This window comes from Halichoerus grypus, chromosome 8, assembly GCF_964656455.1.
Source record: "Halichoerus grypus chromosome 8, mHalGry1.hap1.1, whole genome shotgun sequence".
Classification (NCBI taxonomy): Eukaryota; Metazoa; Chordata; class Mammalia; order Carnivora; family Phocidae; genus Halichoerus; species Halichoerus grypus.
In genome coordinates, this window is record NC_135719.1 from 133,209,801 (window position 1) to 133,353,979 (window position 144,179).

Consider the following 144,179-nt stretch of genomic DNA (forward strand, 5'->3'; position numbering starts at 1 on the left):
ATGCTTAAAGCTATTTCTATCTCCCGCTCTCTCTCTATACCTTCAAATTGCTAATTTCTTCTTTTGGGTAAAATAAATTAAGAGCCATATGATTTTTCTACATTTAGTTTTAAACTCTTTCCAACAACTAAATATTTCCTTCATAATAAGAAAAAAATTAAATGCTTGAAATAGTAACCTCGCTATGTTACAGGAAACAGACAAAATGTTATATATAATGAAAATAAACCAACAATTCGGTGGGCAGCCCAGGAATTCATCACTCCAACAGTACAAATGAGGCATTTTGCTCTGGGTACTCTCAAATCTCCACTTGTTAGCAACCCTTTAAACAGAAAATATTCCGTTCTTTACTTCTATCCAAGAATTGCTGAGCTATGTTAGAGAGTCATGTAACTAGGCTAAGTGGATCCTCTGAAAATGCCTTCTTTCTCCACTCAGCGCTTCTCGGTAACCCTTTTATTCACTCATGGCTGAATCCCTATACAATTTCCCAGAGGAGCTATTCCAAAGCATACTCAATTTACTCAAGCCCCTGAATTCACCCTGCCTCCCCCATTCTCATCAGGTGACGCTGTCATCTGTTTCGCTCAGATTAAGCCTGGCAGGTTTGAACTTCCTAACCCTCTGGAGCCAGTGCTTGAGGGGAACAAAGAGATGCCCTGGGAGCAAATAAAAATAAGAGTAATAAGTTCAAATACAATGGTTCCTATATTAAACCCATATCTCCTATATCCGCCTCTTATTTCTATTTTCTCACTGATAACCTTTCATCTTTTCCTACTTCTCTCTCTTTTTGCTTTATATTAAAAATTCTAAAAGAGAACCCTCAAATATAAAGTTACTATAGGAAATTCTTTGAAAATTAGCATGACGCCAAATCAAATGAATTGTTGGAAAAAAAAATACAAAAGTGGCTTATGAGATAGATGTTTGCTTCAGAGAGGAAAAACATTTGTACAAATACTGCTTTCATCAGTGATGAGGAGGAGGAGGATGATAAGTAGGATTTACTGAGAACTCTGCCTTTTAATTATTTTAATCCTTTCTCTCTCTCTCTTTTTTTTTAAGATTTTATTTATTTATTTGGGAGAGAGACAGTGCATGAGCCAGGGGTTGGAGGGAGACAGAGTGAAAGGGAGAAGCAGACTCCCCCTACGCAGGGAACCCAACGTGGGGCTGGATCCAATGACACTGAGATCATGACCTGAGCCAAAGGCAGCCACCCAACCAGCTGAGCCACCCAGGCACTCCTATTTTAATCCTTTCAACACCACAATGAAATGGTAGTGTTATTACCCTCGTAGAACCAAAAACGAAACTGAGATTTTATCTTCTTATTTATTTGCTCAAGGTATTAAGGTTATCAAGTGATGAAGTGAAGATTCAAACACAATTCTGACACAAAAGTTCATATTATTATCACTATTCTCTACTGCCTCGTTAATCACACGTTCGCAACTAAAATCCCCTAGGACCTTACCTAAATGTATTAAATTCAAGTAATGAAATCTTACCTGCACTAGGTGAGGAAGGTGTTTCTATGCATGACATAACAGTGAAAAAGACAGTCAATGAAGTGACAGTGAGAGAAATTCCCAGGCAACAAAGGACATGTCTGCATGGATTCATGAGAAGAAGGAAAAAAAAAAAAAAAAGAGGAGAGGAAAGAGAGAAAGAGACGAGTTTATAAACAGTTTAACATATGCACTGAGAATGCATGTTAGTGGGGGATATTTTCTCTGTGCTTGCTACTTTCTTTCTGCCTTGATCGTTTTCCTTGTGCGCAGCATTACTCTTGTGCTTACAGATCTGGAATTTCTATTATCCATTACCCAGAGTTTTGGGTAATATCATCCTTGTGTAGGTTATAAATCATGAATCTTAATATATGCTATAAAGTATATTTGTCTATATCTTCTTAAAAAATCAAAGCCAGGAATCTGGGTCTAAATGGGTTATGCATTTGTTATTAAGTGCAGATTTAAAGTCTGTTAAATGATGTTGGACATATGTCATTGCTTTCACTGTTGAACATGTTGTCAATTAGTTGAAAAATCCCATGGACTCCTGCTTATGGCTTCCTATTATGAAATGCCCATTTATTTCCCCAACAGATTACTCTATAACCTGTACATACTGTGTTTTGATTTAAAAGTTTTTATATACATATCTTTAGTCATGTTTCCTGAATTAAAATGATAAATACCAGATTTTTTACTTGCTTTCCTTGAACCTCCTATAAATTTCCATTTATTCACTTTGATGTTTGTTGAGTTCTCTGAATTCCTTTCATCTGTTGTGTAATATGATCAACAGAGTATTGTAGTAAGATTCAGAAGACCTGGGTTTCAGTAAAATTTTGCCACCAACTAGTTGTATTTTCTTTTGCCAATTACTTCACTTCTCTGGGATTCAATTTCCTTGTGTCGGAAGAGGCTATTGTACTGGATGAGATAATGATCAGATCCCCCCCCCCTTTTTTTTTCCCCGTAAAGGACATATACTAAAATATGATTTTATTTTATTTTATTTTTTAATTTTCAAGAAAGGAAGCCTAGAATCAAAATCAAGATCCAGCTCAGGCATTTTCTCTCCAAGAAAGTCCAGTTTGGGGTTTGTCTTCTTATCCTGTGTTTCCAACCTCCCTAGCTTTTAATGTAATTTTCAAACTATCAATTGATATTATCTCTTACACTAAAGTGCAAGTTTTTCAAAAGCACAAGGCTGCCTTACCCCTGTCTCCCCCACCTATCCCCAATGTTAAGCACCATATCTGGCTGTAGCAGATTTTTTTTTTTTTTATTTCTGTCTCCCTTGCATGTCTTCCCTGCTGAAACTGCTTGGTTCTCAGTCCGTGCAATTCTGGGAAGCTGTCAGTTGATGGACTCCACACGCATGATCCTTTCTAGGGCAGACTCTTCCTCCTCATCCTTTGAATTTCAACTAGAGGTAGTTAGGAAGACAGCAGGATCTTCCAACCAATGGAGACACTCTTAGAACCCAGAGTCTGTCTCCAGTGCTGGCTCCCACCTCTTCAATCTTAGTCACTGAGATCTTCCTTTGATTCTGTGAGGAACTGAATGTTCTTATAATAAACCTGTCCTTTTTCTGAAATTAAACACACACCAGGTTTCTGTTGCTTGTACTCAAAGAAATGTATTTGACTTCGTAGGTAGGGACAGATCCAGGTTTTCAGGAGACTGATGCTTGTATAATTTTAGAATCTCATTTTAAGAAAAAGAATGTAGGTTGTGAATATAAAATTAGGTAGAAAACTGTATATATAAAGTGTATACACATACATTACATATACGTGTCTATATATAATGTGTATTTATAGTGCCTATATATACACATGTAGTATATATATATATGCAAATTTTAAACACGCAAATTTTAAAAAGCTGACAAATACCACAAAAATAAAAAATCCAAATAACTCAATTTTTTATTACTAATTTTTCCTGATATGTCTCTGTAATATTTTTATATACATTTTTGTCTGTTTTATTTATTAGATGGTTTCTTCTTATGATAAGAATTTTAATATCATATCTCTCATATCTACAGTAAGAATAGAAAGATAATTTGGTTTTTCATTAGTCATGGTTGATTGAATTTTTATTATTATAATTGAACATGTAGACAAGTTTCTTTCAGCTTCACACCTATTTGGTAATCATGTAAGTTTTTGTATGGTCAATTTGGGGATTTAACTGATTTCAGAGTGTTTAAAGTGTGTGTGTGTGTGTGTGTGTGTGTGTGTGTGTGTGTATTGACAAACCTAAGTTCTCTTTCATTTTCTGATACATATCACCAGTTTTGGACCAAAATCTGCATTGTACTCATATATTACGAATTCTGTCTTATTTTTTGGTGGTATTAGTACGTTTTTGTAAAGTCAGCAAAATAATTAAATCTTTTACCACATATTCATGTAATAGTTTCTTTTTTATTAAGTAGATTAGTAACAATAAAAAAACATCTATTACTTCTATTTGAAACTCATCTATTTCTCAAAATAAGTTACTGCTTTTGGTATAATGTAAAAACTTCTAGTTACAATTTCCTTCTCAATATCAAAATCGTGTCTATCAAGTTCATCACTCATATTTATAACTTGTATTTCATGTTCCATTCACTTTACCTTAAAATTTTCTCAATTATGTAAAAAATTTAAAGTGATAAAAGAAGGTACACAACATATATGTCCAAATAAAGGGTCTGTAATTTCTCGTTTTACTAAAATATTCCAAGACATCTTTCCACTTAAGAAGGTATATTAAACTTTTGCAAATATGCCATTCCCATTAAACAAGAAAAGTCAAATTCATTGTACACACTTTATATGTGCCAAAAATTTTAATACATTCTTTTGATATATCCCTGACCAACATTTTAGGTGTTAGATCTTTGAAAAATTTGTCACAAGCTAGCTTCTAGTTGCATATATTTTGAACATTTATCTACCCCATTAAGCACATACTTGCAGTGCCAAGCACTGTGGGACACATTCTTTTGTATTGTGATAAGCACGAGTCAGCACAAGTATGGCCAGCAATAACAATACCTGAAACTTAAGTGAACCAAATAAATATCATCCCCAAACCCTCAACTAAATGTACACTCAAACTCACCTTCTACTCTGCCAAATCCTAAAATTGCCTCTGATCACTCCAAGGGCACCCGGCATGAGGGGAGATGTGAGCTAGGGGAACCTAAAGTGGTAAAAGCTGAGGTCTTGATCAATTGCGATGAAACTATCTTTCCTTGGGACGTTATACAAGGACTTGTATATACAAGGACTTGTATATACAAGCTTCTCCCAGGACTTGGAAGAGGACCTTACAAGTTGCAGTCCCTGAATCGTTAAGTTTCCTGAATTTCACAGGGAATCCTTGGTGTAAAGTTGGTATTAAAAAGACATCATTGCTGTTTGTTGTTATAGGGAAGAAAGAGTCCATAGTATACTAAGCACGTCCAAAGCAGAAGAGACAACCGGAGAGAAACTAATACACCGTACTTTTCATTTACAAACAGACTCCCTTTGGGAGGTTTTGGTCCAGGGGAGTCTTCACTAACTACATCAGTGGGGATGTCTGCTGGAAGACCAGGCAATTCTCTAGCATGGTGACCGGGATACTGCTCTGCCCTTAAAGCAGCAGAGGCTGGTCTCCTTCTTCAGGAGAAGTTGTGAAAAAATAACAAAGCCCAGTGAACAAGATGTGCTCTTTAAGAGTCTATCAGCCAAACCTTCAGGCATCTTCTCCTGCTTAATCCATTTTCCTTTCCCTTTGACGCTGACAAGTTGAAGGATTAAGTGCCTAATTCCAATTGTTCTACAAGGCTTTGAAAAGATACCAGGGCACCAAATCTGAAAGCACTTAAAAAAAAAAACAAAGCTCCTGATGCAAATGACAGTTGTATTAAAAAGCAAATGGTAAAGTCACTGTTCTATTTTAGTCTTACCAGAAATTTGCGTCCTTTTAAAACTCTGATTTTTCATATTTTCACAGTATTTCCTATCTATCCCAATCCCCTACCTGCTTGCCCCACTTCATAAATGTAGCTAATATTAGGCAGGAAATTAGACCACCTCAACGATCATATTCTCCATATTTGTAAATTAGAAATGTTTAAGTAACTGATTTTTGGAAATTGAAGTATTCCATCTTACCTTTAAAAAGAAAAACAAATTATAACCCTAATAGTATAAATCTAATTATAGATTTGTGTTTGCACGTGTGTGTGTAAGAGACAGAGATAGAAAAATGGTTAAAACAACATTAAAAAGCTACTTTGCCCAATGTACACCAATCTAGAGATCATGTAATATACTTGTGAATGAATGGGGATACCTAGAAAACAATTCATACATTAAACTTCTGCAGTAATCATCAGACACAGAACATCTAAATCTGCTCTCAAAGGCAATACTGTTTGAACTGTGTGCCCCTACAGTGTGGGAATTTTTTCCCTGTTGTAATACACAGGAAAAAAAAAATGTACATTAATTTCTTCCCCACCCCAGAACATGGAAATAGAAGTGGAAAAACAATTTAAACTCTAAAATTGCATCAGTAAACCAAAATATAATGCTACCCTTGAATTTATCTGCAAGTCTCCAAAACTCTGATCGGAGTCCAAGTCAATGGTATGGTAAACTGCTGACGTATGTTAAGAGATACCAAACAAATTCCTGAAAATATCTATCCCCTCCCCAGAGCATTTCCTCCGACACACAGGAGATTTTATTTTTCAGCCTCTCTCGGCCTGTCTGTGCGGGCCTATATTTACACTCATGCTCATGCACCTACAAATAATGGCATTTATGTGAGCTAACTCACATCTTTAATTCCAGAAGTTTCCTGCTCATTTAAGCAGGATCCTGGAGGCAGAATTCATGGGGGATTAACACTCTAAAGCATCCTTTCACCATGAATCTCAAGTCATCTTTCACATTTTAATTCATTCTTGGAAAGCCATGGAGAGGAAGTTAACTGCCATGCCTGTTTTTCAGAAAGGTTCCCTTAAATAGGGAGAGATTCAAGTAGGCTGGATATGTTTAATTCAAGCACACCAAATCAAACATGAAGCATCTTAAAAGGTGAAATGTTTGCATTTTAACCTAAAAAAAATATTCTCTTTAAAAGAGGTATCATAAAAACCCCAAACAGCGTTATAATCAGCTGTGTCAAGTAAAGTACACTCTTGGACAAATAAACGTTTTATTTAAATGGCTGTGTTGGTACCGGCTAAAACAAGAAAACCATAATGGAGACTAAATCTGTTTATGATTAAAATTTAACATGCATATTTTTCATATGGCTTAGAACATAAGGGTAAACAAGACCCTTTCATTATATGTATGAGAGAATAGAGCACACTGTAAATATAAATGAAATGTAGTACATTTGTTTTATCTTTTCTCACAATACCACAAGATATATTTTCAAATAAAACAAAACAAAAATGAATGTAGTATAGGGTATGTAATAAATTGTGGGGTTAAACTATACATTTTTCCCTAGGACATTAGAAATTTAAACATAGGAGGATGTAACCTTAGGAAAATTAAACTATGAATGCTAATATCCCAAATCGAGAACAGAGTGCTTTGGTTTGATAAGGTTGATGCCTTGTCAACTTCCAGTCACTGACCAAAGCTGCCAAAATCCAATTTATTTTGAAGATAAATGTTTTCAGGAAGTGAACCACTCCAAAGTGACTTCTCTCTGCTTTCCCATAGTTGAAATTGGAAAAAAATGTTTAAAGAAGGTTGAAGGAAAATGATAAATAAAAATAATTATATTTGAAAGTATTTTCAATGATAATTAGAAAATTTTAAAATGGAGAAAAAGTAACTAGGATTGTTTTCTGAGTAATTAAAAGATTCCTAAAAAAAAAAAAAAATAGATACACACACACATGTATGTGTGTGCCTCATAATCAAGTCACAAAAGAATTTGTGGCTTGGAAACAGAGTTCAGGTGGTTATATGCCATGATTTTAGACTATCCTTAAATATGGTCACACAAGTTTAAATGGCATTAATTATCCTTCCCTGATCTGGTAACCTTTCAATAAAAATTTGGTAGATTAATTCAAATAAAACACATATAGGGCGCCCTGCTTAGCTCAGTCAGTTAAGTGTCTGCCTTCGGCTCAGGTCATGGCCCCAGGGTCCTGGGATCTGAGTCCCAGTATCAGGCTCCCTGCTCATCCAGGAGCCTGCTTCTCCCTCTGCCTGTCACTCACTCTGCTTGTACTTTCTCTCTTTCTCTGTCAAGTAAATAAATAAAATCTTAAAAAAAAATAATAAAATAAAATAAAACACATATATAAAAAAAGCTTTTTTAATGTATGTGAATTCATGTATATGAATTCGTGCATATGAATATATGTATTCATGTATATAAATATATAAATATACATGTCTAACAACATGTTCAATGGCTTTTACTATATTTACATAATTGTGTAACCATCCCCATAATCAATGTTCAAACATTCTCATCACTTCTAAAAGAATCTGCTAATTGACCATTAGCTAAAATATTTATGTATATTCCCACTTTTGATCTCTCAATTTGGAGTATTCAGGTGTTCTAACTGTGTATACCTTGTAATGCCTTCTTTTATTGAGCCTGAGAGAGTGGGATGTCACAATCAATGGTTTAATTTTCCATCTCTGCAGTCAAGTGGCCTGTGTTTCTTTTTTCTTTTTTTTTTTTTTAAGATTTATTTATTTATTTGAGAGAGACAGAAAGAGAGAGAGAACAAGTGGGGGGAGTGGGAGCAAGGGTGAGAGGGAGAGAATCTTCAAGCAGACTCCTCACTGAGCACACAGCCCAACATGGGGCTCAATCTTTCAACCCATGAGATCATGACCTGAGCCAAAATCACGTTTCCGACGCTTAACGGACTGAGCCACTCAGGTGCCCCCAAATGGCCTGTGTTTAAATCCTGGTTCCATTTTGTACAAGTCTGGCCTCTCCATAAACCTCTTAGTGCTCAGCTTTCTCCTCTGTAGAATGGGAATGAAGGTAATAATAGTAACCTCATCATAGCACTATTGGAAAAAGTAAATTAAATAAGAAATAGAAAGTATTTGAACAGTTCTTAGTATATAAGCTAGCCATTTTCATCAATGCAAATAGTTTTAGATTCTGGTCTATCAAGAGAAAATAGTTGTGTTATCAAATTTCAGCTATAACAGATAAAGCTAGAAAGAAGAAAGTCATCTGTTTTGAATTTGTGAATTTTTTAATGTAAAAAAAGATGAAATTTTCTCAGTAGGATCCATGAAATAATTCAAAGTTCTTTTGAATTATGTAAATCATGCTAAAAGTAGATAGTAATTGAGAAGATAAGAATATCTCTTTTTATGCCATTCAATTTAAGTTTCTTACTCAGAATCGAATGAATGATAACTTAAAATCAGAAGTATCTCTTCATGATGCAGATCAATGCTGTGTTTGGAGAATCAGTCAACATATATATTTAGTGTGAACCGAGAGTGAGCATGCTGGTCATAAGGCAGTTGCTGGATTTATCCTCAGGTGGATCAAATTAACTTCATCCGGCAGGATGTCAGTCACTGCTGGAATGCCCTTGTTTGTGTATATAATGTCGCCTTTGGAAGCCAGGAGATGTCCCTGGGAGGTCCCACCCACAGCAGACATGACATTGTGCCCGGCTCCTCTCCCCACTTCACACCAGCATGAACTCACTGAACTTTAGTTGAACTTTCCTGCTCAGTCGAGCACATTTTTAATACAATCTATCCTATTTAAGCCTAATTTGTATTTCATTTCACAAACTTGCCATTTAACACAAGCCCATCAAGATAGATTTTAGGGCAGCAGCTAATCTAAAACCTAAATGACACTCATTCCCCTCACCAAGGACATGCTTTCTGTTTCCAAAACACATCCTTCGGAGAAGCAAACAGGCAAGCATTTTCATTTCTCAATTGCTGTCTTTTCTTACAGTGAAAAACTACTAATATATTGTTTTTGCAACTGTCTAAGTTTTTTTCCCCTTCAAAATGAGAATCATTTGTTCTTTCAACAACGCATAACTGGAAGAATATAACCAATATTGCTCATCTCTAAGAAATAGTGTTTTCATTTAAAGACTCACCAGTAGTGCATTTTTGCAATCTTCGCTATGACAGATTATATGTGAAGGCAACTTTCTTGTCAAATGAGAGGGTAACACGCCTAAGAGATTTACAAATTTTTATTTTAAGAAAAGATTCTTTGCATACCAAAATACAGGCTTCCATTAACCCAATTGTAGGGAAGATAAATCTTAGCAGGGCAATTATTTCTTGAAGTTCAGATGGCCACACATAAATTCTTTTCTTGGATTCAGCACATTTTTTAGTTATCTGCTAAAAACATTAAATCCCTCAGTATAGACCAGCTTTTTGGGGGAGGAAGGGTGAATGTTCTTTCTTATTTCTTTAAATGCATTTCAAATTTATTGTGTTTGGATAGGCCTCTTGGAAAAGTTGCCACTTGTTTCCAAAGTGCTTCTGGAAATCTAACTCCTAATTAAATATAAATTGTATAGAATACAAGTATTCCATAAAGGATGTAAAACTTTATTCTTGGATTTAAGAATAAATCCTGTGAACAGAATTCTTAGGTTGAATCCATTTGCTAAATAAATGTTATGTACAATATATACAAGGTACTGTGGAAGAGACAATAAGATGATAGATAAGATAGGACCATTTTCTTTATGAGTTTATAGAACTTTAGGGCAGGTAACAATAATCACTGTTATTTACTAAATATTTACTAAGCATTCAGCATTGTGGGTTGTAAATATAAGATATCCACTTGAGCACACAATAGTATTTGTACAAAGTAGACCTTAGTGCAGGTCAAATAATTTTATTGAGCGCCTACTTGTAACAAGCACTCTGAATGTTCATGGTGCCAGTTGACAAGATTCTTGCTTTCATAGACCAGACAGTGATTAAGTGCTCTAAGACAGGAATAAACCAGCTTCCATGTTATGAACTTCAGAACAGAGCAAGATTATTTGATTCTTTGTGGATGAGGTAGCATTTGAAGAAAGACATGGGTTTGGAAATGCAGACATGAGAAAGAAGAAAAGTAATACATCTAAATTACTTTCATCTTGAGGTCTAGAGAGAGGCTGTTGTTAAGGAAAACTTGTGAGGATGGGGAACTTTTGTCAAAAGTTTGGAGTTCATATTTCTTAGTCTTAAACTACTCCAAACTACTAATTCCAGCCAGGATCACATACAGAAATATTCATACAACAGAGCCATTTTTATTATATTTATAGACCCATTGAAACTAAGAGAAAGAGAAAAATAATTTAAGTCAAACAAACCCAGAATGTTCTGAGAGATTGCCAGCCAGCAACTACCGCTGTAAAGCTCTCCGTATACAATCCACGTATACTCACAAGGTAGCCAAAATAAGCCTGAAAATACGGTGTGGTTTGAAATTGCTGGAGCAAAAGGGGCCATAAGAGTAGAATAGTATTGTTTGTCTGCTGTATTCTGCATAATACAGTCCTGATTTGTAGGGAATCATCCAAAAGACTATAGAGAGTGTATATTTGTGCAGCCAAGCATATGATAGCTGATAAACACACTACAGCCAGTCAATAGATACTCTTTGGTGTATATACATTAAGAATGTTTGCTGTAGAACATGATCCTAAGAGAAAGAATTTACTTTCGCCTAAAGGCTAAAAAATCTATAGGTTTCCCTGGCCATTATCTGTGTTTTTAACAACTTGGGGTATCTTAGGGTATCTGAGGCTTTTTCTGTTTCCACTCAATTCTTACAAATTGTTGTGTTTTGTTTTTTTTTTTTCCGACCTTTAATTAAATTCATTCTTCTGAATAACAACTGTTAGGAAACACTGGAAACTAGAGGGAAAAGAGATGCCATCTTTTTCACTCTGGTGATGTCTGCATTTCAGTGGCAAAGTGATTCCTGTTTAGGGTTTGTATTCCCTTTCTAAAGAGTTGGAGGATTCACTGGATAGGCAGCGCAGTGTAATAGTGAGTGTAAGTGCTATGATAATTATTATAATTACTATTATTAAACTGATGTGGGTCTCCGGCAGCAAGAAATGAGTTTCTGAGTAATGGGAGTGATTTTTATAATCTAACAGGGCAAAAGTCATTTAGCTGTCTATCTGCCTTAACTCTCTAGTCACCAACATGACAATATTTAAAAACCTGGTCGAATCTCTCCACACAGAAAAGTTTTATAAACTAGGGGCACCTGGGTGGTGCAGTCGTTAAGCGTCTGCCTTCGGCTGAGGTCATGGTCCCAGGTCATGATCCCAGGGTCCTGGGATCGAGCCCCACATTGGGCTCCCTGCTCGCACAGGGAGTCTGCTTCTCCCTCTCCCGCTCCCCCTGCTTGTGTTCCCTCTCTCGCTGTCTCTTTCAATGTCAAATAAATAAATTATAATCTTAAAAAAAAAAAGTTTTGCAAAAATGTATTATCTTTGAGTCAATATGGATGTGTTCTCAACATTATTTTTAATCATCAGACCCCTTGACTTCGTGTCATTTATTTTCATTGGTATTAATGTTGCAATTACTATGAATGCAAAAACACACGCAAATGTGAAACACAACCCCACAGAGCAAGGCAGTGGGTATTTGCAGAGATTTCTTGACTTAACAGCCAAACATCTTTAAGAAAAAAGAAATCTAGATTTCACCTTGCCATTAAAAATCATCCTTGAGGCTAGAAGTCTTCGTGGATAGGATTTCTGTTTCTTGATTTTCAACATAAGCAAGTTTTCAGAAACCTTCTCAGTAATTTATAAGCACTGGTAATCATCCTCACACTTACGATAACCAATAAGGGTTCAGTTGCTGTATCCGCGGGATACAAAGGGTTTGTAGACTTTTGGAGATACAGGGTATGGAAGGTGGAGTTACCTTCAATTTAGAATAGAACACATTTCCCTCTTAGATATGGTCCTGTGATTGAGTTTAAGAGGAGAAGCTGAAGATACTTGAAGATAGTACATGTGTATAAACAAGTAACTGGAGCAGAATCCATATTTGAAATGTGACACCAAATGTCCTCTCCAGTATGATATTATTTTTAGTCTCATTGCATACATATGACCTAACAAATTAAATAAAATATTTAAGAGAAAGGAGATGTGGGGCGCCTGGGTGGCTCAGTTGTTAAGTATCTGCCTTCGGCTCAGGTCATGATCGCAGGGTCCTGGGATCGAGCCCCGCATCGGGCCCCCTGCTCCGCGGGAAGCCTGCTTCTCCCTCTCCCACTCCCCCTGCTTGTGTTCCCTCTCTCACTGTATCTCTCTCTGTCAAATAAATAAAATCTTTAAAAAAATAAAAAAATAAAAAAAAGAGAAAGGAGATGTAACTGACAAAGGAATCACACCGTCATATGAAAAGATTTCTGCACATCTTGCTTTAAAAAAAATCAATGTTTATATAGCATTCACCTTCCAACCATTAAAGCAGTAGAAATAGCACCATTTTTACATTAGTGTTTACATTAAGAAGTGACCACCACTACTATTATTTTAAAACAAAAGAAGGTCCTCCACACTGATAGTTTCAAAGTCATAATTCCTTACTTAAAGGGAATAGGATTTTGAACAGATACAGTTAATAATTTGTACATTTTCTAGTCCCACCTTTCTTTTCATCTGAGAGGAGAAGAATATTTTTGTATTTCCATGACCAGCAATTAGATCACTTTTATTTAGTCCATTAATAGTGATAGATAGGGGTAATGGAGTACCACTTTGAGACAATCTACACTCCATCAAGGAATCACTAAAGAGCTAGTAAATTGCAGACACTTACAGTCTCGTCCCTGAGTAAGCCATCTAGTGAGAATGTGCATTAAACCCTGATTCTTATCATTTCTAGAGTTGCTGGCTTATCCATTTTATAAAAAACATTTTTTGTACCTGAATTGCCTGGGCATTTTCTGTCGCCCAATGAATTAGAAGACCATTATTTAACAGTATATCAGAATGCATGCCCTCAAAATCTTCCTTCTCCTTTCTTTGCCTTCCAGCCTGGAAATGTTGACCAAAAAAAGACCTTTCTGAGCACATTTGTCAAATCTGCATGTATGACCCCCACTGGGTGACACCGTTTTCTTAAAGACAAATTGCCCTGGGCAAGTCAATTGAAATATGGGGGGGGGGCAGGGAAAGAGAGAAGAAAAAACTGTTTGGTTTGGGAAGCTAATCCAAAACAAAACAAAAACCTGAATTGAAAGGCAATTGAACCATAAAAATTCAACAATGCTTTGGATTTTTAAAATTTTCTTTCCTGGAAAGGGAATAAACCTATTATTATTTAGCATTTTGTATATATCCCATCCTGTTTTACAACCTGTAAAGCGATTAAGTGGTGCATATCTTAGTAACAACGAAGACCCCTACATTATTTTAAGCAATATGTAGCCAAAGACTATAACCTGCTCAGGTAAAGGCTGGAAGGGAAGCTGAGTTAGTCACAAGAGTTCAAGGCCAGGCTCAGTGACTGCTCTGCTGGACCACCGAGATTCATTCTTTTGTGATCTCTGGCACTACTGTGTTGTCCTCGTTCTTGCAAACAAATGCTAACATCACTTCTTCTTCATCGTACTCTGCAAAACCCACAAAACTCATTTCAGCTTCTGCAGCATCGTGATAATTATATTTTTGCTCTCTGCCCATTTTCCCAATAAGCGGCTCAAACTTCATAAATCCTTTTTTACTAACTATTCCCTTCTGCTTAGTATTTTGTGCTCACATCTCCCCTTCATCCCGACCCTGCCTAAAACTAGACAGAGTATTTTCTGATCCTTCCTACTTGTGAATTAATTTGTGCTCACAGAATACACCAGACTGTCTCCTCGGCAAATCTGGCAGTTAGGGGACTTCACTATGAAGTGGAAAGTGTCAGACAAAGTTTAGAGACAGACAGATTTGGGTGACTTTCCAGCTCAGATGTGCTGGTTGTCAGTATATATTTAGAAAAGTCACTAAATCTCTGAGTTTTTGTTTTCTCATTTGCAAAAATCATTAAAAAATCTACTTTACGTACAAAAGGAATCCACATAGTGCACAATAGTGATTGTTATCCTTCTCATCTCCACCTCATTCTGGACACCTCTATAAAGCATAAATTCCTATGTGTTTCACTAGAAGAACAGTGCATAAGGAAGGCTCTCAGTGAAAGTTTGGGCAAAAGGTACCACAGTGTCTCACTTGTGAAAACAAGTTTCACGGTCTAAAAGGAGCATTATTTTGTTTTTGTTTGTTTTGCTGTCGTTGTTGTTGTTTTCTGCCCAATTTTCCAAAATAAGTTGTCAGGATGCTGGAGGAAACATGCTTACAAGGGGGCATCTAGTTCATCTCTCATTAGCTTCCCACAAACTTTCTCTGCCCCAACCCCAGCAGGCCTCCCGGCTGTAAATAGAACCCACGCAATATGCTGCCACTTCAGGGTCTTGTAAGAACTGTTCTTCCTTCCTGCCCGGCTGGTGCCTCAGAAACACCTATGACTCAGACTTTCCATTTTCAGCTCATTATTCAATTGCCATGCACGATGATGTCCTCACTTTTAAATTGTCACTGCATCACCCTCCCTTATCACTGGATAGCACGTCTTCCTCTCTTAGGGGTTCCCACTCCTACTGTCTATTTTGTGGGAGGTCTTTTGGTCCCACTGGCATATCAGCTCCTACAAACCAAGGCAGGGGTTTAGGTCCATAGTGTGCCTAGGAAAAGCCTGGGTGTGTGTTAGGTGCTCAGTAACCACTTGTGGATTATACAAATCCAATAGCAATGTCTAGCCGAATGAGTTGACTTATGAAGGAAAGTTCTGGGACTAGAAAGTTGTAGGGTAGCCTTTTAGACCTAGATTCAGCTCAGCTTAATGCATTATTTCACACATTTCAAATAAACAGGAAAAGAGCATTGAAAATTTATACTGCTTGATGATCTTTTTCTTTTCCTGAATACAAAAAACTAAATAAATAATTTAACTTAAAAGAACTAAAGTCATATAGCCATCCAACTAAAAATAATTCACTTAGCTTAGGAGAGAGAAAGGAAGTGACAATTAAGTTCACCAGAGGCAAATAGACCACACCTTAAAAATTATTTTTATACCCTTTATAAATTTACTATTAATTTTTGATTCTATTCTATGATTTTATATTTCTCCAGCTACAGAAGTTAAGAAAAAAACCTATATCAAAAAACAAACAAAACAAAACACTGTGTTTCTAGATATTATTTATTTTTCATGATAAAAACGACCTCTAATTTTTTTTTTTATATTCATTTATGCCTGAGCATTATGAAAATTGTTTGGTTTGATTTTGTCTTTAAAAAAATATGCTGCCCTAAAATGGCATTGTCACTAATGGGATCTTCACACTAATTCCATGCACACAAGGAGGAGAACAAAATGGAAATACTGACTCGTGATAGTAATTTGTAGCTCAATGTGAAATCTCTTGCCAGGATGTGTGTTCCCGTATCCCATAAACAGAGTTAAAAGCTGTATTGTATTCATATCCAGAGGGACCAAACTGATGTATTAGCAAATTACAATAAAAGGGAAAATGGAAAGAAAGGGCTAATGTTGGTAACTAAGAATCACAGAAATCAGAGAAGTTCTATGTGGATTTCTAGACTAATGGGTGCTAGATTTAGATAACAATAAGCGAATTACTTGAAAATAGTAATAAATGAATTTTGAAAGCAAATTAATCTAAATAACCTTTTTAAGTTTGACTCACCATTAAGGGTAACGCGTTGTACATTTTGAAGCCCCGTGGTGTCTTCAGTTATTAAAGATGCCAAGTACTTAAAATCAGTAGGACACAATGGTCTCATCCTGCTTCTAATCTATGACTAGAGACACTGATACTATTATTATTTGAGCTCTAATTATATTTATTCATTCATCACAATCTTGTATACAGGTGTGAATAGGATTGGTCTGAAATGGGTAATACACAAATATAAAATTAAATACCACCAACACAATATTTACTAGTCTTCATGCATTGCCTGACTTGAGAAAGCATACCCAATTTCTATTGGCCCCAAACTTGACTGGGAAATAATGCACTCTTCTTTTCCTTTAAAGCATGTGCTTTCTCATGTAGAGGCTCCATTCACTCTTGCTGTGCAGTCATTTAAGCAGTCTACAAATAGTTGATTCTCTCTCTCTTTCTGGGCATCTAGTAAGATTGCCCTTTCCTCCTGGATGGCATTTGTCCTTGACCATGCATCTGGCATTGGCAAAGAGAACATACATGGAAGCTGTCTGGTGTCACTTACGGAACAGAGCTTTAAGGATCAGTGCAGACTTTGCTATCTGCAAAGGCTTCTTTTTTTTCCCTTCTGCAGGGACAAAACGGACTTTTCCACCTGGGTCCTGAAGAATGGACAAAGAAAACGTGCCACTGACTTTGATGTACATGGCATGAGTGAAAAATAAACCTTTCTTGGTGTATTAGTATTGCTTGTTATCTCTACCTAACTTAGCTTATCCTGAATGATTCATTTGGTTACTTCAGGTCATCTAAAACTTGCCCAGAAGCTTCTTGAAAGCCTCTCATTCTTTTTCCTTTTCCCGTCTTCTCTTCAATTACTCTCATGCTTTGTTCCATTTTTGAGCCAAAAATATATCATCATAACTATTATGCATATGAATCATCCTAATAACCGACTGATGGCCTATTGGGGGGCATTTTTGAGGGTAGTAAAGAGATTTAGTATCTATCATCCAGAAAATATTGAACTAATTCAAAAGACCACATCAAAATCTGAAGAAACAACTCTATGTTGATTTCTGTCCCTAATTAAAAGCTTTTTTCTTCAACTACCAACTTTTAATATCCATAAGGTTATATTTTCCCCAATTGTATGTATTATTTTTCTGTTTCAATAGAGTTAAAGTAGCATGCTTATTATAAATACAGACTTTGAAAATACATTGAAGAATTCTTTCAACAATATTTATGGCATGCCTTTTACATTCCAGGCACTTTGTCTAGGTTGCTGGAAATAAGGCAGTAACCAAACTAGCCTCTGCCTTCATGGAATAAACTTTCTAGAGCAATGAGAGTCATTAAATAGATATGAAATATGCCAGGTGATGATGAGTGCTATGAGGAAAATACATAGCATGTTAAGAGAGATAATGAGTCTCCATGGTAGAACGTGGTGGAAGGAATAGAATAGTTATTTTCGATAAGGATTGTTTACGTAGGGTTTCTCTGAAAAGTGACATTTAAGCCAACTCTTTTTTTTTTTAAGATTTTATTTATTTATTTGAGAGAGAGAGAATGAGAGACAGAGAGCATGAGAGGGAAGAGGGTCAGAGGGAGAAGCAGACCCCCTGTTGAGCAGGGAGCCCGACGTGGGACTCGATCCCGGGACTCCAGGATCATGACCTGAGCCGAAGGCAGTCGCTTAACCAACTGAGCCACCCAGGCGCCCTAAGCCAACTCTTGAAGAAAAGGAAGTTGGAAATTCTGAAGTTTTGGGAAGTCACAAATAAATATATAAATTAAATAAATTCGAAAAAGTAAAAAAAATAAATAAAAATTTTCCATTCTCTGAAACATTTCTGTATTAACTCTAGGGCTTTTTAAAAATTAATAAATCATATTTTAATAATAACATACTATTATAGGGTTTTCTCCATTTACATTAATAATTATCTTTTAAAAGTCTAGAATGGGGCGCCTGGGTGGCTCAGTCGTTAAGTGTCTGCCTTCGGCTCAGGTCATGGTCCCAGGGTCTTGGGATCGAGCCCCGCATCAGGCTCCCTGCTCGGCAGGAAGCCTGCTTCTCCCTCTCCCACTCCCCCTGCTTGTGTTCCCTCTCTCACTGTCTCTGTCAAATAAATAAATTAAAAAAATCTTTAAAAAAATAAATAAATAAATAAAAGTCTAGAATGTATGCTCAACTGTTAATACAGGATGGCTCTTGAAAGTGGAATGGTAAGAAATTCTGTATTTTGCTTTTTACATTTTTGTGTTACTGAATGCTTTAAATCAGAAAACTCATAAGGTTTGAAAATATTCTTCTGCAGGGTGATCATCAATGGCTTTACAATATTCCATTATACAGCTAATTAGCTAAAACAAAAATTATTTTATTAAGCCACCATTATTGGATGTTTAATCTTTCCAATTTTTTGGTGACTAATATGATTTTAATGATTTTCATGATAAATATACTATATACTAGCTACATTATAAGCTAATTAGACTTTCATGGACTAGCCTGGTAATACATAGTTTTGTATTCTATGGGAAATTGTATTATGCATTCCAAACTATTTATATAAGAAGTAAACATTGGAGCATAATCCATGTTTTAATTGTGTCCCTGTTCTACAATTTAGTATTTTTACATCTTGAGCTCCTTCTATACATTGCTTGAATATGGATATGATATTTGTTAACCTTTAAATGTGCTGGGCTCTTTTGGGCATCATATTAAACAAGAGTTATTTTTTATTTAAAAGTTTATAGCACTAAATAATAATAACTTAGGCACTCAAATCACTCGCTAGGTGGGGGTGGGATTTGAACTGAAGAAACACATCAGGTAAATCCATGATTGATGAAACTATATGATTTGCCAGCTTCGATGTACTAGGGAACTTTCTATGATAACCAGCCCTCCTCCCTGGTTGGTTTGATTGCTCATCTTTGGGTTCAAACACACCTGGAACTACTTTTAACGTGGTGCTCATCACATTGCACTGACATTGCTGGGCTTCAGTGTCTCCCTCTTATCTGCAAATTTCTTCAAAGCAGGGACCATATTTTATCTTTGAAATCAGTGCATGTTAGTCCAGTGTCTAGTGCATATCAGGTCCACAGGAAATGTTCACTGACCTGAAATAAGACCATCTGAAGGATGTCATGGAAGATGGTATGAATACTGATGTTTGAATAATGTTAACCTGCCCAGAGAAAAGCACAATTGGAAGAGAAAGGAAAAATGGGGAGAATAGCATTGTTAGGTCTGGAAAAGTGTACTCCCAACACACAGATTGAGTTCCCTTCAGTAGACAGAACTAAGAAAGGGTTGGAATTGTGCCTACACCTCTACAGCACCGGATAGGAGATCAAGGGATCTCTCTTTTCCAAAATGAAGAATAGCCCTACCTTATATATGAAGCGGGTTGCACATGTAAATAGAATCCAGCTAATAGCCTGAACCTTCCACTTTCTCCCTAACTCCCCTTCCACCATCCCTAGCCCTTCTATCTGGACAAATTAAAGATGGTTAAGAAATCTGAAAAATAATTTCATGCAAATGATGAGCACAGAATATCTGGCAGGTATGCAAAAGTAAGACTAAGAGCCCTCCACCCCATCCTTATCATTACATTCCCAAAGGGAACCATGAGTATACAACTCTCAGATCTCGACTTCAGTGAGTAATTGACAGTCCCCATGGCTACAGTATAAAGTTTATCACTGTGTTTGCACTGAAATAATGCTTCTTGTGGACTACTCCCAGCCAATGACCAAATGTGGTAGAGGCAGAAACATGCCTGGAAGATGAAATATTCTTCCAGGGCACTCCCTGTGGCCTTTCTGGACTTGCCTTAAACTGTACATTAGCTAAGAAAGTTCTAACACACCTTCCTTCCTTTCCTCTCTTTTTCCCTCAGGCTCAGATCTGCAGCATGGCTCTCTCTCCATTTTCTTTCACAGGCATTTCTCCTAATACCATTCTTGCTCATTTAACCCCATCAGGCATCTGTTTCCTCAGAGAACTTGAACAACAAAATAATAAAACACAACATGGATGGGTGCCATAATGCTTTATTCTATATTTTATATACAGCAACCCCCTCTTATCCATGAGGAATACATTCCAAGACCCCTAAGTGGATGCTTGAAACCACAGATAACATTGAACCCTATCTATACTATGTTTTTTTTTTTCTTATACATATACCCCTATGATAAAGTTTAATCTATAGATTAGGCACAGTAAAATATCAATAGCAATAACATAATGAAATAGAACAACCATAACAATATATTGTAATAAAAGTTATGTGAATGAGGTCTTTCTCTCTCAAGATATCTTATTGTACTATACTCACTCTTCTTCTTGTGATGATGTGAGGTGATAAAATGCCTCCATGATAAAATGAAGTGAGATGAATGATGTAGGCATTGTGATGTAGCATGAGGCCACTATTGACCTTCTGATTGTACATCAGAAGGACGGTCATCTGTTTTCAGCTCCCATTTGACCATGGGTAACTAAAACTGTGGAAAGTGAGAATGGGGGTGGGGGGGTTACAGTATGCATTATATCTCTGTTTCTATCTATCTATCATCTAACTATCCATCCCTCCACCTATCTAGTTGTTTAAATGTATCCATAATGAAACTGTAAATGTCTTGACAATGCCTGATTTGATTTATCATGTGCAGCAATTCTTTGAAGCTTTGTGTATTAGTTTTCTGGGCTGCCGTAACAAAAGACCACAAACTCCATAGTCTAAAACAACAGAAATGTATTTTCTCACAGTCCTGGAGGCTAGGGTCTGAAAGTAGGGTCTCCTGCTGACAGGACAGTTTCTGTGAAAGTTTAGGGGAGAATCTTTCTTTTCTCTTCCTACTTTGGGTGGTGGCCAAGAATCATTGGTGTTCCTTGGCTTGTAGATACATCATTCTGTCTCTGTCTTCACGTGGCTTTCTTCTGTGCGTCTTCTATCTTTGTTTCTAAATGTCCCTCTTTTTATATAGTCAGTGGTCTTTGGATTAGGGCCTACCTTAATCCAGTGTGACCTCATTTTAACATGATTACTTCTGTAAAAACCCTATTTCCAAATACAGTTGATTCACAGGTGTCATGTGAATGCTTCTTTTGGACTTAGGACTTGAATGACCAAAACTGTGTGACTTGGCTTCACTGCTGTTTTTGGTGTTGCCCCAATCACAGTAACTGGTCCTTATACTTCAAGGAATCTCTGCTACCCTGTTGCTAACTCCTCACTCTCTCATCTCAGTCTGGAGACCCCAAAGTCCTCAAAATTAATCCCGATCACCTTTAATTCAGGTTTAATCATAGACAGCATGCATAACAGCTTGGGAATGTCATTTCTTTTGGTATGTATCATGTATAACAACTTGGGAAGCTCAACTGATAGTGAAATTATGTCCTTCCTGAACTCATCAGCCAAATGTCTCCCTGAAAGCCTGCATGGTCTTTCCAAACATGACACATACTAGGAAGATAGTCTGGACAGTATTCATGACACTCTCCTTTTGTTGCTCCTTTTTCTATGTCTTATCAGTGGGGAAATAATAAAAGGAAAACCATAAGTTTAAGTCAGTTAGGCATTTTGGGGCAGGAAAAATAGATTTTTAAGTCTCAGGGACTACATACAAGGGTTACTTTGGGTGTACAATCTTTCTAACCCAGCACATTGTGGTGCCTTTCCAGGGATTGGCACAACATATACACATAAAGGTGATGAGTGTTAAACTTACAAGGAGAAAAAAAAAAAAAGTTGATTCAATCACATTATAATGTCTATAATTTAATAAATATATCAGTATCTATATTTCTATAGTTATATGATAGAAAAGGCATCTGGTACGTGAAAAATACTATGCTATTTGCTAAAATACAAAGAGAAGAAGATCAGTGTTATTTTTAAATCCCTACTACATGACAGGCACTGATCTTGGTGCCTTCCAAACATTTGTTTTTTAAGTTCCTAAGGCCGACATCTTTCAGTAGCTAACACTATCTCTATTTCTTAGAAACTCCATGGTGTGTGAAACAGAATTGAAAGACAATTCAAAGCTTAGACTTTAAAACACACACCTTCTTTACCAAGGTAAAATAAGTCTGGTCTTTGCCCATAAGGAGCTCATTTTATTGTGTGGACGATTCCAAAGTAATGTGTTTCCAAACTTGTGAAAAGTTCCTCCATCACCCTCCTAAACCTGCTTATTCCCAATTTCCTCTGACTCATTTAGTGTCACCATTAGAAACTAGGTGAAAAGAGTTCACATTGATTCTTTTCTTTCCCTCAACCTCCTATTCCAATTCAAGGGAAGGCCTTTGACTTTACCTTTAAAATATATTATAAATATGATCACTTCTCATCTCACCCTGGTGACCACCCCATCCTATTGTCTCCATTGTCATCCTGCCAGGATTACTACAACAGCCATCCAACTGGTCTCTCTTGCTTAATCTTCTTTCTACCACAACAAAAACATAAAATGGTATTTCAAAAATAAAAGATACTAAGAAACTCCCTTTTTTTTACCCATTTTTTAAATTTTATTATGTTATGTTAATCACCATACATTACATCATTAGTTTTTGATGTAGTGTTCCATGATTTGTTGTTTGCGTATAACACCCAGTGCTCCATGCAGAACATGCCCTCCTTAATACGCATCACCAGGCTAACCCATCCCCCACCCCCTCCCCTCTAGAACCCTCAGTTTGTTTCTTAGAGTCCATAGTCTCTCATGGTTCGTTTCCCTTTTAAACACATTCCATTGACTTTCCATTGTGATCAGTGTAAGATTCCAAATCTTTACTTTGTACCACAGGTTCCACAAGAGTCTATTACTATATCTACACCTTTATTTCTCTCCTTGTATAAAGTTCATGGTTCAGCCACAATTGCCCTCTATCTGTGCATCAAGCAAATCAAGTGGTTTCTTGCCTCAGGGAAGATCCACTGTACTTGACTTTTCTTGCGTATAACTTCTCATAGGTTTACACATGACTATTTCTCATTCATCCTTCCTGATTCCACTCGTATATGAGTTCCTCAGAAAAACACACAACTAAAGTAATCAGTAGTCCAATGCAGTCAAGCTCTATCCCATAACCTATGTGATTACTTTCATAATAGCAATAATATCATTACTGCCTAAAATTAATTAGCTTACTTTTTGAGTTTGCTATTTTTTTTTTATTATCTACATTTCCCTAGTAGAAATAATTTAAGTTCTGCAAGGTTAGATTTATCATGTTTACTTCTCTATTGCTAATATTCCAACTATGCCTGGCACACAGAAGCTGTTCAAAAAATTGTGTTGAATGACTGATTTACAACACATTATGCAAAGACAGTGTGAGGAACTGACTGCCTGGGGAATCAGGAAAGATTGAATATTTGAGCTTGACCATGAAGGGCTCATTTCTTCAATGAATATGTATTAGAGGTCTACTATACACCAAGTGCCACATTTGGAGGAAGGGGTTCCTCAGCAGATTAAGGTATTTCACATATGGAACAACACAAAAAGTCTATTATGAAGGCTCTAAGGATGATAGATAGCAAGTACGATTGAAATTCAGAAAATGAAAATATCACAGCAGGCTAGAGTAATCAATGAATGTTTACCTAGGATTGAATGAAGACCCCCCTGCCAAAGGAAGAAGCGGTCCTAATTAGTGTAAAGATTAGATAGGAGTCTACAACAATAGGGATGATATTGCTGATATTAGAGCACCTAAATATCTTATCCAGTGGCCTGGAATACATTGTTTCATAGTAGTGTGGTGGGAGATGTGGGGGAAATTCATCCTGAGTAGGTCCTGGAGGCATGTAAAGGCCAGGTTCTCAGGGAGGTTCTCACTGTGGACCTATCAGAAGTGTCTTTTAGCCAATCTCTTCAGTTTTCATAAGGAATCCATTGTGTACCATTCTGTTTAAAATTTAGTGTATTCCAGCTATATTAAGAAGGATGAAAAACAAATCAATCTTTAGTCTTTACTCTTTTGGGCTAGAATTTTGGAAAAAATAACGGTAGAATTTGAAGTAATTTTATAAGACACTTTATTCTTTTGCTAATGAAAATTAGTATCTGTATGTATATCTGTATCTACGTGTACATCTATATCTATATATCTATCTGTATCATCAAAAAACAACAGTCTCTTGCTTCCAGAAGCACCATTTCCAAAAACAACAACAGAATTCTAGAGCTAGAAAAGACATGTTAACTTATGTAGTAACAACCATATAATTTACAGGTTAGAGTTCTAATATGTTAATCCTTTATGATGCATGCAGTAGGGCTATTATTTTTGAAAGCCTATGGCAGAGAAAAAAACCTGACCTTCTGACTACTAGTGACTTTGTATCTCAGAGATTGCAAGATTCCACATACTGAGGAACTTAATCAGTAATAAATTATTTTCAACTTCAGTCTCTGCCAATTTTATGCAGAGGTATATTGACCAACTACTCTGTGTGTGTGCATTTGCACCCACGCATGTATGTCTCCTTGCTTTTTATTCGTCTCTCTGTTTTATGTGCACACACACATACATACACATACTTATATAAGCATAGTAAACATATACACATATGCAAATATATGTGTATCTATAACATATTTAAATATGTATATATGAGAGTGTGTGTCTATAAGTGAGTATAAAAAAGAGAAACAAAAAGCAAGGACATTGGGCGCCTGGGTGGCTCAGTCGTTAAGCGTCTGCCTTCGGCTCAGGTCATGATCCCAGGGTCCTGGGATTGAGCCCTGCATCGGGCTTCCTGCTTGGCAGGAAGCCTGCTTCTCCCTCTCCCACTCCCCCTGCTTGTGTTCCCTCTCTCGCTGTGTCTCTCTCTGTCAAATAAATAAATAAAATCTTTAAAAAAAAAAAAGCAAGGACATTAATGGTTTATCAAAATAGGTCATCTATATAAAATCTAAACCTATCTTATATTTGAATTAATGTTTTTCTTTCTTTCTTTTTTAATTTACTCTCCCAATCCTGTGTTTAGTTATTAAAAAAAAAAATGTTAAATTCTCATAAATCTAAGCATGTGGAGAAAAGTTGTCATAATACTTTATCTTCCAGGCCAAGAAATAGGACTAAACTAGCACTTTTCTGTGGGCTGGGTTTGTTTGCAATAGCAAAACTAGATCCGTATGTCCTTTCAGCTCCGTGCTCTATACAAATATTTCTGGATTTCCTTAAAAGCTGCTGAACTGGCATAGATGTCTAGGTATTTAGAATAATTTTTGCTTTCTTCATTGAGACCCATGGTTTTAAATCCCCAAGACTAGCTTGAATATGGTGGATTTATTCTCCAGATCTCTGGCTAGCATGTTGAGAAGAGATGAAACGGCATTGACCTTTTTGGAAAAGGAAAGAGTACACAGGCCCTTTTGGGCAGCAAGGCCCCAGGGACCCATGCACACCACAGTGACTCTAATTAAGTTCAGAATACTAAAAAAAAAAAAAAAAAGAAAGAAAGAAAGAAAGAAGAAAAGGAAAAGAAGAACTAGAGAAATATAAATAAAACCTTCTGGTATTTTCGCAGAGAATACATCATGAACAAATAAGTTTGTAGTGTCATGGTAGAAATTATATCTACACAGTAGAACTTCTAAATTATTTTTTCTCTGCAAAAATGTACAGGAAAAAAAGAAAAGAAGAGAGTTCAAACCTATATTCATACCTTATTAAAATAATTAGGCACCATCCATTAGAGTTCTTAGCCCATGGGAGGCAATTTTATTTCAGAATGTGCTTTGCTGTTGATAATAAAAATTGTATCAACAATATTAAAAGAATAATCATGAAATGAGGCTCTCAGAGACTACTATGAATTTTTTAAAAGTCAAATAATGTTGTTTGCTTCTGTTAGATAACCTCAGTACCCTGGATGTCTATCAAATTCTAGAAAGGTTGGTGGTAAATTACTTAAGTGCTCCATCTACCAATTATACAAACAAAGTTTTCAAGACGATATAATTTTTCTGGGTATAGGTTATCAGAGCTAAGGAAACAGCACATCTATGGTGTTGTCAACAGACCATCAATTTGTGCTCTGCCTATTTGTGGAGGAATGAAGATGAAGAACTATCAGGCAGGTGTGACCCAGGAGATCAAATATTCTACTCTCTTTGCTCATGCAAGCCTCAGTTTCCTTAAATGACAGGTAGGATTTGTACTTACTACACAGCAGGTTAAAGGCTTGAAGTGCTGAAGGAAATTTTTTTTTAAAAGATTTTATTTATTTATTTGAGAGAGAGAATGAGACAGAGAGCATGAGAGAGCGGAGGGTCAGAGGGAGAAGCAGACTCCCCACTGAGCAAGGAGCCCGATGCGGGACTCGATTCCGGGACTCCAGGATCATGACCTGAGCTGAAGGCAGCCGCTTAACCGACTGAGCCACCCAGGCGCCCCCTGAAGGAAGATTTTTAAAGTTGTAATATGTTAGCACGTAGATTTCTCAGGTGGTGAGGAGAGGTTATGATTGGTACCAATTATTAAGTCTCTGAGCACTCTGTTGCCCCTAGATGCTCCACATGTGCTTTATTACATTTAATAATTTTTTATTAAGTATTTTATTTATTTATTTGACAGAGAGAGAAAGAGCACAGTAGGGGGAGGGGCAGGCAGAGGGAGAGGGAGAAACAGACTCTCCCCTGAGTGGGGAGCCCGATATGGGGCTCGATCCCAGGACACTGGGATCATGACCTGAGCTGAGGGCAGAGCTTACCCGACTGAACCACCCAGGCACCCCAACATTTGATATTTTCAACAAAGAGGTGTATGTTATTGTCCCCATCTTAAGAATGAGGAAACTGAGTCACAAATTGTTTGCATCATTACTGAATAGTGTAAGAATTTAAACCCAGTCCTTTCCAGTGCCAAATACGGTATTCTTGCTGGCATGCTTAGCAGTCTCCCTGGAAGCATAAATACTAATGAAAAGTGAACACTCATACTAACAATTAGGCTAGATTTTTCTCCCTGAAGCCACGCTCTGTGTTAGTTTGGATTAGGGTGACCAAGTGTAACTATTTGGGAGTCATGCACATATAACTGAAAACGAATGCTAATGACAGAAATAGATGAGTTTTCCATGGTTTAAGGATTTTGTTTTTTGAAAGGAATACGTGAAAAAAAAAAATCATTGTTTAACTTTGCCAGAATCAATAAGAAATAGATAAGAAAACCATTGGTATAGTGGTATTGAAATCACGATTCTGAACTCTCAGAGATCAGTGTGAAAACTTGGCTCTTGTTGTTGTTGTTTGTATCATCAAAAATAATATTAAATATTGTTAACTTCCTACAATGTGTTGTGTGATGTATCTTTACGCAGTGGTATTACTGGGCATAACCAAATGTATCTGATATTTTAGGAGAACAGTCAGTTATACAGAAAGATCTTAAATATTACTTTAATATATGTGTTTTTTCTTATAATGTTAAATCCACATAGTCCTACTGTATATCTTAAATAATGGCACAAATTGTTAGTTACTAAAACCTCATCCTGACTTTTTTGTTGATCATTTGACTTATACTAGCCTCACAATAGGCAGGAAGAGAAATTTGCCCTTCCTTGGGAAAGTCCTGCAGTGTTATAAAAACAAGAATATGGCAGAAGTTGTAAGTTAACTTTGAAAGTGCACTGATAAACTCTGAATTATTTATCTGTGAAATTCAAAACATGTGTGGGTCACTGCTTGTTGGACAACTCCGCTAAATTTTTAGTCCAATATCACTGAGCATTGTACTCAGTGATTTGGAGAAATTAAAAGGTAAGATTTCTCTTACTGGAAATAAGTCATAGCTGGCTTTGCATGTCTCTATTTTGGTCTGGCATCCACATTTACTGGAAGGCCTAATAGCAATCTCTAAAGAAACTCAGAATAAAGAAATGATAGGATTTTATTTCCATTTCAGATATTGGTCTAAGTGGCACGATAATGATAACTTGATGCCGTGACAGTGTGTGTGTGTGTGTGTTTGCACACATGCCCATATGTACACACAAACAACCACTATCTGTAGGTATGTGATATATCAGTATATATAGTAAGGATGCATCTGTGTATGCATTTCAGAATAACATGGTCTCAAGATTCTATCTACATAGGAGAGAAAACCAAAAAAAAGTAACCTTTTGAAAATTTGGACAAATTAGTAATCATATACAGTTAAAAATTTAAAAAGAGACTATTTTATTGGTTTCAGTTTTGATATTGGGATTTATTTAAATAGTTCTGCACACACAGAATCATAAAAAAAAACCCAGTTATAGTCAGAGAACTTCTTGCTGCTTAATGGTTCCTCAGTCCATGTCATCACCATCTGGACTATATGAATAGCCAAGCAAAGGATGCCTCTTAACATGTAACACGTCATTTGCCTGGCTTCTTAGGCCAATTTGGTGTAAACTGACATTATTCCCACAAACACTTCCCTCAACAAAATAAATTTGTCCAGAAAGAGCCAGACTCATAGAACTCTAAATTTCTAAAGAGATTTCCTTTTGTTGTGGTTCCTACAAAAGCTTAGGTTTATACTTACGAGCTTACTTCAGTTCCTTTGAGCTTTTGGCCCTTTAGAAATAAACAAGCTTAGACAGAAGTAATCAACAAGCCATCTCAGAGAAGAGAAAGATCAGGATGAAATGAAAAGATTCAAAGCCATTTCTTTGTATGCTTACAACCCAACCATTCTCCTCCATGGTCTTTCATGTGTTTTGACTATGTGAAGACTACTGATAAATTCTAACAAAGTCTCCACATAAAGAATTTGTTCTAGAGAAAATCCAAGTTGCTTTAAACATCTCATAGAAGTGATCCACAGTCATAGTTCATGTAACACAATTTCATGAATTTTATTAGGTTTCTGAGTTCCTTCTCTTACCAGGTAATGATAATATGGTGTGTTTTAACTCCTCAAAATGAGTTTTGGGGGGTGGTAAATTTAGTAAAATTAGGAAGTCGAAGGAAGTCCTAGACTGAAGACTCGATTTTATGCTTGCCACAAAATCAAAGTTTGCTAGATATTCTGAGTGTCATTCCTAAATTTCACAGCACATTGCACATTATAATTCTGTCACCCATGTAAGAGCAACCTACTATGGGACATGCACTGTGATCCTGCATATTACTAGCAAAGCAATATTACAATTTTGCAAATGGAAAAATGATGAGGCACTGTAATCTAGCTGCCCCGACAGCTCATGAGTAATGAATGGACTAGGGGCGCCTGGGGGCACAGTTGGTTAAGCGTGTGACTTGGTTTTCAGTTCAGGTCATGATTTCAGGGTCGTGGGATCAAGCGACCCTTGGGCTCCACACTCAGTGCAGAGTCTGCTTGGGATTCTCTCTCCCTCTCCCTCTGCCCCTCCCGTTCATGTGCTCTCTCTTTCTCTCTCTCTCTCAAAAAATTAACAAAATATATCTTTAAAAAAATTTATAAAAAAAAAAAAAAGAACAACAAGAATGGACTAAACTCAACTTATCTGACACCGGGACCCATGCCCTCCCAAGACACCAGGTAGCCCTTCATGATACTGGAGCACCAGGCAAGCACAGGAATCAGAATTCATTCCTTCTGCTTTAGAAAAGATTAACTGAAGGCCGTGTCTACTGGCATGGGAAAGGGATTCTCAAAGGCACATAGCTAAAACATAAATCACATCAATCCTTTTTCCTTTGTCCATTCACCTCTTTAGATCTTACTTCAAGGTCCAATTTCAGTTCACTTAATCTTTTTTTTTTTTTTTAAGATTTTATTTATTTATTTGAGAGAGAGAGAGAGAGCAAGCAGGGAGGAGAGGGAGAAGCGAGCTCCCGCTCAGTGGGAAGCCCGGTGCAGGGCTCAATCCCAGTAGCAGGATCAGGACCTGGGTGGAAGGCAGCTGCTTAACATACCGAGCCACCCAAGCACTCCTCAGATCACGTAATCTTTAAATTTTCTCATCTCTAAGAGCTCATGCAGCCTGTGCTAAACAGTCTAGACATCTATCATATCCCAAAGACTGTTTTGTAGTGCTTTGTTATTTCAGTTAAGGAGTGATTGTGTTTACAGTTGGGAGCCCTTTACTAAATGTCCTTTACATATCCCAACCCACCCTGGCTCACACAGTGGGTATATAACAGGCATATAATAAATGTAATAGGTATTATTTATGTAACTTATGCAATGTAAGTATTTTTGATAATTTTATATAATATTTATTACTGTTTAAAAAGGAATCGATATAAGAAAAATAATTTCTTGTCATGGCAGTGCTGTTAATATCTAGTGATGCCTAGATGAGTCATACAAATTTTCAAGGCCTCAGTTTTCTTGCCAGTGGAATGGAAATTCTATTCTATTTCTTTTTTTTTTTTTTTTAAAGATTTTATTTATTTATTTGACAGAGAGAGACACAGCGAGAGAGGGAACACAGCAGAGGGAGTGTGAGAAGGAGAAGCAGGCATCCTGCAGAGCAGGGAGCCTGATGTGGGACTTGATCCCAGGACCTGGGATCATGACCTGAGCTGAAGGCAGACACTTAACGACTGAGCCACCCAGGTGCCCCTATTATATTTCTTATCTATATTCCCAGCATTAGTATAATCAGTCCATTTGATTTTTCCCATTGGATAATATCCCATTTGATAATATCCCATTTGATTCTTTTAATAAACAGGAGGGAGGGAATCCAAATGGAGAAAAATCCAAATGCTTTACAGAATGTTAATCATATGTTAGCACAGTTCCTAAGGCTATGCTCATTTAATTCTGGGTGCTGTGTAAATGCATGATGATGGACAAGTGAGCTCATCATTTTGTGTTTCTGTTTCTACTTAGGTACATGGGAACAACAACATCTTTGGTCTGTAGAGTAGAAATTAAATAAAATAACATAATTCAAAAACAACTGACATTGAGCCTTAAAATTTACTCAGTTCTTAGTTCTTTTAAAGGATAAGATCAGTGAAGAAATTAAAGACTTTTTCTTTGTATTTCTATGTCCACGTGTGTTAATTTCTTTCTGATTCTTCTTCTCATGGCTATAATTATTTATACGGTTGCTTCTTGACTGTTCCTTAGCTTGTTTATTTTTTCACCAACTTTGATACATGTAAACATTCCTTATTTTTAGCTATTTAGTATTTTATATATATTGGTCTCCTTTTTAGATCATTAATCTACTTGAATTAAAACTCACTTAAGTATCACTATGGTATCCTCCCTCGGTCAAATTTTTTGGTGGTTATTGCTCTTGTCTTCAAACCCTTCAGAAAGATTTTTTTCCAACATTATGTATCCATGAGAACAATAATTAAATTTTCTTCTTATATTACAAGAGTTTCATGCACATATCTTATGCATCTGTAAAGCTTGGCTTTGTTCTATCTTGCCATTTATTTTTGTAACAAAACACTTGGCAATTAATTTGATCTACTATGATTTACTACTGTTAAAAATTTCAAATCAGAATTCAATACCACTCCATGATGTTTCTTTTGCACTTGGAATGAGTACCCTCCTATACACTCTCAAAGGTAATCTTTTAGTCCATTATCATGTGCAATGTGTACAGAAAGATAGACTGCCATTCTCTTCTTTTTCTAAAACACTAGGAGTTAAACTCAATGACGTTATTACTCTCTTAGTTAACATCTTTATGGCAACACCAACACACAAAGGAAGGTTTTGCCCTTGGCTCTCCCTATTTCCATATTTGTCCATCAGTGAGCTCTACTCCATATCCCTACCTCCATAATTAGCTTTTCAGTTTCAAATTTTTAGTGTTGTCTATGTCTCTGGAGTGAACTGAGCATTTTTATCCTCCAACTAAATGATAATTAGGATTTTCCTTAACGTGATTGAGAAGTGATAATGATACTTGTATCTTTTTTTGTGTGTTTAAAATGTCAACAGATCATATTTATGTACTCTATTACCATTTTCATCAAAATATATGGTATTGGGGGCGCCCTGGTGGCTCAGTTGGTTAAGTGACTGCCTTTGGCTGGGGTCATGATCCTGGAGTCCCGGGATGAGTCCCACATCGGGCTCCCTGCTCAGCGGGGAGTCTGCTTCTCCCTTTGACCCTCCCCCCCATGCTCTCTCTCTCTCTCAAATAAATAAATAAAATCTTAAAAAAAAATATATATATATATATGGTATTGAACTGCAGTTTAATTTTTTTCTTTTCTTATTTCTTCTTTCCTTCCTTTATTTCTCTTTTTGCCTTTCTACCTCTCATTCTCTCTTCCTCCCCATCTTGTCCTTTCTTGCTTTTTCCTCTTTCTTTCCATGAAAGACTATGTGTTTGTGTTTGTGTGTGTGTGTACATTTTCATCAAGGCAACATAAACACAAAGATTAAATTAAAATAGATTCAAGCATAGAGTAATGAACTGATGCTTAGTCTCCTGAGTCTTTTTATTTAGGTATATTATGCACTGCTTATCATTTATTTTCTTTTCCATTTCAATTATTGCTGAATTTCTTGAGTTCAAGTGTTGATCCTTCATATAACCCTTGTAATAGAGTAGATGGGAATTTACAAAGTGGGTTTGGAATGCATTTTATGTAAAGGGATTAAACATTTTTCAAAGAGCCAAAAACTCATATAATCTCTCTTGAACTGTAGCTGGAGATTTTTTTTCCAAATTAATTTCCATTTTAAAAACCTCTCAAGGAAATTCCAAAATACCCATTTATCCTCTAGTCTTTCTGGAAGAGGATTAAGAATCTGGAGGAAATAAATGAAATTTACCCTTCCATAAAAGAACATAGTTTGGATGTTATTCTCACAGCATAACAACACACACACACACACACACACACACACACACACAAACAGGGGTAACGTTTAATCTCACAAACTTCCTCTTAGGAGCAAACTCAAAAATTTTTACTTTCACTAAACCATTATGAAAGATGTTTCAATCTGCAGGACCTTCTCATGTTTTTTTTGTGTGTGTGTGTTTTTCCCTTTTTCTTTTTTTCTTTTCTTTTTTTTTTTTTTGTAAATCACCTAGAGCTGGAGATTGTCTGAGTCTAAAAGAATACTTTAAACAGCAAAGCCAGACATTTCTTACTCGACTTCCTGAAAACTCAGACTTCATGAAGATTTGGCTTTCATTCCTTCCACCCTTGGTGAAGTTCCAAAACTTTTAGATTTATATCTCTCATTGAAGACAAAGTAGCAGCGTATCAGATTTTTCTTCTCTAGAGAAGAACAGTTTCTAATTAGGGGCTTTGCAACTATAAACCACTCGGAAAAATATTTAGGCCAACTCCTACAACTCCTGGCATTTTTCCTTCAGTTGAGATCAGGCTTCCTCACTTAAGGAGAATAAACACAATCTCTTCTCATGAGTGAAGGCTCTGCTCCAAGCCCTGGGACTTCCAACTCCCTCACTATAAAATGTGACCCCAGTCATAGTCTTCCCTGGAATGCTTTGCTATCTTGATCAAATGTTCTCATATGTGTCAGGGTCGTCAACAGGGACATATATCTCAATTCTGGCTCTCTATCCTATCTACCTTATCTAGAAATGTGGAAGAGACCATTCTAGTTTTTCCTTGAAAAAGCCAATCGTATTTATAGATGTAGAAAAGGTTTATAGGTTTAGAGAAGAGATAATGATAATAATAGTTGACATTTATTGATCACTTGTCCTGTGCCCGCCACTGTATTAAGTGTGGTATAGCAATCTATCTTTCATTTGAATGCACCCAACAACCCTATAAATTAGATACTATCCTTCTCATTTTTTAGAGAAAACTTAGATTTACAGAGTTTAGGAAATTATCCCAAAGTTTCCTAACAAGAGAAGGGTAGAATTAGAATTCAAACACAAATTGGTTTGGTTTCAGGAGGTTTAACCTTAAATATTACATCATATAATTGAATCACAAATGTACTTGCTTTGCAATATCTGAGATCATATAGATTCAACAGCAGTCAACCTAAAAAAATGATATAAGAAAGAGAGGAAAATATGAACTAATTTTGAAAAATATTGTCCTTACTGACACTGAATCTGTTTAAAAGGCCAAAATAGCTATTAAAGGAAAATAATAAATGGATTTAACTTGGGAATGTTTCAGTGAATTCCCCAGAGAATTACTGAATATATTCCATATTTAGAAAAATATAACACTATCATTTTTTTGGTAAGACAATATCATTAAGCAAAATATTTCAAGTTATTTTAAGACTATCTGACACAAATATGAAAGACTTAGTCATCTCATTGTTTTCTGCCAAATCCATGATTAAACATAGAATGGGAAACTACCTCCACCCCTATATAAAAATATAAAAAGGTTTCAAGATACAGGGAAAATAATCTATTTTTAAAAATTATTTTCAAAGGAACAACTTACATGAAACCAACATTGTTTAGAAGCATAAAAGGTCAAAGAATAGTTTCTGAACCACAATTTTCCTGGGGGAATGGGGTTAGGGTTTCCACATTACTCTCTTAAATAGAACTGAATGCCCAAGAAATGGCAGAAGTGTTCACAGTCTTTTTCTCTTCACAATTTCCATCTTAGTCTGGAACTTTTCCATTCCTTTCTGTGAAAACTTTAAGATCCATTAGAGAGCATTGGATATTATTAGCACTTAGCAGCTATAAAGAGTGAAATTATCTCCATCCATCAACGCATACACAAAACAATAGCTCCCATTAGAAGATAGTACAAAAAAACAGATCAAAACAAATCTACTTCAGAGATGGAAAGCAGGTGACAAATAGTGTTTCCTCCATTTATACATCAGAGTTACAACTGATTGACCTATGTCCACCATCAACTCCCTGTAAAGGCTACTATTATAACCAATTGATCAAGCAGATCTGAATCAAGAAGGGCTGAAATTATTACTTAATAAAGTAAAGGAAAGCACCAATTGAGAGAGCCTTAGAAGTGTCTTTTAAGGGAAGAGACGAAGGATAAATATTTATAGGTTTCTAGAGTCTGTGCTTTAGTGGTTTAAGGCGGGTTTGCCAATATAGATATCAGATTAAGATTGGTCAACATTCTTGACATAAGAGTTTAAAAGTAATGGACACAGTGAGGTGAATGCTGAAAAGTGATCTCATAAATAGCATTTGCCCACTTGAGCCATTTTTTTGTCTTTGGAAAGGGACTATTTACCTGGATGAATAATATGTTGTCTTGAAAAGGAGGCTAGTTGAGTAGTATATTATTGAGGTAAATTCATTTTCAGAAGTTCTTGAAGCAACCAATGAAATTATTGCTCTTAGAAAGGTTTGCAAAAGTTTTAACTTTCTGGCAAAAGTTTCAGGAGCAAAGGGCAAGGTTAAGTTGCTATGAGTGGCCTGTTTTAGTCAATCTGGCCTACTACAACAAAAATGCCATGGACTGGGTGGTATAAACAATAGAAAAAAATTTCTCATAGTTCTGAAGCCTGGGAATTCCAAGATCAAGGTATTAGTTGATTTGCTCCCTAATGAGTCCTCTCCTGGTTTGTTGACAGGCACCTTCTTGCTTTGTGCTTCATCTTTACACTTCACCAGTCTCTTTTTATAAGAATACTAATCTATTCATGAAAGCTTCACCCACCTAATTACTTCCCAAAGGCCCACCTCCAAAAACCATTGTAGTGGGAACTAGAGTTTCAACACATGAATTTGGGGAAATACAAATTTCAGTCCATAGCATAGCCTTGGTTCTTAGCCTGATAGCTGAGTTATGGGACTTCAGTCTTGGCTCACAACTTAATATCTCACAATGACTCTAACTATTTTCACATTTGAAACATTTTAAAGATTATAGCTAGACTCCCAAGAAAAAGTTAAAGAACATTCTCCCAGTAAACTACTTAATCTTTACAGAAAATAATGGGACAAGTACTATTCAAATCCTCATTTTAAAAAATGAAAGATCTGACTTTCAGAAAAGTTAAATAAAGCTCCCATGGTCAGGAGCTAGAGCTCCAGAGCTAGAATTATTTCTAGGATCCCTGGCTCCAAACTACATGTCCATTCAGACACTAAAAATGTTATTTGGGTATTCCAAACCCAAAAGATAAATGAGACATGGGTTTGAGAAAAAAAAATATATTTAAGGGTTCCTTGTATTGATACAAAAACAGCAAAGGATATGTTTAAATAGCTTAAAAATATTAAACTCTGTTATGATTCATTTGATGAAAATATACTCCCACAATTCTTTTGCCAATAAGTTTCAAATTTTAGCTATTAGTATTCTTAAAATCTACACATTTAGTACAATTGATAAATTGCTTATCATGTTAAAAAGGGATAATAAATCAAGGCATTGTCAGCAATACCAAACAAAATCAATTTCATTACTCTGGCAGACTGACTGTCAAACATTATTTCCTCAGGAAATACTTGGTTTGAGTGAAAGACCCCAGGGTCTGATTCTCTCATTTTTTTGTAACTCATCCACAGTGATAGTAGAGGTAAGGAGAGCAGGTGTGTGTGATATCACAACTCCTTATCTTGTATGTTTTATAAAAATAAAGTAAATATTAGCAATTGACTATAAGAATCAATCCAAAACAATATGAAATATTTATTGATACCAAAGAGTCCTTCCAAAAAGTGGGGGGGATTCTATCTGCATATAAAAATTTTGAGATGGCTGAATTTCAAAAATAGTGAATGAATAGAGACTTTATTACCCTAGGTAAATGGAAGTTTTAATTTCATAATACAGGTGACTACTAATAAATTACTTTTAAACACATATCAAATGTCTTCATTTTTTATTTCATTTTCTCATAAGATCTGAAAAATGCCTTTTTTTTTCTGACCTTTCCTCACACATGCTTTCTAGTAAACATTTTGAGATCCATCATCTGATACCCAAACACATAGTTCAGTGTTTGAGAGAATAGAAACTCAGTACAAAATCATTCAAAGTGTTAGGTTCAATCTTTGAGAAACAGGAATGATGAACCAAGGTTTTTCCAAAATTTCAGGTTTTGACTGCCTTAAATTTCCCCATTGTCATTTCACAGTGAAATTGTGCATAGTGTCTTGCCATGACAGGGACCCATGGAAGATTAATTTATATTTATACAAACTTGAACATGCTAAGATTAAAAAACTTCATCAGCTTTATATAGGTTGATTTAAAAAATGATAACAACAAAAAATATATAGGGTGATTTAAAAAATGATAACAAGACTTGCCAATATTTCTATATTTATTAACAAACTAGGTTATTAAGTTAAATTGAATTTTAAAGATATAGCTATATTAGCAAGCCCCTAATAAGACAACTAATTTTATTTCTTAAGTTCTTATTTAAATTCCAGTTAGTTAACATACAGTGTACTATTAGTTTCAGATGACTATTCAGTGACTCAACACTTACATGCAATACTCTCTGCTCATCACAAGTACACTTCTTAATCTCCATCACTTACTTAACCCAACAAAAGAAACAATCAACAAAACTAAAAGGGAACCTATAGAATGGGAGAAGATATTTGCAAATGACATATCTGATAAAGGGTTAGTATCCAAAATATATAAAGAACTTATAAGACTCAACACCCAAAAACCAAATAATCCAATTAAAAAATGGGCAGAAGACATGAATAGATATTTTTCCAAAGAAGACATCCATATGGCTAACCAACACATGAGAAGATGCTCAACATCATTCATCATCAGGGAAATACAAATCAAAACTACAATGAGATTCCACCTCACACCTGTCAGGATGGCTAAAATCAACAGCACAGAAACAATAGGTGTTGGTGAGGATGTTGGAGAAAGGGGAACCCTACTGCACTGTTGATGGGAATGCAAACTGGTGCAGCCACTCTGAAAAACAGTGTGGAGTTTCCCCAAAAAGTTGAAAATAGAACTATCCTATAATTGAGCAGTTGCACTACTAGGTATTTACCCAAAGGATACAAAAATATTAACTCAAAGGGATACATGCTCCCCAATGTTTATAGCAGCATTATCTATAATAGCCAAGACACTATAGCCCAAGTGTCTGTGGAATGATGAATGGATAAATGAGATGTGAGAATATTACTTAGTCATGAAAAGGAATGAAATCTTGCCATTCGCAACAGCGTGGATGGAGATAGAGAGTATTATGCTAAGCAAAATAAGTCAGTCAGAGAAAAACAAATACCATTCCACCCATATGTGGAATTTAAAAAACAAAACAAATGATCATGGGGTAAAAAAGAGAGAGAGAGACAAACCATGAAACAGACTCTTAACTATAGAAAACAAATTGATGGTTATCAGAGGAGAGGGTTCTTTTGTTTGTTTGTTTTTGTTTTTATTTTAATCAGTTAAGGTCATCTAGCCAATTCAGACCACATTTTTTTTTTTTTTTAAGATTTTTTATTTATTTATTTGAGAGAGAGAGAATGAGAGAGAGCAAGCACAGGAGAGGGGGGAGGGTCAGAGGGAGAAGCAGACTCCCTGCCGAGCAGGGAGCCCGATGCGGGACTCGATCCAGGGACTCCAGGATCATGACCTGAGCCGAAGGCAGTCGCTTAACCAACTGAGCCACCCAGGCGCCCATCAGACCACATTTTAAGAGGCATGGTTGGTAAGTGATCAACCACCACACATGAAAGGAAAAAAAATAAAAGAGGAAAATTTCAGGGTTAGAGGGAAATTTAATATGAATCATTGCATTTGGATGTCATGTGAATTTTTTTATGGGGATTTTTAAAGTAAAAGGTAGAGAGGTAAAGAGAAATGGAATAGTAATGTCTATGTTTTTCTAGATAATGTATATTAATACATCCTTTGTCTCTTATAACACTAAAACTTATGAATTAAAACAAAAGCAGAGAAAGTGCACCTAACCAAGCCTAAGTTATTCGTGAAAAGCAGAAACATCAACCAGCCCACATCAATCAGATTCAAATACATAATTTATTCTCCCCCAAACTGTCTGTACCATCCTTAGTACACAGACACCGCCAATCTACAAAGCTAATGATGATCTAAGAACAGCACAAAACACAAGATTAACCTGACCAATTGAGTTTTGACTGATAAATTCAATCACAATAATTCATTATTATACTCAAGTCAATAAACCAGAATTAATTTGTATTCTTCCTAAACCTTGTGTAAATGTAATTGGCTCAGATGCTTTTGCTTGAAGGCAAAAAGTTATATAGATGACCATTACTAGAAATTATATTTAATTAATATCTCTGACTATTTCTATTAGTAAATGAAAAGATAAGTTTAAGCATCAAGCTGGTAATATATATATATGAGATATGTGTAAATTATATACTATAAATAAGCCTGAATTCTGTTCTTGCTATAATCAAATATAAAAATTACTAAGGGAAGTGAAAATTTGAACCACTTGAAATATTACTTGCCATTCTCCAATTGTTTGGAGATGAGACATATTTAGAGTACTTTAAAAAGAAAAAATCAGTGTACATTGTTTGTAATCACTAAAAAAGTGTAGTAGTTGAAAAGGACACGATATAACAGTATAATATAAAAAGTCTATTCAAACATATGCAAGTACTGAAGAGAATGATGGTGGAAATGTTATTTCTTGCTTTAAGAACATATTGAAACTAGACCCCAAACACATTAACTTGAAAATAAATTAGGTCCAGTGGTTGTTATCAAGCAGCACTTATCAGTAAAAATTAGCAAACAAACAAAAAAAAATCATTTGCACAGTTTGCAATTAATGAATGGGCTCTATTGTAGTTTGTAGGAGATTAAGATGATAATTTAATCATATTAATATGTTAATTTCAAGTTATTCAATAACTATTACCATTTCAAGAGAAAAAAGAAGTACATGGTGAATTGTTTAAATGCTTTTTTTCCTCTTTCTGTCTTTTCCAAATAGTATTCTAAATTTTCCTCATGGCAGGCTAATGAGGATAAATGAAACTCAGTTCTGGGACTTAAGCTACTGAAGGAGGCATGTTTCTCTTTTCTGCTGACTATGAATCTATGAATGAAGAAGGATACAGTTCTGGGTTCTTTTGGCATATAAGGAGGGAAGACTGCTTGACCAAGGAGCCAGCACTGAGAAGGCCACAACAAAAACCAAAGAAAGAAACTAAATCCAGTTCATACTATACTATTAAGGTTCACCCTGGCGGGCGGCGGGGGGGGGGGGGGGGGGGGCGTGGCAGCTGGGTGGCTCAGTGCAGTCACGGGGCTCACTACTCAGCTGGGAGTCTGCTTCTCCTTCTCCCTCTGCCCCTCACTCTGTTCATGCTCTCTCTCTCTCTCTCTCTCAAGTAAATAAATACAATCTTTAAAAAAAAGGCTCACCCCAAGCTAGGAGTACCTCTGGAATGATCATGTTTGTGAATTAATAGCTGCTCGCTCTTTCTCTCGCTCTTTCTCTTTCTTTCTCTCTTTCTTTCTCTTTTTCTTTCTTTCTTTTTTTCTTTCTTTCTTTCTTTCTTTCTTTCTTTCTTTCTTTCTTTCTTTCTTTCTTTCTTTCTTTTTTTCTTTCTTCCTTTCCTGTTATAAACAACCAATACTATTCTGATAATACACAGTGATTCATTATTTTAATCAAGCTCACAGACACAATGAATCTGAAACTTAGATGTTTAACATTGGACTTTGATTAATTTTCTTCTTTATAGGTGTTGTGGACTGGATGTGTCTTCCCAAAATACATATGCTGAAATCCCAACCCACAGTGGAATGGTATTGGGGGGTGATTAAGTTGTGAGGGTAGAGTCCTCATGAATGGGATTAGTGTCCTTACAAAAAAGAAATCCTTTGCCCCTTCTGCCATGTAGGGACACAGCAAGAAGAGAGGACATTTCTAAACCAAAAAGCAGGTTCTCACTCATGTGGACAACAAATCTGTTGGCACCTTGAGTTTTAACTTTCCAGTCTCCAGAACTGTGAGAAATAAATTTCTGTTGTTGAAGTTACCCAGTCTATGCTATTTTTATTATAGCAACCTGAACCAACTAAGAAAATGTGTTTAATTTTTATTTTTCTTATATTTTTTCTGAGTAACAGTAGCATTATGCAATTTTAGAGAGTGGCCATGCCAGCTTCACGGAAAAAGATGGATTTATGGGAAAACAAAAGAAATAAGTGTTGGCCTTAAAAATACCTAGGGAAGATTATTTCAGGCAGAAGGAGCAGCAAATGGGGCTCCTGGGTGGCTCAGTCAGTTAAGCATCCAACTCTTGATTTCAGCTCAGGTCATGATCTCAGGGTTGTGAGATTGAGCCCCATGTCAGGCTCTGGGCTGGGCATGGAGCCTGCTTAAGATTCTCTCTCCCTTTCCCTCTGCCTTTACCCCCCCTTCTCCCTTTCTAAAAAAAGAAGAGGGGGGAGAGGAATAAGAAGAAGAAGAAGAAGAAGAAGAAGAAGAAGGAAAAGAAGAAGAAGGAGAAGAAGAAGAAGAAGAAGAAGGAAAAGAAGAAGAAGGAGAAGAAGAAGAAGAAGGAGAAGAAGAAGAAGGAGAAAAAGAAAGAAGAAAGAAGGAAGAAGAAGAGGAGAAGGAAGAAGAAGAATCGGCAGCAAATGCAATGGATTTCAAGTGATGTGTTGCCTTGACTGCTCATAGATTATTAGTAAAGAGCCCAGAGTTGTCAGAGTGGAGGGAGGGGAAGGAAAAATAGCAAGAAATGAGATTAGATAGGTAGCAGGAAGCTTAATTGCATAACAATGATCAGCATTCAGATAAAGTCTGAATAAGCAAAATTATTAAACAATGAAAGCATTAGCAGTCAAAGTAAGATCATTTGATTGGATTTAAATAATTATAAATCATAATCCAGGGGAAAAAGCAAGGGAACTGACCACAAGAAACAAAAGTGATATCAAGATTTCAATTCAGCTCAGAAACATTATGTTGTACCAACTGCCATATGCAGGTCACTCAACCAGGACAAAAGAAAGTCAGAGTTAGGTTGTCAGTTCATTATTTCAAGGGTGGTTTTAGTTCTTCAAAGCAAGGGCAAGCATTTAGGTATCTCAAGAAATGCCACAGGTCAGGTCAGAAATAGTGAAATTCTATAAGCATAAACTTGAGAAAAGATAATGATTGAGGGACTCAAAAATTTGCTTGTTAAGTATATTCTACCTACACCTGGCATGAAGTAGCACGTACTGTTTCTGCCAATTTCTTTACAGGGTATTAATGATAGAATTTAGAGGAAAATACATAGATGTAACCCCACACTTTTCAGATCTTCGCCAGTGTAGACATTATATGAAATGAATGTGTTACCTGAGATCACTCAGTATCTTAATAGAATCAAAAGCGGAAGCATTGATTTGACAGAGAGGAAAATGAAAGAAGCATCTGTAGAACTTCAGTACCTTTGAACTTGGCAATCTCTCCAATATTTATAACTTTCTTGACATAGTCTTTTCAGATGAGCTATTGTTAATGGAGGCAGTGGGAAATAAGAAAAACTTCATATGGGAATCAACTATAAAATTTTCAAAACAGAAAGGTAGGGAAAAAATGATGTGATGCCTTATAAAGTAATATCTATTCTTTGTCAGATAAAACCAACCGAATGAACAGATCAACTGCAAGAGGCAATTACTTTGTAGGAGTATTACCTGTGATGAGGGTAGGAAATGAATAATAAAGACGTTTTATACATAACTAGTCTTAGTAGGCTTGGGAAAGGTGTGCATGAATATATAGAGTGAAGCAATTTGAATTGTGTCAGTAATGTGAGATTTTAAAAATTACTAGCAGACATGAAATTATCTTCTAGAGGTAGACACAACTATAACTTGATTTGACTAATGAAATCAAGCAGAAGTGGTATGTCATGTTTCTTTAAGAACTTTTAGTGTGGCTTTTAAGAAATCACATGATTTGCCATCTCTCACTGCCTCCCTCTCTCTCCCCATCCTTTTCCCCCCTTCCCCCTTTCTTTTTCTTTAATAGTAACCACGATACAGTCCATCAGACTGTATCCCAGAATAATGATCACATGAAGAAGAGCAGGAGTCAACCTGCGATGGAAAAGTAAGAGAAAGGAAAACACTCTCTGGACATTTTTTGCCACTGATATTTTAGGGTTGTCTGTGACTACAGCATAACTGAGTCTTCACCTGACATAGAAAACGATTACTCATCATAAGTTGAATATCTCTCAGCACTGAAACAATTATAATGTTAAAAATATAAGAGAAAGAAGATCATCTAAAGTACGAATAAATAAATCTGACTCCTAAGATGACCATCCTTTGATTTAATAAATGCATCTTTCCACTTAGGCTAGTGTACATCACACTACACACATGTACACACACACACACACACACACACACACACACACACACAGGTAGCACAAGACAGAATAACAATGAAAACAGAAAGACTGAAAGGATAATTCTCTTGGTTACAGTTTTTTTATTATAGAAGCAAAGTGAAAGAGCATGAGTAACGCTTGTTATCAAAGAAAGAGATTAGATTCAGTGCCAGGAATATTAGAATTGTCACCCATGTAGTCCAAAGTGTGTGTCTGTGTGTGTGTGTGTGTGTGTGTATATGTGTGTGTGTGTGTGTGTGTGTGTGTGTGTGTGTGAGAATAGAAAAAAGAATTGAGGAAGGAAAAAAAGAAAAAAAAAAAAAAAAAGATGTCCTGAACAAATGTTTCTACTTTTTGTTTTATGTACTAATTCTCCAGTATCAAGGTTACTGCTTTCTTTCTCCAATATTTATAGAAAAGCCATACAGTTCTAGCTGCAAAGCTGTAAAATTTTGAAAACATAATATAAAACTTCCCAGATCTCTGTATCACTAAGACACAAACACACAGAGCTAAACTGGCAAGTTTTGTGGTATTGAGAGTTAGAATATATCCACATTGGTCTAATGAAAGATAAATAAAATGGATGCATCATATAATTTTCCTATCTGACATCCCCAGAGCAGACAAAACAAAACTTAAGTCCTAAAGTTTATGGGCATTTGTCCTTTGGAACTCATGAAAATATATTTCAACTGATAACATGGAGGAAAATAGCTTTTTCCTCATAAAACATTTTGAGTTTCATTAGAGGAAAAGATGTCAGAGCAAGACTGTGATTGTCAGAGAAGCCTTCTCTTCTATGTATGTCCCTCTTCTCTTGTCCAGGGAGTACGAAGTTTACTACTGGGGACTGTTCATTGTGTTTTATTTAATAATTCAATGATTCTAAATGTATCTTACCTTCCCAAATCCAACCTGGGATTTTTCATCAAATTTCTTTGCAGGAACTCATCCTGGAACAAGAATAAATGGATATGAGAAATACAATACCTTCTCATCCTTTAAATTTTTCTAGGATGAGATAAGAATCCAATGACTTGATGAGCTCATATCAAATAAAACTGTTGTCGACTCGAAATGTTAAACTCCTTAAGATTCAAGACTTTCTTTTTTTTCTTCCCATGAGTCATAATTTTTAGAACTAGCCTTGTTATCAGGAATAATAGAAGAAAACTATGGTCATTATGCTTATATGGTATGAAGAATGACTGGTTTCTGTAGTTGGAGGTAGAGTTTTCTTTAAAGAAAAAAAAACTAGGATTAGTAAATGACCGTGAAAAAAAAATAGTTCTTTCTTTTATTTGTACTACATACAGTAAGGAAAGTTAAATCTGACTATTTCATGCTAAAGGATAGCTTGATTTTTGAAAATATCTGAACTACTGTCTATGATTTTGGATTTTGGGGGATTTTTTAAACAAAAACAGAATTTGTTATTTATTTATTCATATTGAAGTATAATTTCCATAGTGTTGTAGGCAGAATACTGTCCTCACAAAGATGTTCACATTCTAATCTCTGGAATCTGGGAATATGTTACCTTAACATGGAAAAAGGGAATTCACAGCTGTGATTAAAATAAGGATATTGAATGGGGAAAGTTTCCCAATTATCCAGGCAGAGATAATATAAGGTCTTTATAAGAGAGAGGCAGGGAGATCAGAGAGAGAGAAGATAAAATGGGAGCAGAGGTCCCAGAGATATAGCCATGAGCCAAAGTATGTGTATAGCCTCTAGAAGCTGAAAAAGTCAAGGAACAGATTCTACCCTAAAGCTTCCAGAAAGAATAGTCTTTGATTTTAGCTCCATAGAAAGCATTTCAAAAGTCAGACCTTCAGAACTTAAAATGAATCTATACTGTTTTAAGCTCCTAAATGTGTGGTAATTTGTTACAACAGCAATAGAAAATGAATACGCATACAGTAATACGTACAACCTGAAGCTCGTAGCTTAATAAAGGTGTGTGGGGGTGCACATTTCCATTTCACTTCTACTCAGGTGCAGGTACTATAGAATATTTCCAGTGACCCAAATAAAAAAGTACTATTAATATTATTTAATAAATAAAAAGGAGTACCAAAATACTACCAAATAACAAAACATTAGTTTGAATCACCAGGCAGAAATGTAAATATTTAATTTAATAACTTAGAAAATTTAAATATTTAACTTAATAATTAAATTTAGAGGGGCTCCTGGATGGCTCAGTCAGTTAAAGCATCTGCCTTCGGCTCGGGTCATGATCTCAGGGTCCTGCGACGAGCCCAGTATCGGGCCCCCTGCTCAGCGGGGAGCCTGTTTCACCCTCTCTTCCCTACTCATGCTCTCTCTCACTATCTCTGTCTGCCTCTCTCTCAAATAAGTAAAAACTAAAAATCTAAAATAAATAATTAAATTTAGAGATTTTAATAATTACTATGGAAACAAATAATGGAATAATAACTATATTAGTCTTATCTGAAAAGAGCACTAGAAAAGCCTGACTTAATATTTTAGGGGGCGGCTCGGTGCCTCAGTTGATTAAGCATCTGACTCTTGATTTTGGCTCAGATCATGATCTCAGGGCTGTGAGATCAAGCCTGTGTAATGCTCCACACTGTGCTGTGTGTGGAGCCTGCTTAATATTCTCTTTCTCCCTCTGCCCCTCCTCCGCCCCCCAAAATATATATATTTTGGAATGCAGCAGAGAAACATAGAGAAAATATGTAAACAAGTTGACAAATAAGAAAATGAGTATATAAGGGTACTTACACACTTGCATTTATAAGTGAGTATACATACATGTAGAGTGTTGCAGAGGGAAAAATAAAGAATGAAAAAAAAAGTAATATTTTAAAAGATAATGGCTGAACTGGTTAAAGTCATATATTCATATATTCAGTAATTCAGCTAAACCTAAACTGTGTAGATAAAAATAAATCCTCACCAAACTTATATTACTGAATTGGCAGAACACCGAAGAAAAAGAGCAGACATTAAATAAAAGTAGAACCAAAATATTATATGAAAAAGAAAGACAAACTGACAACTTGTTTTTATAAAAGCAAAAGGTGAAGCCAGAGAACAACGGATCAGTATCTTTAAAATATGAGAAACAAAACAGGTATCTGTCTATGCAGAAAAGACCTCTTCCCCCAAACCAGTTTCTTCTTTCTTTCACTTAGAATACAGCTGGACTTTATTGCCTTATCCCCATCATTGTTAGTTGATACGGTCTGAGTAGTTCTGGTCAGCGGAATGTGGGACAAGATGAGGTGTACCACCTCTAGACAAAGCCTTTTAAAAAAGTCTATCTTTTCCATGCTTTCTTCCCTTTCCCCCCAGCTCCTTACAGATACTGTCAGGGTGCTATGGGCTTGAACAGCCAAGGGATGGAATGGACCTCAGTTCCTGAATACACATTTAGAGATATGACTGCCAATAAGGGACACACACTTTGGACAGTTAGGTAAATTTTGTTAAAATGTTTTTAATAAAACATATTCACATTTAGATTTATATAACCAAGTGAATATCTTTCAAGAAAACAATAGAAAAAACAATGGCTACATAAAACAATATAAATAATGTTTAAAATGACTATTTAGAAAAATAATAAAAATATTGGAAAACTATCAAATAAGATAGAAGAATAAGAACTAGTGTATTTTGTTATTTTTGAAATTGTGAAGACAACAATATCAATATTGTTTCTTTTAATAAATATCACTGAAAAGTTAGTTTGTTATGGACACTCTTCTAGGTATAAGTATATAAGATTTAAAAACACAAACAAAGACTTTACCTGAACGATGCTGACATTCTAGTTGTAAGCTGTTTTTCTAGGGCAACCATTAAAAATAACAGAAATGGAGTATATAGCTTCCTGCTAATAGAGAAATAAGAGCATGAATTGAAGTAAAAAATCTCCAGTCATTTCAATGTATACAAAATAAGGCCAAAAAAAGAGAGACAAATAGGAAAATCAGGGCAGTTATGAAATAGATGAAAGGGACACAACAGTAATCATAATAAATGTAAATGGAATAAAATCTGTTTTTATAAAAAGGTGTCAAAGTAAATAAAATAAAACAAATCCAGGTATATGCTACTTAAAAAGGAAATACCTGAATTTTTGAACCAAAAGACGGAAAATAAAATGATAGAAATATATCTACACCCACACACACGTGTGTATGTGCACATATGCAAATGTTCACACAGATGTGTATACACACATATGCACACTCAGACACTAAACATACACAAATAAAAATGAGGACCTAGCTATAACAATATCTGGAAAAACAATTGACTTTAAAACAAAGAAGCTTTATGAGTGATAAAGGGGTCATATTTTATGTCGCTATCATTTCTCCAAAGGACCAAAACATTTTAGATGTTAGTAAGAGAATTTATATCTTTTCCTACCGACCTCCCATTAAAAATGGATACAGCATAATAGATCTGAATGCTCACTCTCCAGAAATGATAAGTAAACTCTAAGTTTATTTTACAAATGATAACTTATGTTAGTATGCTTGCTTCATAACTCATTGTTCTTTCACTGAAAAATTTGATATTTTCCATTTGTACAAATATTTATTTTAAGACATTGCAGTCAAATAGAGGTAAGCTTGAGCCTACTTCAACATCTACAAATTGAGGAATCAAGATCATGTCATTTAAGCATTCTGAGCTTCAGTGTCCTTATCACTAAAATGGGAGTAACCTCAACAACATTTATTATTAAATAAGATTATATATGAGAACAGTATAGTGCAGAGCTGCATACAGAGAAAAAAAAGAACATTAGCTGATTTTACTATGTGATTACAATGTTTTCTTTTACTTTGAGAGGTTGCTTTTCTTAAACTAAAATATCCAGATAATTTCAGAGTCATTTAGGAGAATAAGATTGGAAATATCAAAGTAATAAGATTATTTTAAAGTGATTCTTTCCTTTTCATGAAATATCATATTTTAAAAATTTAAAATATATTTAAATAGTATTTCAAAAATGTCTTTATAAAAATTGAAGAACACAAACCTACACTTACTGCCCCACATATCTAGAAACTAGTTGAGTTTTTTTCGTTTATTCACCCACTCAACATATATTGGTTACAGTTTATGCTCTACCCTTAGGATACAAAGGTGATCATAGAAAGGTTACAAAGTTCCTGCCTGCAAACAGCTTATATTCTGGTGGGGGGTGGATATATAACAAATAAACAAATACCTAAAAATCACTAAAGAGAAGCATCCCCATATCAATGTGTAGGCTTCCTCAGAAGATGCCCCTGACAGAACAAAACTTTATGAAGACAGGTATGTTTGCCAATAGAATAACATCCACTCATACATCTATTCTCTCTGAAAGCAGGGACTACATCAGTCCACAGGCTGTTGTATTCCCAGTCTCTGGTGCAATGCCTGTCCCTTTCTAAACAACCAAATTTGTTGAATGTATGACTATATGAACATGATTATTTGTTGTTTTTCTCAGTTGCACCTTTTCTTTTCATTGAGCGTTTGTTCACATAGCAAAGACTTTATGGGAAATAAGCTACAGAATTATGAAAGTTCATATAAATAAGAGTGGGTATGAAACCGACAATTTGTAATTCATCGAAATACTAGTGATGGCGCCTCAAATTTAAATATCATATACTTGAACACAGACTTTAAATAGAACTTAAAGATGTGTGACTAATTTGGAATTCACCTTTGAGACCTATGGAATGGTGGTGAGCATCCAAGAATCTGTACAGGGTGTATCAATTTGTCCTGTCCTTTCTTTTATTCAGTTTTATTCTAAATAGTTTAAGTTACTATCCAAAAATGTTTTCTGTACTCCAATACCATGTAATGTATTATTATTATAGATTTACTAATATTTTCTTTAAATATGGGAATAATTACGATGTGGTAGTGTTATAATTCTTCAGCAATGATGATGTTTTTAAATGTTTATTATAGAGCTACAGAATGAAACTTCTCCTGTACTGATATAAACGTTTTACTAAGTTAAGTAGTTATCATAAGATTGAGTGAACCTGGTTCAGTAGGAAGCATGATGTTAGGATTAAAATATAGTGTCTATATATTTTAGTATCTTTGGAATTGCTGTACTCTTGTTTAGGTGCCCCTTAAATGATAAAAACACAGACAAGCTTTTCACAAAACACTTTTCCTTTCATGTATAATGTTCTCACTGTAGCAAATAAATTGCTACCTGTATTTTTCTGCATTATTTCCTAACAGACAATCTAAATCATCAAAATAGTGCTTTTGAAAGAACCATGTGATGTCCAGAAAGCCTTATGAAACTTTTCATATCTTATTTAAGCACTTTTGAACAATAAGAATGTGAATGAAAACCACTAAAACCTTTGTGTTTTGGTTTGAATCTCTGAATTCATGAATTTCAAGTGACATGAAATTGGCCCGGATAATACCATGGCTAGTTAATGCAACTCATTCACCCTCATAAGGAAAACGTTTTTACTTGTTCCTAAAAAAAATCCCTGCTGCCATGAAAAACAAAAATTCTCATCTTTGCCCACAGCTCTGATGGATTTTTGTACTTGGTCCTGCATACCTATGTGCTTCATTGTCTTTCAATCCTAAAAAAAAGTGGTCTTACAAAAAGGCAGATGCAGGGACCTGGGAAAGCAACAATCAAGCCTGTGTAATGGCTGATAATCATGGTCATTTCCCATTAATTTGGCAGCCTGGACATTGCACAACAATTTAAAATAATGAGCAATATTTATTTTGCTGTCAGTCATATTGATCTGTCCATAAAGAAGTCAAATTTAATGTTCTTTGTGGCAATAATTAAGTTTATTTAAGAAAGAGAAGCACTGACATCTGGCCAATAACACATTAAACAGGTAAGTTAGAAGAGTCTAATCAACAACAAAATCAGTTTATCATACATCAAATGAAAGTTTATTAAATCAGCGTATCTCTGCTGATTATCTGACATGGTAATGGTTAATTATGTTTCTGAGGTTGGAAATGAATATTCTAAATGTGGGAAAATATGGGGCAGAATCAGAGAAGGAAATTTGAAATCAGAAGGGATCATTGATGCCCTGGATCTACTTGATTAATCTTTATCCATCTATTAATTCACTCTGCTACTTTGCCCCCTTAGTGTAAAATATGCTGAGAAAACCTCTTTAGAAGGAAAAATATCTTTCCTAGAAGATTTTCCCATTGAGCATAGAGTAAAACAGAATTGCTAGCCATTATAGTATTTTAGTTGTAGGGTACTGTAATTCTGGGGTATAAAGTTTTATTCCTGGGGTTTCTTTCATGTATGACTTTTTTCCTCCCGCAGGACCACAAAGGAGGTGAGCAGGAGTGAATGAATGAATCCATATCTAAACAACGCACTCACATGTGTGTACAAAGAATGATTTTTGAAAAAATTATCTAAAAATTTGACAAAGGAAAAATTATTCCTCACTTTTCCTCAAAGATCTGGAAAGTTCATGCATTATAAGATTTGGAATTATCTAAGCACCCTCATGATTTATTTTTTTCTATAGGGCAAGAAATCTGTCTCCATGATGCATTATTCACAGACTGCCAGGGCATCAGCATCTCCATGAGTGATGAGGATAACAGGAGCAGGGAGGCTGATGAGGGTAAGATGGGGATGATGAGGGCAATAATGAATTGTTGACTATTTTTTTTCTAAGTGGAAAGATTTCAGTAAAATCTTCACCAAACAAACTTGAAAAATGATCCTTTGAAAAATGAAAATCTGCTATGAGTGTATGAATTTTAAGCTAGATTCCTTATCTATAAATGCATGCACATTTTGCTGGTTTGATGAGTGAATCACAACATGCATCAAAGTCAAGGAAAAGTTAAGAACTAAATTGTTGAAACTTTGAAGGTATTTGATCCAGAAACTTAACCTTAGAAGATTTGGACCCACAGGTTTCATGGGTGAAATGAAGCAGAATTTGCCAGCAGAGGGACTCCTGTGTGGATCAGTTGGTTAGACATCTGACTCTTGATTGCAGATCAGGTCATGATCTCAGAGTTGTGAAATAGAGCCCATATAGGGCTCCACACTGGGTGTGATGCCTGCTTAAGATTCTCTCTTTCTCCCTCTCCCTCTGACCCAATCCTCCCTCCCTCTCTAAATTAATTAATTAACTAAATAAAAAAAGAATTTGCCAGCAGAATATCACCCAACAGAGTACTGAATGAGATTTTAAAATACTGTCACTTAATATTTTTATCAGGTATTATGGTTACTAAGTTCCAACACATCATTTCACTGATGCAACCACACACTGAGGTGGTTTTATTATTCCCACTTTAAAGATGGGAAAAATTGAGGCTTTTTTATTTTAGTCACTAAATATTCATGGGGCAATTTGAAGTTATTTGGTTTAGATTTTTTTCTCTCCAGTATGTTAGTAAATCTAGGTGATATTCTACTGTGCTTCTGCAGGAGCTCTCATGATGTAGAGGCACAAGTAAACTCATATTTACAAGAATGTATCCACATTAATCTTTAGTAAGTATGGGCTAGCTCTTTACCTTTGGACCCTCTGGATTTCAATCCCTTTATCAGGAAACTTAGGAATAAAATAGCTGCATGATGAAGATTTTAATTATATGAGATAACATAAGATTTGTGAACAAGTATTGCATATTTCAGTGAGACATATGATTTTGAAAGATACTTGTAAAATTCCTGTAAAAAGAATAAGAGCACATGGACCCTGAAACACGTATGGTCAGAACTTTTGAACAGGTCCCATATCATTTCTTACACTTCTTTTAATCCCTGTGGTTCTCAGGAGTCCAAGCCTTAGTGGGCACCTGTATTCATCTGGTTTCTCCTCCCTATAATGGCCTTTAAATAAATTTGACCCAATCTATAGTCCACTGTACTGTTAATAACTCTAACTATACAGTGAATGGGTGCTATTCCATGACAATTTCATCTCAGGACTTTCCAACCACTTATATGACTTTAACTGAAACCTGGCTATCTGCTTGGTTTCCCCTGTTGGAGGCAGGGACTTGTGCTATTGTTTTTGTTGTTCTTCCTGTTGTGAGTTTTAAATAGGATCTATTATTTAGAGAAGTTTTAGATTCATAGCAAAATTGAATGGAAGGTATAGAGATGTCTCATCTATCCCCTTCCACTACTCATGCATAACCTCCCCTATTATCAACATCCCTACCAAATGGTACAAATGGTCAAAATTGACAAACCAACAATGACCCGTTATTGTCACCCAAAGTCCATGTTTATGTTATGGTTCACTCTTGGTGTTTTGCATTCTATGAGTTTGGACAAATATATAAATGACATGTATTCACCATTATAGTATCCTACAGCATATTCTCAATACCCTAAAACTCTCTTGCCCCATCTAATCATTCCTCCCTCCCCACTTAACTCTTGGAAACCACTGATCTTTTCAGTCTGGCCACAGTTTTGCCTTTTTGTTTGTTTTAATTTTTTTGTTTAGCCAGACTTTTCTTACCTCAGAGCCAGATAACTGGAGACATGTTCATTACTTACATACCATGGTTCTAGCAGGCTACTTTCCTCCTTGCTTGTAGAAAAAAGGGTAAACAAAAACCACAAGTGCTATATGTCACTATGTATTGTGATATATATATCTTGAATCTTCCACCATGACCCACCATGAGTTCTATCATCTACTCTGCCCTCGTGGTAGTCCTGCCCATCCTACTGACCTTCGCTAAAGACTAGCGTGTTTGTTTCACAGTGTATTATGCCATGCTTTCTCCTATCTTCATTCTCAGAAATGTCAATAACCAATGTCTTGCTCTCCCAAATTCTCCAGTATTTTTTCATTCCCTATACTCCAAAAATTATACCAATTGCCAAGATAACAACTTAGCCTCCTAGCCTTCACCTACGTCTCCTTTCCTTGTAATTCAACAACTGTAGTACTCTCTTTGCTGTAAGCCTCCATGTTATCTAGACTGGAGGTAGACAAACATTTTATTTAACAGGCCATAGAGAAAATATTTCAGTCTTTGTAAGCCATAGTTACTAACACAGCTACTCAACTTCACCTTTGTGGCATGAAGGCATACATGTATTTATTACACACATGTAATAAATGAGTATGGTTGTGTGATTTGGAGTTGGTGTTCACAATATTTAGCGTGACACCCAGTCACCCTTAATGTATTTTTTATCTAAATCAGTGGCCTGTGTCTCCCATGTAGGTATTGAAAATTAGTTGGGTTTAACTATGGATGGCCATAGGCAAAAAATGACAGGAGGCCAGGTCATAGGAGTTGAGAATGTTGGTTGAAAACAAAGAAAGCAATTGTAGTAATGGATCATGGGATCTAAGGTACACAAAAGCCAGTGAGTGAGTCAATGAACCTGAGTGGGTTTTATAGTTACAGAAACTTTATTTTCAGAACCAAAAATAGAATGTTATAATTTCGTAGTCAGTTGGAAGCCAGACGTTCCCTGCTAGCCTTGGAGAAGCAAGCCACCATGACTTCCACAGCTGCAAAGAAATGAATGAATTCTGCCTGCAGCCACATGAGCTCGGAAGAGCACCTGGAATTTCAGATGAGATTGCATCCCCAGCTAGCATCTTGACTGCAGCCCTGTGAAACCCTGAGTAAAGGAACCAGCTAAGTTGTGCTGAGAGTCCTGATCCGTTGGAACTATGAGATGATAAATGTATTTTTTTATTCCAGTATAATTACATACAGTGCTATATTGGTTTCAGGTGTACAATATAATGATTCAACATTTCTGTACAATTCTCAGTGCTCATCAAGATAAATGTACTCTTAATCCCCTTTATCTATTTCACCCATCCCCCACCCACATCTCCTCTGGCAACCATCAGTTTGTTCTCTGTAGTTGAGTCTTTTATTGTTATTTGTCTCTCTCTCTTTTTTTTAAGATTTTATTTATTTATTTGAGAGAGAGAGAGACACAGCAAGAGAGAGAGCACAAGCAGGGGGAGTAGGAGAGGGAGAAGCAGGCTTCCTGCTGAGCAGGGAGCCTGATGCGGGGCTCGATCCCAGGACCCTGAGATCATGACCTGAGCTGAAGGCAGACGCTTAAAACTGAGTGCCCCCTCAGGTGCCCCTCTTTTTTTTCTTCTTTGATTGTTCATTTGTTTTGTTTCTTAAATTGCACATATGAGTGGCATGTGGCATGTCTTTCTCTGACTGACTTATTTCACTTAGCCTTATATACCTAAATATATATTGTTTCAAGTGCATACATATGTATAATATACTACACAACAGAAAAGCTAATATAACTGTCTGTGCTTCTATAATTAGCTTTAGTAACAGAAATACTATTTGAATTGTCTCTTATGCCCTCATACATTCCTTTATCACCCTCATTTCACTGTCACCTCCTAGTTCAATGGGAAAAAAAGGAAATTAACAGAAATAAACTATCATCACTTTTTATCACAAGTTGATAATTCCACCTGTGTTTGAAGACATCTACTTCCCTCTTGAAACGTTCTACTCCTGGAGTTTATCCATCTATAACAGATGTTTGTGCCTGTATACATATTAATACATATAATATGTTATCTAATATATAATAGATACATTATATGATGTGTTGTGAAAATTAGTAAAAAACAAAACAAACAAAACAAAAACCTAATTTAAAATGGAGCTGGGAAGCCCTGAAGAGGGAGCACTCAGGCACATACCATTTGCTGCAGAGGGCATAAGCCCCAGAAAGAAGGTATTATCTTAACAAAAGAGGACATTTTTCACATAGGACTTTTATCTCTTGTTTTTAAGAAAAAGAAAGAAGATCCTTCCCTGCCCTAGCAACCATGCCCTAACCACTGCCTACAGCTAATGAGAAATGACCACAATCTCAAACTCTTGTTCTTCTCCAATGAACTTTTGTTCTAACATTTCTCCCCAGTTTCCTTCTAAAACCTAATAAAAGCTGACCTTCCCTTTGTCTCTTCAGATTTAACCATGATTTGCCATATTTGCTTGTCCCAAATTGCAATTCCTGAATAAACTCATTTTGTTAGTAAAAATACTGGCTATGTTATTTTTAAGGTTAACATTACATTTCTATTTCTTCAGGGAAATGTCTATATCCACTATGTCCTCTTCCACCTACTATCTTTCTAACATGCATTAAACACCCTTTACTGAACCTTCTCTAGACCAGTTCACCAAGGACTTTACTCTTGCTAAACTCAATGGAAAGATTTTTGACTTCATATTGTCATATTCCCTTCATTTCTTAGAAACATTTGGCAGTAAAGACTATCTTTCTTCCTCCACCCTCACATTACCAGTTCTTGAAACAGGCTCTTTTTGGGGGTTCTCATGACATCAAATATCCCTAAGTTTAGTCACCTTATTAACTTTTGTTACCTTTTCCCTCTATACCCAACTACCAACTTTGGGAGTGTCTCTGGGCTCAGTCCTAGGTTCTCTCATCCTGTCCCTCCTACACTTTCTTCTAGATGATCTCTAATTATCGTGACTTTACTCAACCCAACCTCAGTCCTGACGTTACAGCTTAGATTCACACTTGTGTCTCTCAAGCTGTTTGACGTCTATGCCTGTCTGGCTCCTGGATATCTCAAAACCATCATGTCAAAATTGACACCCTTACTGTATCTCTTACATACACACCCCCAACAATAGAAACGACCGTAAGGACAATTGTCTGGCCCTGTCTTATTCTCCCACCTTGGAAAAAAAAAAAAAAAAGAAAATGGCATCTTCCAGGTTACTAAACACAAAAAAGTAAAATAAAACAAAATTAAATTAAAATAAAATGTTATTTGTATTTAAATAAATAAAAGTGATTGTATTGAAATATTTTTTACATTTAAATAAATGTTACTTAGAATGTTTCTCTTTCTTCAAGCTCCTTTCTGTTCACTTCAAGAAAGATTTCAGGGGCACCTGGGTGTGCAGTCAGTTAAGCATCTGGCTCTTGATTTCGGCTCAGGTCATGATCTCAGGGTCATGAGATCAAGCCTTGCATAGGGCTCTAAGCTCAGTGGGGAGTCTTCGTGAGATTCTCTTTCTCCCTCTACCTTGCCCTCCCCCCACTTGTGTGTGCTGTCTCTCTCTCAAATAAATAAATGAATCTTAAAAAAAATTCATATCCATCCAATTCCATTCATTAGTGCATCTACCCTGTGATAGCACTGTAATAGTTAGCCTAGACTGACCTTCCTGTTTCCACTTGTGTCTATTTGACATCATATTGCTAGAATATTATTTATGAAGATAAAGCCTGACCTTTAACAATAATCTGGATTCTAATATTGTCCCATTTTCCCCCAAGTGCATGCTCATGAGATTATAAAACTCAATGCTTATTTCTGAAAATAGTCACTGCAACAAAAAATCCACTTAGTAGCCATATTAAATAAAAACTTAAATCCATAAAATAATGCATTTACATTGCTCATTTACACAAATTACCTTATTTAATCTTCATTAATAACCTCAATGTGATAAACATTTTATTTTTCTCATATTAAAGATTAGGAAATAAGCTCAAGTTTATAAATTACCTGCATAAACATACTAAGGCCTTCTTTCTCTTAGATCTTTGAAGTACTCATTGAAATTAGAAAGGATTTAAAAGCAATGTCTATGTCATCAGGAGAGTAAATGCAGTTGCAACAAAACACTTATATTAGTAACATGTATCTACACAATTATTAAATACTCTTCAGAGATATAAAGAAAAATGCAAATAATAATATAAAAAAGTCAACTCACTTTTTCCAACTAAAAACTGAAATATCCTTAGAGCTGGATCCAAATAAAAATTATAAAGCAAATAACTTTTTCATAACTCTTTCTATCAACTTTCTGTAACTTGACTTCCATTGCACATATATTCATAATGCTTTTCCTTTATGGAACTTAGGCCTTGGATATTTTTTCTCTCAAATTCTCTTTGCTCTCTTCTACCCTAGCCTAGGATCATTCCAGACCACCTAATCAAGTACAGATTTAAATGTGTGTGTGTGTGTGTGTGTGTGTGTGTGTGTGTGTGAGAGAGAGAGAGAGAGAAAGAGAGAGAGAGAGACAGAGAGAGAGAGATTTTGTGTTTCATTTACTCCAAACTCAGCATCTAAGTTTTTCAATGAGTCTACTTTACCAGGGGAATATTTTTATTATACCAGTTTAAGGCATTTAAAATGATAGAATGGCTCTCAACATAACAAATAGAAACTCACCATTTATAATTATTCTTGTGAATAGAGTTTTAAATAAGTTCTCTATGACCTTTCTAAATGTGTGGAATATTGGTTATGGGTACAATCATTTCTGCCTAGGCATAGTCATTGATTTTTCAAGTATTCTGTTATGCTAATGTGATATGTTCCTTGTTCTCTCAAGTTATTCTAAGAATCACTTGAAACAGTGATGAGCAAAATCAGTCTTCTATCAAGCACTCTGTATGGGAATTTAGAGGAAGAGAGAGAAGGTAAAGGGTTCATGATTTTATAATAAAAGAAGTTATACTCTCTATCAGAAGTCAAGAGAAATTCATTCCTGAAAGCAAATGATAATGAGATCTTGTGCTGAAAATCTGTAAGTTAAAAAGGCAATTAGCTTGTCTATCTTATTCACCTACAAGGGCAAAAACAATTCAGTCCTCACTGTTAAAATGGATTGCAGTCATATTGGATTTGAAAACCTGACTTTTTAAATATTTATGAATATCTAAACCCTGCATACGAGTAGAAAAGAAGGCATATATAATTTAGAAAACTTTCATTCAGCTGAATGACTCCATTGTAGAATTTTTATTTCATTTGAAACACAGGTTGAGATATAGTATTTACTATCTCTTTTACAAAGGTAACAAAATAAAAAAACATCTAAAATGAAAAAGTTATAGTGTATCATTATTTTTAAATGGAACATCAGAGAAATTCCTTAAGATTTATTCTTTTATTAGAGAATTCCAAATTAGAAATGCTTTGTATTATGCATTCTTAAAGCCATCTTGACTGAAACATAGGTATCACTATTCTCAAACAGATCACAGAGAATTTTGAACTATGTGAACTCACAGCCAACCACTGGGAAAATATAATTTGTTTAGTGTTAATGAAAATATTCATAAACAAATATGTTTGTCAATTATTAAGAGTTTATATGCTAGTATACTTTAAAAACCATTTCAACATAGGGATGTTGATGCAAACCTCTGTTATTTATAGGCAAATAAGGCAAGTCAGCCATATATGTCCTCATAATTTTTTAATTTTTTTTAAATTTTTTAAAAATTTCTAAATTTTTATTTTTATCACATGAAACAATCATTATGTTTTTGGGATGATACTTGGATATTTTGTCAAAATCATATGGATAGTTCAAATAGGCTTCTAGACCAGAGGTCAGCAAGCATTTCTTGCAAAGAGCTAGATGTACATCTTTTTTGGCTTTGCAACGCCACATGATCTCAATTGCAACAGGTCAATTATGCCACTGTAGTGAAACAGCATAGACAATACACAAATAAATGAGCAATTGCGTTCCAATAAAACTTTGTTGACAAACACTGGTAGCAGGTTAGTCCTGCTATAGGATACCACGAGTTACTTCTAAAATGCAAAATGTTTCCAAGTTGTAAAAGAAGAAAGTTATGTAATCAGCCCTCAACCCAAGCTGTCTCCCTAATCTGGATATGGGAAGAAATAGAAGAGAAATCAACAAATGATAAAATACATGTGTCAAAAGGAGTTGTTAGAAGGTGGAAGAGGGACAGTAAAGTATCCTCCAGTCTGAGAAGGTACTTAGAGATAGGAAGACAAAGCAAGCCACCCCGTACCATTTACAACTTACTGCAGGGGACATTGGGCAGATGACCCAGGCTTTATGCAGCTATGATCTGCAAAGTCCACGCCTTGATCTACAGCTTTTATAGAGCGAGGAGCATTGTGGTGAGGTCAAAGGGTAGTTATCTCAAGTGGAGCCCTCTGGGTGCCATTTTAGCATTCAGAACAAGCATTCTCAGACTCCCATTAGGGCCCACATTAATCTCTAAGGGGCCAGGAACACGTAGCCCCGAGGAAGGTCATTGTGCAGGGAATGAATAAGATGAAGGGCCAAAGATGGATTCAGCATCGTCAGCACACCTACAGGAGTTTAAAAGCCAACCAACTAATTATTTCCATCCAAAGCTTACATACTCCATTCCATCCTCAAAGACAATCAACTCACTTTGGCTTGAATACCTCAAGTGATAGAGAATTCAGTACGAGTGCCATGTAGGAGCTATGCTCAATTTTTGGATAGTTCTAAATATCAAACACTTCTTTTATGTTGTGTTTTGAAGAAACTTGCAGTAATTGACTTGTAATTTAGTATGAACTTGTCTGTGGTATTACACTTGCTTAAGATATGCATAGGCTAATTTTAATTATTTAGTATCTTTAAAATTAAGAGCATACATAGATACATGTTTTTAGGCATTTTTTTAAAAAATTAGGATTTCCATGAGGTAAAAACAGTTTTTTTTTTTTAATTAATTTTATTTATTTATTTGAGACAGAGACAGAGAGAGTGAGAGAGAGAGAGCACCAGCAGGATGAGGGGCAGAGAGAGAAGCAGACACCTCGCTGAGCAGGGAGCCAGATGTGGGGCTCCATCCCCAAACTCCAGGATCATGACCTGAGCCGAAGGCAGACACTTAACGACTGAGCCTCCCAGGGGCCCAGAGGTAAAAACTGTTTATAGAGCATTTATTATGTGTCACACGCTGCACTAGGCATCAAGGGTAGAAAGGTGCCCTAGGATCTCACTGACTAAACTTTTTGACATACTGCTAAGTCTTATAATCATTCATGGTACCTACAAGCACATAACTGTGATCCTCTGGGAAGATCTCTGCCCAAGACTATTTCGCCAACGATGGCTTGCTCATTTCTTCATCCCCTTATTTCTCGTGTCACATTCTTTGTCACTCAAAATACTCTTCCACTTATTATAAATTTTATCTGTTAGAGAAATTGGATTCATCACCTGTGATAAGCTTTTGCTGCTTGGTCCACATCGTTTGTGTTTCATTTTAAGCAAATTTAGAAGGATCGAATATGTTCCAGATGTCCCCTCTCCACTTTACCAGTTAAATCAAGAAGAATTTAGAAATAGGATTTTTGCCTGAATTGACTGTGTATAGCTCTGGTTACACATTATAATTTTATGTTAGTTGGTATTAGATATTTTCATTTCTTCTTAGGATTTTATTGTTAGTCCTTCAACAAAAGCAGCTTTAATTTTCCACTCTGTTTTACTAATTTCATTTTGTTTATTCTAATGTCAAATTGAGACCTGATACTATATGAAGAACTGCCTGTGATTTTAAGTTATCACACAGGGCTAAACGGCCATCACAGAAGTATGAAGAAAAGAATTGCCCAACTTAGAGTCTAGGAGGAGATGCATTGTCTAGTTTTTCCGAAGTATGAAAAGAAACACACCCAGACTGTGTTATCTTCAGAAATGAGAAGGAAAAATATGGTGGGGAGTTGGAGGCATTAATATTTGGCAAAGATAAGGTGCTATTTCAGGAATTTTACCTTTTCTGTTTTAAAGCCCAGCCAACATTCACTCATCACTATCACATATTCATTTCCAGAAATTTGGAAGATGGAGCATAATTTGGAAACTTCATTTCTTTTCACTATCAGAGGAAAAAAAAAACCCAAAACTATTTTTAGTTATTTAATTTGATGTTACAACTTCAGGCACCATGGCTTTCTCTGCTTTGCAGAGGTTATTGTAGATGTGACACTCATTCCTGAGACAGCATAATGAAGCCTTAAAAAAAAAAAAAAAAAAAAAGACTATATTTTATTTTGCCTGAATGCATGTGTTTGTTTGGTTTCTCCTGTCTCTTAACTTCCAGTCCCTAGTTCCATGAAAGGTTTCCCCCATAATCAGTGAAAAGACAACATATTTAAGAAAGAAGAACACCTATTACTTTTCTTTTTACATACTGCATTTTGGGAGTGAAAATGCGTACAGGGAAATGAATATATTTTCATATGAAATTTGATTTCAAAGAAAAGTCTTGTGCTTCCTTCTTGGTTTTTGCTTGCTTCTTTCTTTCATATGCAATCTGTTCCTTTATAATCTTTTACTCAACCCAAACTAAGTGCGCTCTATTAAAGCAGAAATCTCTTTCAATGAATTTGGAAACTTTCCCTATTCTAGTCAAAAATGCTCTCCAAGAGCCATAGCATTCGCCATTTAGGGCTTTGACTCTTACCAGCCACAGGATAAAAGCTGTGTGTGTGTGTGTGTGCATGTCACGAATTCAGAGAAAAAGAAAAAAAAAAAAAAAAAAAAAAACAAAAACGGAGATCTTTCTCAGTATGCTTTGTAAGAGCTTTTCCTGAGTAGAAGGAACACATTTTCAGTCCATTTGCACCACTCAGAGATGTCCTTTTCTTCCTTCTTTGAAAGGAATCTCTTGCTGTGTCTCATTATAGTGTGCAGTGGAGAAGGAGAGAGGAAGTGAGTAAGAGGGAGGGCTGGAGAGAGATGGAGCTACGGAATCAAAAGGAAGGTGCTGTGCTGTAAGTAGAAAGTAAATTGCCCCTTCCATGTTAGGACCAAACCCTTTTACAGCTTGTAGTAATTTTCAGCCTTTATTGCTACTATACACAGCACCATGGTTATGAGCTTTTGTGTACGGAAACAGATACACATGCGCACACCGCACATGCATCCATTAACCAGGGGCTTATATCCACCCAAATCAGCCAGCATGTCAATCCATCTGTGTTCACATACCTCAACGGAAGGATTTATTTTCTTCCTTCATAAAAGACTCTTTCCTCATTACAACAGAGTTTGTACATCCTGGAAAGTGTAATAAATCATACATGTTTTAACACTTTTGCTCTCACTTATTTTTTTTTTTTTTGTATTTTACTTTTCCTTACAAATTGTTAATGAGAAAAGCTGTTCTTTTTTTCTTTTTCTTTTCTTTTTTTTTAATACAAGGCTATTATCTTTATTATCTGAAACAAACCAACAAGTTATTTTGGTGATTCTCGATGGAAATCTTCAAAGCCAAATGTGTAATTTTAAAATAAGCTGTGTTTTTTTTTTAGCAAATTAAATAGTTCTGCTTAAATACTTAAGAGACTTATTTTCCTTTTATAAAACTTAAGTTATGATTACACAAAATTCTTAAATTTAAGACAAGGATTATAATTTCTCTATTTAAATGAATAGGATCAGAATTGTGATCTATATATTCTTTATGGAAGCTGCCAAATCTTTGAGTATAGATTATGCAATTCTTAAGGTAGTTTTTCAACCAAAAGGCCTAAAAATTAATGAAAACAATGACACTATCCCAGCTTTGTACTTCTTTTTCTTTTTTAAGGATTTTATTTTATTTATTTGACAGAGACACCGCGAGAGAGGGAACACAAGCAGGGGGAGTGGGAGAGGGAGAAGCAGGCTTCCTGCCAAGCAGGGAGCCTGATGCAGGGCTCCATCTCAGGATCCTGGGATCATGACCTGAGCCGAAGGCAGATGCTTAACAACTGAGCCACCCAGGTGCCCCTAGGGCTTGTACTTTTTGATATGACAAATAAGCTGATGTTTTGAAATGGTGAAGAGTGAGCTACATCCTGAGATTTGTATCTGCTAGTAGACTAGACTGGTTTGATTCAATCTAGTCTTTCTCATAGACAGATGGATGTGAAGCTGTGAGGACTTGTAATTCCAAATGCCTTCCCCTGTATTATGCATAAGGAAAAGGAAGCTCTTCATTCTATCAGTTAAAACAAACCTGAGTGAATGGACTTTAGAAAAAAAAAAAAAAACTGAATTAATAAAAAATCACTGGTACTAGAGTGAAGTAAAAGTCAAGAGCTATGTCAGCTTATTACAAGGAAGTGCATTTGAGTGGAAAATAGTTCTTCTCTTGGGGACCTATCACGGGGAACACTCAGACCTCCTGCAGACAGTTTAGCTGATGGTTGAAAAGGGTCTAGCTAGGTAGGCAAGCACCTTAAAGTTCCCCACGTTAGAGTTACTATCACTATTTCTTATGGTATCATCCTTAAATGAGGAAGAATGAATGATAACAGTGATAACTAAATAACCCAGATGCTTCTGCTTTCCATGGGTTGTTTCTAGCCTCGCCCTGTACCCATCCCAACACAAAATGAGCATGCAGTTGTATCTTAGCAAAAGAATCCAACTCTCAAAGGCAAATGTTAGTAATACAGATTTTACTGAAAATTTTGTGGAGGAGCGGGAAATAGGATGTGTGTTATAGACCACTAAGGGAAATTTAACAATTCATGACTACTACCTCTGATTCTCCCCCAAATCATTCTCCAAGTATTAGAAGCTTCATTCTGTTTTTCCCTTCCTCCCTTACACTCCATTTAAAATTCCATTTATCAGCTCTCACAATTGGGCTGGTGCCTTAAGTTTTAAAATCCCATATACTAAAACATTACTCTGGTCACTTGTTTTGGACACCACGCATCTTAGAAAGATATTTGGTGATCAAAGTTTGCTCCCAAAGGTCAAATTATTCAACTCCTCTTATTAAATGTAACATTTATAATCATAACAATGATAAGATATTGGCATTTTACCAAAAAAAAAAATAGTAAAGGCCTAGATAAAAGGAAAAGTGGCTATTACAACAAAACAAAACAAAACAAGATGCCTTCCTTTGCTTCGTAGGCTCTCAACAAATAGTGACAAAGAAGTGCTGTCGAATGGTAAACCGTGTAGGAAAAAGTCTACAATACAAATCACTCTTTAGAAATCAAGCTTCAGTATTTCTAACTGTGGCACGCTGTGATAAAAATGTTCAAAAGTGTAGGAAAATATTAACAAACATTTGGTGGATGGAGAAAGATTGTGAATGATGCACTTTTTTCCCCCTGGCCATTCAGTTTGGTGGATCTTTGCACATTCACTTTTGTTCATTCTTCATTTAAAAAGTGCACTAAAGACTTCACACACTCCAGGTTCTCTGGAAACCAAGATGAATACCGTATTGCCCTGCCTTTTGTTTTTTAAAGATGGCTAGCAAGAGAATAGTTGTAATATACAGCATTTATATACATTAAAGAGGGTGCGTCAGGAGAGGAATATGGTTTATTCTGCTTGAAGAAATCAATTAGTTATTGGAGACAAAGTAGCATGAGACCTAAACCTGGTGAACTGAATTAGACTTTGATGAGGAGGGGGCAGGTCACAAAGGGATGCGGGAGGAAGAGCTGAGGACAAAGGTGTGTGAAAGAACATAATGAGTTACAAGAATTCCAAATAAATTGATGCATGCAGAGAAAAAGTTTGTGAGTACACTCTTCAGAATTAGACACTTTTAAGCTTCACTTAAGAGTTGAATGACTAGGGGCACCTGGGTGGCTCAGTCATTAAGTATCTGCCTTCGGCTCAGGTCATGATCCCAGTGTCCTGGGATCGAGCCTTGCATTGGGCTCCCTGCTCGCCAGGAGGCCTGCTTCTCCCTCTCCACTCCCCCTTCTTGTGTTCCCTCTCTCGCTATGTCTTTCTCTGTCAAATAAGTAAATAAAATCTTAAAAAAAAAAAGAAGAGTTGAATGACTAAAGAAAAGTTACTAAATATCTCTAATTCACAAGTTGGCTCATTCCACAATTGGTGATGATCATGGCTACTTTCTCATTACGAGATGATTTAATTTATACACTTGACATAGTGTTTGCACACTAGACAATCAATAAATATTAGTACTTCTCTCCTCTCTTTCACCTTGAATTTTCCTTCCCTCCTTCTTCTGAAGGTATGATTAGATATGAAATTTGAAATATTGAAAGGGGAAAATGTCATAAGGAATATTGTTTTCTATGCAAAGAAGATTCAAAAAAGAGTAGGTGATTTTTCTAGAGCCTTAATCCTATTAACTTTGTACAAAAGTAGTATTTTTTCTATGTTGCTAGAAAGTTTCAAGGATGGTTTAAATATATACATAGAGTTTCTACATATGTAGTAATAGAGATATATAGTTTCTGTATAGTTCTAAATATCTAGTTTATATATATTTAGAAATAGAAAAAATCAATTAGCCAAAGGAAAGATCAAGCTAATGACTTCCATAACATTACTATAAAACCAAGTCATGGATTAAATGTGTAAGAATCAATAATGACATACAGATAATTTAACATTTTGATTGCTTCTGAAAGCAGGGAGAAAGAGTTCTTGAGCAACGTTTTATTTTGATTTGTCCTTCTAACATTAATATCAAAATGAATAAGAATATAAATAAATAAGAAATTAAATACTATAAAGTTTTCTTCTAATTGAATAAAGTAAATCTGCTTGGCTTGGAAATATTTATTTAAGAATATTCTTGTATTTGAGATTTCTTTTTTAGTTCAATCAAGATTGATTAGTTAGCAGGGATGGTCTGGTCGAATTCTTTTCAGACTTACAGGAATTATAAACAATTATCATTCCATGCATATTTGATAATATAACTGGAAAAGAACATAACTGTTCCCATCCAGTTCCTCATGGGCAGAAGTTTATATATAACGTTGTCATCAGAGTATGGCTAATAAATGATATCAGCTGCCAGGTTCATTATGTCCACGAGTTCAGAGGTTGAAGTCAAATAGTCACATTCTCAGTGAATGAAGAGGTTGCCTTTCATGTGCTTACTGGTTTACAACTTTTGGATTTCTCTTGGTGTGTCAGGTAAAGGAAAAAAATAAGAAGTAACACTAATGATGGCCATTGTACCTTTAAGGTTTTTTTTTTTCTCTCATGCTTGATTATATTTCAAATGAATTGGTAAAGTAATCTTTGGACATAACTTCTTTCATTCATTCTTCTTATAAGTCCAACAGCTTTTATTCACAAATTTCATTAAATAATTCAAAGCACTTATTTTCCTCTTCTCAGTAGGATCTTAACAGCAATTTATAAGAAGCACGAACTACTTCTCTGATATAAATATGTGCATTTATTTAATAGAATCATAAAATTAATGGAATCAAAAATAACATTGAAGTGATATCTAATAATTCTTTTACCATAGATATCTAGAAAAATCTTATAAGTATTACCTAATGTCTTCAAAGCCTCAATTATCAATTACTTTCTTTTAAATTCTCATTGAGGATTATTTATTTAAAGATTTATTTATTTTAGAGAAAGAGAAAGGATGTGCCCATGCATTAAGGGAGGGGCATTGGGAGAGAGAGAGGGAGAGAATCTTTAAGTAGACCCCTGGTAAGCATGGACCCCAATACAGGGCTCAATTTCATCACCCATAAGATCATGACCTGAGCCAAAATGAAGAATCAGATGCTTAACCGACTGAGCCACCCACAATCCCCATCTCACTGAGGATTATTAAAAATCTAGAACCATATTATGTGTGAAATCCATGCAAATCATCATGACTTTCATTTATATAACATGCTTTTACATATATTATTACTTTCAATCTCAGAATAGCATAGTTTGGAATATGTATTATATTTATATCCATTCTATTATGAATGAGGATATAACATTTAAATAATAAAGTGTCATATTTGAATTTTTTGTCTTTGAGTAGTTTTGTTATTCATATAAAACAGAAAATTATCAAGTTTTTTTTCACATTAAGTATAGTAACAAGTCATGAACCAAAAAGAATTGCCTTTGATAAGATACATGAGCCAAGGCATTAGTACTGAGATAGAGAGATAGAGCAGGCGCATGGGGATAATATATAATGGACCAAGTAAACTGTTTCACACTCATTTCTGAAACACACAATTGGAACAAATGGTAAAAGCCAGACAATCCAAAAAATTACTAAAAAAAGCATTCTTCTTATGAGTGTGAGGTATAATTACCTATTTATGAATAATAGTTTGTGGGAGATGAGAGAAAACTGAGATCACCTAGTGATTGGGGGTCCCCATTTAACCTAATAGGGAGTAGGGTAATAAGTATGCACTGAGGGTTATTTCCACCTACATGGTAGAGGAATATAATGTAGCCTGTGGCAGTTTGAAAAAGTTGTTTAGTAAGAAACTCTATAAAGGAAGCAGTAAAACGAGAACTTGTGTGCAAAAGTGTGTGTGTGTGTGTGTGTGTGTGTGTGTGTGTGACTGTGCATGCAGTGGGGAAGGTAGAGATGGGGAGAAGTGTTCAGAGTCAGAGGGAAATAGAAATTTGGCTCAAGAGATTCTTCTAATTGTCTAAATCAGTTTTGCCTTTTGGGGCAGCTTTAACTTAAAACCTTGCTCAAACTTTTCAAAGTTTTAAGATGCCAATATACCAGCCCCTATTTCTTGCACTGCTCTCAGGCCAAAGGGAGTCTTGGATACCAGAAGAAGTATTCTTGGCGGTCACTAATGCATCTGCATTACAACCATGGACCGTAACTCATGCTGAAAGATGACAAATGTAGTCTATGAAACAGAATGAAAGGTTTTTAGGTATCAGCTTTGTTTGAAAATGTCAGTGAAAAAGAGCTGGTTGCTCTTGATTTTTCTCCAGAGATAAGATGAAAAGAGCAGCCTTCTGGCATTTTGAAAGAATGGAGAACCCAGCAAAAAATACTGGTGACATATAGGATCACTGAAAAGAGAATTCATTTTCCTAACAGAACAGAAATAAAATCATCATCAGAAATAGGAATAGGAGTGGACCATGAAGCCATAGTTGGAGAAATTTATTTTAAAGCTGCAGAGATTCACACTATGCATTGTAGTTCAGAGCCAAGGTTTATACTCTTAGAGTCCAAATTGATTAATACATTAAGTAGTAAGAGTGGAGTGAATAACTCCCCACACTTTAAGTGTGGGTTGCCCATAATGACTTCCTTCCATAGAGCATAAAGGAGGGAAAATACTTTCCAGTGGAGAAAGCTGACAAACACTGCCTCATCAGATGACTAAGGTCAATATAAACAGTAATAGATCATGTTGATAGTATGTACTCTTGATAGGATGTGATCAAGAGGGCACACTGTAACTCTGGTCTTCCTTTCAATAACTCACGACCCCAGGATTATCATGAGAAACACATCAGTCCAATCCCAATAGAAGGCATCCCACAAGATATCTGACCAGCACCCCTCAAAATTTAAAAAAAATACCAGAAACAAGGGAAGTAAAATAAATTTCCACAGTCATGAAGATCAGAAGGAATATCTAATGTAATATGGTATCCTGGCTGTGATCCAAGAAGAGAAAAAGGATACTGAATAAAAACAAGGGAATATGAATAAGAAAGGGACTTCAGTATTGGTTGGTTCATTGTAACAAATGTATCTTAATAATGTAAGATGTTAATAATAGTGAAAACAGGGTTCCAAGTGTATGGAAATTCTCTCAACTATCTTCAGAATTTTTTGTGTCCATCTAAAATTATGCTAAAAAATGCATTCTGTTTTGAAAAGCCAATAAAATGGTTTGAATAACTGAATTGAGATGGCTGAAAATCAGCTTACTTATCAGGAGTGACAGTTAAGTGATTGTCACAGGACCTGGTTCGGAATGCCAAAGACATGAGCATTATTATTTAAAAACCTAAACCTTGGGGATCCCTGATCTCTAAGAATGCATGGAAGGATTTCAAAGATGAACTGTAGGAATAACAACAACAACAACAACAGCAACAAAATATAGGGGACTATTGTATTAAATAGAATAATACCCAATGTAATAAAAGACTGTAACACCAAATGGTTCCTAAATTCACATATCTGGATGAAATTTATAATTTCTAAGAATACAGAGACGATCTTACATATTTACAGAAAACAACAACATCAAAGCAATTTAAGGGAACTCACTGAGACAGCCTCACTATGCCCTTCAGCTTAGACAGGTTTATTCCTGCCCCTCTTAGAGCATTTACTTTAGAAAACTTGCAATTGTAAATTCTTTCTCTGTTCTTTTAAGATGTGAGTCATCTACTACCCACAAATATCTTCTCAAGGACAGGGGTGCCATCCCTTTAAATGTAATCATCAGGGAAAATATGGCCTCTACCTTCCAGTCTCTACAGGAGGGTGGAAATAACTGAGATTCCCTTCATGTCTTCTAGTGATTTTTTTTTAAAGATTTTATTTATTTATTTGACAGAGAGAGACACAGCAAGAGAGGGAATACAAGCAATGGGAGTGGGAGAGGGAGAAGCAGACCTCCCGCCAAGCAGGGAGCCCGACGCGGGGCTCAATCCCAGGACGTGGAATCATGACCTGAGCCGAAGGCAGACGCTTAAAGACTGAGCCACCCAGGCGCCCCTCTTCTAGTGCTTTTTGGCTAGCTCACCCAGCACTTAAAAATTATCAACTTTTGTTTCTATAGGATTGAGTTCAGTCTCTCTTCCCTTTGCAGTAGTCTTAAATAGAATCTTCCTTGCCTATTTAATTGGTCTGGTTCACTTCTTTTACAGAATGTAAGTAAGATTTCAGGAAAATGCTGATGAAATATTGAAGGTAAAGGACTCTGAATCTAGACTTAGATCCAGCTATAATAACATATTTGACTGTGAGAATCAAATGAGAACATCATCAACGACATAAAGACTTTAAAAATAATTCATGTACACCTCACACTAATAAGAGAAATCTTAAGGAGATGTTTCAGTAAATAAAAACTTGATTCAAGAGCATCTATAAATGTAAATGATAAGGTGATGAAATAATTAGAGAAACAATAGTTCATTCTAAATTATATATAATAGTAGTTCAGTAAAAGCATAAAAGAAAATCAATGTAAAAAAGAAGTACCAGTAACAATCTGAAAAAATGTCAGGTAATTTAACTGGAGTTGAAAGATGATATAGTGGGACAAAGACAAAAAAACAATAGTGTAGCCACATGAGGTGACTATTTTTGACAGTTTGGAAATGTGTTTCTTAAAATTACAAGGCTGGCCTTATGTTGATAATACATGGGTAAAGTAAAATTCTCAAAGTCCCAATTTAACAGAAGAATGACAAAGGAAAAAAGAAGACGGAATAGTCTACTAAGAATCAGAAAATGAATGCAAAAGAGACACAACGAGAAAATGATAAAGAGAATGACTTGTAAGCAGAAAAATATGTCAGTAAGAAAAATATAAATCTCAAGAAGTAGATTGGCATCGGACATGAACAACCAAATTAAAAGAGGGAATATAAATGTGACTAAGCATATCAAAACATTTTTGCTGTCACTAATAATGAGAGAAATGCAAGTTAAAACAATTTCAACAATCAGAAAAAATAAAGGTAAATAAATCTATACTCGTTAATGGTATAAGTGGCAAATGGCACTCCCATGAGTTTTGTTAAGATTGTAACTGTTTGTCTGTGCAAGGCAATTTGGTGGATTCCGTCACAATTTAAAACTTGTCTATTCGTTGTTTCAGCCATTACCTTTCTAGAGATCAAGTCTACAGAAATATCACACATGTACACAAAGATATGTAATATGAAGTTTGTTAAAATGGAAATCACCCCAAAGTTTATTAATGGATGTATGATTTTATTTTCTTTGTTCATTTGTAAAATGGGTCATAGTACATCTATTATAAATAATGAAGTGAATCTTTAGTTTGCTTCATGAGGGAGTATCCATAAGATTGTATTCCCTCTCTCACTGTCTCTCTCTGTCAAATGAATAAATAAAATCTTTAAAAAATGTGTTTCTTTTCTCTAGCTTATTTTTGTTAAAAAACAAAATTCAATGAAGATCTAATTGGCCTTATTAAGTGATTCAAGAATCTAGCAGCATCCCATCTAGCAAGTAGAAGGGAGCTCTGAGGAGGGTTTTATAGGATAAAGGGTGGGTCAAGAAAGTTATTATCAAAAGAAAGAAGGACTGGTCCAGGCAAGGTCACTTTCCTTTAGGGGGAAAAATAAGGGGTCTTATTATGCCAATCACCTCATCTTCCTTTGAGGAGTGGAGAAGTCTCATGTGGCAGACTCACTGGAGCTGATCAGAGAATTCTTGACTGATCTGTTAAGATTACATTTTGGGGGGAAGTTGAAGCTGCAATTAGATTAGGCATTAAGCCCTGGTTTAGGGGCTTGGCCTAAGTGCTGCCATTTTGAGTCTGTGGTTTTCTTTTAACATTTTATTATAAGAATATAATAGATAATACATATAACATGCAAAATATACATTAATGGACCATTTATTCACAGGGAAGGCTTTTGATTGACAGTGGGCTACTAATAATTAAGTTTGGAGGGGGAGCATTTGGAAGTTATACATGAACTTTTGCTGTGCCTAGAGTCAACTGTATGCACAACATAAATGCACATATGCTTTCCCAACATATGAAGGGCATATTGATGTAAGACGATCTTAAAGCCGTAATTATGTGTAAGTAACCTTCTATTAGTTGGCCTAGAAATTAAAATGTCATATAGAACATTGTTTCATGGGAAGTTATAGTTAAACTACCAAACTAAAGACAAATTTTTGGAATATACAACACTTAATACTTCATGACTATCTCTGATTGAAAGAATTTCAAAAATTATTTCTCTCACCCAGGTTCGTATAATTTTTGAAAAACATTTTTTTTCTAATAATTTAGCCTTATTTAATGCTAAGCTAGAATTTTTGTTAGGGGGTATTTTAATGGATTTTTTTTTTTACATTTATTTTCTTATTACCTTCTACTTCAAAGGAAGAAAACTCAGAGTGTCTCTTTAAACATGTTATTAAAAACAGATAATTTAACATTTTGGCTAAGGTTATTCTTCAGAGTATCCTCCGACTTCACACACACACACACACACACACACACACACACACACACACGGTGCGTGTCCTTTGTTTTAGCTTTTATTTCATCACTCATCAAAATCTGTGATGACTGAAGTTTAAAAACATAAGAAAATTCCCCTTCTTTCCCCCTCAGGATTACTTTGCTGAATGCTTATGTCTTTCATGGAATTTGAGAACATGGGCCAAAATTTAAAACACCATTTCCTTGTGCTCTTCCTTTTAGGGAAACTCTCACCAGTGGTATCTGGAGCCTCAACAATGGGAAGCAACTCATTTATATTGTCCGTCTTATTGAGAAAAAAGAAGAAATTTCTTGCCTCAAAGAGGAGACTCTCTCAATTCACCACTGAACATTTTTTTTTTTCTTTATCCCAAATGTGGAAGGTCTACTGTGTCCCCTTACTTCTAGGCCTAGGAAAATATAGCTCTGTCTATTAACTCCCTGTGAAATAAGCGAACTGCAAGGTCATATGCAGCCAGCTATTAACCACAGCTCAAGGAATTCTAAGGCACTAACTATGCAGGTGAGCAAATGACAGGTGTGCAGTACAGATAAAAATTCAATCCCAGGGGCTTCTCTCTCTACTTCCCAGAGAACCTAGTTGTTTTTCTATTTCCAAATTGTCTCTACATTCAGCATAGATAGGACTGCTGCCAAATATTCAAAAAATAAAGTAACATTGTGAGAAACTCCAAGTATAAACAATGAAAATGAAAATCTCTTTATTCTTTGCTAAGGGGAACAATCGTTAATGATTTGGCATGAGGAGTCATAAACTTTCTATTCACAGACGGATGGACAAATTGACAGTTAACAGCTACAGACTGACAATATTTAGTGCTCAGGGTCCTGCACAGGTGAAGGAAACCTAAGGAGTGAAGGTGAAAATACTGGATTTAGAAAAAAATCACCAATCTAAAAGTGGAACCAAGAGCTCTTGCCCCATCCTGCATCCAGATTGCAGCTTATTTATTTGAGAATCTAAAAAAAAAAAAAAAAAAAAAAAAAAAAAGAGGAGAAAAAACATTCATTTATAGGTACTGTCATTTTCTGTGTCTCTCAGAGAAAAATACGATTCATTGCCTCACATTCCACGAGTCATCTACTGAATACTTTGCCTATGCCCACTGAGTTTCCAATCTATTTATACTGCTTTATTCCAAATTATGAACATTAAGTATCACAACATTTGAGCAGATCCTTCATTATAAAAGATAAACTAACACAGAAAGGGAATTTGGAAGAAACAGTATACCAAAGAAAATATGCAGACATCCAACACAATTACTATTAATATTTTCAGAGACTAACAAATATATTCTGCCCTTTTTTAAAAATTAGAGAAAATTGTGTAAATGGATCAGAGAAAAAGAAATAAGATGCGAATGTTTTTGTGTAGTAAAAATAAATTAAAATTCCATAGTAGTTTTGGAAGATAATTTAGAAAATCTCCAGGTGGGTAGAGGGAGAAACAAAAGGTTGGGAGGAAATTGAGAAGACAATTAAAGAATAGTCAGCAGTCAACATATCTAATTATATGAAGGAAAGTGAAATGAAAGAAATATCAAAATATAATACATTAAGATTTCCTGAGACTAAAGGCATGGGTTTCTATGTTATAAGAGTCATTATAGTGCCCAATGCAATGAATAAAACACATATCCAAACACCCAGCAATGAAAGTCATTGACAAATCTCAGAAAATCAGATGTGTTAGCTAGGCTTCAAATATGGTTCTCCAATGAACCATACTTACCAGTGCTCACACTAAGAGTGGATATCTTATCCTTTAATCAAGACTAGTTCTATAACAAATAGAATGTGGCAAAAATGATGTTGAGGGACTTACAAGGCTAGGTCACAAGAAATCATCTAGACTCTGTCTAGTATACTTCTTCTGAAATCAGTTTCCATGTAATGAAAGGTTCATAACACTTGCAAAGGCTGTATGTAGGCACTCCAATAGACAGTCCCAGCTGATTCTACAACTCATATCCAGCATTCCATGCAACCCATGCAAGTGAGCTATCTTGAACACCCTACCCAATCAAATGATCAGGTGGCCTTACCTCTAACCTCTATGTTACTGCAACCTCATGAGGGACCCAGGCAAGTTTAGTCAACCCACAGAACCATGAAGGATACCAACACATTTTGTTTAAAGCACTGAATTTGGGGATGTATTTTGGATTCCTGTGTCAATTCTAATGTGTGTGGTGGGAGGGGGCTTCCCATATAACATCAAGCAATTCTCAGATACCAGCAGGTTGTCCAAGAATTCAATTCAGTTCTGATGCTATCTACTGGAGAAAGCATCAGATTCCACAGGATGAAGGCTCAGTTCTACAAGACCACCAACTTCAGACACCAGTGGAGGGTCCAGATCATTACCTGTGCTTCTGACCAACTGGCTATAAATTAGAGGTTCCTACAGCCTCCTCCTCAGGTTTGATCAATCCAACTTCAGACACCAGTCGAGGGTCCAGATCATTACCTGTGCTTCTGACCAACTGGCTATAAATTAGAGGTTCCTACAGCCTCCTCCTCAGGTTTGATCAATTTTCTAGAGCAGCTCACAGACCTCAGAGAAACATTTTACTTACTAAATCACCAGTTTATCATAACAGGAACATTCAGGAACAGTCAGACGGAAGAGATGTGTAGGGCAAGGTACAAGGGAAGGACCAGGAGCTTCCATGCCCACTCCAAGTGCCATTCTTCACAAATCTCTGTGTGTTTCAACGCAGAAGTTCTCTAAAATCAGTCTTTTGGGGGACAGATGGAGGCTTCATTACATAGGCATGCTTGATTAAATCATTGGTAACAGAACAGAACAGAATCAATCTCCTGTCCCTTTCCCTTCCCTGGAGGTCAGGTTCTGGGACTAAAAGTTCCTACTCTTTAATCATGTGGTTGGTTTCTCTGGCAACCAACCCTCCATCCTTAGGTGATCTAGGGGCATTCCAAAAGTCACTTCTTTAACATAACAAAAGATCCCTTTACTAAAATCATCACTTGGGAAATTCCAAGGATTTTAGGAGCTCTGTGCCAGAAATGGAGATGAAAACCAAACATATATTTCTCATTATAAATCGCAATACACAGGATGATTGCTTATTGCAACAATGTATGCATAGAATGCTAGAATACTAAATATTTTGAGAAAAAAAAGAAAGAAAGAAGAAAACAAAGAAGAAGCAAACAGACACTTAAGAAAGTATTGGGACTGTTGGAATCAGAATAGCAGATTTATCAAAGGCAACTCTAGAATAAAATGATAATGGAATAACATTCCCTACAAAATTCTAAGAGAAAATTATTTTTATCCTAGAATTCTGTATTGCTTAAACTATTAGCAAATGTGAAGGTTAAAAACAAAAAAAAAAATACAAAATCTGCTTGAGACAAAAAGCCTTAAAATACGTAGTTCTCAAACATGGCCGTTATGAATGAAAGAAGTAAATAAGGGATTCAGGAAAAGGGTAAAACACCCAGGATACCATATAAACATAGTCCTAACATGAAAACACTATACAGGCCTGGAGTATCATCAACACAAGTCACAAATCAAATTAGGAAATGAAGGGCATCAGGAATAAGATCTACAGAAAAGGAAAAAGAACTAGTACATAACTAGATACTTTGAGCTTCTGGACAAGAGTACTAATAAATTTCTGATGGATTTGTTGGGCTATTTGGATACTGATAATTTCATGGAAAGAAATATTTATACACTATCAGGTTTTAGATACAGATTACTGATTGAATAAATCTTTGTGATATAAATACATAATGAAGAGATAAAAAGAGATACTAGAAGATAGGAAGACTCAAATTAGCAACTCAGAGTTAAATAACAGAAGAAACATTAACAAAGATGAAAGTAGATGCCTCCAGGGAATCCACGTAGGGGATGAAGAAGACACAGATGGGTTCCACTGTGTTGTTATAAAATGTTTAATATGAATTGGCTTTTTAAACTATGTGAAAATTTTATTAAAGACCTTAATAAAATGCCCAGAAGAAAGATCTTTAAAAGTAAACATCTTTACATGGGTTTTAAGCTATAAATGCAAATGAACAGGGGGCGGAGCAAGATGGCGGAGGAGTAGGAGACCTGGATTTCGTCTCCTCTCAGGAATTCAGCTGGATAGGGATCAAACCATTCTGAACACCTACAAACTCAACAGGAGATCAAAGAAAAGAAGAGCAACAACTCTCTGAACAGAAAAGCGACCACTTTTTGGAAGGTAGGACGTGCGGAGAAGTGAATCCGAGGCGACATTCGGGAGGATAGACGGTGGGGGAGGGGCCTCCGTCGGCCGCTTCTGGCAAGTGATAGAGCCACGGAGCACAAAATCGGAACTTTTAGAAGTCTGCTCCGCTGAGGGACGTCACTCTGGTGGCGAAGTGGGGGGTGGAACCCTCGCGGGACAGTGTGGTCTCAGGACCCTCGGGGTCACAGAAAGACCGGGGGTGCCTGAGTGCGGCAGAGCTACCAGGTACCGGAGCAGGGAAGCCGGCTGCAGAGACAGAGCCCAGGCGCGGGCTCTCAGCTCGGGGTTGTCATAGACCGTGATCCGCGGCACAGTCGGGCCACTGCTCCTCCAGCAGGGACCCAACAAGCGGCAGATCCGGGGAGACTCACCTTCTTGCCCCGGGAGGAGAGGTGCGGGAGTGCACGGCAGGGATCTGCTGGGTTTGGAGACTCCACTCGGGGTCGGGTGCCAGATAGAAAGGCGCGGTCACAGGCCGGATGAGCGCGGAGTGTGGCCGGAGACCGGGGAGACGGGAGTGACTGACGGCTTTTCTCTGGGGGCTCGCTGAGGAGCGGGACCCCGAGTTCTCGGCTCCGCCGGGGCGGAGACTGGGAGGCCACCATTTTCACTCTCCGCCTCCAAAGCTGTACGGAAAGCTTGCAGGGAACAAAAGCTCCGGAGGGCAAACCCGAGCAGATTACTTAGCCCGGACCGGCAAGGGCGGGGCACTTTTGCCTCCAGCAAAGACATTTGGGAACCACGGCAACAGGCCCCTCCCCCAGAAGATCAGCGAGAACAGCCAGCCAAGACCAAGTTTACCGATCAATGAGAACGGCAGAACTCCAGCGCTAGGGGAATACTGCACATAGAATTCATGGCTTTTTTACCATGATTCTTTAGTCTTTCAAAGTTAATTATTTTTTTTAACTGTCTTTTTTTCTTTTTTCCTTTTTTCTTTTTTTTTGAATTTTTCTTTTTCCCTTTTTCAACCAACATCTTATCAATCCCTTTTTTAAAAAAAAACATTTTTATTTTTCATTTTTAAAGTCATATTCTATCCCTTCATAGTAGTTACCCGTATTTTTGGCATATATATATAAGTTGTTCTCTCTTTAAAATCTTGAGATAGTTTCTTCTAACAGATCAAAATATACTCTAAATCTCTAGTGTATGGTTTTTTTCTACTCCCCTGCCTGATCACATTCTCTCCCTTTTTTCTTTCTTTTTTTTTTTTTTAATCCTCTTCTTTCTTTTTTCAAACAACTTATCAAATCCTTTTTTAAAATTTTTTATAATTTCCATCTTTACAGTCATATTCCATCCCTTCATCATATCAACCCTTATTTTTGTACATATATAAGTTTTTCTTTCTTTAAAATTTTGAGAGGGACTTTCTTTTAACAGACCAAAATACACCCAAAATCTAGTGTGTGGCACTGATCTATAATCCAGCCTGATCATATTTGATCACATTCTGTTTTTGTTTTGTTTTGTTTTGTTCTGCTTTTGTTTGTTTTTATCTTTATCTTTTTCTTTTTTCTTTTTTTCTTTCCTTTTCTTTTTTCTCTCTTTCCCTTTCTTTTCCCACTGCTTCAGGTCTTTTCTGATTTGTTTAGAGTATATTTTCTGGGAACGTTGTTACCCTGTTAGCATTTTGTTCTCTCATTAATCTATTCTCCTCTGCACAAAATGACAAGACGGAAAAAATCACCTCAACAAAAAGAACAAGAGGTAGTACCGACTGCCAGGGACCTACTCAATACGGACATTAGTACGATGTCAGATCTAGAGTTCAGAATCATCACTTTAAAGATACTAGCTGGGCTTGAAAAAAACATGGAAGTTATTAGAGAAACCCTTTCTGGAGAAGTAAAAGAACTAAAATCGAACCAAGTAGAAATCAAAAAGGCTATTAATGAGGTGCAATCAAATATGGGGGCGCTAACTGCTAGGATAAATGAGGCAGAAGAAAGAATCAGTGAGATAGAAGACCAAATGATGGAAAATAAAGAAGCTGAGATAAAGAGAGATAAACAACTACTGGATCACGAGGGCAGAATTCGAGAGATAAACGATACCATAAGACGAAACAACATTAGAATAATTGGGATCCCAGAAGAAGAAGAAAGAGAGAGAGGTGCAGAAGGTATAATGGAGCAAATTATAGCAGAGAACTTCCCTAATTTGGGGAAGGAAACAGGCATCAAAATCCAGGAAGCACAGAGAACCCCTCTCAAAATCAATAAAAATAGGTCAACACCCAGACATCTAATAGTGAAACTTACGAGTCTCAGAGACAAAGAGAAAATCCTGAAAGCAGCTCGGGAGAAGAGATATGTAACCTACAATGGTAGAAACATTAGATTGGCAACAGACTTATCCACAGAGACCTGGCAGGCCAGAAAGGACTGGCAGGACATATTCAGAGCACTAAATGAGAAAAATATGCAGCCAAGAATACTATATCCAGCTAGGCTGTCATTGAAAATTGAAGGAGAGATAAAAAGCTTCCAGGACAAACAAAAACTAAAGGAATTTGCAAACACGAAACCAGCCCTACAACAAATATTGAAAGGGGTCCTCTAAGCAAAGAGAGAGCCTAAAAGCAACATAGACCAGAAAGGAACACAAACAATATACAGTAACAGTCACTTTACAGGCAATACAATGGCACTGAACTCCTATCTTTCAATAGTTACCCTGAATGTAAATGGGCTAAATGCCCCAATCAAAAGACACAGGCTATCAGATTGGATTAAAAAACAAGACCCATCGATATGCTGTCTGCAAGAGACTCATTTTAGACCCAAAGACACCCCCAGATTGAAAGTGAGGGGGTGGAAAACCATTTACCATGCTAATGGACACCAAAAGAAAGCTGGGGTGGCAATCCTTATAGCAGACAAATTAGATTTTAAACCAAAGACTGTAATAAGAGATGAGGAAGGACACTATATCATACTTAAAGGGTCTATCCAACAAGAAGATCTAACAATTGTAAATATCTATGCCCCTAACATGGGAGCAGCCAATTATATAAGGCAATTAATAACAAAAGCAAAGAAACACATCGACAACAATACAATAATAGTGGGGGACTTTAACACCCCCCTCACTGAAATGGACAGATCGTCTAAGCAAAAGATCAACAAGGAAATAAAGACTTTAAATGACACACTGGACCAAATGGACTTCACAGACATATTCAGAACATTCCATCCCAAAGCAACGGAATACACATTCTTCTCTAGTGCCCATGGAACATTCTCCAGAATAGATCACATCCTAGGTCATAAATCAGGTCTCAACCGGTACCAGAAGATTGGGATCATCCCCTGCCTATTTTCAGACCACAATGCTTTGAAACTAGAACTCAATCACAAGAGGAAAGTCGGAAAGAACTCAAATACATGGAGGCTAAAGAGCATCCTACTGAAGAATGAATGGGTCAACCAGGAAATTAAAGAAGAATTAAAAAAATTCATGGAAACCAATGAAAATGAAAACACAACTATTCAAAATCTTTGGGATACAGCAAAGGCAGTCCTAAGAGGAAAGTATATAGCAATACAAGCCTTTCTCAAGAAACAAGAAAGGTCTCAAGTACACAACCTAACCCTACACCTAAAGGAGCTGGAGAAAGAACAGCAAATAAAGCCTAAACCCAGCAGGAGAAGAGAAATAATAAAGATCAGAGCAGAAATCAATGAAATAGAAACCAAAAGAACAGTAGAACAGATCAACGAAACTAGGAGCTGGTTCTTTGAAAGAATTAACAAGATTGATAAGCCCCTGGCCAGACTTATCAAAAAGAAAAGAGAAATGACCCAAATCAACAAAATCATGAATGAAAGAGGAGAAATCACAACCAACACCAAGGAAATACAAACAATTATAAGAACATATTATGAGCAACTCTATGCCAACAAATTAGATAACCTGGAAGTAATGGATGATTTCCTAGAGATGTATCAACTACCAAAACTGAACCAGGAAGAAATAGAACACCTGAACAGACCTATAACCACTAAGGAAATAGAAGCAGTCATCAAAAATCTCCCAAAACACAAAAGCCCAGGGCCAGATGGCTTCCCAGGGGAATTCTACCAAACATTTCAAGAAGAATTAATACCTATCCTTCTGAAACTGTTCCAAAAAATAGAAATGGAAGGAAAACTTCCAAACTCATTTTATGAGGCCAGCATTACCTTGATCCCAAAACCAGACAAAGACCCCATCAAAAAGGAGAATTACAGACCAATATCCCTGATGAACATGGATGCAAAAATTCTCACCAAAATACTAGCCAATAGGATCCAACAGTACATTAAAAGGATTATTCACCACGACCAAGTCGGATTTATCCCTGGGCTGCAAGGTTGGTTCAACATCCGCAAATCAATCAACGTGATACAATACATTAACAAAAGAAAAAACAAGAATCACATGATCCTCTCAATAGATGCAGAAAAAGCATTTGACAAAGTACAGCATCCTTTCTTGATCAAAACTCTTCAGAGTATAGGGATAGAGGGTACATACCTCAATATCATAAAAGCCATCTATGAAAAACCTACAGCGAATATCATTCTCAATGGGGAAAAACTGAGAGCTTTCCCCCTAAGGTCAGGAACGCGGCAGGGATGTCCACTATCACCACTGCTATTCAACATAGTATTGGAAGTCCTAGCCACAGCAATCAGACAACAAAAAGAAATCAAAGGCATCCAAATCGGCAAAGAAGAAGTCAAACTCTCACTCTTTGCAGATGATATGATACTTTATGTGGAAAATCCCAAAGACTCCACCCCAAAACTGCTAGAACTCATACAGGAATTCAGTCAAGTGGCAGGATATAAAATCAATGCACAGAAGTCAGTGGCATTCCTATACACCAACAACAAGTCAGAAGAAAGAGAAATTAAGGAGTCGATCCCATTTACAATTGCACCCAAAACCATAAGATACCTAGGAATAAATCTAACCAAAGAGGCAAAGGATCTGTACTCAGAAAACTATAAAATACTCATGAAAGAAATTGAGGAAGACACAAAGAAATGGAAAAACGTTCCATGCTCATGGATTGGAAGAACAAATATTGTGAAGATGTCAATCCTACCTAGAGCAATCTACACATTCAATGCAATCCCCATCAAAATACCATCCACTTTCTTCAAAGAAATGGAACAAATAATCCTAAAATTTGTATGGAACCAGAAAAGACCCCGCATAGCCAGAGGAATGTTGAAAAAGAAAAGCAAAGCTGGTGGCATCACAATTCCGGACTTCCAGCTCTACTACAAAGCTGCCATCATCAAGACAGTATGGTACTGGCACAAAAACAGACACATAGATCAATGGAACAGAATAGAGAGCCCAGAAATGGACCCTCAACTCTATGGTCAACTAATCTTCGACAAAGCAGGAAAGAATGTCCAATGGAAAAAAGACAGTCTCTTCAACAAATGGTGTTGGGAAAATTGGACAGCCACATGCAGAAGAATGAAACTGGACCATTTCCTTACACCACACACAAAAATAGACTCCAAATGGTTGAAAGACCTCAATGTGAGACAGGAGTCCATCAAAATCCTAAAGGAGAACACAGGCAGCAACCTCTTCGACCTCAGCCGCAGCAACTTCTTCCTAGAAACATCGCCAAAGGCAAGGGAAGCAAGGGCAAAAATGAACTATTGGGACTTCATCAAGATAAAAAGCTTTTGCAAAGCAAAGGAAACAGTCAACAAAACCAAAAGACAACTGACAGAATGGGAGAAGATATTTGCAAATGACATATCAGATAAAGGGCTAGTATCCAAAATCTATAAAGAACTCATCAAACTCAACACCAAAAGAACAAAGAATCCAATCAAGAAATGGGCAGAAGACATGAACAGACATTTCTCCAAAGAAGACATCCAAATGGCCAACAGACACATGAAAAAGTGTTCAATATCGCTCGGCATCAGGGAAATCCAAATCAAAACCTCAATGAGATACCACCTCACACCAGTCAGAATGGCTAAAATTAACAAGTCAGGAAATGACAGATGTTGGCGGGGATGCGGAGAAAGGGGAACCCTCCTACACTGTTGGTGGGAATGCAAGCTGGTGCAGCCACTCTGGAAAACAGTATGGAGGTTCCTCAAAAAGTTGAAAATAGAGCTACCATATGATCCAGCAATTGCACTACTGGGTATTTACCCCAAAGATACAAAAGTAGGGACCCGAAAGGCTACGTGCACCCCGATGTTTATAGCAGCAATGTCCACAATAGCCAAACTGTGGAAAGAGCCAAGATGTCCATCAACAGATGAATGGATAAAGAAGATGTGGTATATATATACAATGGAATATTATGCAGCCATCAAAAGGAATAAGATCTTGCCATTTGCAACGACGTGGATGGAACTGGAGGGTATTATGCTGAGCGAAATAAGTCAAACAGAGAAAGACATGTATCATATGACCTCACTGATATGAGGAATTCTTAATCTCAGGAAACAAACTGAGGGTTGCTGGAGTGGGGGGTGGGGTGGGAGGGATGGGGTGACTGGGTGATGGACACTGGGGAGGGTATGTGTTCTGGTAAGCGCTGTGAATTGTGCAGGACTGTTGAATCTCAGATCTGTACCTCTGAAACAAATAATGCAATATATGTTAAGAAAGAAAAAAAGAAGAAGAAGAATGTAGCAGGAGGGGAAGAATGAAGGGGGGGAAATCAGAGGGGGAGAAGAACCATGAGAGACGATGGACTCTGAAAAACAAACTGAGGGTTCTAGAGGGGAGGGGGTTGGGAGGATGGGTTAGCCTGGTGATGGGTATTGAGGAGGGCACGTTCTGCATGGAGCACTGGGTGTTATGCACAAACAATGAATCATGGAACACTATATCTAAAACTAATGATGTAATGTACGGGGATTAACATAACAATAAAAAAAAATTTAAAAAAAAAAAAAAATGCAAATGAACACACAAATCTACAAACTCTGAACCCAGAGAAAGAAGCATATGACTGAGTTCTTCTCCACATACCACAGGAACAACAGATAGTATCCATTTTTTTTTTTTTTTTTTTAAATTTCAGCCCATTCGATAGGTGTAAAATAGCAACAAAGTATTGACTTAATTTATATTTACCCCATCATTACTGAGCCTAGACATCTTTTCCAATGTTTTCTCCAGGAAATTTTTTGTTTATTTTCTTCTCCCACTTTCTCGTGAGTTGCTTATCTCTGGGGGCATGTGTAAGTATAGGTGTAGATCTTTCTTCAGTTCTCAACCGTTCCCTAGAATTGCCTGCCTGTCCAGATTTTTCTTTCTCAACAGGTATATAAAAATCCCATTTTCAACTACATGTTATATTTTTGTAACTTTTTAACTGAGCCTTCGTTATTTCTCATTATTTTTATTTATTCTCTTCCAGCTACCTGGAAGGTAAATACTTGATTGTCGCTCCTGCAGAGTGGCTCAAGCACAGCTACACTGCAGTGTCCATTGTAAACCTCACACACAGGAGAAGTTCACACATTGGAAAATTCATCTGATAAGTCTGCAGGTTGCTCAGGTGACATTCTCCTGTCACTCCCTCCCTGCCATCTCTATGCATTCTCTTTTACCCTCCTTGGGACTGTTAGGAGTCAGTTGGACAGTTAGGTAGTCAGGGCCAGGGTTCCAAACAAGAAAATATGGAGACAGCAAAGATAAAACAGCACTAACATCCTGTTTTGCAAGTTAGACAGGACCGCACTAGCATTCAGCTTTGTAGTTCTAAATGTCCTAAAATAAAACAATTAATCACAAAGCATTTGTCACCATCATGGGCAAGGGGCAGTTAAGACCTAAGCCTCTGGAGGTCAGTCAAAAAAGACCATCAGCACGTAGACATTAACCTAATAGATAGACAGATACATGAGCAAAGGCCTGATTGGCATGACTCAGCACACCCTGATTGCTTAAAATAGTTCCACAAAAGAGCTCATAAAACCCCCTAAGCTTAGAAACTCCAGCGGCAACCCTTTCAGGTCCCCTCTCTCTTTGGGAGCTTTGCATTATCACTCAACTAACTTTGCTTTGCTACCCACTACTCTTCTTGTCTACCTCTTCATTCTTCAAAGTGGCTTGACCAAGAACCTCAGGCACTAAAGGAAAAGAAATCCTGCAAGGGTAGGCACAGGGGAAGAGCAATAAGTCCACTCTTTAAGAAAACATTCAGTGGATGAATGAACTATTAGCCTCTCATTCTTTATAGTCAACACCACCTCAGCAAGCAATTTTCTTAGAGAGCCACATTTGTTTGTTTTTCTAAATAAAATTGTATGTATTTAAGTTATACAACATGGTATTTTGATATTAAATCTCTACTTCTTCCTTTGCTGAGTTTCTTATGGACTCAGATAGGAGTGTGCGGACTGGTCATGGAGTAGGGGAGTGGTAGTGGTGGTGGTGGTTGGTGGACATTAGGTCATAGGAATACAAATGTACTCCCAGGTGTTAAATTCATTTTCAAAAATGTGTATTTGGTTCTGTTTGTCACCACCATTTGTCCCTATCTTGGGACTGCAAAGCAAGAGGGCATCTTCCACTTAATATCCTGTTAAATAAATGTTTTAAGTTGCAAACTGAAGATTAAAATGGGTAAAAATCTTGTATCCAAGGAGAATGTCTGAATTCAGTATTCTTCCAAAACAGACACTAAAATATGGGTTGGGGTATATAGGAGTCATTTCAGAAAGTACAAGTGAGGGGAGCATGTAACAGCAAAGCCAAAATATCCCAATAAAGTGTTCATTAATGTGTGATCTATTGCTGTGGGCTCAGTGTCACTGGAGATTCTAAACAGCATAAACCTCAAAATTCTCCCATTGCGGAACAGGGACAGGGCAGCTAACATGTTGATCTTAACACCATTCCCATTCCTCACTAGATCAGTATTGAACCTAGGAACATTAAATGCCAGCCTCTATGGGGCTGCCTCTCCTAAGTGTTTAGCAAGCTTCGAAGATACTAGAGAACATGTCCATGAAGAGAGACGAAAAGGTACAGGTAGTTAAAAATAAATAAATAAATAACAATTCATAAGAGCCTTAGATTTCTGCCAACTGCTCACCCCACCTGCCATTGAACTTGGGGGTGGACTGAGTCCCAACATCAGCTGTGGTGAAGCCATAGCCATTCAGCTAGGTTTTTTGATTCCAAATTCAGTTGTCTGTGAAATATCATCGATATTTCAGTTACAGGAGAAAGATGGGTGGTTTCCACGGAAACCACAGAGACACAAAAGTACAGAAGAATTTCAGTCTTCCAAGCTTTTTATTTTTATTTTTGGTTATCTTATCAGCTATTTAAGTTTGACTAGTATATATCTAACTGTCCACAGTCCTGAGTGGAAAGAAAGAAATTATTTCTGTGCCAAACTGATCTTGCATCTGTGGAGAAAATGAGAAATTTCATAGACTACCTTATGTTTCTCTTCAACTAATCCAAACTGATTAGCATTGTTGTTAAATTATCATAAGGGAGGATAAGATAGTTAAATTGCAACAAATTCACAGGTTTAGGCTAGCAGGAAAAATCTTGGAGAAATCTTGACCATTGAAAAAAGCATCTTTAGGGCGCCTGGGTGGCTCAGATGGTTAAGCATCTGCCTTCGGCTTGGGTCATGATCCCAGGGTCCTGGGATCGAGCCCCACATCCGGCTCCTGGCTCAGCAGGGAGCCTGTTTCTCCCTATGCCTCTCCCCCTGCTCCTGTTCTCTCTTTCTCTCTGTATCTCTGTAACTCGAATGAATAAATAAAATCTTTAAAAAAAAATTTTAAAAAAAAAGAAAAAAGCATCTTTGACACTGGCCCACACCTGAAGGTGTCTATTTATTGTCATATAAGGACATTCTGTAAGTAGCTTTGAAACACATTGGATAATTGAGTGGACATATTCCATAGATAGTGTATCTCATTATAACTGTAGAATATTCTTTACACCTAAAACTAGAAGGATATTTCACCAAGTTTTGTGCCACATATTTCTGCTAAAGGCATTGTTCTCTTCCCGTGTAAAAATGAAACAAATGGAAAAAAATTTAAAATGGGGAAGCTGGAAGCAGTCAGAGATGAGGAAAGAGATAATAGTGACAGTGCTGGAAAGAAATGGAACATTTCATGCCCTGGGTATCTGAAGCACTCAAAGACAATTTGGGATAATTGAAGGGTTTATGATGAAGATGTCTGGGAGAATAGAGTCAGGGGGAGTACAATGGCAGGGAACAATAAGACACCCCCTTGTCCAGAGTCCTCCTTGTCTGCATAATGGAGACAGCTCTTGTTATGAAGACTCCCTTAGACTGGACTTTTGTAAGGTTCTGATTTTATAAGCAATCTGGAAATTAATATAATTTGCATACATATATTTTATGTTAATTATAATTATCAAAACGGATTTAAGTTCCTAAGAGGCTATTGGGGATCTGTAATGTTCAGCGTCTCATAAATTCTAAGATGTGCCTAATTAAGACTAAGTGAAGTGGGGAAATGCTAAACAGTGAATAGAATCCTTGGGGTATTCAGAAAATGGGTAGGAGATTCTTAGACTGGGAAGTGGGGATGAGTTCATGACCCCAAATTCAAGAGATGGAAGAAATTGGGTTTGACAGTAGATATAGGGAGTAAGTCTGGCATCATCTTTATACATACAAAACCTGTAGTTAGATTTATAAATTGGAATATGGGTGGGAGTTTACTCTACTCAAATCCAGGATAGCAATAAGTAAAAGAGGCAAAAAGGAGACTCCTGACTCCGAAAGCAAATAAAGAAGGAAAAACTTGAATTGTGTGTCAAAAAAAGAGGCAATTTAAAAGAAAAACAAACAAACAAAAAGACCAAAGAACAAAAATAAAAGAAAAACAGACACCTTTTTTTGTCAGTGAGGTAAAGAGATCATGAATTGATAATGGGCATTCTTAGATGGTTTAGGCTGGAATAGTCTTTAATTTCTTAATTCATTTATTCACTCAGTAGACATTAGTTGAACAAATGCCATGTGAAAATTCTGTGTCAATCAGATCTAAAACTGTGAAAGCTCCAAAATATCTTTAAATGCTGCATAGTTGGATTAAGCATTGGTTTATTTCTACATTTGCTGACACATATATGACTTACATTATGATAAATCTTCATGTTCTTAAAATAAAATCATTTCACTCCCTCGAATATATTGACTTGATAGAGTGTTACAATAAACACCTGGTTTCTAGCAAAGACCTAATGAAAGATGACAAGGGAGATAATCTACTTTTGCTGTGCAAAAATCATTTTCACATACATTATTTTATTGATAGTTCAGTATTAGTTGAATAGTTCAATATTTATTAATTGGCCAAATGGATTTGAACTATATTAAATGATCACTGTCTCTCAGGCTTTGTGTTAGCCTAGGTACTATAGCTTTTCTTTTAAGGATAAGTTATGATATTTGCCCTCAGAGAACTTAAAGTGTGAAAGATAGATTCAGACATATTATTTTGATCCATTATAATATGCTAACTATAACGACCAGGTATAATGACTTCAAAACACATTTGAGGTGGGTCAAGGTAATATTATTATCCCATTCCAGATGATGGAAGTGAAATTCAGGATATCAGACAACTTATGGAGAGGTTACTGATAATAAATGACTATATGCCAAAGACAGTACAGGAGGCCACCGTCTGAGTGCAAGTCAAATGTTCCCCGCTGGACCAGGAAATCCTTCACAGAAGGATGGGTTAGTGTACTTGGGGGGGGGGGCGGGGGTGGAGGAAACAATAGAAAAATCAGGTAACTTGCATAGAAATATTGCGATCTCAACCTCTTTGAGTTATAACATTTTACTACTTCCTTAACATTATTTTTGTCTCTCCATGCTGGAGCTGTGGTGAAGGAAAAGAAGACCATCCACAGAAGCCATATTTCTAAATGTTCTAATTTCTTTACAACTTGCATCAGACTGGAGGGTAGAAAACAAATGGCCCAGGGGTGACTGTGTGGCTCAGTCGTTAAGCATCTGCCTTCGGCTCAGGTCATGATCCCAGGGTCCTGGGATCAAGCCCCGCATCAGGCTCCCTGCTCGGCGGGAAGCCTGCTTCTCCGTCTCCCACCCTTGCTGCTTGTGTTCCTTCTTTTGCTGTGTCTCTCTCTGTCAAATAAATAAATAAAATCTTTTTTTTTAAAGATATTTTTTATTTATTTATTTGACAGAGAGATAGAAAGCACAAGTAGGCAGAGTGGCAGGCAGAGGGAAAGGGAGAAGCAGGCTCTCCGCGGAGCAGGGAGCCCAGTGCGGGGCTTGATCCAAGGACCCTGGGATCATGACCTGAGCCGAAGGCAGCTGCTTAACCAACTGAGCCACCCAGGCGCCCCTAAATAAATAAAATCTTAAAAAAAAAAAAAAGAAAACAAATTGTCCAGTTCTATTCTAATTGGTCCAAACCCTTAGATCCAATACTCACTGCTTGATCTGATTTGTGCAGTTGTGTGCTAGTCATAATGAATCCTGATGCTTGTACTATTAAGAAAAAATTGTTTTGAAAGAACAGCTGCTGTCTACATAAGGAGAAAAAAAAACAACACATACTGTCTCAGCTAATGTTGCCCTGTAACTTTTTACCTTCGTTATTTGATGCATATTTGGTTTTCTTTTCTTTTTGTGTTTATCTATATTCCTCTATCCCCCAAGGCTCTTTGTTGAAAGACTTCACCAGAGAAATTGGTAACTCTGCTAAACAACAAATGGTGATGAAAGTATTCGATTTTCCTGGGAACAAAAATAAGTCCAACTTCACTTTTAGGTTTGATAATTTTATTATTAAACTAAATTCCCTTACTGAATTTGAAACAAATTCAAAGCAAAGAATCCCTTAATTCTCTTGAAACACCTGGTAACCAAAAATCCAATATCCAAGAAACACAGTGATGACCCAACACTCTCTGGGACTCATGTCTGGATTAGCTTCGACAGCCACAGAATGGATGCAAGTTCCAAATCTCCATTAATTGCAAAGCGAACTCAGTGGGCCATAGAGCATGAAAGGAAAACTATGTAGAATGTGGATAATTCCACCTAGGACAATTTCCAGGGTCTGACACTGGATTTGGGAGCACTTGAACATCAGATTCTAAATAATAAATCTTAGCAACCTGAAAAGCTCCAAAGCCCTACTTTGGCTCTTTCTTTCTTTCTTTTTTTTTAAATCATCTACAGCATGAAGATAAATGCTAAAGAATTATATTCACTCTGGGAAAAATGAAACAAAATAATTTCAAATAAAATATGAAGACACCTTTGCCTAAAATCTTGCTGAAACTTCTTTCCTGCTTCTGTAAAACATGATTAAGAGTTTTAGTCAGTGTTATGATGGATTAGCTTAATTCAGGCGGGTCTTTTTTCCCCCACAGGCCACCCTTGAGTGGTTACGTAAACTCAGATTTAAATCAATAGAAGCTTGACTTGTTTGTACTAGAGATATTTGTTCTTGGAATTGGGTACTTATTTGCCTAGGAGATTTCTAAAGTATCATATCTTAGTGGGAGGTAAATATGGTTTATTGTCCTGTCAGTGACTAGAAACCTGTGCTAAAATAGAAGCTTCTTGAGTCTGCTATTCAGCGAGTGTTTGGGGAAATGTTAATTGGATAGAAACTGGTATTATCATAACTCAGGAGCCAAAGAGGACCTCAGCAATTATAGATGTCCCTATTTCAATGGAGAACTTATGTACAATTTGAAAATAAAACACACACACACACACACACACACACACACACATATATATATATATATATATATATATATATATATATATATATATATATATATAAAGAGCTATTGTGTCAGGTACAATGAAACCTTTAAAGAAGTATAAACCTATTCCCTGTCACCAAGACCTTACCATCTTTGTAAGGAGACAGCAGAAGGAATAGAGTAGTAAGTAACAGAGAAAAAATGAAATATTATGTTGTACAGTGCATATAATAAGTGCAGCAAAAAACATGAAAGAAAGAAGAGTTTTTATAAATTCAGAAATGAAGGAAAATCTTAAGATACCCGTGGGGCCTTAAGAGGGACTTGAAAGGATAAATCAAATTTGGTTGGCACAAAAGAATGAGGAGGTTAGGAGTGTTTCAAGGAGGTGTGACAGCAGTGGAAAAGGGCAGAAGGAGCAGGGTACATGAAGGGACAGTTAGTTCAGAGAAGTGAAGGGTGAACTTGAGCAGCTGCATTTTCTGTTTCGTAGGATCTTGAAAACCTTAGTAATCAATCTACAGTTCTTGGTAGTGAAGAATTCTTCTATATTTTTGAGGAAGGAGGGAGTGTTGAAAAAAAGCCTATGTGCACAAATTATGTAACACATATGTATATATAAATATGTACTATACATAAGTATACTATATCTATGACGTCTATAGTTATAGTGTTTACATATGTATAGTATATATATATTATAGTGTGTTTTTAATATATAGAAGGAAGAAAGAAAGGATGGGAGGGAAGGAAGGAAGGAAGAAAGGAAGGAAGGAAGGAAGGAAGGAAGGAAGGAAGGAAAGAAGGAAGGAAGAAAGGAAGGAAGGAAGGAAGGAAGGAAGGAAGGAAGGAAGGAAGGAAGGAAGGAAGGAAAAGTGGTAAGGAGGGAGGGGAAGGAGGGAGGGAGGGAGGAAGGGAGGATGGAAGGAAGGAAGGATGGAGGGAGGGAGGGGAGGGACGGAGGGAGGGAGGAAGGAAAAAAGGAAAACTTGGAGCAGCCAACAAGCTGGTTTAGAAGGAAAGGAGACTGAAGGCAGACAGAGGAATTAAAAAGCTCTTAAATGTATTCAGTGAAGGGGTTGATGAGAAGCTACACTGAGAGGGTAGCAGTGGGGACACCTCCACAGACTGGTTCTTTAGTCCATTTTGTTTAAATGAATATAACGTGTGAGGGAAATAAATGAGGAAAAAGATAATAGAGTTTCAATTCTGTGCTTATTTTATAATTTTTTACTGGATGCATGAATAATAACATTGTATACTATTGAAAAAAGATGATTTGCTGAGAAATGTGATGGTTTCCTTGTCATCTTGTGGCAGTCTGGCATACATTTAGAGCCCATAACAATGTGGTCAGCACACTTATTCTCTGAGGAGTGCCTAGAACCAAAGTTAAATATCATTTTTCAGTACAGTTAGCACAAAGTGATCTTTGCAATTAAAAAATAAATCCTACAACATTCTTTTTTAACTTTTCCTTTTGAAGTAACTTTACATTAATATTGGGTTACAAAAGGAGTACAGAGAGTTCCCTAATACCTTCACTCAGACCGCCAGTGAAAGCATCTTACCTAACCATAGTACAACGACCGAAACTTTGGTAACACTGATATAATACTATTAACTAAATAATTTACCTCATTTGGATTTTACCATGCACTTAATCTTTGCATATACAGTTCCATAAATTTTTATTATATGTATAGTGTTGTAGAACAACCATCACAATCAGGATGCAGAACTATTCTGATACTTGAAAGAAATTCTTCCATGTTACTCTTCTATAATCACATTCTCCCCATCTCTAAAACTGGCAACAACTGATTTGTTCTCCATTACTGTAATGCCATTAGAGATCATTTCCATTTAGCACTAGAAGAAAGAGGATTAGAAATGGTAAGTTGAACATCACAGAAGGAGAATTGGAATAGCAATGTTCTTTTAGGTATACCACTGGTTCCAAACCACTCAAGGTCAAAATGATTATTTTTCTCCTTTTCCTTATTGACTGCCCTTGGTTTATGTAGGGATGTGCATTTGCCTGTGCAGGTAAATGTTTCTCCTTCTGTTTTTGAATAAAAATTGGAAAACATAGAACATACTATACACATTCTGATAAATATTTTGGATGAACTTTTCTAACTTCCCCTCCACTTTCCTAATTAGAGATTGAAAAGCTAAAGTCTACATTTGCACAATCCCTTGTACCTAAGTTTTAGCATACAAATTGGTTTCAGCAAATAGATGCATGCTTAAGAAATTCAAAGACAGCGAATTTGAAAGTCCCCTTCTTGCTATTTTGAAACATGAGTGCTTGAAGACAGCTACTGCAACAAGACTCAACATTCTTTAAAAAAAAAAAAGACAACATCCTAGGTCTAACCATCAGCTTCATGGTTACATGACCACAGTATGGGGGCAAGAGCAGCAAGCAGAAATATCATCTTGATCTCCTGTTTTCCAATCTGAAGGTTATGAATTTTATCTCATTTTAATTCTTTTACCTTCCTAATTATAGACAATGTTCAGGATCTTTTCTTATTTTACTGGCCACTTGATTTTATGATCAGTGAATTGCCTACTCATATCTTTTCCATGTTGCTTGTTTTCTTGTTCATATATTTTAGTAGTTCTTTATATATTTTGGATATAAATCTGCACATATATATTTTAAGCACCTAATGGCAAATTTAAATTTATCACACTTATTATTTTTGCATTTCTGTATCCTAAATTTTTCTTCCTCGCACCCACATTATGAAGATATTATTTTGTATTTTCTTCTAATACATTTTAAGTTTTACTTTCTACATGTATGTAATTAGCACAGCTAAAATTTATTTTGTGTATTGTGCAAGATAATCAGATATTATTCTTTTTCCACATGGAGAGTCAATTTTCTCAATATCACTTATTTTAAAACATCCACTCTTCTTCAGTAATTCATGTTATCAAGTTGCTAAATACCCTGAGCTTTCTCTGTATTTCTTTCCCCACTACTCAATCTTGTCCCACTAGTATATTTGTGTATTTTAATTGATATTTATGTTTTTAATTAGTATATATGTATAATATATACTCCTTTTAATCTGTATGTATTTATAATAAGTCTTGACAGCTGGAGGGAAAAGCCTCATCCTCTTTTTGCAATTTCTTTAGTTACTTTTTTTCTCTTTTCCTTTTCTTTATTTTGTCATACAAATTTTAAGATAACCTGTCAAAACCTTTGTGGAAATATGTTATTTTCACTAAAATTACATTGAATTTCTTAATTTGTTTGAATAGAAACAACATATTTCCATACCTAAGTAAAATATTTATTTTGGTCTTCTTTCAAGGATTTCAATACAAATATAAAAACAGCTTGTATTTTTTTACATTTTTTCTTAAATGATTTATTTTTATTCTCTTAATTGGTTATTATTAAATTATAAGTGTGCCATTGATTGTGCTTGTGGGGAAAGTGGGGGATATGTAGTTGTATCTGAAAGGAGAATTGAGATATAGACAAAACTTGTTTTCTCATCCACTAAATCCTTGTATTTTGGTGCTATAATTTTGTTTCTTTATACCCATTATAATTTTTTTTTCCTCTTTTCAATCTATGGTTTCTCCTTCTTTCTTTCTCTCTCTCTCTCTCTCTCTCCCTCTTTTTTGCATGGACTGGGACATCCCATGAAATCTAAGACAAAATGGCTGTGAAAGGGATTCTTATCTTCTTCTACATTAAAGGAAATAATTCCAACTGTCTAATCATTAAAAGTGATATGTAACTTTTTTATATCATATGTTAAGTCAGTGAAACCTTTTCCTTAGCTTGGTCTAAATGTTTGGTTATGATAATGGGAATTAATGTTTACAGTTATTTTCCTATTTATAATCATAAAATTTTATCCTTTGTATCAATAACATTAATAATTGAGTGAAATAGATTTCCTTATTTTAAGCCATTTTTATATATTATATTCCTGGGATAATTCTAACTTGTCATAATGTGTAACTATTTTCAAATATTGCTAGGTACAAATTATGAATATAATTTTTTTTTGGCAGCTATACTCTTAGGTGAGATTGGACTTTAAATTTCCATTTTCATACTGTGCTTGTCTAGTTTTGGAATCCGTGTTCACCAAATTGAATTAGTGTCTTCCACTTTTCCTACTTTACTTCAAAGTCTGTATAACCCTGGAGTTATCATTCCCTAAGGATTTAATTTATCAAAAAACTATGAAAAATGTTTCCCTATGGAATAGACATGAAGTAGAATTAGGGGGTAATAATGTCTTATCTTAATTTTTAATTTGTATTTTCTAAATGAAGAATGAAATTGAATGACATTTCATGAATTTATCCTTTCTTTTTCTTTTTTAGTGAAATTATTTAATAGTCTTTGCTAAATCTGTTTCTTTTGTGGGTAATTCCTGTTTATGTTAAAGGATTCTTTGCCTGTATTTCCTGTTTTTTCCTATATTTGCAGTGCTTTGGTGATAGTAGTAGTGGTAGTAGTAATAGTAGTAGTAGTAGTAGTAGTAGTAATAGCAGTATTGTTTGTCCATGGAATTTCTGGCAAAAAGTATATTTAACATTTTATGCATTTGAGTTCATCATATTTTTCTTTGGTTTCTATTTAAGATACAGATAAAATCTCCATATATCTGATTTTAAAACCCATAGAGTTTTCTTTTCTTTTTTTTTAAGTAATTAAATCTTTGATCTATCATTTATTTTTATATGAGCACTGAGGGAAGAATCCAATAATATTTTTTCCCAAATGACCCGTTAATTTTGTGAAAAGGATGGCTGTTTACTCTTGCACCACTTAATGAACAATTGCTCTTTTCCCCACTATAACTGGAAAGTTAGGCTAACTTATGCCAAGTAACCACAGTTGCAAACCACTAAGACTTAAAACAACAAGTTTTTACGTTTCACTGTCATTATATGTTTATTATGGCCTTTTTCTATTCTGGTGTTCAATTAAGGATACCACGTAGTATGCATTCATCAAGTCTCCTTAATATCCCCTCCTCCAATTTTTCTCAATTGTTTCTTGTTTATCTCAACCTCAGCAGTTCTGAAGAGCACTGGTCAAGTGTTTTGTAGAATACCCCTCACCTTGAGTCTAGCCTATGCTTTCTCATGGATTAGCCTGGGATTTGTGTTTGGGGGGAGAATATCACAGAGATAAAATTCCCTTCTCATTCCTTCACTTCAGGGGTACATGATACCGATATGACAAATTTCTCCATTGTAAAGTTATGATTTTTTTTCTCTCCATTCTTTGGAAACAATTCCAATCAGTCCTCAGTCAAGAGCAGGGGAATTAAGCTAACCTCTTTGAGGGGAGATTACATATACTGCATGGAGTTCTTTTGTAAGGGTAACTTATATTTTCTTCTCCCACTTATTTACTCAATAATTTACATCATTATGGACTCATGGATGTTTATTTTATAATATTTTCCTTTAATTTTATTTTTGTGGGTTTTTTTTAGGTTTTTATCAATGTGATAGCAATTCTTTCACTATACACTGAAATTGTAAAACAAACAAACAAAAACATTGGAAATATCCAGTTGTGAAAAGTTTGAAAAAATTCGTCTGGCCAACCATCTCAAGAGCTGGGTAGGTAGCACTTTGATCATTTTCTCATTTTTTTTTTTTTTGCTTCCCTTATGTCTATTAATATGTTTGACATTTGCGAGTCAATAAGGCATATTGCACTGATATACCCAAGTGGGTAATATATGACTTGCATGTCCAAAAATGAGACATTTTGTTTTAATATGAAGACATTTGAATTTAGGATCAAACGTCTGGCTCTCCCCTTAAATGTGTATCCATTGAACTTACATTTTATAAGTTTAAGTTTGCCTTTCTTTTAGGTCTCTTTTAGAGTTCTCAAATAATGCATAAAATTATGGGGTTTGTGTCACTTATTACAGATTTTTATATTTGGGCTATAGTTTCTTAATGTAGCAAGAAATGTAAACTCAAACTGTACCTAGTATGGACACATTCACACACTCTTATCCAGAAAATGATAATGCCATCCCTTCTCTATTCAGTGATACTAATTGACAGGCAAACTGGTATATGCCCAGTGGTAGGCAGGTAATCTCTCCCTCAGGAGTTTTGTGACTTACCACATCTGTGTTGACAGGCTTTTCCTAAGATAATATCATATCACAGTGTTTTAGTATTACCTGCCAGACAGAATTATCCTTCCTTGACAGTAATTTGTCTTTCAGAATTTCTTTTTTTTTTTTTTTTTTTTTTTAAAGATTTTATTTATTTATTTGAGACAGAGAGAATGAGAGAGAGAGAGCACGTGGGAGGGGGGAGGGTCAGAGGGAGAAGCAGGCTCCCTGCTCGGCAGGGAGCCCGATGCGGGACTCGATCCAGGGACTCCAGGATCATGACCTGAGCCGAAGGCAGTCGCTTAACCAACTGAGCCACCCAGGCGCCCTGTCTTTCAGAATTTCTGTGTTTCCTGCTTTAAAATCCCTTTCATCTGTCATCATATCCATATTGGTCCTTTAATTAGATTTTTCTGAAGTTTGAACAATATTTTAGCTTATGTCTCAGGGAGACATTGAGATTAGCCACCTCCTTCTCTCCCCTTCCTTTCATATTAGCTTTCTTGAAGCTGAGTAGAAGTTCTTCAATTACTTTATTCCCCATCAGAGTAGTTAGTACATGTGGATCTGTAGAAGGCACGGGCATCATCTGGTATTTCTCATTATAATGATTTTATTAGTAGGAAGGCTTCCCCTCTCATGGTCTTCCTAATAGTCAAAAACTTGCATTTATCAATCTCAGAAAGGAAAAACAAATTGGAAATTGTCACTAAGACTTAACATATCATTCAGGACAAAAACTATCAGTTTCAAGAGAAAGACTCAGAAGACTTACAGTACCTGCCATACCTTGGAGACTTTGCCAGAGAAGACATGGTAAAAGATGCACCCAGACCTGTCCCATCCAAGGAGTGATCATTCTCCTTGTTTTAGTGCAGAACCATACACTAGACAGAAACTATACATGATTTTTTATTCTCCTGTGATTACTTTGTGCAAACTGGAAGTGTAGCCATCTTTCAACTGGGCTAGGGTTCACAAAAGCTTTCCTGGTGGAAACCTGTCCTGCTCCACCAAAGATAAACATAATTAGGTAGCTGGAATCAGTTTTATTCACTTTATGCAAGATGAAGGAAAGATACTGGATAGTCAGGAGAAATAGGATTTATTTAAAACCTCATGAAGATGCTATAAGTCATACGCACATTGAAGCCCTAAAGTAAGGGGGAGAAGGATGCACATACCCCCCAACCTAAGGTAAGGGGGAGAAGAATGCACATACCCCCCAATCTGTTTCTTTTTGCTGGTTGTAAAGATAGTTTTAAACTTAAGAAGACCAAAATAACATAGAGTTGTGTGAATTGGATAAAGGTCTATTTCATCCTGACCCTGTCTATATTGATAATGGTTTATGTGTGCCAATGAAGCCATTTAGAGAAATACACTCAGCTGATTCTAAAGGAATAAAGCTAAATCTACTTAAAAAGTCTGAGTCACATAATAGAAAGCATTACAACACTTAGATGGAGTATCTATGTGACCTTTGACAAGTCACTTCCTATATCTGGTCTATGATCTGAGAGATCCCTTCCAGTTCAAAATCTTCAACAACTCAGACAATGCTAGTTGATACGTGGTTCCTGAACCAGGAGCATCAACATCAGTTGAAATGCAGATTCTTAGACTCCACGTCAGACTTACAGAATCAGAGTCTCTGGGGGTGGGAGGTTGGTTTTAACAAGCTCTCCTGGTGATTCTTATGAAAACTCAAGGGGAAAAGCACTGCTCTGAGACATTTTAGTGACAGTTGGAAATAAGTAGAACACACAAACAAGTAGGCTTTCAGGGAACAACAGAAAGTTCTGAAGGAAGACGGGGTTTCTCTCTGGGTATAGAAGCAACCACCGGACAAAGTTGAGAATACGTTTCTTGTTATGGTAGAACACATTTTGGCTCAATCTAAACAGCAGTGAATGGTGGTGGTTGTCCATTGTGAGGAATTCTTTCTCTTTGTCTTGTAAAAATAGTGGTGTCACTAGAGAGCAGTCTCACTCTGACTCCAGAACCAAGGAAGGTGGAAAGCCTTGCTAATAAAAGAACCTTGGCAAACAATACCTGCTTACATGCTCAGGGTGTATTTTCCCTCTGTAGCACTCTGGAGGCCGGTGCCGCTGCCATGAACTTGCTCCGGTTTCTCATCTCCAGATGCACAAAAGCCCACTTTTCTTTATGACACCCAAGATCACACTACAGGCTGTAACGCTGCCAGTCTTCTTGCCCCGACACAGGCTCCCGCAAGGAAAAGACCCGATGGTGATAACAATAACCACTTTCCTATCACACAGAGAAAACGCATGATCCAAACAAGACTTTCCCATGGCACTTATAATATCAGCTTTACTGTACCTGTGGCCATATAAAATGAAGCAATGGAGAGAGAAGAGAATCAACCAGGAAAACATACCAGGAGCAAAATAAAAGGATGATGGCCTCCACAAGGCAAAGGAATGGCATGATGTCCAGGAAAGGGGATCTGATGGCCAGCAAAGACATTCAGCACAGCTGAAACCAAGGAGAAGGCCCATCGTCGTGCTACCCAACACTTCCTAGCATGTTCTTATAGAAACAGTTTACTCCATCAGTAGTTCAAGAGTTTAATTCTAGCAGGAAAAAAAAAAAAAAAGAAGAACCTCTGAAATCTTGAAGATGGCTAGAGTAACAAAGCATTACTGCCACAGGAAGCCCACAATAAATCTTTATTGAATACGGGAATAAATGAGTGAAGGGACCAATGAAGTAACAAATGATAACTTGTGCAATGAAGTTTTTTTCAAATACAAAATGCAATGCAGAAGAAGGAGATTTGATCCAAGTTATTCAAATAGGGCAACCACTATTATTTTCCCAGTTGATTGGAGAAAAAGGGAACTTTGAAAGAACGATAGGTATACAAACAGATTAAATGTTCGAATGGGAAGGTGGAATATCATTGTTGTAAAGAGCTCAGACTTTGGTGTCACATCGCTTGTGCTTAAATCCTGACTTTGCCATTTGGTAGACAGATGTTTTAACCTCAATAAGTCTGTAAAGGGGGAAGAATGTCCCCATCCCATGGACTTGAATAATAATTATAATTATATCCATAATTTGATATAATATTTCGTAAGAGCTCACTTAATCATTAACCCATTATTATTAGCACTGTAATTATTAAGCATTATATGTCACTAGGTAATTTTAGAATGATGCACTTGTCTGAGAGAGAGGACAAATACTGCTTGTTTCTCTTTATCTAAGGTTTCAGTGGTTGACCAGAGAAAAGGGAGAGACTTTTAAGGGAAGGAGACAGCGTGGTCAGGCCCTCTTACCCATATGACAATGAGAACTAAAGATTTTAGGAGCTAAATGCTGAAACCCATGACTTTCAACAAAATGAAGTTTATTCCCAGACACCAAAAATGTTCTCCCCTACACACACACACACACACACACACACACACACACACACACGAAGAAGAAGCTAAGAAGAAGGAGTCAGAAGATGAAAGTCACAGTCAGAGAATATAGTGTGTTCAGGTTAAAGAGAAAATGCATAGCACAAAAGGCATATTCTGTATGCAGTGCACCGCAGATCATATGACGGATTGGGCTTTTGGACTGAGCAATTAGTTACAAAAGGGAAGGGGGGAAGGAAGGGAAAGAAAGAGAGAAAGAAAGAGAGGGAGGAAGGGAGGAAGGAAGAAAGAAAAGAAAGAAGGAAAGAAAGGAGGGAGGGAAGAGAATAAGAAAAATTCTGGCCTAGGGCGCCTGGGTGGCTCAGTTGGTTAAGCGACTGCCTTCGGCTCAGGTCATGATCCTGGAGTCCCTGGATCGAGTCCCGCATCAGGCTCCCTGCTCCGCAGGGAGCCTGCTTCTCCCTCTGACCCTCCCCCCTCTCATGTGCTCTCTCTCTCTCTCATTCTCTCTGTCTCAAATAAATAAATAAAATCTTTAAAAAAAAAAGAAAAAGAAAAAGAAAAATTCTGGCCTAAAGAAATAGTGCTGAGAGTTTCCAGAGTTAGCAAGAGAGAAGCGATCTCTTCCTAACAATACTATTGATAAAAACTTGGTACTTAGAGGGAACTTTTAATTAAGTATGTAAGCAAGGGCTTTTTTTTTTTTTTTTTCCTGAAGAAAAGTAATCAGGGCTCTGACATAAAGATGTGACATTCCAGAACAGCAGGTTGGGAGACAGAGTAAGAGAAAGAAAAGGAAGGGTATCAGAGATTGAACAGAGGAGAAAACTAGACTCAAACCAGCAGATTTTAAAAATCTATTATTTCATGAGAAATAAAATTTGGAATTATTGTAGAATAGTTTGACATACCTGGGATTTATGTAGAATTATGGTTATGACAGTGTGTAATAATTACAAAATAGCTCTGTGGTACTCTTTCTTTGATGTGGATTCCTTCATTTTTTTTTTTTTTTTTAATCCAGTTTTTAGTTATGTGAGCCATTCTGTGTTAAAGAAACTTTCCAAACAATGCCATACGTATTTATCTAATAGGGTGATTCTTTCCTGAAAATTAGAGACAAGAGTCAGTTGACTAGAGAAGATAGAATACGCTAGAAGGGAATCCTTAGATAATACTCTCTTAAGCTTATTACTTACTTACTGCATATTATGCGTTTAGTGGAGACTTTCAACTATTGACCACAATTAACATGCCCTTTTGTTCATAGACCTCCAATTCTGTGGCATTAAAATAGTGCTAATATCAGGAATTGGGCTTCCTGATGCTGAGAAGTATACCCTAACTACTATCTCAGGGTATACTTCCGAAATTAATGTTAATAGTTGAGAGAGCACCTAATATTTTCTGAAATGAACTTGTGCCTAACTTTATGCTTCCTATGAATTATTAGTACTTAATTCTGGAAAACCCCTTATGATTTAGGTATTTTTATTATCCCTTATAACTGTTAAAGAAACTGAGGCAAGGGGCACCTGGGTGGCTCAGTCGGATGGGCATCTGATTCTTGTTTTTGGCTCAGGTTGTGATCTCAGGGTCTTGGGATGCAGGCTGGGATGGGCTCTTCGCTCAGGGGGGAGTCATCTTGAAGAGTCTCCCCCGCTGCCCCTCCCCCTACTCACATGCTCTCTCTCTCTCTAAAATAAGTAAATAAATCTTTAAAAAAAGAAAGAAACTGAGGCAAATACAGATTAAATAAATTGCCTGAGGTCACAGTGATGCAAGAGCTGAGTCTCTAAAACACACACTGATCATATGCTTAAAGGCATATCAAAATTTGGTTCAGTGTATAAGTTGCTTTCCTAATTTATTTTTTATTTTACTTAATACCTTTTGCAACTTGGACATTTATTCATAATATAAAATAATTCTGGAACATCTATGTTGAGTTCAACTGCAGATATTTTCCCTAAATATAAATTGGATTACTCACAGTGAATTAAAAAAACAAAAAGCCAGATTATATTCAGTAAACAAAACAAAAATCTCAGTCTGTACATTCATCATTTCTACTTCTGGTAAACAAATCAAATAAAGTAAAGCATCATTCAGAATACCTTAATGTGAACTTTTGCCCTTGACTCATTACAAGAAATATTTTTTAGCACTGAAAATGTGTCTACTTTGTCTCAAATAGTCATATTTTCCAGTCTCAGAAGAGCTCACTCTCTTTCATATATTTAGGCTAAATGAAAAGCATTATCCATCAACTGCTAAAAGCCTTTGTAATGTTTTTATCAAAAACACAAACTATGGTTTAAGTCAGGGTTGACAGATTAAGAAATAAAAATAAGGGACATGTGGTTAAATTTGAATTTTAGATAGACAGTGATTTTTTTTAGTGTTAAGTATATGTTCTGTGATACTTGTGGGGACATACACTAAAAAATTATTTGTTGCCTACATAAAATCTAAAATGGACTCAACATCCTATGTTTTATTTGGCAGCCATAGTATAAGAAGTCAAAATAAATCAAATAATTTGTAAAATTTTTGAAGATAGATACGTCAGATGTAAGTCTTCCCAAGTGATAAATTGACCTCTGGTGAAAATAAAAATACAATGTATACAGATATACACTATGGACTAATCATTTTCATATTGCAGCTTCGTTAGCTGCTCGAATGCTTCCTGATGAGCTCCTTTTTCATGTTTTTTTTAAAATAATTTTACCCTTTATTTTTTTCTCCTGGATTATCATATTTAATGCGGTGACACTGGAACATTTTTATTTCATGTTTACAAAAGGGAAGTACTCTGATGAATAATTAAATCTAGGATGAGAAATTTTTAGAATTGTCTTAGATGAAGAACTGTTGTGCTGTTTTACTTTACTTTTTAAAGGGTGTACGTACAGACATCAGCCTTCCTTCCTCAAATCCTATTAAGATGAGACAAACCAAAGGCAAGTGACAAGTCTCCATCTTGTCCCTCACACAAATTCTGTTAAGAAAACACCAGATCTATTCTTTACAAGATTATTTAAGGAGGGAGTCAACCCAAAAAGATGCAATTGAATCATCATTATCTGGAACAAAAGGTAACTGACTTTGTTTCCAGAGCCGTTGTTATGTGAGAAAAAGCTTACTTTATAGTCTGTATATCTAACGGTAAAATGTTCTAATGAATTTTTTTGACAAGTTAAATTGAAAACGGTGGTAATTCAGTAGCTAGGATCACATTTGTATTTGTTTTAACATTCCAAATGCCCAGCTTTGGATCATACTGATAATAACAGCTACTATCAACCAAGTTCCCTTTTTATGCCCGCTTTCTGTGTTAATTGCTTAATAAGAGTTATCTCCTTAAACCCACCAACACTATGAAACAGGTGGTAATATTGTCCTCATTTTATTCATTAGGATACTTGCCTAAAGTCATATAGATAATAAGTAGCAGAACTTGTGCAAGATACAGTACTAGGTGGAGAAAACATTATGACCCCCTATAAAATGGGACAAGAGTGACAAAATCTACAGAGAGAAGATGCTGAATTAGGCTGAGATACATCTTTCCATTTTTTGATTAATTAGCGCCAATCCCAATAAGTACATAAAAATAATTGTATTTTTTTAAATCATGATTTAAGAAATTGCCCTATGGAAATAAAAGAAGTTGTAGAAGCTAAACACTCTCAACCTGCTTGTCTTTAAAGAACTAATGTGGATTCCCCTCTGTAATGATTCTCATCTCAGCTGCCTTTGGGAACTCCTGGAAAGCTTTAAAAAATTACTGATCCCTGAGTCCCCTGCTGGAGACCATGACTGAATCTACCTGGGTTACAGCCTGAGTATCAGACTATTTTATTTTATTTTATTTTTTTTTAAGATTTTATTTATTTATTTGAGAGAGAGAATGAGAGACAGAGAGCATGAGAGGGAGGAGGGTCAGAGGGAGAAGCAGACCCCCTGCCGAGCAGGGAGCCCGATGCGGGACTCGATCCCGGGACTCCAGGATCATGACCTGAGCCGAAGGCAGTCGCTTAACCAACTGAGCCACCCAGGCGCCCAATATCAGACTATTTTAAAGCTCCCTAATTGCTGGGGGGGAAGAAAGGCAAAAAAACCCCAAAAGACCACTATCACTACGTGCAGCATTTGTAGGCTAAATCTTAATGCAGCTGTTTACAGCAGTTTTTGCAAGTGTCTGAACAACATTCAAATTGATCCTGGCAGCTTTTCTAGCTACTGTATATGGACGACTCCAAAAAATACATTACTTTGAACAGACATCTATCCCAGCTTCTCATTGGAATGCAGAACTAGAAAAGTAGGTTTTATCTGTTCCCAGAAGAGGGTGAGAAAGAAAGAGGGACCTTGTAAAGTACATGGAGATACAAAAAAAGTTGCTTAAAATTTCAAAAACAACAACAATCATAATAATAAAGTGGGAGGATACATCCTCAAAGACCAACATTTCAGAAGACTGCCTTGTTTCTCAATGTCTGAGGATAATACTGCAATAATTCCTGTCCCCAGCCCCTAGTTCCCTAATTCCAAATTCTTTTTGGCATTCTTCTGAGAAAAGCAAACATACCCATGCATAAAGCCTTTAGTCCCTTGAGGTTCCCAGAAAGCAAATTAGTCCACATAGTAGATTAGAAATAGAAAAAGAAAAGTAGGGGGTGGTGACTTTTGGTCGTGGCAGGGATAGAAAGCAAATGATTTAAGAATGTGTGAGTGGCTGTTGGCAACAGGGATTGGCTGTGAGCTTGGAGCCCCTCTGGGTTTGTTGGCTGTGGAAGTCCTAATTATGAGCATAATAGATAAACTCATCATGGCCACAACAAGCTACTTAATCTGGTTCTGCTAATAAAGGCCAATTAAGTTTGCATTACGAAATGATTTCTAGAATTGAAGGTAGGTGGACTTTTAATTATGTATTGTTTGAAAACACTAAAGATTTTGAATCTAGGGCTTGAAACATTATCTTTGGTATGTGGTAATAGTTCTGATCATACCAAAATTGTCTGCTGTACCTAAAATAGCAAATCAATGATAAATGGAGTCAAATTGTTATGTAATTTGGATATAGGAGATTAGTATTATGTGTTTATATTATTTCTTCTTCTAGATGTCCCATTATTTCTGGGTAATTTAAATCAAGATACCAAATGGCCTTTTATCTCTATTTTTTTTCTCAAGAACTGATTCTAACTACCTAACAGCTGTTTGAATTTGGATTTAATAAATGCCTTCTCTTCCACCCCGACAGCTAAGCTTTTGAACTAGTGGGTTGGTAATGAAGATACATAAAGATAAAGAGGAAAGAGGAACATTGGAATTACGTATATTAGGTGTGCAGTGTCTAAAATGTCTGCAGTGCTTTGATTTCATTCTAGCTGCCTGTGGAAGTAGAGATGAATAAATATCAAACAACTTAAATCAGTCTAAGATCATAGAAGGAGCTCAATTTTGCTATGGAGCCCTTACTGTAAACACAATTTCCAACCAACAGAAGTAGAAGAACAACTGCTATCTAAGTTCACATGTTGGGATCCCTCTACTTACTTATTTGTGTTTGTTTGATTGTTGGCTTTGGTCTGTTTTATTAGGTTCTATTTTTAGAGGCATATGGAGAAGCGTAAAGTATGTTTCTCCGTAGATGTTTAATAGAATTTTTGTTGGACTAGTGGATTCAGGTGTGAATCAGAATATCAGTCTTACAGCACTGATTCTCAGACTCTAGCATGATCAAAATCTCCTGGAGAGCCTGTGAGGACAAGGATCACCGCTCTTCATTCCCACCATTTCTCATTCAGTATTCCTAGGGGAGCACCCAACAATTTATATTTCTAACAAGTTCCTAGGTGATGTTGATACTGCTGGGCCAGGGACCATACTTTGAACCACAGATCTATTAGCACTTATAAAACAGTAACATTGCATAGTATAACACGCAAAGACATGGCCAGTTTAGTCAGGACCTAGAGTCTCATTTGATTCACTCTAAAAATATGAATCCACATGAAAAAGAAGCATGTTTATGGCTTCCCTCATCAAACACATCAGATTTTTTTTTTTTTTTTTTAAAGATTTTATTTATTTATTTGACAGAGAGACAGCGAGAGAGGGAACACAAGCAAGGGGAGTGGGAGAGGGAGAAGCAGGCTTCCCACAGAGCAGGGAGCCCGATGCGGGGCTCGATCCCAGGACCTGGAATCACGACCTGAGCCGAAGGCAGACGCTTAACGACTGAGCCACCCAGGCGCCCCGTGATTTTTTTTTTTTTTTTTAAGATTTTATTTATTTATTTGACAGAGAAAGAGACAGCGAGAGAGGGAACACAAGCAGAGGGAGTGGGAGAGGGAGAAGCAGGCTTCTGCCGAGCAGGGAGCCCGATGCGGGGCTCGATCCCAGGACTCTGGGATCATGACCTGAGCCGAAGGCAGACGCTTAATGACTGAGCCACCCAGGCGCCCCAAACACATCAGATTTTGTAACTTCCAGGAACCAGTCCCACACAAGAGAATGTATTCTGTGCTAGTACCCAATTTCTATCCTTCTGTCTAAATTTCACTGACATTGATGGTATTTATATACTTTATCCTCCCACTTTTCCTTTACTATTATTATTATTATTATTATTATTATTACCATCATTACATCTATACCATCATCAGGAACAACTAAGGTAACATTTTTTTTTAAAGATTTTATTTATTGTGGACATTGCTGCAAAAAAAAAAAGAAGATTTTATTTATTTATTTGACAGAGAGAGAGAGGGAACACAAGCAGGGGGAGTGGGAGAGGGAGAAGCAGGCTTCCTGCTGAGCAGGGAGCCTGATGCGGGGCTTGATCCCAGTACCCTGGGATCATGACATGAGCCGAAGGCAGATGCTTAACGAATGAGCCACACAGGCTCCCTGGTAACATTTTTTTTTTTTTTTTTTTTTAATTAGGGTCTAGAAGGTAAGCTTAGTGTTAGTGATCTAAATGTGTTCCTAAATGCCTAAATCTCAGGGTCACTGGGTCAAATAAGACTCATCCTCTAAGCCCAAAGATGGGCATAACAAGCTTTTATCACATTTCTTAAAACCACATTTTGAAAGAAATCCCAGATTCCTGAACAAATTTGTTGCAGAACTAGAGGTACAAATGATTCAAAAGGCCAGGGCTTGCTTAATAGGAATCCGGACCAGGAATGCAGAGCCATAAATCCTTATGCCCCTGACAGCAACAGGATCATTGAGGAAGTTAGAGCTGACACATTAAACACCCAAGCAAAACGAAAGCACAACCCTTCACCTGGAGCAGATGGATACCAGGGTTTCTATGACTTTTATCACTTTAATCAACCAATCAAGTCTGTTTCAGATACCTATGCACTCTTCAGACATATGGACATGGAATTCCTGGCCAGTCCATTCTTATTTTACCTTTAGAAAATTTCTCTAACAAATGTTTCCTGCCTATGCTAGCCATATGTTACTGGAAGGAGGTCTTTGTAGAGCTTGGTCCTTCTGGAGATAGTAACTGCAAATGATGGATCACAGAGATTATGTAAGGTTAGAGCAGGAAGAATCTGTGGAGATGAGCTAATCCAGTTTTGTCATTTTACAGATGAATACATTTAGGTGGAGATGAGAGAAAGTCACACGGCCAGTTAGCGACAGATGATATAGGAGTGCTGGATTGTGCTTCTCTGCATGGTATACTTTCTCTTACTCAATATACCTTCTTAAGGAATTCAGTTATTCTAGAAGATGCTCATCAAGACTAGCATTATTTCAATGTCTGGAAACTGAAAATGGATCTACTTGTTTTTTATATTGTATTATGTATTATGATTCTATTTTGCAGAACAGAACCAATAGGATATATAGATATAGATATATAGGTATAGATGTCTCTACGGAGAGGTTTGTTTTAAGGAATTGGCCTACATGATTGTAATGGCTGGCAAATCTGAAATATGTAGGGAAGCCCTGAAGATTGGAAATTGAGACAAGACTTGATATTGCAGTCTTGACTCTGAAATCTGTAGTGCAAGCCAGCAGCCTGGAAATTCAGGCCAGGTTTATAATTTGCAGTCTTGAAGCACAATTGCTTCTCTATCTGGAAACCTCAATTTTTGCCCCTAAGACCTTCAGTTGACTGGATGAGATCCACCCACATTATAGAGGGCATTCTGCTTCACTGTAAGCTTACTGATTATAAATCTAATCACATCTACATTTACTTTCACAGCAACGTCTAGACTATTATTTGACCCAACAACTGGGCATGACAGCCTAGCCAAGTGTGTGCATAAGATTAACCATCACACGTTGGTTTATTTGTGATTCCTAAACGTGTGTTTCATTCAGTTGTCTACATGACTAGAAAGTCAGGTCTAAAATAGTCCCCCCTTACGCATGGAGGATACATCCGAGAATCCCAGTGGATGTCTAAATCCACACATAGTACCAAATTCCATATACACTGTTTTTCCTATACATACATTCCTATGATAAAGTTTAATTGATAAATTAGGTATAGTAAGAGTTTAACAACAATAATTAATAACAAAATAGAGTAATTATAACAACATATGTAATAAAAGTTATGTGAATATGGTCTCTCTCTCTTTCCCAAAATATCTTTTGGGAGTGTACCATACTCATCCTTCTTCTTATGATGATGTGAGACAATAAAATGCCTACATGAGGAGATGAAGTGAGGTATGCATTGTGACACAGTGTTAGGCTACTATTGTCCTTCTGACAATACGTCAGAAGGAGGAACATATGCTTCCAGAGGGCCCATGAAGAAAGTGAAACCACAGATAAGTGGGGACTACTATATTTAGAAAGCACCAAGTTAAAAATTGCCTAGGTTAAGCAAGGTTTCCCAGGGTGGCCTTAGCTGGTACTGTACTCTCCATCAGTGTGATTCCTCTCTTTATTAATTTGCACCAATCTTTGAGTGAAGATAAGGGCTTGGTTAATTACCACTCTAAAGCCTCCATTCATATAAGGGGTCTTGATAGGGACAGAGTGAGGATATCTAAATATCTCAATATATAAAAATACTTTATAAACTATACAATTTTACTCATCATTCATTTTCAGGTGGTATTCAGGGGATGGAGTATTACCTAAGCTTTTCTTTTTTTCTATCAGAAAGGCAACTAAAAGTTGATTCTTTAGATTTAGGGAGAAATTGACATTGGTCATCCGAGACCACAACAATAGAAGCCTAAAGTGCTGGGCTTTTTCTATGTAAGTTATGAAGAATATTACCTCAGCCTATGTTCATATTAAAGTATGCTTTTAAAGGAAAGCTGTCCTAAAGCATTTTTGATGTTTGCACAGACTCATGCATGTAGAGATTATTGTCACGTGTAGAGTTCTTGCTTTCCCTGATATCTCTCTTCCCATCACTTCTTGACACTGTCCAAACTGTCCCTCCACCCCCACTGCTTCCTTCAGAATTTACAAACATGAACTCTGTGGGAATAGCATGCAATCTAGAAATTATGGAGAAATTGTTCCACCTATTCAATGGGAGCCTATTAAAAATTTAAAGAACATTGTCTCAAGTAAACTTTCTAGTAATGATTGGTTTACTCGCATCCACCAGTTTCTTTCTTATTAAAAAAACCTCTAAAGCTCTCTAAATTCAGAAATCATATATTCACTACTCTTCTTTTGTTTAAAAATGTGTGTAGATATAACTATACAAAAATCGTTTATTTCACTATATTGACATTTTGAGGGGGGGAGGTGCATATTAGGAAATACATGTTAGGTCTGGAAATTATAGTCATAATTTATTCTAAGTTTAACAAATTCAATACTAGATTTTAACTTTCCAGAATTATAATTTTTTAATCACCCAAAATTTAGAGTACAGTTTTTTTTCTTTTTCTTTTTCTTTTTTTTTTTTTTTTTTTGCTTTGTTTTTATAGAGTAAAAAGATTAATTTACCTGAAATGTTGAAATCTCACACCTCGGTCTTGGCACCTACAATCTCATTGCTTAAAAAATGTCTACTTGTTGCTGAAACACTGTATTAAGTGTCATGACCTCGATGAAGACACCGTTGATTGTATTTGCTACTAAGTCTCATCCTACTCACTCCCTGACAGCATTCTGTTTCCTGAACTGCAGTATCTCATTGGGAAAGATAGACATGCTAGGCACCTACTCTGTCAGGACCTTGCTCAACAGTGAAACCTCAGAAAAGTCCTAAGTTGAGATAAAGAGCGTCATTTTACAGATTAAGAACTGAGTGTTAAATTATATAAAGAACCCAGGGCCTGGCAGTTTGTAATATGCAAACACAGGATTTAAACCGCTTGCTAGTGAGCTGTTTATATTTATTCATCCACTTAGAGCTCCGTCAGCACTAAATAAACTGTTCTATTTATCTGTTTATCCTCAACTCAAAGTGCAGCCCATGGCACATAATAATTACTTGATGAATCTTGAGTAGTTGTATGAATGAATGAAGTTTTTTTTTTTTTTCTAAATTCAAATCTTTCACAGTAAATTTATAGAGATTTACAAAGTGCTAAATCTCAAACAGATAACATTTATTTCCAGTTCCCCTATCCATCCTATTTCAAGGTTTCCTCTAGAGGTTAGTAGTTTTTTTACCTTTGACACCAGGTTAACACATAATTATCTTTTTATTGTGAAAAAATGGAAAGGTTATCATGACATTTGATGGAAAAAGTCAACTGAAATAATACATTCTGTGAAATACAACTGTCAAAGCAGAAATCCAACACCGTTCTTTTATTTCTCTGCAAAACATATATACGTTTAGCTACAGATAATTAACATTTATAAAAGCCATAAAAGCTCACCTGAAACTTTTGGCAGGTAATTAGTTGGATGAATTGATTAATGTACATCTTAATCACTTATAATAGAGTGGCTTAATGTGGATGTGTACCTGTTTTGCAACCCCGTACAGAAAAATCGTCACAAGTTTAATGTTATGTCAGTCCAGCTTCTCAAAGAAAACCATGAAATCTTCTATGATTATGATTCATTGCATAAATATCTTTTCAAACATAATAAATTCGGGACATAAAATCTGAAGTTATGTATGCTATTAGAATTCTAAGTTAATAGTGAATATAAAGTGATGGTATCCAAAAACACATATGTTAGATTATGCTACCAAAAATTAAGTGATATGTCACTTACCTTGTGTCATCTCCAGTGAGAATTTAAGAATCTATTATGTTTATATGCTATGGGCTACTGAAGGCATGTTTAAGAATCTATTATGCTTAAGTGCTATGGACTACTGAAGGCAGTTAAGATAATTTTTGAAAATGGTTTTAAGGAAAAATTCTTTGAAAATTCCTAAACTTGATTTTGGGCCTTTCCAGATATTTTCCTAGAACTTGAAGATATTTGAAGACTCCTTGTAGATGAATATATATATAAAGTATTTAATGGGAAGCTAACTACTGAGCAGATTTTTAGAAAGCTAACATCAGGGCTTTCATAAAACTGTTCTTAAAACCTGGGCCAAAGGTTTTATTAAATCATTAATTAATGAGGGAAACACTAAGATGTCATAGCTGCCTGAGAGGGGAACCCAAAAAGCACAATTATATAGGCAGCCAGAAATTCTGACAGTGAATTTATGATTATTTTCACAATTAGATCAATATCTATAGGACAATAATCAACAACATTCCACGAGACAGAATTCTTGCATTTCTTTGCATTGGAATTATCTCCATTATTATTGGATTTCTACGACTTGCAGAGTTGTAAATAGCTCAAGGACAACAAAAGATAAAAAATATGCCGTATGGTAATCTTGACAGGATAGGACAGTCCGTGATGTTTTTACCCATTTCAAAATCTTTTACAGTATGCCCTGATACTTGAACAACCCATCTTGGAAAAGTATTTTTGGTAAACTATAAGTTGAGTCTCTGTGGGACATGGGGTGTCAGATGCTATGAAGGCTCTAGAGAAGGCAATGAGGCTACTTTGCATGAGATAAGAGGAAGACTGCATCTGGCTTCTGAAACAGAGTGTATGAGGTAGAAAGAAGGGGGAGCCCATGAATGGGGAAGTCGTAATGCTCAGTGGGCACCCCTCACCAACTTTTCTGACGTCTGAGTTTCAACACACCGAATAAAATGACAATACTTTGTGTGACTGGATTTGCAGGAAGAACCAGTAAAAGAAGAGTTCCTAGTTGTGGTGGTGTAGGAGAGGGTCAGAATGGGAGAGCTCAGAGATAGAGGAACAGAGAGAACCTTGAGGGAAGGACTGGCAAAAATCTGAAGGAAGTGTAAGGCTTATGAAGGACATGGTGGAATCAGAACTGTGAGGTAATCCTGCTGATATGCAAAGGATCAGAGAGGTGCCAGTTTACATTTGGATTAGACATAAAATGTTGTAATCAATACCTACTACAAAAGTTATTTGAGTGATAGAAGCATGCATGCTTTTTACAGTTTTGAAGGGGTTACATGGACAGTATCTCCTATACTTTTTGTAGGTGCTTTGTTTGGTACACACGAGGCCCTTAGTGAATGTAAATGTTCTCCCTGGCATCTCCATTTTCTACCCTGATACTTTCACTGTGACAATCTCAGGACCCTTGCAATGCCTTGCCTTCTCCTCTCTGCTTATCTAGTATCTTTCAACCAAATTCTGGAAGCACCATGGAAGTTACTTTAGTGGAATTTAATCTTTCAATCGTCTGAAACTTTGTTGCCCTTAGAACAGTACAGCTAATGATAACATTGTGCTCGTCCCAGTTAGACCATAAGCTCCTAGAAGGTACAGAAGTACACGTAATATTATTTTTGTTCTTCAGTAATATTTGTTCATTTGGGGGTAAGAGTCCTTATGAATGCACTCTAAAAAAAATGACAGTGATGGCCAAACAAATATCTGTTCCTTAATCATAAATATGACAAAATAAAGGGTTTGCTTCCATAAATTTGCATCATAACAGGTTATTTAACATTTATTAAACTTATTTGTTATGTGATGTTTGTATACTAGACATTGTCACATTCATTATCTCACTTGATTCTATTTCTTTTCTTGGAAGTGCAATTTTCAAGAGGTGAAAATAGATGCAAAGTTAAAATAGTCATTAAGGGGTCATGCAACTGTTGAGTGCCAGTGTCAGAAGTAGTAATCAACACCTCTGATTTCTGTTCCCTCCCTGCTATGTTTGGATTAAGTTTGAATAAATCAATGGCAATCTCAGGGCATGGTGGATTGTGTATCCAGCAGACAATCAGCTACCATAATAGATCCTTTGTATCTTTCTATTTCCTTTCTTTTTATTCAATATGCTTCTTTATTTTCCCTTCACTGACAAGAAAATGTGAATGAAAACAAAAGCAGGATTCTAATGATAAACTCTATATTTGACCTTAAACAAATTAGCTTGTGTGATGTTATCTGGAGAGTCTCAGCATCCTTAGCTGGATCAGGATGCTAGTGATAAAACATACCTCAGGAGTGTGTTAATAATCAACAGATGTGTGGAAATCCAATGAATTATTTTTATTTTCCCATATTCACTTTCCTTTCTCCTTTGTTGCTGCTTATAGCGGGGTCTTCCAATGCCACTGAAGTGGACTACCTAACTCTCTGCTGACACTTACGACTTAAATAATTTAGATGATGATCTAAATTAGCCTTGGACTGTGTCAGTCCCTAGAAAGTGTTGAGAGTCTCCTCTAATTGTTGCATTTCACAAGATGTATTCTTTGAGTTGACATCTTCCATCGATTGTCATGCTAACCTTCTCATTCTTCACAATGAGGAGATAATTATGTGTTAACTTGGTGTCTAAGGTAAAAAGCTGCCAACTTTTAGACCGAAGCCTTGCTATAGGATGTATAGGAACCTGAAAATTAATGTTCTTATCAGTTTGAGGTTTAACACTTTGTAAATCTTTAAGAAGTTACTTTGAAAAGGCAGACAGATTCAAAACACTGAACAAAAGTTACTTCAAATGCAGATATTTGAATTTTATTTTTAAAATAGAAACTGGTTTATTTACACAGAAGCATTTTGCCTATAATGAGTAGTTGTTTTGATACATCTATCAAATCATGTAAGCCATTATTCTAAAACTCAAAACAAATAAGGGCAGTAGACCCGTAGCATATGACCTAAATCTAATCTGAGTTTGATTGCTGGCCCTGCCAACTGTAAGCCCCGTGGTTTGGGAAAAGTTAACTTAAGCTTTCGGGTCTCCATTTCCTCATCTGTAAAAATGAGTAACACCATTAACTATTAGATTTCAGATCTAAATTCCCAGGCTGCAACAGAGCAGGTTTTCCACGCCCTAAACTGAGTATTTTGACATATTAAGTAATAGCCAGAGTTTTGAACTATCAGTCTGTGTGACTTCACCCTCACTTGGGGTGAGTGCTCCTTTTTCTTCAAATGTCCCTTGGGGTCCCCATCTACCCTCTGCTTGACAAATTTTCTTTTCTTTTCTTTTTTATTCTAATTACCGTTTTATTCTCCTTGGAATGCTATTCTACCCCCACATCAATGCTTCATCTTTTTAACTAACAGTTTCCTCTATTATTATTTAAGAAGTTTAAATTTTTGTTCTCTGTAAGGATGTTTATATATATGTGTGTTTGACTATAAGAAACGTCCTTCTGGGGGCGCCTGGGTGGCTCAGTTGTTAGGTGTCTGCCTCCGGCTCAGGTCATGATCCCAGGGTCCTGGGATCGAGCCCCGCATCAGGCTCCCTGCTCAGTGGGAAGCCTGCTTCTCCCTCTCCCACTCCCCCTGCTTGTGTTCCTTCTCTCGCTGTGTCTCTCTCTGTCAAATAAATAAATAAAATCTTTAAAAAAAAAAAAAAGAAATGTCCTTCTGCTTTATATTTTTGATGCCCAAATACACAAATTTACTAAAAAATATTTCTTTTGAACTCTTAAAGCAGTGGTAGATTCATTACAAAGTATGGTGTGTTTCGGTTTTCTACTGACACATGACAAATTACCAAACATTTAGTACCATAAAACAACACATATATATTAACTTACCATCTCTATGAGTCAGAAATCCAGGCATAGTTTGGCTGGGCTCCCTGCAAGACTGCAATCAAGGTGTCGGCCAAGACTGGATTCTCATCTAAAGCTTTCCTAGGTCATGTGGGAATAATCTGTTTCCAAGTTCATGTGGTCTCTGGCAGAATTCAGTTTTTTGTAGGCTGCCGGATTGAGGGCCTAAGTTTTTTTCTGGAGGTGGGCCAGAACCCACCCTCAGTCCCTTGCCACCTGGTCCTATCTATAGGGTAGCTCGCAATGTGGCAGTTTGCTTCTTTAAAACTAGGAATGGAGAGCATCTTCTAGCAAGACAGATATTAGTCTTATGTAACATAATCCTGTCTACTTAATTGCATACATCCAGTCACCTTTACCATATTCTATTGGTAAAAAGCAAGTCACAGATCTTGCCCACACTCAAGGGGAAAGGATTATGCAAGAATACCAGGCAGCTAGAGTCTGTCCACCACAGTGAATAAAGGTAAGACATCTCAACAATTAAAGATTATCCACATATTTCTTTTTCATTGATTAATGAAGGCCAGATTATTGATAATCTTATAAATTGCATGGGATAGCATGAGCTATATTAAAAAGACAATGACATACCATTGAAGGTGTTAGGTAGCAAGATATCAACACAGGCCTATATCTTAGGAGGATTGCTGATTACTATCTGAAGAAAGCAGTTGGAGGAGGACAAGACCGGCAATAGAAAAATCAGTTATGCTGCCCATCAATCCATGTAAAAGGCAGTGTCACATCAGATGAGGGAGCTTTTACATAACTGACAAACAGCGGATAGAGTGAGATGTTGTTCTGAAAACAGAGTTGACAAAGTTTAGTAAAGTCAAAAGAATTTTGAAAATGACTTACCTTGAATAGAAATTGATGATGCTCATTTACTAAAAATGACATCACTAAAAGAGGAGTGGGTTAGTTCACAATGGGGCAAGACATCACCCCATAGAAGGGTAAGTGAAGGCTTGGGACTCAAAGTAAGAAGAGAAGAAGGTTGAACGTGTTCCCAGACTAATATTGGCATTAAGATGAGTGAAAAGAACAGAAAGTCAGGAAAGGGGGTGAGAAGTGGCAGTCAGAGGGAGGAAGAAATCTTACAATATGAAACCAATGGATGATAGTGTTTTGAGGAGCAAAATGCCACAATTGTTTACTATGACCGAGATATAAGCAAAATAATTTATGCAGAATCCATTGTTTTATCAATAAAGACATTTTAGATAGACTTCATTAGTGCAGATGTTTCTTACATTACAGTTCTAAAGCCCTTCTGAAGTTATTTATAAGTTCAAAAACCTAATATTGCAAATTAGTTCCTACAAGTACTATCTATTTTCTTCTGCTTATGGTGAAATTTCACTGTAGGACAATTCCATCCAGCATTGAATCTTGAAGATCAGTCTGTATCGGCACCTCAAAAAGTTGTAAATGCTGCACAGCATTTTAGGAAACAGCACAGTTGAAACACAAATTATTCGTTCCTCTGGAGATTTATTGGGGATCGAAATTGCCATTTGTCCTATAGTGAGAAGTACAAGTCTAGCATTTCTCTTTGAATTCTCTTGCAAGCTTTTATTTAAGTGATTACAATTGCAGCATAAGGCATTTCTGGAGATTAATGACTGCCTGGGAGGGGTTGCTCTCTGGTCCATTAACTCCAACCAGTCATTAATTTACATGAAAGGTCCTGCATGAAAGTTATTATTACTAATATGAGCTGAAAATAAAAGAAACATACAGTAGGTGTATTGATTGCACCCTCTCCCCCAGGATGATGCAAAGTCATTTCATTTGTATGAGGATCTTCAAGAAAAATGAGGTCCCTGCATATAAGCCAATCACTTGGCTTTAGTGCTATTCTTGGCAATCTGGTTTTGCTTACATTGCAACAGTGAATTTAAAAAGAAAATAGGAGACCAGAAGTCCCCAGACCTAATCCAAGCATCTTGATCCTACCAATATGTGTTAATATTAACTATAATTTTTGTTAAACAGAGTAGATTAAAAAAAAAACACATTGCCCTAGTTTATACTGAGATCTGTCCTCAATTTGCCAGAAATATTTCTATAAGATGCATTTTTGGTTTTATCTTTTAAGAGATATAAGCTATTTACTCACCTTAAATATACTAAATCCTCAATTAACTCATGAATGCTAAAAATAACTTTTTGTTCCAAATATTTAAGTGCTTTTTAAAATGTTTTCCATAATACTTATTGTTAGAAATCATCATGAGAAAGTGCTTCTAAAAAGCAGAATATAATAATCAAGTTTCATTCTTTAAATAGATCTTAAATATTTTTTGGACTACCAGGTATTTCAATTTATGGGATAAAAGTCCTGGACAAAAAAATTATATGATCTCTTGTACGTGTGTGTGTAGGGGGGAGAGTAAAGAAGGCTGTTATATCCTATCTTTTTAAAATATATCATGATATATTTCAATAACATTCAACTTTCATCTTTCATCTCATAAAATATTTTATACTTTCAAATTTCTCTTTACAAAAATTACCATTAAGCTAAATATGTGAGATGCCAGAACACTCATGCTTTTATATTTTACATAGAAAAGTTTAATTATGAGACCTGATGATATTAATAAAATACACACATACATATAGACATCTAATCCACACATATATCTGCACATGTGTAGACACGCACATGTGCCTGCATGTGTCAATGTGCATATATGTACACATGTGAACACATACATATATGTATGTACATGTGTATGTATGTGCATGCATATACATGCATATACGCCTGTGTGGGTTTGCATATACATACATATGTATACACACATTTATGCAAACATGTTTAATTAACCCCAAAATGCCCAACATACACAAGCTACATATTCACTGAAATCATATTAAGCTTTGCACCATAGACTTCATTTTATACATAACTTATATTTAAAGTCACATTTGCACTAATTTATTGCAAGTCAGATAATCAAAAATAAACATATGTTTAATAATTTGTTATACAATATAAAGTTAATTTTAATGACTGTATAACTTAAATTTGATACTTTCAATAGTCTATCTTTTAAAATATGCTCTCTATATTTTTTTAAAATGCATATTAATATGTTCATTTCAATTAAAATACGGAATAAGTTGTTCTCTAATAGAAAGTGAGTCGGATTCATCTGATCAGTTTGACAACAAAGATCTCCTTAGACCTATAGTTAATATAACAATTATTCTCATACATGGAAAAACCTAAATCTGGAGCTTCAAAGTATTGACAGAAATGTATTTGAAACCTGTGGTAAGATAAAAGTATTTTGTCAAAATATATCATGATGATAAAAGTCTGTTAAAATTAATGTTTAGGTTTTATAAACTCTTTCTGATGATATAAGATTAAATGAGGTGCCCCAGAGTAAAAAAGTCACAGATGTAGTTAAATAGCCATTTGATAAGATCTTGTTAAGCATTTTGGATAGAATTTGCAGAATCTAAGAAAAGAAATGTCATTACTAAATTGGTAATAGATGATTTTGCAAATAACATGGCTTTCAATTTTCTTTCCAAATTATTAAAGGAGATTCTCATCAATTGTCTCTCAAAAGATCATGACAAAGAGTTGTGATGATAAATCATACTCATTTTGGCTTATTACTTGGAAAAAATTCAAAAATTTGATTGGCATTGCTATAACAAAACTCATTCAATTTGGATCCATTAATTTCCACCAATAACTTTTCTTAGTATTTATATCTATAAAAATAAAGAACAATCTCATTCTAAAAATAAATAATAGGCAACCAGGGAACATGTTAATCTATAAAATAGAAAATATGGATATAGTAAACAAGATTAAAGGGGAAATAAAAACTGTACAAGGTTATTTGAAAAGAGGAACAAAATAGATAAATCTCCAAAAAAATTGATCACAGAAATACAAATAAGTCCAAATAAAAATTATCACAGACAAAAAATTGGACATGATGACAAACTGGGCCTAGATGCTTATATTCAGCCAAAATTTTACACAAATGTGATGACATAATAAAAAAGTCTCATGCATATAACTTTAGATGAGGCAAAGATTAAAGAAGGACAAAATTGCAGGTAGCCAAGATTAAAATATAATAAGTTTTCTCTACATGAGTTTATCTCAACAATTTTGAAAACCTACATGAAAGGATAAGAAATTTTAGAAAAATGTAACTAACCAAAAGTGACTAAAAAATAGGATGCATCAATAGTAGTATATATAAGAAATTGAAGGTATAATTAAACATCTCCCCACAAAAAGAACACCCATCCAGAGGTTTAACAGGACAGTGCAAACAAGTTTCAAAAGCTAAAAAGACATATAATTCTCATGTATAAGAAGAGTTAATAGAATTAATTTAAAAGAGTACACTGAATGAATACATCACATGTCTTCACATTGATCTTAAATTTCAACATTATTTCAGTAAAAATCTCAAGTTCATGGAATTTTTCAAAATTAATTTAAAATTTGCTTGGAAGTCTCAAGGCCTAAGTATAGCCCAGTTACATCTATGGGGGGGGAGGGATTATTGAAAAGCATAAAAAGAGATATTTGTCCTATCTCTAGTGCTATTTATTACTAAGAAATTACTGACATAGGGATAGAGAAAGTGATGAATATTATGATAGAATTAAAAGCCCAGAAACAAACGTACACATCTATAGAACATTGATTTATGCGGGAAGAGACAATGTCAGATCAGTGGGGAAGTCCATTCTACAATTTGAGCTAACTAAACATCATTTTCATATGAAAATCCAAACAAACAAAAATTATTCCTATCTTAAAACATGCATAGGTATCAACTGCAAGCATATTACCAGTTAAATGTCAAAAGCAAAATGTTTTAACATTTAGGAAAATACAGATAAATATCTTCTAGCTTTGGGGTAAAGAAAACAATCTTAACAAAAAGGACTAAAATACAAGAGAAAAGATATACTTGACAATATTAAAGCATAAGCCTTGTGTCCATCAAAAGGCACTTAAAATAACTAAAAATATATCCTATAAACTGAGAGAACATATTTATATAACATATATAACTAACAAAAGTTTAATATCGAGGAGCAATATGCAGCAAATTATTACAGAAAAGTTAATGCAACAGAGAAAGGAAATAGGCAAAAGTATAAATACACATTTCACAGAGGAGAAAACACAAATGACCAATAGAACGATGATAACATGTTCAATCTTGATAGTAATCAGGAAAATGAAAATCAAGATCATAGTAAGATATTATTTTATTATCACTCAACTGGCATTAGCCTATATTAAATCTGACACATGAATGTTAGAGAAAATGTAAATCAACAAACTCTTAAGATAGCAAGTAGAAGCATAAATTAGTTAAATGGGTTGGCATAAGTATTTGACATCATGTGAAGTTCTATAATCACATGCTTTACTAACTAACATCTCTACTCCCGAAAGAAACTTTTGCAAGGTGTTTATCAGGAGACTTGTTTAAGAAAGTTCCAAGAATAATACAAAATATGAAAATAACACACCTGCCATTGGTAATATAATGAATAACAAACTGTGATATATTAAATCAATGGTTTTCAACCTCTAGTGATTTTTGTACCCCAGGAACTTTTGGCAACATCTGGAGACATTTTTGTTTGTCTAGTTTGTTTGTCTGCTAGCATCTAGTGAGCAGAGGCCAGGGATGCTGCTCAACATCCTACCTTGCTCCAGGACAGCCCCCCACAGCAAAGAATTATCCAGTCCAAAATATCTGTTGTTCCGCCAATGTTGAGAAACCCTGCGTTAAAGCAATGAAATATACAGACAAGAAAATAAACGAACTACAATGAACTATACCTACATTACCATGATATGGATGAATCATGACAATGTAATATGGAATGGCAGAATTGTAGACCCAAAGATTATTTATAATATGTTCATATTTTTTATAAATTTTAAAACATCAAAAACTAAATAATGCATGTGTATGTGTGAGTAATATATTCATGTAAAAACTGTATTAAACAAAAGCAGAATTATGAACGTAATTAAAAAAAAAGTAGCAGTTGGGAAGGGCAGAAGGATAGGACGGGAACACAGAGGTAGATATAAGCCAATTTGCAAATATTGAAGCTCTCATTATCAGTGATGAACTCACAGGTGTTTATGAAAGAGACAGAAAGCCACCCTGAACCTGTTAGGAGAGTACGTTATTAACAAGGATCATGACTCATTCTAATTTTCGTTGTATTTTATTAATATCTTCCCACTTTCACAATAAATTCATATATTTATTCACTCTTTGCCTAACATCAAAATACAGAAACACTGACATCAAGAGCACTTTGTTAGCTTGGAAACAAATAAACGTTAGTGAGATGTTAGATCCTTCAAGCCTCAAAATGCTTTTCTAACATTTGTCTTCTCTTTAGTTTGTATATAAATTATTTTTGGAAATATACTAGTTAGTAAGATGACTAGTATATCCAGATAATGTCTATCATGTTTTATTTATTTATTGAATCAGTCAGCTAGTCTGACTTTGCTTACACGCAGAATTGGAAACTGAAATTCTGGAGGTTAATTTATTTTTCCTACCTAAAGATAATTGCTTTGGTCCAGCCACCAGTTGGTGGAAAGACCATAATTCCTCACTTGGATGCTTTTGTGCATTTGTCAAAAACCAAATGAGTATACTGGTATGAGTTTATGGTTTTCTTTAATAATACTAATAATCATTTAAAAGATATTAAAATTTTGTTGACATATAGTTTGACACCAAACTAAACTTAAACTGTATCAGATAAGTTAGCTTAGTAGAATTTGTAAAGCAAGATTTCTGCCTAACGCGTAACCATACAATTCATTAAATGTACACCCCAGTCTTGGGTGAACAAAACTCAGCCTGAATTAAACAGGTTGTTTGATTACTGTCCATGAACACAGACAGTTGTCCATTGGTAACACCCTTGGGATGATTCGGAATTCATTTTATTTACTGAATGACACCCAAAGTATTATTGTATATTTTATTCATTTCAAATAACTATACATGATAAAATTTTCAAAATGAGTCAAGAAGTATGGCATATTATGCCCTGACTTTACTAAATTCCAGATTTGATTTGATTTTCCAGTGGGTAGGGGAGGGGGAGAGGGGGTAAAATCTAGGAACAGTTACTAAATACTAAAACTACCCAGACCAGAAGTGCCAAGTGAATTTGTGTATGCGCCAGATGCAGAAATAATAATAACAGGAGCATGTCAGGAATGAGACAGGAAGGATTTTCTTTTTGCAATAGAATAAGAACTCTCTAATGCTGGAGTACTTTCTTCTTGTTCCCTTTTATTAAAAGGTAGAAAGAGAGGGTTACGTGCATTACAATATTTTATTAAGTTCACTTAATGACAATTCTGACAGAACCAGGATCAGAGAAGAGTGGCACCTAAACTCTTTCATTTATGAATCAACAGCTAAAATATTCCAGGGATTGTGGCCTTGAGACAACAACCTTGCTATTTTCTCTATGTTAAGCATCCACACCATAAACCTTTTCTTTCTTAATATTTGTAGGTTATGATTTTTTTTTGCTCTCTATTGAAAGGATAAATATGCTTTTCAGTCAAAATTTATATGAAGATCCTCCAAAACATATTTCAATAGGTAATAAAAATTACTCCCTGCTAAGCAATTTTTCACAGTGACTTGGAGAAACAAAACAATTTTGAGTTATCACAGACATGGAGTTATGTTTTCATAAAATTTATTTATGCTTGAAATAACATTCTGTCACTTAATCCGTTTATTCTATTCTTAGATTCCCTCCCCCCAGTAAACATTAGAAAGGCAACATATAACTGGGTCTTTAACATTGAGCTCAACTCTGAGTATGATAGAAAAACCAGTGCAAAACTGGGATGAGAAGGCTATTAGGGCAAGCTCTGCTCTGATACTTACCGTAAGCACAGGGATTTTTACATTTGTGAATTATTATGGCCATGTTGCCAAGGGCAGCATCTTTAATAAGGTAAATGCAGGTTGTGGGTTATAGGAAGGAAGATTTCAGCTCTGACTGGGAACTTTCTAGCACTCCATCAAAGACAAGGTTGTCTGTAGATATATCTCCATATATAGAGATGTTCAAGCAGGAATTGGAAAAATCACATATTTGCCAGAATTAAAGGGAAATTTTGAGACCCTTTGACTTCCTACTGCAATTTATTTTCCTTTCTCAGGAGAAACAGAAGGGATTAAAAAATATTGTCTGCTACACTTAAACAAAGCACATTATCTTCGTGCACCTACCTAGGTAAGAAATGTATCTACTAATGAACTATCTGCAAACTTTCTATGAATTGGCCTTCTTTGGTTAGAACTCAAACTTGAATTTTGTTGTGGTTCTTGCTGTTGCTGTTAATCAGTGGGGAGTAATGTCGCTGGTGTGCTGAATGAGGTAAGAGAGTTTTGACTGGATGCAGCTCTGGCTGTACAAATTCTTCTCTACGGAACAAAATCTGTAGGTTTCCACACAAATCCAAAATGACCGTCCCCACGGGGTTTTGGTCTGGGCTTCTGGCAAAATCTTTAATGTCCACCTATCTAGATCCAAATCATCTTCCAGTTTTACAGCTACTCAAACTTAAAGAAATTTGTCCCAGGCAGAGGACTGGAGACCTTAAATTTTGGTGATGAGCTAGTGCTCATTCCCAATCTGGGCTGTGCTGACTCATAAATAAGATTCCTTTCCTCTAAGAAAGAAAATGGGTTATTGTCTATACATAAAGACAAAAGGACATACTCCCTTCACAAGAGAAATATCTGGCCACCTTGGGTTTCTCAGACTGTGGAAGTCCTTAAGATTCTTTGGTTTCTAAACTTTGAATTTTAACATCCCTTTATAAATCCCATTAGTTTCCTATTGTTGCTGTAACAAATTACCCCAAGTTTAGTGGCTTAGAAAAATGCATATCTATTCTCGTACAGTGCTGGAGATCAAAGGTCTAAAATGGCCTCACAGGGTTGCATACATTTTAGAGGCTCCAGAGGAAAATCCTTTTCCTCACCTTTTCTAGCTTCTAGAGGATGACTCCCTTCTTTGGCTCATAACATCGCTTCTCCACCTTTGGCACCTTTTCTCCTCTCTGACCTCTGTCCAAATTCTCTAAGACTCTGACTCATCTGTTTCCTTCTTAGAAGGACTCTTATGTTTACATTGTGTCCACCCACATAATCCACGATCATCTCCACCTCTCAAGATCTTTAACTTGTGCACATCTGCAAAATCCTTTACCATGTAAAGTTAGGTAACTATATTAATAAGTTTTCTTTCCTTTTTTTGAGGATTTATTTGTTTTAGAGAGGCTGAGAGAGAGAATGGTGTGGTGGGGTGAGGCTGGGGAAAGGGGTAGAGAGAGAGAGAGAGTCTCAAGCAGACTCCAGGGTGAGCAAGAAGGCCCATGTGGGGCTCGATCTCATGACTCAGTGATCAGGACCTGAGCTGAAATCAAGAGTTGGATACTTAACCAACTGCGCCACCCAGGTATCCCAATAAGTTTTTTTTTTTTTTTTTTCAATACTGAGCTGTAGTCAGTGCAAACTGAGAGGTGCTAACAACGTTATTTGATTACGTGTGGGTAAAAACATATGCCCAATGAAACTGAATTTCTTGTGAGAAAATAAAATATTAGTGACTCTAAATATAGTACTGCCTTTACTTTTTAAAACCTGGAAAACCCTTAAGGGGAATATCAATAGTCCATTTGGGGAGGGAGCACAACATGGAGGAAAAGGATTCTGATTCTAAGAAGGAATTCTAGTTAAAGTCACTGAATGCAAAGAACAGCAGAGAGACTTGGAAAACAAGAATTTCATGGCGAGGATGCCATATCACAACTGCCTTTAGGTGCTATGCATCTACTTATCTGTAAAAGCGTGATGAGAAAGGGAGAAAATGTGCTAGAAAAAAAATTAAATAAAATTCAACAAGGAGGCAAATTGTGCATGCCAAGATGTGCCCCTTTAGCATTTTATGCAAACTTTCCTGTGCTTCCTAGTTATAGGGTCTTCTGTAGAAAGTATTGCTATTAACGTGCTAATTTAAACCATGACAAACACATAGACATAAATGGGAGTAGTGCAGCCCCTATAAGGGAATTTCTGCATAATGCTTATATTACACTTTTAATTTTGTCTTTGAAACAATATTACAAGATGAGTCTGTTTACTCTCTCTGGCTATTAGGCTGACACACATATAGTAAACGTAAGCAACATCTCACATGTGTTATTGTGTGCACAGTATTAAAGTGTCTTCCCTTAGTAGTGTCCAATATTTTATAAAATCAGCTAGTCTGAGTCTATGAAAAAGCAACATAAACTACTTAAGGTTTGCTAGTTGCAAGAAAATTATGTTTCATTTCTTGACAATAGTCTGGAATCAAAGAGTGAGTTCTATGCAGCATAGCAGATGACCATACACTTAGAAGTTTAAAACAATGCACATTTGTCACCTCACTGTTTCTGTGAGTCAGGAGTCCAGGCACAGGCTAAGTGTGTCCTCTGGTTAGGCTGTCAGAAGCTGCAATCAAGGAGGCAGGCAGGGTTGGGTTTTCAGTAAGGTTCAATTCAGTGAGGTGTTGCTACTAATCTCCTTCAGCCTGTTTGCAGAATTTATTTTCTTATAGTGCTAGGATTCATAACAGCTTGTTTCTTCAAAGCCTATGAGGGAAAGAAAGAGAGAAAGACTATGGCAATCTTCTTGCAAGACAGAGATTAGTATCATCAACAGAGTGACATCCATCACCTTTGATATGTTCTATTGTTTGGAAGTATGTCACCAGGTCCACCACACACAAGGAGCGGGGGTTACACAGGATGCCAGGAAATGGAATCATGGGGCCACCTTAAAGTCTAAATTCCACAGGGAGGAAAAATAGACATAACGGAAAACACAAAACGCCAACACCATGGCTCATGCTTCCTATTGAAGACTTTGTATAGTTTCTATAATTTGAAAAATGCATTGTTAGCAATGCAAATGTTGGTTGCATATTTTGGCTAAGTCTGTACTGGAATCATACTTTCTGTGAGTCTGTCTTGATGTGTTGGGGAATATAGGCATATGCTGAGAAGGAAGGATTTTAGGAAGATAAGAACATTCAGGTATTTTTTAAAATGATGTCCTGTAGGTAGATTCTAAAGATCTAACTTTGATAAATTAATTCACTTAATAAAGGCTTTGATTTTCCCTAACATAATTTTTGTCATCTTAAGAGGAGTACCTTAAGAGAGAGTACCATCTTAAGCTACTGATATTCTTTTATATCTTGATAATGACTGGTGAATTTGATGAACAGTTTCTAGAAGACAGAACTGGTAAGACAGCATTAGGCATGTGCAAGAGTGCAAGAGGGAAAAACAGAGGTTTTCAGGTGCCATGATCATGCTGTTTTCCTTATCTTTATATAGTAGATGATGATATGTAAGGAGAGTTCCTTCTCATTATCTCTAAACAAAATTCTAGGCCATATAAGAATATGATTAGCAGTCAATATATTCATTTATTTATCCAACAAATGAGTCTAATGGTGGGAAGTGAATGTAATGTGGAATATTAACAGAAACTGTGATTTAAGTACAAAGAGGTAAATGCAATTTCTGCTAGAATCCCTAAAAGGGACAATGAGATCAAAAAGCCTAGATACCTGGAAAGACTTCAAATGATGAGGACATGAAGAATGGTCCAGCTGATCATTCAACGGAATGCAAACAAAATGAGCAAATACTAACTTTGCACTTGCACTGTCTATTCTTGTGGACTGGGAAATATCCCAACATTCTTTCCTAAGTACTCAACAGGGTTTTTTGTTTGTTTTGCTTTGTTTTTAGTTTCATAGAGATGGTTTCAATAGGCTCATAGAGACAGAATGAAGCTAAACTTTTCAGTAGATCAAGCAACACAAACCTTTAGGTAGAGGTAGGATCTGAAATCAATGGGATTCTAAGACTAGACCTCCACTGCACTGCTCTGCTCACCAGCTTCTTAAATACTTCCAGGCAAGATCAGAGAATCATGTACAATATTTTTCAGTAGTCAATATAACTGGAACACGATTTCAACAATAGAAAATTAGTTCTAACATTCTTATGCAGATGATCATACCCTCCGGTATTAGTTTATGTAGCAATAGTTTATGTAGCAAAATATTTTTTTATTTTTTTAAAGATTTTATTTGTTTACTTGAGAGAGAGAGAGCACAAGTGGAGTGAGGAGCAGAGGGAGAAGCAGACCCCCCCACCACCACCACTAAGCAGGAAGCCCGATGCGGGGCTTGATCCTGGGACTCTGGGATCATGACCTGAGCTGAAGACTGACACTCAACAGACAGCCACCCAGGCTCCCCAGTAGTGGAACTGGACATTTCTAGTACAGCCACCTCTGGAGTTTGGTCTCCAAATGGTATAATAGTCATAAAGATAGCAGGGTTGTTTGTTTGTTTTTCCTTCGTGGTCTTGCATTTACTACCAGAAAAATTAAAAGACCTGTATTTTACAATTGTATAGAAAACATTTACTGCCTAATACAATGATATATATTCTCAATAGAAAATAAAGTGAAATGATAATTAGTTCCCATCTCTGTTAATGGTCATTTTCCACAATGTCATTCAGCAGAAACAAAGACACTTGAAGATATTGAAACATTTATCTCAACAAATGTAAGGTAATTTCGGAACAGTTTTTCCAAGAGCTAAATGACTTTTTCATCATAAGAAAATAAAACAAACAGCATAAATAATATGAACATTATACATTTAAAATTTATAGGAACTACACTTTAAAAGCATTAATTTTTAGTTTAACCAACTCACAATGCAGTTGTATTAACATAAACCTTAAAATTTCCTAATAAAGTGTTATTCCTCCTTGAAGCAGTTGGCCAGGCAATACACATCCCCTGACCTTGGCCGATGATTGTTTTGTATACCGAATTGAGAACTCTAATTTTCCCATGTGATTCCATAAGCTAAAGTCATCGAAGGTGGGGAGGGTAGTCATTTTTCAACTTTTAAAAGTTTACCAGCAGCATTTCACTGTTTAATTGTGAATTTGTTTAACTTAATTGTGTCCATAAAGGTGTTTTAGGAAAACCTCAAAGGCAGAAATGAAGAATTACTTTATTTCCTGTTTTATTTTTCTTATCCCACCTCATACTTAACTACCATTATCATTACTGACATGGTTCAGCTTGGCATTTAGCCATGTAGGGAGCACTTAATCTGTGATTTGAGCAGATTCTTTGAAAGCGAACATGAGAAATCTTTGTAAACTTACTGGGACAGACATAAAGTGAATATCATCTTAAAATACTTGGGAAATGAGCAACTTATGTTACTAAAGGGGAATGAGAGAACAAGAATGAGCCTTGGGTAAGCAGAGACCATCATAAATCATGTAAGATAGTTCTGTGCTTTTATCCTTGGATCCATATGTTCTCCTCAAAGAAAACCGGTGTATAACAATTTAGCATTATTTTACACAGCCCAAAGAGAGCGTGGAAATTCCTTTATAACAGATAAGTGACACCATTTATAAACAATATAAATACATTCTGGTTTTCTCTTCTAAGTTTCGTTTATTCCATTTTTTAAAATTACTTTAATCTTTTTCAAGAAATACTCTGATCTTGAGGATGAGGCAAGGAATATTAAAATGCTTTATTAGAAATTAATTAGTCTATTTTTTTAAACATCCTCCTTTAATAAACTATAAGGACCTTGTGGACAAAGAAAATAAAATTTGTATTTTGTGGTAATCGTTCTACCTTGTTATCTTGTATATATATAAAATATATCATTGATTTTCATTTGTATAATTGGTAATTATAATGTATGTATATACACACATATATATACATATATACTACACACAAATATGCATTTTTAAAAATATTTATATCACTTCTTTCAATAACATCTGTCACATGTTTATCAGTGCAAGTCAACAGATCCAATGGGTAGTTATTCATGGTCATCACTAATATTTCTGTCTTTCCTCCTTCTGGACACAGGATACAATTAGGCTTTTCTGCTATCTTCAAATGGTCATGTGCTTGTTTTGGTCAGTGAAATGAGAAGAGGAGTAAAAACATGTATTATTTAAGAATAGAAATGATTGAACAAGTATGCGATTCTTCATATGCCTTTCCCCCACCACAGCCACCAAAGGCATTTCAACCAGTGACATGCTAGTCTTTATTAGCTAGTCTATGAATAAGACATGGATCAGAGTCCCTCGTCAACCCAAGGTAAGGATGTAGGAAGATTGAAAATTGTCGATCTTTTTCTTCTCCTTGAGAATTTCAGCATTTTAACTTTAAGCTTCTGAAATTTTGGCTTTGTTTCTGTAGCACACCTTAAACCATACAATGACCAATGACCAATACATGCAAAAAACTAACCAACCTGGTTTAAAATATATTAACTTTATTCCACTGACTTCTACAAATATTACCTTATGGTCCACTTTGAGCCTTGTATTCATCTCTTAAGTCTGTTAAGAGCAACAGTCTAATCTCTCATTTCATTTTCTCATGTTTACCATTTTAACATTAATATAGTTTGACACCCACATGGTTGAGTTAGTTGGGAATCCACAATATCATAGTACTTACGAAAAAAACTCTACTAGATTTGGTGGTGAACCTGTGTTAAACTAACATTTTCCTCATATTCCCAGCAAAAATTACTTCACCCCAAGGAGATTTTACAGTATTTCATACCTTTGTCTAGTCTCTACTTCTGATACATTTTCTTCTTTTGAACAGACAAGGACTCACTCAAACTGCTAAGCCATATAGACAATGGAAGTTTAGAATTGTTAGCTCCAGAAACCTCCCATCTTACCATCAACTGATCTCACATTTATTCTGTAGAGCTGACTATTTGTAAAATGATAGAGGTCTTAGAATTCTCGCCTGGCTTATTGTTGTTATCATTTCCCTTAATTGTTATCTTTTTAATGTGTCTCACTTTTTTTTTGTCATTTTGACTCTTCAAATATTTTGCCTTTATTATGTATTTAATTTATTAACTTTTCCTTAAAACTGTTATAATTTACTGTACCTGCCTCTTTATTCTGCTTTTAATTATAATGAAATATAAAGGATTATCTAATTTTATGAAATCACCTGAAAGGTTTATAATGATAGACAATTGTAACATATACTGATTTTAAGAAGCAATAAACCTGGGGCACCTGGCTGACTCAGTCAGCAAAGCATGTGACTTTTGATCTCAGGGTTGTGAATTTGAACCTCATGTTGGACATAAAGATTACTTTAAAAAATTTTAAATTAAAAAAAATATTTTAAGGGTCACCTGGATGGCTCAGTCAGTTACGCGTCTGTCTTTTGGTTTCCACTCAGGTCATGATCTCAGGGTCGTGAGATGGAGCCCAACTTATTGGGCTCCTTGCTCAACAGGGAGTCTACTTGAGATTCTCTCCCTCTCCCTCTGGCCCTCTCCTGCTTTTGCATGCTCTCTCTCTCCTTCTCTCTCATAAATAAATAAAATCTTTAATTTTTTTTTTTTTTTAAAGAGAGAGTAAACTCTGATGACAACATGAAGCTTACTGTAGTTATACAAAAAAAAAAAAAAATGAAGGGAAAAGAAAAGAACATAACCAAGAACTTTAATAATTAAAAATCAGTTGAATTTCATTAAATTTCTGGAAATTTTCCTTTAACTAACTGAATGTAGTTGATAACTATTGTCTCTTATGTCACCAGTCATGTGATATAAGGCTTTTATAATGAATGGTGAGGCCAAGTTGGAGGGCCAAAAGAGCTGGCAAGTTACCAGAATTAAACTTCCAAAAAATAAATAAATGAATAAAGTAAGGAACCTATTGGAACAATTGCAAGTATATCAAGCTAGAAAATGCAGGTACTTGATTCAAGGGATCAAAGAACTGGACAGGAATGTGGCGATGAAATGTTGGTCTTCAAAGAAGGTTGAACTTGTACTAGGTATGAAAGCAGAAACAAATATTTCTGGTATAACCAAATTCAAATTTAGAATATCCAGGCCTGAAAATAGGTCCAGGACACTCTGAGAAAGAATAGCCATGAATCTCTGTTGTTATCTTTGAAAAATAAGCAAAAAACCAATTAGGTGAATTCCATCTTGGAAAAAGTTTTCTGAAGTTTTTCCCTCATAAACTGACAAAAATTGTCTTCTATTTGTTCAGTGCTCACCCCCACTAATAATAATCATTTGATTTGAAATAACCTCTCACCAAGGAGGTCAAAATATTTTATATATATGACCCAATTCATCACAGGACCTTATAAATAGCCGTTAAAAATGAAGTGCTCTGCGGAAGTTAAAACAACATCGCTCAGCCAATACTTTTTGATTTGTGTGCGTGCGTGTGTGTGTGTGATTTATATGAGAACTTTTTGACCTCTAGTTACAGTTCTGATCCTTAGGTAATCAACTTTAAGATGAGCATATGATTTCTCCTATAGACCATCAATTTAAAAGAAGAACAATTTATAACATATCTCTAGTTTATCCTGTCCATTTCTTAAACCAGAATGAGCTCCATTACACTTTCATAACTCTCTCTGAGACCAATCCTGTCCTTCACTAAACATTCCACCAGAATACCTCAAGGCAGTGTTTACCAACAAATGCCTACATGCTTGTGGGACTTTGCCATTCTAGATGGGAGCCCTTAAAATCTGGGTCTATCATCCATTATCAGCTTTTCAAAACCAAGATACATAACAGCACCCACCCAACCCACCAGTTCTTATTTTTGCATAGTTTTAGAGTACCAGCGGAGCAGGGGAAAGGTATCTGGACGTCTGAACATAGCATCTTTAATTTATCACAATGTCCTGCCACATTTGTGTCCTGTGAAATTATGAATGGTAAGGATAGCGTATTTTCATTTCTGTGGTTAAAAGCAGTTGCTAAAAAAATCACTAATAAAGGATTTCCAGGTGATTTCTAATTCAAAATTAATTATGATGAGCTTTTTTTCAGTTAAAAGAGATAGAAACCTCATTCCAGATAGAAAACTAGTGAACAAGATATTTTAATGCCATAGTTAAAAAATCTGATTAAAAATACATCAGTGTTTAGTATAAAGAGAAAAAAATGTATTTGTTTCATGAACTTGTTAAACTAAGGCTTTGGGAACTGACTAGTCTAACATGAAAGCAGAATGGCGTGTCTAGGACTTAGAAGCAGCATGATTCCATTTGGAAAGTTCGAGCTAACTAAATTCCCTAACCCCGTGGTCACATAGACCTCTCTGAAATAGCTCATTTAGGTAAAAGGTTAATGAATGTTATAATCTATACAACTCATTTGGGATGCAATGTCATTTCTTTTTCTTTCAGATGCTGTTGATCTAATGGCATGAAATTTAAATTTAGTTAAAATAAATGATAATGGAATTACATAATTCTAATTAAAGTGATGCACCTAGTAAACCTACAAATGTTTTTTGCAATTGATTAACACTTTCATCAATTAATTTTCATTAATGTAGGGTTAGAGAAATGCTATATTTTATTTGCCCTTTCAACATAAACAGAGACCCATGGTTTACTTCTCTTAAACTGGCATACTAAGTATGTCATAATGTGTGGTAGAGCCTTGGTATAAATATCCATTTATACTTCCTACAGGGCACAGCTAGACTGCGTTCCCCAGTCTCCCTGGCATTAGGCATGACTACACTAGTTTATAGCCAAAGATATGTTGGCAGAAATTATGTAAACCAATTCCTGACACTGCTCACAAAATCTTCTTATGAGCAGTATTCTAGCCATTTCCTCCTTTTGTGGAAAGCTCAGGAATGAATTGAAAATGGCGCAGCCTTAAGATTGAAAAACTCACGATTTCTAATGTATGCTAGTAAGAGAAATTCATGTAGATCAGAAACATGCATTTTGAACTTTATGTGAATGAGATAAATGGCTACTGGGTATGCTGTGGTTTGGGTTTTATTTATTACAGTTGTTACTATTACCCCAACTAATACAGATTGTGTCAACACTTGGGTCCAAAATCTTACCATTCTTTCTATATGGTTAAAGATCCAAAGTTGAGTGTCCATGGAAGGGAAGAAATAATTCATTTTTTTCACTTACATTTCAGGATGCCAGAAATAACTGTATATTTTTATAAAGTATCTTACCTTCATTAAGTTCATTTATGTCACAATGAAACAAAGCTGCCTTGGGATTTTATCCTTTGAAGTCCACACATTTTTCATCTTTGTGTCTTTGGCACCTATCAGTCGATGAGAAAGATAATTTCTTTTCAGAAAGAATCTAGACTAACAGTCCTATTACTTACCAATTGCTGTGTAACAGATTACCACATCAATAGCTTAAAACTATTATTAGCTGGTCCTCTACCACAATCTCTCAGAAGCCAACAATCAAAGTGTCTGCTGAGACTGGGGTCTCTTCCAAAGGCCCAATTATAGAAGGATCCACTTCCAAGGTAACTCGTGGCTATTGGCAGTTCCTCAGATTCTCCAGGGTTGTCTTTGCTGGCTAATGACTGCTGTCTGCCCCCAAGTCCTTGGCCCATGGACCTCTCCCATGTGGCAGATTGCTCTATCAAAACCAGCAAGAGAGAGAGAGACAGAGTATATCAGCAAGACAGAAGTCACCGTCTCTTGTAACCTAATTACAGAAGTGACATTCCCTCAGTATTGCCATATTGTATTGATTAGTAGCAAATTATTCAAGGGGAGAGAATTACACAAAGCTGTAAATATCAAGAGGCAAGATCATTGGGAGTATCTTAGAGGATTCCTGCCAGAGGTCATTTTTAAAGTCATTTATGATTATACCTCACAAGTAACACAATCAGATGTCACAGTTAGACTTTGGTAAGGGTTTCTTTCTTGTTAGCTTTTCCTATTGCCATTAGCCAAGTTCTGGAGAAAAGACAGGGAGAAGAACAAGGAAGAAAAAGATGAAGGGAAAGAGTAGGAAGAGAAAAGAGAATTTGGAAAAACTATGTACTTCACTTTCTATCATGCAACTGTGTCTGTCTGAATCAGTAACACGATGGGTACCACTGCAGATGTCAAAGCAGTACAAACTCCCGAAAAGGTGCTGGAACAGAGCTGGCTTAGGAGACTGACAGATTTGTAATGTGAATGCATAATAAGAGTCAGAAATATAAATAGCTGTGAAGAGAACAAGAAGTGGCACTTTTACAGAAATCAAAAAGCATATGACTGAGTTTATTTAGGGGTACAGTAACAATGCATTAGATTATGGGAGTACTGGCAGATGAGCTTGTCAAATCGTGGTGTGATTTTTTTTATCGCTCTAATAAATCTCACTTGATATCAACCTATTTTAATGATGAGGTCAGACATATGAAATAATAATGCTTAAAATGTATATAGAATTTTATAAACTGCTTTCATATGCATTATCTTATTTTGTTCTCATAAAGCACCCCCTCTTCCCAAGATATACAAATTTGTCAAGTTATCCCACTATTTTTTTTTTAAAGATTTTATTTATTTATTTATTTGAGAGAGAGAATGAGAGAGAGAGAGAGAGAGAGAGAGAGAGCTTGAGATGGGGGAGGGTCAGAGGGAGAAGCAGACTCCCCGCTGAGCAGGGAGCCCGATGCGGGACTCGATCCCGGGACTCCAGGATCATGACCCGAGCCGAAGGCAGTTGCCTAACCAACTGAGCCACCCAGGCGCCCCAAGTTATCCCACTATTAAAAATTCTTCCTTTGATCCATTCTCTGGAGGATAAAGTCCAGAGTCCTTCGACTAATGTACAAAATCACTAATGAGTGACCCATGGCTGACTTACCACTCTCCTTTTTCCTGCTGTACACCTGATTCCTCTGTTCTAGGCACTAGAACTACTTATTTCTTGCACTTGCCATTTATCATGCGTCTGTGTGTGCTCTAGGTTAGAGTTACTCAACCTTGGCACTACTGATATTTTGGACCAGATAATTTTTGTTGTGGATTTGTTGTGCATTGCAGGATGGAAAGTGGCATTCCTGGCCTCTACCCACTAGAGGCCAGCAGCAACCCTACATGGTGTGACAGGTAATAATGTCTCCAGACATTACCAAATGCCCCTTGGGGGGGTAAAATTATCCCCCCTTGAGAAACAGTGCTCTGGGTATTTTTTCATTCTGTTTTCCTGGTCTGGAAAATACTAATCTGATTTCTACAATTGACTGACTCCAACATGTTCACTAGAAGTTGCCTCCATTGGGTGCAGTTACTATGGAAAACAGTATGGAGGTTCATCAGAAAATTTAAAATGGAACTACCATAAAATCCAGCAATACCACTTTTGGGTTTATATCCAAAGGAAATGAAAAGAAGATATCAAATTATTCACAATAGCCAAAATAATGTAATATCCATCAACAGATGAATGGATAAAGAAAATGTGGTATATATTCACAGGGGAATATTATTCAGCCATGAGAAAGAAATAAATCCTGCCATTTGTGACAACATGGACAGAACTTGAAGGCATTATGCTAAGTGAAATAAGCCAGACAGAGAAAGACTGCATAGTATCACTTATATGAAAAATAAAATAAACAAATGAAGGAAAGGAAGGAGGAGGGAAAGAAGGAAAGAAGGAATAGAAGAATGAACCAACCAACAAAAGAAGGAAAAAAGGAAGAGGTCAAACTTACAGAAATGGAGACTAGAAAAGTGGTTTCCAAAGGCTGGGGGGGAGGGAGTGGTAGGAATAGAGAGAGTTTAGTAAAAGATTACAAACTTTTAACTAGAACATGACTAAACCTGAAGATCTAATATAAAACATGGCTACTATCATTGATATCATTGGTAGTAGGCAATACATTATATAATTAAAAAACAAACAAGGGAATAAGTTACCTCTCTTGGAAAGCTTCTCTTTATTCCGTCCATACTGAATAAGATGTCTTCCTTGGTTCCTGCCTCTCTCTGAGCCCCAAGCATCATGCTCAGAAGGATTACTTACATCTTAGTTTCATACAAATTAATTATATGAACATTTTACTCAATCTGCCTATACTTTTCCCCCCTTATCTCTAAAATAGGAGTGATAATATTAAATAATTCACAGTGTCTGGCACATATTCAATACTCAATATATATCAATCAATATTATTACCATTGTAACTTTATTACTTTCTTTTGAGTGAGAGGATGGTGAATTCTAGTTCAATAGGTATTATAATATGAATTGATAAATTCAAAGTTGGTATCATATTATAGAGACAAATCTAAATAGTAATTGAATTATTTACCATTTCGTATTTCTATAGGAACATGCCCACCTTGGGGGACAAAATCTTTGCTTAATTAAAGGATAATATATATATATATATATCCCATGATCCACACTGCTGTTAAACTCAGCCCACAAATATAAAATACTCTACTGGAACATGAATTTTCTTTTTTATTCATCAACCAATATTGTGAGAAGAGTTCAATATGAACTGCTTGAGAGCAAAATATTTACATAAAGCAGAAAAAAGAAAATAAATGTCAAAACAAACATTTAAAATATTCTTAAATTGGCACCCTGTGTTAACACACCAAGTAGATCAGTAAAAATACATACATAGAGTAGCAAAACTGTGTAAACATTCACATAGACAAATTCTTGAAAAAATGTGAAGAATTTGTAAAATATATGCTGCTTTAAACAAAGTGTAAAGATACAGAATAACTTGTCTTTACTGAGAACTCAATAGAGAGTGAGTATCCTGTGATTTACTTTGAAAGGCACCAAAAAAAAAAAAAAAGATCAGTGGATAGAAGGGGGGATGGACAGTGGTTAGATGGTACAGTTGACAGAATAATGTGAAACTGTGAATGTTACATTACATGACAATGGGGTTTTTGCAGATGTCATTAAGTATCTTAAAATGGGAAGATGATCCTGGGTTATCCTGGGTCCAATATTATAACAAGGGTCCTTAAAAAGAAAAGAATGAAGCAGAAGGGTCAGAGAAGGAGATGTGGCAAGGGAAAGAGGGATCAAAGTCAGAAAAAGATTTGAAGATACCTTGCTTCTGAACTTGAAGGTGGAGGAGGGGGACCGGGAGCCAAAGAATGCAGGTGGCTGCTAGCTGCTGGAAAAGTCAAGGGGATGGATTTTTCCCTCGAGTCTCCAGAAAGTCATATGATGAGAACATAGCCCTGCCAACATCTTCATTCTTAGCTTCATGAAACCTGTCTTAGCTTTCTGACCTCCAGGTTTGTAAGATAATAAATTTGTGTTGTCTTAAGCCACTGAATTTGTGGTAACATATAACGCTCATAAGAAACTAATAGATTTATGTAATAAGGAAAATATAGCCAAATGTTAATTGTAAGATGCAGATCATGGGTATATGGGTCTGTACTGTACACTTCCAATTTAGCTGTGTATTTGAAAATTTTTATAAAAATGTCTGGAAAAATAAATAAACATGGAATTATACCATAAAAATAAAGAAAACTGATAGCACATTGTGGAAACCACTCTTAAAAACTGGATTGATCAACAATAATTGATAAAAAAATTGTTTTAGAAATAATTTCTATATAGGTTACTAATTTATTATAGAGATCAGCCTTTCCTTCTCAAGTTAATTTCCCTTATTGATAAAGTCACATTCACATTTCAAATTGTTAGCACCCAGTAAGTACTAACAGAATATAGTGTAATCGAATACACACCCCAACTGGAATTAAATTGTATGTTTGGTCTGAGTTGAGGTGAACTCATCTGAAGTTAGTGAAGTTACCATCAGAAGCACGATGTAGACACGATTCTTTCAGCTACTAAACACTAAATTGAATTATGAAATGCTACTTATTTATGACTTTCTGAAAGGTTCTCATAACATCACTGGTTCAACGTATGACTCATCACTATTGGAAATGGAGCAGGGTAGACATTGGTTCCTTTTGTCATCTTGGGGATTAGGGACACGCCATAAAATAGATTAGTTTAATTCATTGTTTTTATTTTAATATGCATTAACATATTTCCCAGGCCAATTAGTGCAGTGGATTTCTTTGTATTCTTGAAATAAAAAACTGCATAAAATCTTTGCCCTAGTTTCTTTTTTATTTATTTATTTATTTTTATTTATTTATTATTTTTTTTTTAAGATTTATTTATTTGACAGAGAGAGACACAGAGAGAGGGGGAACACAAGCAGGGGGAGTGGGAGAGGGAGAAGCAGGCTTCCCGTGGAGCGGAGAGCCCGATGCGGGGCTCGATCCCAGGACCCTGGGATCATGACCTGAGCTGAAGGCAGACGCTTAACCGACTGAGCCACCCAGGCGCCCCAATTTCTTTTTTTTTTTAAAGATTTTATTTATTTATTCATAAGAGACAGAGAGAGAGAGAGAGGCAGAGGGAGAAGCAGGCTCCCTGCTGAGCAGGGAGCCCGATGCGGGACTCGATCCCAGGACCCTGGGATCATGACCTGAGCCGAAGGCAGATGCTTAACCATCTGAGCCACCCAGGCGCCCTTTGCCCTAGTTTCTATATGTAAAAAAAAGAAAGAAAGAAAAGAAATGTTGATATTCCTCTGTAGCAGATACTTACAGTGTCCTGCTTCTATTCCCCTGGCATAGTGATCTGACTTCCAACTTCCCAAATCTATGTTTTTTATGACTAAGGGCTTCCTTTAGCCAACAGAGCCAGCTCTGCTCAGGGCAGGGCTGACTGGAAAGGGCTGGGAATTAGAGTCCCCAGGTAAGTCATTACCCAGTGACAGAGAGTTGGTGGAAAATAGTCTAGCTCCCTATCTCTCAGGTGGAATAACACTGCAGCACAGTTGACTCTGATCCTCCCCTGGGATTCAGCTCCAGTTGTCTGTAGTGGTAATATGTTTGGTAACACTTCCTTAATTGGCTTCATCCCATCATTTCCCCAACTCTCTACTGGTGATTCATTTGACGTACCTCTCAAATAAACTAGAATTTCCTGCTTTGAGAGAATTCAAACTAAAAACTAAAAAGTTTCCCACCCTCAGAAAAGTAATATAAAAATAGAGCATATTTAAAAAATAAATTCCAGAAAGCTTCGTAATATACTGATACACTTTGAAAGCTTTTCTAATTGCCTAAGAATTTACTCCTGTCAAAACTAAGTATTAACACAATACCTAGATCTTCATGCAATGAAACGGAGTTTTAAAGTCATCATTATCTGTTACTACTTAAACATCTGTTATTAGCAAACAAAAAACCCTTTCGACATCTGTCTTGATTTGGCCACTTAACCACGTGGCTTGAGCTAACAGAATCCAGTGGAAGAGTTAACTATGATGGTCTCTGCATCTGACCTTAGTGATTTCAGATAGCAGTGCTAGAAAATTTCAGACACACCTCGGACCATGGCAGTGAGCTCTCCCCCTGTGCATTTTGTCCTGGAACACATGACAAGAGTCAGTGATACTGAGAGGTCTGATCCTCCTGCGACTAATTCCACAAAGTATTGTTTGATGCCACACAATTGGGGATATGATGATGTTTCTATGTGTTAGCTGTGTGGCCTGTTTCATGTGGATGAGCCGTGAAGAATCAGAATAATTGAGTTTCATGGCTCTTTTTAGCTTCTGCATATAGAAAATGAAGAAAAAATAAAGAATAGTCACACTTCCAAATTTACTTACCAAAGAGGATTCAACAGTAGAAATTAAACCTGAAAAAAATATTGAAGTTTAATAATGGTGAAAATGAACCCAGAGTTAACTGTTATAACTGATATCAGTTACTGGGTTACTGAGGGTGGCCGGTGCATGAAGAATAGTCGTATGCTTTATTGGGAGTTAAGGGGGACCCTGATGTGCTTCACCAGAAAAATACTACAGTGGGTAGATACAGAGTCACACAGCTAATTCTTAACATCCCAAGAGTAGTCACGATCATAACAAGATGTCACCTCATTAACCCATTGTATTTTTCAGATAGATCTTTGACTTACTTTCTGGCTTTAAATTCATGACAGCTGTGACAATAACTGGAGCCATAGAAAACATTTACAATTCCAGTCTGCCTGGGCATTCCCCCTTACTCTGGGAAAAGGAACTCAGTTGTCCTTTGGGAGATTTTCCTATATATTCTTTATGTGCAGACCTGATGGAGTTGGCAATCAAAAAAAAAAAGAATCCATCCACCCCTATCCCCTAGTCAAGTTTGTGACTCAAAAAAGACAGATGAGATTCTACTGGGAAGGTGGAGACCAAAGCTAAGATGAGGATAATCTAAGAATAAAAGTAAAAATAAGAGCTGCTCATCAGCCTGGAAGAGTCTGGATGGTATCCTGACTTGATATTCCTCACCAGTCTCCACTAAATAATGGACTAGACCAGGCTGGCCCTGCTTCCTCTTCATCCGGATCCTGGTTTCCTTTAATTTTGCAAGTTCACCCACACATTCAACAGGTCATCGGGGCCATTTCTGTTGCATAAAAACATTTACTCCTAATCATTTATTTTTCCAGTACATCACTTGATGTTTTGTTTTATTTAGTTAAGTTACTTGGTTGTAAAGTCATTTCTCATTTTATCTTTATTATTAATTTTTTAGGTAACAATATCCTAATTTCTCTTTATTTCAGAAACAAAGATTAAATATAAGTGAGTATTTATTATGCCTTGGCACTGTGATTAGTCATTTTCCTACCTTATTTCCTTTGGTTTTCACAAAACCTGTAAGGGTGTATAGCTTGGTTTTAAAATCTTTTTTCTTAATTTATATGTGTTCATTTTTTAGGGGAAGAGAGCAGGAAAATTGTAGAGCATTAACTAATGAAAGAGTTAAAGGCACATAAGGTGAAAATCATATACTTGTATATTTGTTTATTTCAGTGTTTCTGATACATTCTAGACACTACATAAAAGGTATATTTGCACACATTACTTAAATTGATAGTCCTTTACCTTACTCTCCAGACCAGTAAAGTGAGACTCAAAAATGATATATAGTCTTTCTAAGCCCATATATATAAACAGGAAGTGGCAAAATGAGGATTTGAACCCAGGTCTTTGTGCCTACCAAACCTACCACTGTTCTTCCCAGTTTTTGCAAAAGGGCCTTCTGTAGAGGACCGTATTCTCTAGATATTTATTAGCTTTGGATTTGATCATGAGACTTGTATTGCATTTTTTTGACTATAGGACTATTTAAACTTAAGGAAAACAGGAAAGAAGAAACTTTATAAATTCTCTATGACCTTTAAAGTAGAAACATCTGTTGGGTTACACTGATCTTGAGTGAACAAAGACAGATCTTTCAGGTGGATGGACTGTAGGTTGCATGTGCATTGTCATCTGACTCTTTGAAAAAATCTTGGAGAAAGCTGTGGGGAATAATTTATTGTATTTTTAATAAAAATAAATGCTATAATGTAACAATATAAAGTGACAGTCCTTGATTACATTCTCTGGTGAACCTGGTTCCTGAATTTCTGTTAATAGTGATAAATAATCCCAAGGGAAGTCAGTGCAGATCCTCATCTTTGAACAATTTCCAAAAGCTGAGTAATATATGGATTCATTTTGGGAGAATCTACTCATAAACTTCTAGTGTTGACTTAAAATATTTTAAGATAGTGTTATGTAAACAAATACAGACATGGATCCAGTTTTCAATTCCTTATGCTTATAGTTCTTATATAATCAAAAAGCAAACACACATATAAACATTAGTTATAAGCTGAACTATAAATTGCACTTCAAATTTATAACATTAATTTAATTCAAGGGAGGAGCCTATTTTGTGGAATTTAAATTGCTGTCTATATGAGTATGGTACTAACTTCTGTAGTTAAAGGGATTCTTTTTTCTCTTTTTTTTAAAGATTTATTTATTTGGGGGGCGGGCAGAGGGAGAGAAACTCAAGTGGACTCCCTGTTGAGCACAGAGCTGATGTAGGGCTGGATCTCAAGACCCTGAGATCATGACCTGAGCTGAAATCAAGAGTCAGATGCTCAACCAACTGAGCCACCCAGGCGCCCCATAGAGGGAATCTTGAATTTGTTTTGTATTTACTACATAGCACTGGGGATAATGCCATTTCCCATCATTTTTTCCTATTCAAATTCCTGGGCAATTTAATTTCAAATATGCTGTGAAGTCATATTTTCAATGACTTTCCAGGATTTTATCATTCTTATAATAAGCCTGTTCTTAAAATTATTTTATTATTATCATTTTTAGCCCTCTGCAATTTGACAGAACTATTTGGCAACCCAGAAGACTTTAAATAATAAGAAGATTCAGTGTCTTAGTCAGGGCTTTTCCAAAGCCAACTCTGAGGCAAAGGTTAATCTATGAATGGTTTATTAGGAAATGTGATTTTAGGGAGCTGACAGAGTAAGAGTAAAAACTTATCCAAAAATACGTTATTGAATTGGCTACCTCAAGGGAATATTGTTTGCTTGATCCAAAGGAGTTCTAAGAAGCCTTCTAGTGTGTTTCAGACCATCCAGCACAGGAGTGAAAAGCGTAGTCATTCATCTGTTGGTTCAACTTCCAACACGTAAGCATTGTGCATATGTGATTGCCAAACCCTTCATGGGGCACACATACTTAGTGTCAGAGAATCTCTGGGCAGAAAGTCAGAGGACCCGCTGTGCATTGTGCCAAGCTGCTCAAAGCCTGTGTGAAACTGTCCACAGCAACAGTAGATGGAATAAGATATGAGGCCAAGAAGTCTTGAAGCCATGCACAAGAGGGTTTCCCATTCATTCACTAACATCTTAGCTAATTTATACATATTTATATAATTAAAATAATCAGCAGACATCTAAAAAATTGTCATTAGAAAACACACGGACACCCTGTTGAGAAACATTCTCAGTATATCTCATTCATGGATGTTTTAGACAATCATTCTAGGAGTTTAACAATAGTTCCAGAGATATGTATACACCGATTGCTTTACCGATGTTTTGTCAGTGTAGACTCTCAAAAAAGGGATAGAATTTTTCTTTCTAAGTAGTTGATTCTTTTAACTCAATTCAACATAAATTGTCAAATCCTCTTTTCTATATTCTGCTACACTCTGGAAATTCAAACATGATCAGGCCACAAACACTAGAGGGTCCCAGAGTCTTTTGGGAAGCCGGGAACCTAATTCCCAAATCTAATAGAGTTCAGTTGACACATGTTCACATGTTTTCTACATATAAAGAGCATATTTCAGATATACAACTGGCATTCAAAAACTGGATGGCTTAATTTCAAATGTGTGACAATAACAACCCAAGTGTGTTACTGGAGGGAAAAATAATAGGATTTTCCATGGCCAATCTATGTTAGAATTTCTATTTGTGGCCCTTGAAATAGTGACAGTAGAATTGTTCCCTCAATCTAATGACATAGTAAGCCTGGGCATGTCACAGAAGGCTAGAGGTTGAAAACCGCTCCCCGCGCAATTCAAGTTAAATTAGATTAAGAGAAATGACACTGTGAGCTTTTAAATTCATTCTTAATTCATATTTTCCACATAAAATTAGCTGAACATGCAAAAAAAAAAACTGGTTTAATTTTCGCCTTGAAAATGTTTTCTAATGTTTGTATTCAGACAAATGTGTGTCATTATTTTTAATATTACAAATTCATTCAGTAAAAATGAGTCAATAATGTTGCTTCTTTACAAAAAAAGGAATATTTTCTATCATATTCATGTTGGTTTTGCCAAAATAGAAATGTGCAGACACACACACATGCACACATGCGTATATATGTGCATATACACATAGACACATGAATACATACGTGTCTAAGACCATATTTCCAAGCAGTAATAGATACGAAGGGCAAAAATGCTCTTTTAGGTATAATGATTTTTATACATAACTAAAAAAAAAAAACTCAATGGAACTATTCTGCCTTCTGGCAACATTAAAGCCTAAATCAAAGCCTAATGAAGCATAAGAATATTGAATAAATTAATTCTGTTTGTGTTTTCTTTAATACGGATTTGACAGCCAACTGCTTTCAAATACAGCCATTTGTTCTCACTATGTTACTTTGTACAAATAATATGGTGTTATTGCTATCACTCTATGCTTTTTTGATGGCATTTTTATGCATATAAAATAATCTTGATCAGAGCAAACTTCTATGACATTCTGTCTTAACAAT